This window comes from Quercus robur, chromosome 5 (genome assembly GCF_932294415.1).
Source record: "Quercus robur chromosome 5, dhQueRobu3.1, whole genome shotgun sequence".
Classification (NCBI taxonomy): Eukaryota; Viridiplantae; Streptophyta; class Magnoliopsida; order Fagales; family Fagaceae; genus Quercus; species Quercus robur.
Window position 1 is genome coordinate 85,456,115 of NC_065538.1, and position 120,010 is coordinate 85,576,124.

The 120,010-nt window shown below is 35.7% G+C and overlaps 7 protein-coding genes and 1 long non-coding RNA gene across 13 annotated transcripts; 3 read left to right on the forward strand and 5 right to left on the reverse strand.

The window, feature by feature from the left end:
- Positions 1-9,628: 9,628 nt before the first annotated feature.
- Positions 9,629-12,160, forward strand: LOC126728881 (uncharacterized). Its single transcript, XM_050434635.1, has 11 exons — positions 9,629-9,697; positions 10,011-10,077; positions 10,152-10,248; positions 10,517-10,597; positions 10,737-10,869; positions 10,969-11,024; positions 11,088-11,123; positions 11,234-11,354; positions 11,435-11,614; positions 11,693-11,758; positions 11,933-12,160. The coding sequence occupies exons 1-11, from the start codon at positions 9,629-9,631 to the stop codon at positions 12,158-12,160; spliced, it is 1,134 nt and encodes a 377-aa protein (XP_050290592.1).
- Positions 12,161-35,274: 23,114 nt separating this feature from the next.
- On the reverse strand, positions 35,275-65,182 carry LOC126727513 (uncharacterized). 5 transcript variants are annotated; one of them, XR_007656261.1, is made up of 16 exons: positions 64,277-65,182; positions 59,704-60,817; positions 59,307-59,591; positions 58,253-59,194; positions 57,634-58,185; positions 56,929-57,516; positions 56,232-56,821; positions 55,957-56,125; positions 54,399-55,100; positions 49,799-50,404; positions 49,131-49,715; positions 48,411-49,025; positions 37,135-37,835; positions 35,955-35,977; positions 35,811-35,879; positions 35,275-35,675 (listed from the first exon to the last, which is right to left on the reverse strand). XR_007656261.1 is itself a non-coding variant. In XM_050433191.1 (14 exons), exons 1-13 carry the CDS (start codon positions 64,789-64,791, stop codon positions 37,170-37,172), a joined length of 7,929 nt encoding a protein of 2,642 aa, XP_050289148.1. In that variant the 5' UTR covers positions 64,792-65,182; the 3' UTR covers positions 36,051-36,515; positions 37,135-37,169. The 5 variants fall into 5 exon arrangements, 1 of the variants encoding a protein (XP_050289148.1); XR_007656260.1 differs by having other exon boundaries at positions 35,765-35,879; XR_007656258.1 differs by having other exon boundaries at positions 35,955-36,034.
- LOC126727517 (uncharacterized) lies at positions 38,861-40,673 on the forward strand. The gene is made up of 3 exons (XM_050433194.1): positions 38,861-39,702; positions 39,783-39,962; positions 40,037-40,673. The coding sequence occupies exons 1-3, from the start codon at positions 38,910-38,912 to the stop codon at positions 40,528-40,530; spliced, it is 1,467 nt and encodes a 488-aa protein (XP_050289151.1). The 5' UTR covers positions 38,861-38,909; the 3' UTR covers positions 40,531-40,673.
- LOC126727514 (uncharacterized) lies at positions 41,662-48,315 on the reverse strand. 2 transcript variants are annotated; one of them, XM_050433192.1, is made up of 2 exons: positions 42,036-48,315; positions 41,662-41,755 (listed from the first exon to the last, which is right to left on the reverse strand). In XM_050433192.1, the coding sequence occupies exon 1, from the start codon at positions 47,830-47,832 to the stop codon at positions 43,693-43,695; it is 4,140 nt and encodes a 1,379-aa protein (XP_050289149.1). In that variant the 5' UTR covers positions 47,833-48,315; the 3' UTR covers positions 41,662-41,755; positions 42,036-43,692. The 2 variants fall into 2 exon arrangements, with proteins under 2 accessions (XP_050289149.1, XP_050289150.1); XM_050433193.1 differs by lacking the exon at positions 41,662-41,755 and adding an exon at positions 41,921-41,995.
- Positions 65,183-83,059: 17,877 nt separating the features above from the next.
- LOC126728882 (serine acetyltransferase 3, mitochondrial-like) lies at positions 83,060-86,026 on the reverse strand. Its single transcript, XM_050434637.1, has 5 exons — positions 85,998-86,026; positions 84,347-84,867; positions 83,750-83,858; positions 83,356-83,422; positions 83,060-83,119 (listed from the first exon to the last, which is right to left on the reverse strand). Exons 1-5 carry the CDS (start codon positions 86,024-86,026, stop codon positions 83,060-83,062), a joined length of 786 nt encoding a protein of 261 aa, XP_050290594.1.
- Positions 86,027-86,948: 922 nt separating this feature from the next.
- On the forward strand, positions 86,949-88,190 carry LOC126728883 (uncharacterized). The gene is made up of 2 exons (XM_050434638.1): positions 86,949-87,472; positions 87,686-88,190. Exons 1-2 carry the CDS (start codon positions 86,949-86,951, stop codon positions 88,188-88,190), a joined length of 1,029 nt encoding a protein of 342 aa, XP_050290595.1.
- A 13,390-nt stretch (positions 88,191-101,580) lies between these two features.
- On the reverse strand, positions 101,581-104,308 carry LOC126728884 (uncharacterized). Its single transcript, XM_050434639.1, has 6 exons — positions 102,883-104,308; positions 102,491-102,624; positions 102,289-102,398; positions 101,926-102,205; positions 101,773-101,837; positions 101,581-101,656 (listed from the first exon to the last, which is right to left on the reverse strand). The coding sequence occupies exons 1-6, from the start codon at positions 104,306-104,308 to the stop codon at positions 101,581-101,583; spliced, it is 2,091 nt and encodes a 696-aa protein (XP_050290596.1).
- Positions 104,309-110,943: 6,635 nt separating this feature from the next.
- On the reverse strand, positions 110,944-112,385 carry LOC126727518 (uncharacterized). The gene is made up of 2 exons (XR_007656262.1): positions 112,254-112,385; positions 110,944-111,131 (listed from the first exon to the last, which is right to left on the reverse strand). It is a non-coding gene; the product is annotated as an uncharacterized LOC126727518 (long non-coding RNA).
- Between the last annotated feature and the right edge of the window lie 7,625 nt (positions 112,386-120,010).

Below are 120,010 nucleotides of genomic sequence, written 5' to 3' on the forward strand. Positions count from 1 at the left end.
TCACAAGCATGTCGTCGACATAGACCTCTACATTCCACCCTATCTGTGGACGGAACATGTGATTAACCAACCTTTGATAAGTTACCCCTACGTTGTTTAGACCAAAGGGCATCCCCTTATAGCAAAACAAACCTTGACTGGTAATGAAAAAGGTCTTTTCCTGATCAACTTCGTCCATCTTTATATGATTATATCCTGAGAAGGCGTCCATGAAGCTCAACAACTGATGGCCAGCTGTAGAGTCCACCAATTGATCAATGCGTGGTAAAGGATAACTATCCTTCGGGCACGCCTTGTTCAAATCAGTGAAATCTACGCACATTCTCCACTTGCCATTTGCTTTCTTCACCATCACCACATTGGCTAACCAATCCGGGTAATAGACTTCCTTAATAAAATGTGCTGTGGTCAGTTTTTGAACCTCTTCCTTGATTGCCTTATCCCGCTCAGGAGCGAACACTCTCTTCTTCTAACGAACAGGCTTAGAAAAGGGGTACACATTCAATCGATGAGTGATTACACTTGGATCGATTCCCGGCAAGTCGTCATGACTCCATGCAAAAACATCGATACTCTTTCTCAGGAACTGGATCAGGTCTTTTCTTGCCTTCTCCTTCATACATGTTCCAATTCTGGTGAATTTCTCGGGATCATCTTCTTGCAAAAGAACATTTTCCAGCACTTCCGTGGGCTCTGCAACAACCCTTCTTTCCTCAATACTCATTGTCTGCACCTGCTCGTCTAAAGCCATCATGGCTAAATAGCATTCTCTAGCTGCCAACTGATTTCCTTGTGCTTGTCCTATCCCGTACTCCGTAGGGAATTTGACTGATAGATGGTAGGTAGATGTTATCACCTTCCAACTGTTCAGGGTTGGTCTTCCAATAATGGCATTGTATGAGGATGAACAATCCACCATGAGGAAATTGACTTCCCTAGTTATCTGTTACGGGTATGACCCCACCACTACTGGTAATGTAATGGTGTCTACAAGTTGCACCTTCATTCCTCCGAACCCTATCAATGGTGAGCATACTGGATGAAGTTGATCCCGCCTAAGCCTCATCTGTTGGAAGGCAGGGTAGTACAATATATCTGTTGAGCTTCCATTGTCAACTAACACTCTCTTGGTTGTATAATCTGCAATAAGCAGAGTAATGACAATTACATCATCATGCGGGTGATGGATCCTCTCAGCATCTTCATCGATGAATGAAATGGTCGGCTCGTCCATTGATCTCGTCCTTGGTGATCATCCAGAAAGTTGGACGTTTTGCACCACTTTGAGATACGTCTTCTTCGATTTGGAAGATTGCCCCGTCGAGTTTCCTCCTATGATAATCCTTATCTCTCCTAGTAGGGGCCGGGACAATTCCTCCATTTTTCCCTTCAACTTCTCATCTTTATAATCCCTTCCAACGAAGTTCCTCGGCTTTCATTGTCTAATAAGATTCTCAATTTGCTGCTTCAGGTCATAACATTCATTCGTGTTATGCCCATAGTCCCTATGGAAGCGACAATATTTACTCTTATTGCGCTTATTGGGATCTCCTTTCATCTTCTTTGGCCATTTTAGAGAAGGGTCATCTTTGATTTGCATGAGCACCTGATCAAGTGGAGCGTTTAGGGGCGTGTAGTTCTGATTTCTTCCCAAGAGACCCGTCTTCCTATTATCTCGTTCCTTCTTATCTTCCGTCCGTCCCTTCTTTGGACGAGGGCCTTGTTCTGAGTGGCGTGCTGGGTGCGCTTCCATCCTTTCAGCTCTTTTACTCTTCTTGGCTATGATCGCATCTTCTGCATTCATAAAGTTCTGAGCCGAATGGACGAGCTTAGCCATGGTTTGAGGCTCCTTCTCATATAGCTTGTGGATAAATAGATCAGAATTAATCCCATTATGGAAGGCCGCCAATAGAAGCTTGTCGTCTATCTCGTCCACACTCAGGGCTTCTCTGTTGAAGCAAGTGATGAATGACCACAGACTCTTATTCTCCCCTTGCTCTATGGCCAACAAGCTGGACGAGGAACGCTTGTGTCTCTGTCTCCTAATGAAATTGTTAACAAACAACTTGCTCAACTCTTCAAAAGAACTTACAGAACTTGGGGGTATTTTGTTGAACCAGACTCGTGCCAGACCTTTAAAGGTGGTAGGGAAGGCTCTACACATGATTTCATTAGGGACCCCTTGAAGGTGCATCATTGTCTTGAAAGTAGCAATGTGATCAAATGGGTCACGCGTTCCATCATACGAATCCAGAAAAGGCAACTTGAACTTTGATGGTAAAGGATGACCGTTGATGGCAGCCGTAAAGGGAGAATCTGTTTTGTGGACCAAATCTTCTATAGGATTTGTCCTCCTCATGTTCTCTTTCATTTCCTCCATGACTTTCTTCATTTGGTCCATCTCTTCTTTCAAGTGTGGTACCGTCCGTGAGGTGGTGCCTCTTAACTAACTTCCAATTTCAGTATTTTCTCTATCACCATGACCCTGTGTTTGTCCTCCTCCTTCACGTACCTCACGTGTTTGTCTTCTTTGATTAATCTCCATTCTTAACTCTTGGTTTTGGCTAGTCAACTCTGCCATTGCAGCCGCCATAGATTGCACATGTTGGACAGACGATATCTGCATGACTGGTGCGGATTGGCGATCGCATTGGGGATCGCTTAAAGTGCCTCTGCTTCCTTGACGGCCTGGGCTAGTAGCCCTCGATCTGGTCTTGACCATCCAACCTTTTGTCACGGAAAAGAAAACTGCAAAACAATCACTGTTCCCACAGACAGCGCCAACTGATATCGCTTAGAATCAGTAGGTTGAACGCTCTAGCTTTGATGGGTTACTGAGCGGTGGAAGGCCTACAAAAGCAAACACGCTGTCAAAAAGGGGACTAGAGAAGACCGGCCAAACCCCCTCCGATTGAAAAGTTAGTCTCTCACAGGAATGGAATTCTAACTTTTTGGGAGTCAAGTCTCAGAATGTACCTTCATTTGGTTCAGACCGGTCCTTTATATAGAGACCCTGGGGATGGTTATTTGTCCAATAACCTCCCCAAGATTTGTGGAAGCCAATGAGTCCGGAGATAACTTCCTTAATGGCTACTAAAGTTGTAACCGCTAACGGAAGTTAACTCATTCGAGGGATTCATGGTGATAGCTACGGGTTTAGTAACCACTACAAAGAGTCGAAAGTTTCCTAAGTGTTGCGCATTCGTCTGTCCATTGTATGACGATTTGGTCGTCCCTGGACATTTGATAATTGTCCATGGACGACCTTTATGGACGAGTTTATCGTCCATGGGAGACTTCATTGTTCAAGAGCGATATTATCGTCCATGAACATCTTTTCTTCTTCTGGGGTGATTCATGATCTTGCTTGCTCTATTGGCTCTGGACGATCCCTTTGGATGAACTGGAGTTGGACTAATTTTTCACTTCCCCATCAAACTTGTTTGAAAATTGAATCATAAAGAAATATACTTTCAAATTAGTGAATCTAATATTTGCAATGATAGAGACTGAGTAGGCCTACATCTTTGTTATTTCCTTCAACTTGCTAACAACTACCTAAACAATTTGAATCTGAGTCAGTCAGTGCTTTAATTTTCTGACTTGAGGTGATTGTTGAAGTACACTGATCCATGCACATTCATATTTTGATTAGACCTTTATTTATTTATTTATTTTTTGCAATAGATGCTGAAACATTAATTCTATGAAGTAAAGATAATTGCATACTAGAGAATGAATGCGCGTGAAAGACTTAAAAGGAAAACGCAAGACTAGACTTAGCATTCCACGCATGAGTTTTATGTTAGGACCCTATTGCCTCATTGACATGATATGGATTGATTAGAGCTATATCGTTTGCATTGCCTTGCTGAAAGCAACCAATGCATTATTGAAGGTATCTACTAAAATATCTAGATTTCCACATTCACATGAATTGGTGTACTTTTTTAAACTTTGATGGAGACATGCCATTTAGCATACTCAAATTGCATTTTCAAGTCTTAAGTAATAATTCATGAACAAGGATGATTGAATCTCAACAAAAATGTTTTAAAATTAGAAAACCCCTCTAAAAAGTTTGTTTCAACCATTGATTTCGGTGTTAAAATTGAACTAACCCAATCTAGCAAGTGTATCAAAAAATAAATAAATTTTAACTTGTAACTTTAAGCGAGATTAAAATGTGGGTAGAGGTATAGGTGTAAGCAATTTTTTTTTTTAAAGGAAATACTGGCAATTGTGTTTGTGAACAGTAAAAAATCTTAAATTTTAAAATTTTAGATAAGTTAAAACTTAAGACTTTAAAATTTTAGTTAAGGAGTAACTGAGTAAGAGAGATTTCTGAACAATTTTAAAATTTTTCTTTTTTCAAAAAATAAAAGAAAAGATAAGGATTAGAACGTGTATGTGGTGGTGGACGTTTGTACTTTGTATTTGTGTAGAAGTTGAGTATTTTAAATTTTAAATACTACCTCCGTCCCAGCTTGTTTGTCCTCTATTCCATTTTGGGATGTCCAAAAATATTGTCTTGTTTCTAAAAATAAAAATTATTAGTTTACTAATGTTCCTATTATACCCCTACTTTATTTTCAAAACTATTTGAAAAGAAAACTAACTAATATTTAAAAAAAATCAATTTAATTGGGGCACTTTTTTAGTTGCCTCATTAAGAATAACTTTTTTAAAAAAAAAACTGATAAATTTATTTAAGTGTAATTTTGTAAACTTATACATTTTTATAAGGCAGACAAGACAATAAATGATGTTCCCTTAAAAAGTTTGACTTTTCAAACAGGACAAACAAATTGGGACGGAGGGAGTAGGTATACTAAATTTTAGGAAAATGAGGTGAATTTTGTATTTTAATTTTTCAAAGAATTTTTTAAATGACTTTTATACCCTTATTTATTTATTAGTTTAAAATAATGTAAGGTAAAGATTAAGTGTGATTTTGAGAATGAAGAAAATAGGTAACTAACTTTGTGATAGGCAATTTTGAAGTGATTGACAATTTTGTCTTAACGAAAGGACTTTCTTCAATAGATGACGCGTGAAAGTGACCTTGTTTGCAAATTGAAACTTGGAGAAATATACTTCCAAACGACGAAGGCCGAGTAGGCTTACATCTTCTTCTTTTTTTTTTTTTTTCCTTTCTCAACTTGCAAAAAACGTCCTAAATAATATGGGTCAATCAATGCATGCCTTAAATTTCCACATTGAGGTGATTGTTGAAGAACACTGATCCACATTCATATTTTGATTAGATCCTTTATCTTTTGCAATACGATGCTAAAAACAATAATCCTATGCAGTAAAGAGAGTGTGTTTAGTACCCAAACATAGTTTTCACATTACAATAGAATACTTGCAGACTGGAGAAAGAATGAGCGTGAAAGACTTGAAGGAAAATGCAAAATTTGACTTAGCATATAGTGCATGAATTTAAAGTTTGGTCTCTATTTCCACAATGACATGATATGGATTTAGTAGGCCTTTATTTATTGTATGCATTTCTTGTTGAAAGCAACCAATGCATTATTAGAGGTAACTAAGAAAATTTCTAAATTTCCAGAGTCTCATGAATTGATGTAATTTTAAACTTTGATGGAGACACCATGGAAGCATGAATGCAGCAAATCTTCACGTTGCGCTGCTCAGACCTGTACGTGAATGTTGCGTGGAAGCAAAAGTTTTGTCCAGAAAACAACCTGCATTCAAAATATTTTCATTGTTGTTTTGTTTTGTTTTGTTTTTTTTTTTTTTTTTGTTTTTGATCATGGAAAGTAATGAATTGCTCATTTCAAATATGGTTTATTATATATTAAGAAAACATTTTCTGAACCATTCTTTTAGGCCTCTGTTTATTACCTTCCTTTGCTATTGAAAAAGAAAGAAAATTGATTTTCCCATTAGTCCGTCCTTCAATGAATAGTTGCTACAGATATTACCAGAGATTCTCTCACTGCAGTTTTAGTTGGGCCTTTGGAGAAGAGTATGACGCAGCCCATTTATGCGGCAAGTGGGCCTTGAATAGGGTGTGTTTAGTGTTGTTTTAACTGGTCATGTCCTCTAGGTTCTAGCCCCCCTTCTTTTTTTTTTTCTTTTAATAATTGTTACAATAATTTGGACAAAGAAATTCTAGATCAGAAAATGTCATTGAATTAAAAGATTTTTGGTCTGTCATTCTAGTCCTAACTTGTGTAATATAATATTCAATTCATGTGGTTGGTTTAAATAAATTAGAAACTTTTAGATTTTAAATTTAGATTAAATAATTGGAATAGAGAATGAAATGTCAATTATTTTAATTGATAAAATTTGTGGAAAGATTTGAGCTTTATTAATTTAGCTTTGAATTAACTAATATCATGTGTTTTTATTTGAGTAAATCTCCAAAATTCACTTCATCGTATTGATATGTTGGTTTTTATTTTGGATAAAATGTGTTGCTAAATTTATATAAAGTAATTTATACTAACAGTAACAGTCATTCTTGAAAATCCCTTAATTTTTTAAATCATCTAATCCAAACAAAGCATTTTTGATTAACAAAATTTTGTTTCCCTGGAAAAAGAGAAAATAATAAATAAATAAAACTATACTAGGAGACATCAATACTTCTAGTAAGCTTACCTTCACTTCTCTACCAAATTTACTCTTAACAAAAAAAGACATCTAAATTTATAAATCTCATTAAAAATAAAAAAATTTACACAATTTTACATCAACAACTGAAAAGCACAAATCTACTACCAATTTTACACATCTACTGACATACACAAATTTACACAAATCTCATTGCCTTATCTGCTCAATGTCATCCTTGCTGAGGTCGTTTGAAAACCAAGATGAGACATCATCATATTATCGATGAATTGGGAGGTCAATCTTGTCATTGTTGCCTACAAGCGCTAGAAGAAAGCTCCATCTTGTTCTCCATGAGTCGACTTCATTGTTGAGGTCCTCCAAGATAATGGCATCCCTATCCTCAGCCACACAAAGCTACTAAGTGAGAGAAGGGGAGAAATAATGAATAAAGATGAGAGATGAGGTGCTACAAGAATACAAAGATAATAATAGGTATCTTACACATTCAGCCAAAAATAAAATTTAAAAACAAAAACTGGAAAATATATGCCACTTTTGAAAATTTGGCCTATTGTAAAATTCAAAGGAGAAAAATCCTATATGATATGAGGTAATGCCGTATTGCCGTTGATAGAAAACGGCACCAATTTGCTGAACTACAAATTTAAAACGACGTCAATTTTGTCAACGATGTTAGGAAAATTAATGAAAGGTTTTACTCAAAACCTTTTGAAAAAAATATAGGATTTAAATTGATAATTTTAAAATGAGTATGATTAGTTTAAAACTACTACTATTCCATACGGTTTAAAACACGATTTATTGTTATTATCAGTATATTACTAAAAGCTGAAGCGTAGCGTTTAATTCTGCTGCTTTCACGTTGCGCCACATCAGCTATCACGTCATTTTCTTTAAAAAAAAATTATTTTCCCTTCAATTTTTAAATGGTTTTTACAATTTATAGCCCTATAAATCCCAGTCCTATAAATGCAGCTCACTACTTATTTATTTACTCCCACTATCACCCTATAATAAATTTGTATAATTAATCCAGCCCACCTTTTATTTATTTAGTTCCACTATCAAGCCCAACCCAAAGCCAAGAAATTAAAAATATCAAACATTCAAGCCGGTTTGAAAAAAAAAAGAAAAAAGAAAAAAAGGGAAGCTTAAAGGGAGGATAATATTGTGTTCAGGGTTTTGAAATATGTAACGTAGAGGGAAGCTTAAAGGAAAAAAAAAAAAAAAAAAAGTATGTTGAAGTCGGTTTGGAAGAAAAAAAAAATGAAATAAAAGAAAAGGGAAGCGTTTAGGGTTTTGAAATATGTAACGTAGAGGGAAGCTTAAAGGGAGGAAAAAAAAAAAAAAAAAAAAAGACGTTGAAGCCTTCAGGTATTGCTTGAGAAAACAGAGAGTTTGAAAGCTACCCACCTTCCTGCTCTACCGTTTCTCAGTAACGGCTACCTATCTGATTTCCTTCCTCCCTTTATTCCTTTCCATACAGTTTATAAATACTGACAGAACCTCCTTGCTTTGGTTGAGGTATCTCTACATCTCAATTCTTTTTTTGGGGTGCAAAACTTTTATTCTCTGTTTCAATTCTTTTTTTTGGGTGCAAAACTTTTATGCTCTATTTATATAAATATGAGACGCTTTTTTTTTTTTTTTTTATTCTTCTTTTTTTTATGCTCCATTAAACCGTTGTTTTAAAATTGACAAAATATCTATTTATCGCTTTCACAATTTTTCTGATTTATATTGAATATTTGTTTTCCTGTTCCTATGACGACACTTTATTATTAGACAAAACATTAGGCACTTATATTAAAAAATAATATTGCTAGGGTCTCAAAAAAAAAATGATAAGGAGAAGGGAGAATCTCTTATGCCACATACCAAGACCATCAGTCATGTAGTAAACTAATGACTGAAACGGCACCTTCTTTGGTTGTAAGAATAACGTGTGAGATGATTTTAAATATTCATGTATTTCATTTTTATATTTAAAAAGTTCATCTACTTAATTTATACATTAATAACTAGACAATTAAACAATAATTCATACAAAATTAAAAACTTCAAAAATTGTCTATACATATTCATCATGGATGGTTTTAAATTTACATTTAACTTTGGATTTATGTATTCTTATGCTTTAATTTACATATTTCTAACTAAACAATAAAATTATGAAGAAATAATTACAGCAATTCTTTTTTCTACTCTTTAAAAAGTCACAAATTTTTGGTTAAAAATTTGTTTATATGTCCTCATGTTGATTGGAAGATCCGTAACACTAACCTTCAGTAGCAGAATAAAATTACAAAAGAAAAACCCACCTAATTAACCAATGACTCAAAAAACATATTCAAAAAGGCAAGAGCACCATATACATAATATATATTTTAAATTATATCTTCTTTTTGCGCAGATCAACTTTAGATTTCATCCCGGTATCAATTAATTGACCTAACCACTAAATACATTATATTTAAAAAAGTAAGGCCATTATTACTTCCGTTACAATTAAATAATTAATTAATTGAGACTAAAATAAATCAATGCCTTCGTATTCGATTGAAACATTAGAGGGGAGGGCGAGAACCTTTCACATACCACCAATGTAACCACATCTATAACTATTTAAGACACCCATGATATCTATTTCTATTTCATAACCATACCATACAAATTACAACTACCAACACAACGTACTTTGCAACAATAGAGACAGAATTTCCAGCTACAAGATATTGGAAAGATAATAAATTTTCCTTATGTACAAGGTATGTATACTACATCTCAAAACTATTTATTTCTATTTCATAAGATGAATAAAGATCATTAGAAATTTTAGATATGCTTAGTTATATAAAGCGTTCAATTTCATTACTCTATTTCCATTCTAACAATAGTTCAACTCAATTGGGTCCAACTAATGACTATATTATCAGTTCCAAAAATGAGTTACAATCTCATCAAGCAACTTTAAGATAAAAAGGAGAATTGGAAGGTAAGAGTCAGACTTTCAAGAATGTGGGAAGCTGTCAACCGAAAAAATCTAGAACTAATCAGTTTGGACATGGTTCTTATAGATGAACAGGTTAGATTTGAATTGAGATTCTATTTTGTCATATTTTCTTTACTCGACTCACACCTTAAAACTAAAATTGCCACTAACAAATTACTTATTTAAGTACCAGGATGACACAATACACGCGACAATTCAAAAAAACAATGTTAAGAAGTTTCAGGAACAACTATGAGAAGGACAATTATATTCACTGTCCAATTTTCGAGTAGATACTTACAAGGAAAAAGATAGCTATCGGCCTATAAGTAAAGACAAGAAAATAAACTTTCTACGTACAACAGTTATTGAGGAGCTAAAAGAGGCTGAAATTACTATCTCTCAGCATAAATTTGAATTTGTTGATTACAGAACAATTGTGGATCGCTTTGACAATTACAAACAATTGACAGGTAGCCTAAAAAGTCTCAAATTTATTTTCAAATAATTACGTTTCAAATTACTTAATCAACTTTATTTGTTGCAGACATCATTGGAAAAATAGTTGGTGTTGGACCACTAGAAAATGTTCATGTTCAAGGATCTACTGTCCCAATGAGAAATATAGATATCATGAATCCAGAGTAAGCTTTACATGTACATATGGATTCATTGCATAATACTACTTTAAACTCTTTATCACTTACATATTTGTTTGCCACAGAGAAATCAAAATAAGAATTACTCTCTGGGGACCAACATTGAATGAAATTGAGGACAATTTTTACACCAACAATCCAGGACCCTTTGTCATAATAGTGACATCTACTATTGTGAAAACTTTTAGAGGTAATAACTTCTTTTAAACATATCTTTTCTTTTACATAATTAACATATTTTTATTAAATACAGGGGAACACTATTTGTCATCTACAAGTGCAACAAAGTGTACATCAATTTAGAAATACCTGAAACTGCAACATTGATTGATAGGTATTTAGATTTTCCATACCATGCTTTTATTCTAATTTATTATTTTAAAAATAATCTTGATACTTTTATTTAGTACAATACAATCTTCATATCAAATAATTATTCGCTATGTTTTGATTTAAATCTTCTACCATCAAAGAAATGTGGAAAAGACTGAAATTGAAGGCATTCCTCTACAATTCAAGCAAGAAATATCAGTTGAAAAAAGAATCACACAAAATAGAAGAACAATCAAGGAAATAACATCCTTGGAATGGACGTCAGATGATCAGGTAATCAACATTTTTTCCCAATAACGTTAGACCAATAATATATTTAGTTCTCAATAAGCTTAACACTAAATACATTTCTTTTTTTCTTTTATATTGTAGGAAAATGTCTTCACATGCCTTGCAACAATTGAAAATATTGAAAAAAACTTTGGATGGTACTATATCGGATGCGCAAAGTGAAACAAAAAAGTTAAATCTGAAAATGATTTTTGGTGCAGCCATTGCAAAAGTAACTCTAATTTTCCAATTCCAAGGTAAATATAAATTACCAATTTTAGAATCATTCAATATATGTAAACATAAAACAAAAAAAATATATATTTATCAAACAAAAATGATACAAATTATATATTTATACATGCAGGTATAGAATTCAACTCAACGTTGATGATGGAACAGAGCGTGCCATATTTATTTTGTTTGACAAGGAAGTTGAAAAATTACTTCACACAACAACAAGAGAACTATCAAACAAATATGCAACTGTAAGATCATACAATTAGCATATATAATCTTTCGTTTAATTTGAAAAGAATATACAAAATTACATTTAATATTTTATCAGATGAATGCAAATTCGACCCTACCAAATGAAATAGAGAAGCTCATTGGAAAAACATTTGTGTTCCAACTAAAGCTTAACGACTATAATTGGAAGGAAGGATGGGAATTATATACAATTGAAAAGGTGTTTGACAACATTTCAAATGACGAAACGGCAATGAAACTTGATCATATTGCAACAGTAAGCTGTCAACTATTAAAAACTTAAGCCTATTTGCAAATCCAAATATTATGTTTTAAACCACATATTGTGTTTTAGGAACCACTGCAAAATGATGAAATCAAGGAAACTCCAGATCAAAATTCTGACAAAAACACATTTGAAGTATTTGATACAAAACCATCCACAGGCGCAAATAATGATCCAGCTGACCCACCCAAAAAAAAAAAAACCAAATGGTGATATCACAATAGTAAGCTTTCTACTTCTACATTTATTTGCAAATTCATTCAAAAAAAAATATCTACTATGTACTTCAATAAACATTCTTTGGTGTAGGAAGCATTGGAGAATTATGAAGTCAAGAAAAACTCAGTCCAAACTTCTGAGAAAAACAAATTTGAAGTTCTGGATACAAAACCATTAACAAGCACAAATAATGATGAAAAAAGATCAAAACAAGAACACAATAATGGTGCCATCCCATCAATGAGTTCTGCCTCTAATGTTGAAGATGCGGAACCAAGTGACGATAACATGTTCCTTCGAGATCTAATCAATCGTTGAAGAGCTACAAAACACAAGTCGTCAAAAAAGAAGAAGCTTCAAAGACACAAATGATATTGGACTTTTATATTTTCTTCCTTTTATGAACTTATTTCAAGGTTCTATTATATCTTCATATTGTCCCAAAAAAATCAAATAAAATACTTTGCTTCATTAATAATAAAAGTTGTTTGGAAAATCAAATCGGTGTCCAATTAAGCACAACCACTAATAAAATCAATACCAGCCACCACCTATAGCTACTCTTATTACATGAAATTCACTCATTTAAGTTTAATTACAAAGTGACTTTATGTTTCCAAAAAGCATAATACAATAAAATTTCCTCATCCTATTTATAATACTAATCTCTATCTTTAAAGGAATAGATCTTTTTTTACAAGTTCACACAAGCTGGAATATTTCTTCAGGTCTCTCTAAAATGAAATTCTTAGCTAAAATCGTCCTCATATTATTGGTAGGGTGTTCATGTTATCCACCAGTTATTTCAAATGATCTTTTACTATAATGATGGTTAGTAAATGGAGGTTGGTAGGTACTATGGAGTCATGTCAGCAGCTATGGTGTCTATCTTTCAATATGAAATTTTACTGAATTACATTCCCACGATACAAAAGAATATAAAACCCAGACAAGTTGGGAAAATGGGGAAATTTTATAAATAAAATAGGTTCCAAATACTCTAGAACCACATAATATTCAAATTTTGAGATAACTGTTGTTGACTACACATATTTTTTACATAGGCTGCCAGTGGACTCTAATTATCACAATTGGGTATTATCTTAAAAACACCCTCTTTCTTTTTGTATCATTGTGTGCAAGTTTGTAATTTTTTTTTTTGGAATAATTTCGGTTTGCTTTGCTATTGCATCGACCCATAACAAATATGACTTTAATTTTGTTTAATCACCCCCAAATGATGAATTCATGAATTAAATAGAAATAAATAATAGGGAATTAAGTATCAAGTTTGTTGTTTTCGTTTGATCAATAATTAGTAATAATTGAAAGCATGAATAGTTTTAAATTTTCATAGAACCTACAAAAAATTCTACATCTAAATAACTAGCATAACAACTGGTCCATTCCCACAAATATTTAATTTCCATTCAACCGTTGTTTTAAAATTGACAAAATATCTCTTTATTGCTTTCACAGTTTTTCTTATTTATATTGAATATTTTTTCTGTTCCTATGACGACACTTTATTAATAGACAAAACATTAGGCACTTATATCAAGGCGGTGATCCAATCTATTCCCACATACTCAATGAGTGTGTTTCGACTACCCTTGGGTTTAATTAAAGATATAGAGGCGATGATCCGTAAGTTTTGGTGGGGCAACCAAGATAATAAAAGGAGAATGCAGTGGGTGAAGTGGGGTACTCTTTGTTCTCCAAAGTCTTTGGGAGGAATGGGGTTTCGGGATCTCAGACAGTTTAATGATGCACTCCTCGGTAAACAAGTGTGGAGACTCTTTCATGAGAAAGGTACGCTGCTGTACAAGGTGTTTAAACCAAAATACTTCCCATCAAGTAGCATTTTGGAAGCAGACTTCAATCAACGAAGTTCTTTTGCATGGAAAAGTATTTTACTAGCAGAGAGGTTATTTGCAAGGGTGCACGGTGGAGAGTCGGAGACGGGTCATCCATAAACATTTGGAATCATAGGTGGCTGAATTGTCCAGGGAGTGGCAAGATTGTATCTCCCAATATTAATCCATCTCTGTCCTCAGTGAAGAATCTATTCATCCCTGGCACTAAAGTTTGGAACAAGGAGCTTATTGAGCAGACTTTCTTACCTTGGGAAGCTGAGAGGATTCAAAGCATTCCGGTCAGTCATTTTCCAATGGAGGATTTGCTTATTTGGCCACTCACCAATGATGGGAACTACACAGTTAAGAGCACTTACCAGCTGTTATCCTCAGAAATCAGAGCTACTCTGCCTAGCTCATCTGAAACAGAGAATTGCAAGCATTTTTGGAAAGGAATATGGAAGTTACAAGTACCTAACAAAGTGAAGCATTTTGTGTGGAGAGCTTCAAGGGACTCTTTGCCTACCAAGCTGAATTTTTTCTCTCGGCATGTCTTACCTGATCAATTCTGCAACCTCTGTAAAGATCATCCCGAAGATTCCATTCACTGCTTATGGCTGTGTGATGGAGCCAAAAGTATTTGGCTATCGGACCCAACATTTAGTTTCCTACGATCAAAATTTTTCAGAGGTTTTGGTGATCTTGTCGCTGCTGTGTTGGAAGATACAAGCCCAAATTTTGCTGCTCTGTTTTCAATGGTTGCATGGTGCATTTGGGTTAGACGGAATAAATTGAGAGAGAAGCTGCCGGTGTGGGCTGTAGGGGAAACGGCGCGACGAGCTCGGGAGTTGCTGCAGGAGTATTGGGACGTTCAGGGCAGGCCATCTCGGACCTCTGTTCAGCGCCCAAGGCAGAAATGGTCGCCGCCGGAGTTAGGAGTTTATAAACTTAATTTCGACGGCGCCATCTTTGAAGGTTCAACGAGAGCGGGGTTGGGGGTGGTAGTGAGGGATGCTGAAGGTATGATCATAGCTCCACTAAGCCAGAACATCCAACTTCCTAGCTCAGTAGACTTGGTCGAAGCCTTAGCCGCCCGGAGAGCTATCTTATTTGCTCAGGAGCTCTGTCTTGCTCACGTGATGGTGGAGGGTGATTCACTGAGGGTCATTACAGCTATTAATAACCCATAAAAGAATAGGACACAGTGGGGTCATGTTGTTGAAGATATTAAAAAAGCCAGGTCTTGGTTCCAAACTTGTAGTTTCGGTCATATCTACAGGGAGGGTAATAGTTTAGCCCATTCTCTAGCTTAATGAGCAGTTTTATCTGCTGATTTAGATGTGTGGTTAGAAGAACTACCACAGGATTTAATTGATGTATTTCAGTCTTATTTATCTTAATAAAATTGACTTACCTATTTCTCAAAAAAAAAAAAATATTAAACAATATATATATATATATATATATATATATATATATATATATATATATTGCTACGGTCTCAAAACAAATTATAAACTGAAGGAAGAATCTCTTATGCCACATACCAAGACCATCAGTCATGTAGTAAGCCAATAAGTGAAATGGCACCTTCTATGGTTGTAAGAATAACGTGTGAGAGGATTTTACATATTCATGTATTTCATTTTTATATTTAACAAGTTCATCTACTCAATTTAGACATTAATAATTAGACAATTAAATAATAATTCGTACAAAATTAAAAACTACAAAAATTGTCTATACATATTCATCATGGATGGTTTTAAATTTACATTTAACTTTGCATTTATGTATTCTTATGCTTTAATTTACATATTTATAACTAAACAATGAAAATTATGAAGAAAATAATTACAGCAGTTCTTTTTTCTACTCTTTAAAAAGTCACAAATTTTCTGTTTTTTTTTTTTTTTTTTTTTTTTAATGATTTTGTTTTGCTTTGCTATTGCATCGACCCATAACAAATATGACTTTTTTTTTTGCTTAATGACTCCCAAATGATGAATTCATGAATTAAATAGAAATAAATAATAGGGAATTAAGTATCAAGTTTGTGGTTTAAGGAGGTTGGACGTAATACCTTATAACATGTGATATAGCCATGGTACACAAAAATTGTAAACAGGTTGCCCATTGCTCTTCATAATTACAAAATATCCAAGTGTGTCCAAGTTCCGACTAACCTTCATTTCACTATCAGACAAAGTTAACATCCTACACAACTTGATTTAACATTATGTTATTAGATACATCCACTAGATTATATACTAAAAGTTGATGGCCGGCAGGGCAAAAGCCACTTGATCATATGAAAAGCCCCAAAGAAAATGGAAAATGGAAAAAATAAAATATGCCCAAAAAAAAAAAAAACGTATGAAAATTGAATAGTCAAACATAATTTACAGGATTTAAGACTTATAGAGGAGGGTATATGAAAGGCTTCTATTCAAAAATAAAACCCAAAAAATTAATTAAAAATAATTGCAAATAAATTCAACAATCACTCATTTATACAAAAATCAAAACACTATAAATTACAAAACAAAACAACCAAAAAATACACACCAAAAATAGCATAAAAATACACTTACCACAATCACAAAAATGAGCATGCAACATGAATTACCGACAGATTTATTGCTCGAAATATTTTCCAATGTTGGAAGACAATCACCAAAATTTTTAGGCAACATCAAAATCAGGTACACAACTTTAAATTCAAATCTCATGTTTGTTACTTTCACATGAACTCACCACTTTTTCCCTACTAATCACAATCAATCACATCCATAATTGTGCCACAAAATATTGAAATCTTATATTTCCTCTTTTTATTAACTTTTTACTATGACGTAGTGCGCAATTCTATAGTCATCGTTATATTTCTAAAACAAAAAATATTTATAGCTTCATCAATCAAATATTGCAATTAAAAAAAAAAAAAATTACACTCCCTAGGGGTTGAACAGATGCAGAGTTCTTCTTTATGGCTATAGCCCTTCACATTAAAGTTCCCTGCATTACATAGATGGTGTATTCCAAACTCATGACATGAATGATGTTACATATATATATATATATATATATATTTTCTTCCTCATTACAATGTATATATCTATATATATATATATATATATATATACATATATTTTCTTTCTCATAACAATGTTGGTCCGTATATCACAACTTCCAATTTCCTCTTTTTATTAACTTTTTACTGTTAAGTACTGCGCAATTCTATAGACATTGTTCTATTTCTGAAAGAAAAAATATTTATAACTTCAATCAAATATTGCAATTGTGATAATAATAATGTTCAAGTATAATTCTTAGTATATGATTATTGTCATGTTTTGTCACCAGTTCATTTTTTCTAACGCATTAGTTTCTTAATATGTCTTTTCATTTTTTAAAAACAACTGCAAGCGATTCAATCGGCTAACCAAAAGGAAAAAAGTTCTTCACCACATCAATCTAACTGGACTACTCCAAAATCCATTATTCCTTCGAAACGATAAAGAAAAACTCATTCATCAATGCTTTAGGGCTGGAAACAAACAAGCACTATTTTAGGTCGGAGCTCACAAATATTTTGTACAAGATCAAACTAAAGTGGGAAAACAAATCCTTCTTCAAGCAAACATAGAAGGAGACAAAAATGCAAAGTATGGACTCGCAATTGCGTTGTTATGCGAATCAAATGATGAAGGAATACAATTACTATTATCAATTCTAAACCAACCAAATGGAAAACAATTGCTGCAAAACTATCGACAAATCCTTCGACATACAGTTTTTGGAACAAACTCATTTCGCATCCCAAAAAACCAAGCATGCAAGAAAAATGGAGTGGGTCATTGGGATCGTGAATGCCCTTACCCATATGGAAATGAAGAATTACATGTAACATGCAAAATGTGCTCAATTGACTTGGAAATGTACAAATTAGCCAACTGAGTTTGGTAGAAATTATGTTTCCAAAAAGCATAATACAATAAAATTTCCTCATCCTATTTATAATACTAATCTCTATCTTTAAAGGAATAGATCTTTTTTTATTATTAAAATTTAATTAAAAACGCTTGAAACAACTTAATTACAGTCCTCTAAAGTTTTCACCTAGCATGACGCTAACTTCGAATTTATAAAATTCTTTCTATCTAATTTTAAGTTAATTAAATTTTGCTAACTTGGGAAGATGGATGATCAACTCTTGACTGACTACAATGCCAACTATAGTTCTATCATTTCCACATCTAATTCCAAGACAATACCTTCTATCATCATGAATCCTACAATATATTGTTTATACATATATAATGCAACTTAAGTACTAATACATTCAAAAATATTTCAAATAATAACACGATCATAAAAAAAATAACCACGCGCAACGCGCGGGTCCGCGACTAGTTATTCTTAAAGGTTGAGGTATGTCCAAGTTAAGCTATTATAATCACATAAACAATAATAAATAAATAAATTACGCTATAATTGGCAGTCCAAGGAACTCATAGTTTCATCACCCAATTGAAGTCTTATATCATGTCCAATAAAAATTAAGAAGTCCTATATCATGAGATTCATGACAAAGAATTTTTTCCATTATCAGTTTTTGTGATTTTCTTTAGTCAGGTGATAGCCATCGAGAGGGGTTGCAGTAGCAACATTGGTTTCCAATCGATAAGCAAGGTGATAAGAATATTCCAAATACAGAATGTCAAGGTGAGCAATCAGATTCACGTCGACAGCAAAAGAAGCACTTAGAAACAGTCCCATCCAAGCACTGTCAATGTACAAACATTTTATGAACCATTTTTTATGCCTCTTTTTACTAAAGTCTTTGCTATTGAAAAAAAAGAAAATTGATTTTCCCATTAGTCCTTACTTCTATGAAGCTATGCTCGGAGACCAGTTGTTTATAGTTGCTACAGATCATATTACCAGAGATTCTCTCACTGCCGTTTTAGTTGGGCCTCTAGAGAAGCGTATGATGCAGCCATTCCTGCACAAGTGGGCCTTGAATAGGGTGTGTTTAGTGTTGTTTTAACTGGTCATGTCTTCTAGCCCCTCTATCCTGTTTTTCTTTTTTAATTTTTTTAATAATTTGTTTACAATAATTTGGACAAAGAAATTTGATCCTTGATTTTCTTAAAGGAGATCAAATAATGTAATTGAATTAAAAGATTTTTGGTCTATCATTCTAGTACTAACTTGTGTAATGTAATATTCAACTCCTGTGGTTAATTTAACTTCATCATATACAGATGTTGGTTTTTTATTTTGTATAAAACATGATGTTAAATTTTTATAAAGTAATTTATACTAATAGTCATTCTTCAAAATCCCTAGATTTTTTTAAAATCATCTAATCCAAAGTCCAAATGAACATTTTTGATATAGCAAAATATCTTTTTCCCTAAAAAAAAAAAAAGAAAAAAAAGAAAAACCTATACTATGAGACATTTTTCCTGTCCTTCTTGGCATTTTCCTTTGTTTACATTTTTTTAGAATATTTATTTTTTGAAATAGAAGATAGAAAACTTTATTGAGGATAAACCAAAGAAAGAAAAGAAAAGAGCTAAAGGCCAGAACCGAAGTTCCACCCAGAAAATGAACTAAAAGCCGAACAGAGCTACACCCGAAAAAAGACAAAAAAACAAAAAAAAATGTAAGATAAGGCCAGCAAGGCACACATGCTTGCCCAGCCTAAGACCGATTCTGAGATCGCATGAGCCTCTGGTACTCCTCCAACAAACAAACAGCACTCTCCATAATCTGTCGAGGATGAGGTTGGGTTTTCTCAAAATAGAATTTGTTCCTAGCATTCCATATTGCCCTACTCATAACAGCCCACTTCTCAAGTTCCTGAGTTTCCAACTTAGCTACCAGCTGCCGAAATAATAAGAAGAAATTTTGTTGATCATTGGAACATTTCTGTAGTCTACCACGAGATAAAGCCCATACATTACGTGCAAGCGGGCAACTCCACAGAATGTGGTCCGTAGATTCTGACTCTCGGCAACAAACTTCGCATCTTGGCTCAGTCATCACTTTCCGTCGACACAAGTTATCCCCAGTAGGCAAGATATTAGAACACGCACGCCAGAGAAAGGTTCGAACCTTTGGGGGTACGTTAAGGGACCAAATCCTTCTCCATATTGGCCCATCTGATCGGGCTGTGGACTGTGGAGTGTTCCACTTCACCTTGTTGGTTCATGCGAAGAGCTTCCTGATATGCAGATCTAACAGAAAATTGATGATTTCTAGTCCGCATCCATACCAGCTGATCCTGATTTCTAGAGTTGAGAGGAAGAGCAAAAATTTCTTGGCAGGTACGAGGAGCAAAAATGGCAGTGATGATTGTTCTATCCCACTGTCTAGTAACCCCATCAATAAGTTCACTCACACGCATCTCAGATGGTGGGATGTCAGCAAGAAATCTAGGTGGGTTAGGAAGCCAACTCATGTTAGTGATTCGAACCTTATGACCATCTCCAATTCGCCATCTAGTACTCTTTCGAATGAAGGGAAATATCTAGCTTTATAAACTCTATAAAACAATGAGTAGGTGTGATGAAGAAGTCTCCATACCTGATTAGCAAGCATAGCTAAGTTAAAAGCCTGGATATTCCGAAATTCCATACCCCCTTTGGCTTTTGAAGTGCAAAGTTTTCTCCAGTTAATCCAATGGATTTTTTTCTCATCCTTTGATTGCCCCCACCAATATTTAGCCAATGTAGAGTTGATGGTATTGCAAAGGGTCATCAGAAGATTTAGGGTTATAAACGAGTCAAACTTTGTCGAGTAGTGCATGTTTGAGTATGGCTTGTCAATAAAAATCAAATGCTCAAGCTTGGCTCGAGCTTGAGACAAGCCTAAAAACAATGTTTGAACTTGAGCTTAAGTCAAGCTTTTAAGCTTGGGATCCAAAAAAATTGCATCATCAAATACTTATATCACTAAAAGTCAAGTAAACAAAAATAATAATAACAATATACTCATTTTTCATACTTCTAATCAAGTAAACAAAAAATAATAATAATAATGTACCTAATTAAATCCATCCATTAACATCCACATTTGTTCAAAATACAATTTTCACATCTACATTTGTCATTTGTGCAACTATAATCTTCACAAATCTAAATAAATTAAAATTTCAAAACATGTATGAATAAACAAGCTATAAATTAACATTCCAAAACATATGTGCAATGTCATAATAATGAGTTTATTTAGTAAACATATATCAAGCTATAAACGAGCCTAAACTCAGCATGTTTTGTATTGAGCCCTATTATTCACGAGCTTGTTTACAAATATATATATATATATATATATTTTTTTTTTTTTTTTCTGCTTGAGCTCAGCTTGTTTATCAAACAAGCCTAAAACTAAGGCTCAAGATTGGCTTATTTATAAATAAACGAACATGAATGAGCTTTTTATTGAGTCGAGCCCGAGTTGTTCATGAGCAGCTTGGTTCGTTTATGTAACGCCCCAAAATCATAGGCAATAAAAGTCTATTTAATATGAATAATCCATAAAAATATTAAATAAAAGAAACTAGAAACCTTGAATCTGATTACAAAAGTCAGAGCTCTAATTCACCAAATACAAAACATCCTCAAAAATTATTCTCCAATACAAAGTTTAATGTCATAAAATAATAATAAAATCCTCAGTTCCACAAAAATAATTTGTAACTTCTATCTCCCAAGAATCTCTACTCCAGTAATCCACCTAATGTATCTGTAATGGGAAATAAAGGGGGGTGAGATAACTCAATAAGTGGAATTCACTAACATTGGGTGTGGGAACAAACCTTTCAAATAAATAATTCTTTCAACAGATTCACAATTTAGAACTCACCAATATTTTGTCATCAACTATTTCATGTAAAAGAAAATAATATCTTTATATTGTGAGCCATCATAATATATATATTGATACCATCACATAAACAATTCCCTAGGCTTTTCTCGTGGTCAACGTTTACGCCCCGTTGACAGGGTTGTGCTGTCCCCTTTTTGGGACTGGAACCTCCTTTCATCCCATTTCTCAAGGATGGCTCCTTTGGAACCTAAAGGTACACTCCCTTGCTAAGGAGCTTCCTTTTGGATCCTCAATAGTATGCTCCCTTGCTAAGGAGCTATCAAATGTGCACTGTCCCCTTTTGGGACCGTCCCTTGCTAAGGACTAGCTGCAGCATGATTGTCCCTTGCTAAGGACTAAATATCATACTGAGCTTCTAATCACGACTTGCCATAGGTTTTCAAAACATGTTCAATATGCTCACAAAATAATCCATTCATACTTCTCAAAATATAAAGACATATTCACACATACAAGTTTAAATAAAATTAGGTTGTCCCACAAGTTTTTCATAAAATGAATAGCCAATGTGCACATCAAACATTTGTAAAATATTCATTTATATATAGAATATCAACATATTCTTTCATATAAAATAGTTTAATAATTAACACTGTTCTGGGAAAACCCCCAAAATTAGTAAACACCACTTACCTCTTAGCTGCAAAAATAAAGGAAATCAACCTCCCTTGAATCACAACAATTCAGTAGAATTAGAACCTAGCAATACCAAAAATAGGTTCATCAATACACAATTTCCCACTTCAAAATTTATTTTCACACTTAAACGGTTTTATCCTAAACAATATTAATATATCCCAAATTCACCATTTAATCACTTAACTATCCAATTCACTTCCAGCTTTGATCAGATTTTTGGACCTACAATTACCGCTGCATAATCATATCTTTAGGCTCTACACAATCGGATTTTTGGGCTTAAAAAGTTGCTACATACTCAGTGGCTTAGAGATGATAATTTAGTATCACTAGATGCAGAGATAGGTATCAAATAACATAATGCAGCCGGCCCTTTTCCATTAATATAATCTATGCATGAAACTTTAGTGCAACAGAAAGATGGACATGTGATCAACCTAATATATACCTTAATCTATTCATCCAATTGCCTAGTATTCCCTTGATGCCACCAAAACACAAGGAAGTTGCTGGACACGTAATGAACAAGGACAACGTGAAGACACATGGCGGATGGGTGGTGACAATTAGTGAGGCCATAAGCGGTCATATAATGTTCACAGAAACCCTTTTCTTATCAACATAATCGTATCCTTAGATCCATAACAGCAGCCCCTATTTTTATTATTATTATTATATTATTCTATTTTTTTTTTTTTCTATTAGGTACGCCACTAACAGATTTTCCTATAAGATTGGAAAGAAAAGCTAGCCATTGAGTATCACAATTTTCCCAAGTTTAGAGTAGAAGAGAGTCATACCTTTAGTCTCCACTCACAGCCACAGTGAAGCAAAGCAAGGTTCAGAAGTGTGAAGCGGCTGAAGCAAAAGAGGCACCATCAGTAAATACATGTGTATCTTATGAGGAAAAAGGCTAGGGTTTTCAAGGCCCATGTATTTACTTATGCCACTTTACTTGGGCTTCCTATTCCATAGTATTTATCTTCTTTTTAATACCTTGGGCCCAATATTAATTATTCCATTTAATTATAGGCCTCCTTTAAAATTTACTTATAATAATTTAATCGGTAACAAAATTTATGGGGTGTTACATCCTTCCCCCCTTAAAAAAATTTCGTCCTCGAAATCTTACATACCTTCGTTAACGAACAACTCTGGATACTTTGATTTCATCTCATCTTCTCGCTCCCAAGATGCCTCCTCCACTGTGTGGTTCTTCCAAAGAACCTTAACCAATGTTATGGTCTTGGTGCGTAGCACATGGTCCTTACGGTCAAGAATTTGGATTGGAACTTCCTCATAAGTCAAGTTGTCTTTGATCTTGAGTGGCTCATAGTTCAAGACATGTGAAGGATCCGGGATGTACTTTCTCAGCATGGAAACATGAAACACATTATGCACTCCTGCAAGTGTAGGCGGTAAAGCCAACTCATAGGCAACTTTACCAATACGTTTCAGGATCTCAAATGGACCAACAAATCTGGGACTCAACTTCCCCTTCTTCCCAAACCTCATCACACCCTTCATTGGGGAGACTTTCAAAAATACCATATCTCCAACTTCAAATTCTACTTTCTTCCTTGAGTGGTCATAATAACTCTTCTGTCGACTTTGTGCTGTTTGCAATCTTTTATGAATCAAATCAATCTTCTCAGATGTCATCTGAATGATTTCTGGTCCCAACAATTTCCTCTCACCAACCTCTTCCCAACACAATGGGGACCTGCATTTTCTACCATACAAAGCCTCATAGGGAGCCATCTCAATACTAGAGTGGTAGCTATTATTATAGGCAAATTCCACTAAAGACAAGTATTTTTCCCAATTCCCTTTGAAATCCAATACACAAGCCCTTAACATATCCTCCAGAGTACGAATAGTCCTTTCTGATAATCCATCAGTTTGTGGGTGGAAGGCAGTACTAAAGCTAAGATTAGTACCCAAAGCTTTATGTAGGCTTTCCCAAAACCTTGAGGTGAATCTTGGGTCTCGATCGGACACAATTGATGCTGGAACTCCGTGAAGTCTCACAATCTCATCAATATATATCTGTGCTAGCTGATCAAGTGAGTAAGTCATCTTAACAGGAATAAAATGTGCTGTCTTTGTCATTCTATCCACAATTACCCAAATGGCCTCATGTCCCTTAGGAGATCTTGGCAAACCAGTCACAAAATCCATACATATACACTCCCACTTCCACTCAGGAATGGGAAGTGGTTGTAGCAATCCTGAAGGTTTCTGGTGTATTGCCTTAATTTGCTGACAAGTCAAGCATTGTTCCACAAACTGAGCTATCTCCCTCTTCATGTTATTCCACCAATAAGTTTCTCGAATGTCACGATACATTTTAGTGCTACCAGGATGCACAGAGTATGGGGTACGATGAGCTTCTTCCATAATCTCCTTCTTTATTGCAAAATCATTTGGCACACAAAGTCTTTTTCCAAACCTCAAGACACCCTCATTAGACACATTGAATTCTGGTCTCTTCCCTTCTTGTACCTCTTCTATGATCTTTATAACTTGTGCATCATCAACCTGTGAACTCTTAATCTTCTCAATCAAAGTGGGTTGTATTGTCAAACTAGCCATAAAGACTTGGGAATCACCCATGACAATTTCAATTCCCAACCTCTCCAAGTCCTTAATAATCACCTTTTGAGTAGTTAACAAGGCAGCTGAGAAACCAGAAGACTTCCGACTAAGCGCATCAGCTACCACATTAGCCTTGCCTGGATGGTAATTGATTGAGCAATCATAATCTTTAATCAACTCAAGCCACCTTCGTTGCCTCATATTCAATTCTTTCTGAGTAAAGAAGTACTTCAAGCTCTTATGATCTGTATAAATCTCACACCTTTCACCAAACAAATAATGTCTCCAAATCTTCAATGCAAACACCACTGCAGCCAACTCCAAATCATGAGTGGGATAATTTTGTTCATAACTTTTTAATTGGCGGGATGCATAAGCTATGACTTTACCATGCTGCATCAACACACAACCAAGCCCTTTTCTTGAGGCATCACTATAAATAACAAAGCCTCCCATGATGCTAGGTATGGTTAGTACTGGTGCGGTGACCAACCTTTGCTTAAGTTCTTGAAAACTCTTCTCACATTCTTCTGTCCACTCAAACTTGGCATTCTTACGAGTTAGGTGAGTCAAAGGGGCTGCAATACGGGAAAATCCCTCTACAAACCTTCTATAATAGCCAGCAAGGCCCAAAAAGCTTCTAATCTCACTCACATTCATCGGTCTTGCCCAATCAACCACAGCTTCAACCTTACTAGGGTCTACAGAAATCCCTGCCTTAGATATCACATGCCCTAGGAACACCACTTGGTCAAGCCAAAATTCACACTTCTTAAACTTGGCATATAGCTTCTTCTCCCTCAAAATTTGAAAAACAATTCTCAAGTGCTCTTCATGTTCTTCCATGCTTTTGGAGAAGATTAGGATGTCATCAATAAAGACAATAACAAAGCGGTCTAAGTACTCATGAAACACCCTATTCATCAAGTCCATAAACGCAGCAGGAGCATTGGTCAATCCAAAAGGCATTACCAAGAATTCATAGTGCCCATACCTAGTCCTGAAAGCTGTCTTGGGTATGTCTTCACCCTTGATCTTCAACTGGTGATACCCAGAACGAAGGTCAATCTTAGAGAAGACTTGTGCCCCTTGCAATTGATCAAACAGGTCATCAATACGAGGGAGAGGGTATTTGTTTCTCACAGTAACCCGGTTCAACTCACGGTAGTCAATACACAACCTCATAGTCCCATCCTTCTTCTTCACAAATAAAACTGGTGCACCCCAAGGAGATGCACTTGGTCTGATGAACCCCTTATCAAGAAGTTCTTGTAACTGTTCCTTGAGCTCCTTAAGTTCAGTTGGTGCCATCCGATATGGTGCTTTCGAAATAGGAGAAGTTCCAGGGAGCAAATCAATAGAGAATTCAATCTCCCTATCTATAGGTATCCCTGGTAGGTCTTCAGGAAAGACATCAGGGAACTCCCTTACAACAGGGATATCATCCAACTGCAATACATCTTTCCTAGTGTCCGCCACATGAGCTAGGTACCCTTGGCATCCTTTCCGTAAAAGATGCTTAGCTCGAAGGGCTGATATCACCCTAGGTAAAGCATGCATCCTAGAGCCCTTAAACCGAAATTCATGTTCTCCTAGAGGCCGAAACACCACTTCTTTTCTAAAACAATCTACACTAGCATGATAAGCTGCCAGCCAGTCCATGCCCAAAATTACATCATAGTCATACATGTCCATCACAATCAAATCTGCTAACATTTCGCTATCCTCAATTTGGATGACACAAGACTTAAGCATAAAATTACACACCAAAGAATCACCCATAGGTGTGGCCACAGACAAGTCATAATCCATAAGTCCAGGTTTCTTATCACATAACTTAGCATATCGAGAGGAGATGAAAGAGTGTGTAGATCCAGAATCAAATAGAGTTTTAGCAAAGTTTGAGAATAAAGGGAGGATACCTGTAACCACAGTATCCGAAGCTTGGACATCTTGTGGTGTGAGTGCAAACACTCTCCCTTGTGCTTTCCTCCTCTGATCATTCTTTCCAGGTTGTGCCATTGAGTTTTGTTGAGGAGAAGTACAGCTTCTAGCTAAGTGTCCTGTCTTTCCACAGTTATAACAAGCCTTTCCTTCAAAGAAACACGGCTTATCTCCATGAAACCTTCCACATGTAGGGCAAGCATTCAAACTTCTACCTTGAGCATTCTGGGGTGGATTCTTATTTTCTGGCTTATTTGATGATGAATTACTCCCAGACCTCCCAAAAGATCCTTTCTTGTTCCAATGACCTTGAGCATTGCCTTGACGAAAGCCTGTCTGTCCAGTGTTTCTAGGTGGGTTCTCCTTCCTAACATTGTTCTTGAAATCTTCCTCCAGTCTCATAGCTCTCTTAACTGACTCTGCATAGTTATCAACCCCTGCTGCAATCAAATGGTGTCGAAGTCTCTCATTCAACCCCTTTTGAAATCTGCTTGCTTTCTTCGCCTCAGTAAGGATTAAGTGGGGTCCAAAGCGAGATAACTCGATGAATTTAGCAGCATACTGCTCAACAGTCATACTTCCTTGCACCAAATCAGCAAATTCCCTCTCTTTTCGTTCTCGAACCACCTCAGGGAAGTAGTTATCATAGAAAACCCCTTTAAATTTCTCCCAAGTGATGGGATTTCTCTCAGTGTCCATTCCCTCCAAAATGGCTTTAGTAGATCTCCACCAACGCTCAGCTTCTCCTATCAACTTGAAAGTTGCAAACCGCACCTTCTGAGAGTCAGTGCAATCTAAAGCTTCTAACAATTTCTCCATTTGCAAGAACCAATTCTCAGCTTCTGTAGGATCTGGCTTCCCATCAAAGGAAGGAGGATTCTGCTTCATAAAAGTCTCAAAAGAGCAACCAACCCTTGCCTCTACTCTACCTACGCCTCTACTAGCAACATGGGCCAACCTGTCTAACAGTCGGGCAGCAGCTTCATCCAAAGGATCAGTGCGTGTCACCCTAGGACGTTCATTATTTCTCATGTCTTGAGTGACTTCAGCCTCAGTATCAACCCTTGCTTTGGTTGGCCTTCGCAAATTAACAATAGGTTCCTCGCTATTGGAATTAGCTACTCTTTTCTTTTTGGGTGGCATGATACCTAGTTAACAAGGAAATCAAGAAATATAGACGGTGCAACAATTATTATTACTACACATAAGAAGTAACATTGCCAAAATTATTTAAAATATCTCATCAAACATAACCTAAATTCCAAATGCTCTGACAAAAATCAAGATCATAACCTAGTTTCAAGTGTCTATAAAATCATAACCTAGTTTTCAAGTGTCTACAGAATCATAACCTGGCTCTGATACCACAAATGTAACGCCCCAAAATCATAGGCAATAAAAGTCTATTTAATATGAATAATCCATAAAAATATTAAATAAAAGAAACTAGAAACCTTGAATCTGATTACAAAAGTCAGAGCTCTAATTCACCAAATACAAAACATCCTCAAAAATTATTCTCCAATACAAAGTTTAATGTCATAAAATAATAATAAAATCCTCAGTTCCACAAAAATAATTTGTAACTTCTATCTCCCAAGAATCTCTACTCCAGTAATCCACCTAATGTATCTGTAATGGGAAATAAAGGGGGGTGAGATAACTCAATAAGTGGAATTCACTAACATTGGGTGTGGGAACAAACCTTTCAAATAAATAATTCTTTCAACAGATTCACAATTTAGAACTCACCAATATTTTGTCATCAACTATTTCATGTAAAAGAAAATAATATCTTTATATTGTGAGCCATCATAATATATATATTGATACCATCACATAAACAATTCCCTAGGCTTTTCTCGTGGTCAACGTTTACGCCCCGTTGACAGGGTTGTGCTGTCCCCTTTTTGGGACTGGAACCTCCTTTCATCCCATTTCTCAAGGATGGCTCCTTTGGAACCTAAAGGTACACTCCCTTGCTAAGGAGCTTCCTTTTGGATCCTCAATAGTATGCTCCCTTGCTAAGGAGCTATCAAATGTGCACTGTCCCCTTTTGGGACCGTCCCTTGCTAAGGACTAGCTGCAGCATGATTGTCCCTTGCTAAGGACTAAATATCATACTGAGCTTCTAATCACGACTTGCCATAGGTTTTCAAAACATGTTCAATATGCTCACAAAATAATCCATTCATACTTCTCAAAATATAAAGACATATTCACACATACAAGTTTAAATAAAATTAGGTTGTCCCACAAGTTTTTCATAAAATGAATAGCCAATGTGCACATCAAACATTTGTAAAATATTCATTTATATATAGAATATCAACATATTCTTTCATATAAAATAGTTTAATAATTAACACTGTTCTGGGAAAACCCCCAAAATTAGTAAACACCACTTACCTCTTAGCTGCAAAAATAAAGGAAATCAACCTCCCTTGAATCACAACAATTCAGTAGAATTAGAACCTAGCAATACCAAAAATAGGTTCATCAATACACAATTTCCCACTTCAAAATTTATTTTCACACTTAAACGGTTTTATCCTAAACAATATTAATATATCCCAAATTCACCATTTAATCACTTAACTATCCAATTCACTTCCAGCTTTGATCAGATTTTTGGACCTACAATTACCGCTGCATAATCATATCTTTAGGCTCTACACAATCGGATTTTTGGGCTTAAAAAGTTGCTACATACTCAGTGGCTTAGAGATGATAATTTAGTATCACTAGATGCAGAGATAGGTATCAAATAACATAATGCAGCCGGCCCTTTTCCATTAATATAATCTATGCATGAAACTTTAGTGCAACAGAAAGATGGACATGTGATCAACCTAATATATACCTTAATCTATTCATCCAATTGCCTAGTATTCCCTTGATGCCACCAAAACACAAGGAAGTTGCTGGACACGTAATGAACAAGGACAACGTGAAGACACATGGCGGATGGGTGGTGACAATTAGTGAGGCCATAAGCGGTCATATAATGTTCACAGAAACCCTTTTCTTATCAACATAATCGTATCCTTAGATCCATAACAGCAGCCCCTATTTTTATTATTATTATTATATTATTCTATTTTTTTTTTTTTCTATTAGGTACGCCACTAACAGATTTTCCTATAAGATTGGAAAGAAAAGCTAGCCATTGAGTATCACAATTTTCCCAAGTTTAGAGTAGAAGAGAGTCATACCTTTAGTCTCCACTCACAGCCACAGTGAAGCAAAGCAAGGTTCAGAAGTGTGAAGCGGCTGAAGCAAAAGAGGCACCATCAGTAAATACATGTGTATCTTATGAGGAAAAAGGCTAGGGTTTTCAAGGCCCATGTATTTACTTATGCCACTTTACTTGGGCTTCCTATTCCATAGTATTTATCTTCTTTTTAATACCTTGGGCCCAATATTAATTATTCCATTTAATTATAGGCCTCCTTTAAAATTTACTTATAATAATTTAATCGGTAACAAAATTTATGGGGTGTTACAGTTTACAACCCTAGGAAGGTTAAAGAGGCTCATAGAATAGGTGGGAATAGGTTGTGCCACTGTTTTGATTAAGACCTCTCTACCTACCTTGGAGATATACTTTTCCTTCCATCCCATTACACGCTTTGTGATCCTTTCTTGTACATCCCTGAAGGTATTTGTCTTTGATTTACCCCCCACCATTGGTAGACCAAGATACTTCTCTCAATCAGTCATGATACGAGCTCCCAACATACTCTGGATATCTGTCTTTACCTGTGGGTGTGTATTTTTACTAAAGAACAAAGAGGTCTTTTGTTTATTTATTGCTTGGCCTGATGCTTCTTCATATTGCCGCAACAAGTTCATTAAATTTACGCATTCCAGAACATATGCTTGACAAAAAAGGAGACTATCATCAACAAAAAGTAAATGAGAAATCCTTACACCTCCCGAGCTAGACAAGATACCATGTAGAGCCTTGTTTTCCTCCGCCTTACGAAGCAAAGCTGATAGACCTTCTGCACATAACAAGAATAAGTATGGCGACAATGGGTCCCCTTGTTTAGTCCCCCTGGACGAAGAGACAAAACCCCTAGGTTCCCCATTAACAAGCATCAAGTAAGATGCCATGCAGACGGTTTCCATAGCCAGTTGTATCCAGTTCTGATCAAAACCAAGCTTAAGCATAATACCTCTCAGAAAACCACATTCCACTCTATTATATGCCTTGCTAATATCAAGCTACACTACCATTTTGCCCAACTTTGCCCTTATGTTGTTACGCATCCTGTGTAAAATCTCAAAAGCTATAGTAGTATTATCAGTGATTAAACGATCAGGAACAAAAGCACTTTGGGCATCAGAAATATCCCTAGGCAAAATAAGTTTAAGCCTATTTTCAATAACCTTGGAGAAAATCCGAGATACGACATTGCCCAAACTTATAGGTCGAAAATCAGAAACATGCTTTGGTTCATTCACCTTGGGCACTAAAACAATATGTGTAAAGTTCATTTTGCGTAGCAAGTGGCCATGGCGTAAAATAGATAGAACAACATTAGTGACATTCAGCCCTACTATATGCCAATACTTTTGAAAGAAAAAATGGGACATACCATCAGGCCCAGGAGATTTGGATGGATGCATTTGGAAAAGAGCACGCTTTTCCTCATCTACTGTGTACTCCTGAGTAAAGGTGTGGTTCATGTCTGGGGTCACCAATCTATCTACCTTGTCAAGCACTGTGTCCATATTAATACCATTAGTAGCTGAGAACAACTTTTGGAAATATCTCTCCATCACATTTGATATTTCGTCTTCTTAGTTTTGCCATACTTCATGCTCATCAAAGATCCCAGCTATATGGTTCTTATGGCGTCTCTGACTTGCTCTTTGGTGAAAAAAACCTTGTATTCTTGTCTCCTACTTGTAACCATATAGATCTAGACCGTTGCCTCCAAAAAATCTCATCTTGGAAGAGTAAGTTGTTGATCTCATATTTCAACTTCTGAATATCCTCAAGATTGGTAGGGTCATTATGGCTAACTAGATTCTCCAAAGTTTTATGCTTCTCCTCCAACCTAGTCTTTGTATTCCCAAAAGTGGCTCAACCCCATCCCATAAAGCCATCCTACACGTCTTAATTTTTTCAAAGAGGCAGAACATTGGATTGCCCATCACTAAGCAATTAACCCATGAATTCGGTATAATGTTCTCACATTCAGGGTGGGATGCCCACTTTTCTTCAAATCTTCTTGGTATTTTCTTCCTTTTGCTGGGTTGGTTTGGGTCTTGAGTGGTAATCACCAAGTGTATATGATCAAAGTATGAAGATTGGACATGTGTGACCTACTATGTGGAAACATATCCCTTCATCTAAAATTTGCACAGGCATGGTCCAGTCTAGCTTGGACAAAAGCATCTCCCCCTTTACCATTATTCCAAGTGAACATGTTCCTATGGAAGCCAAGGTCAATTAACCCACAGTGCAAAAGGACTTCACAAAACTCCTGCATCAGTGCTAATCATTTCGAAATGCGGCCTTACTTCTTTTTAGAGACTAGAACTTCATTATAGTCACCCACACAAATCTATGGTAAATCTAGTCGAGAGTGGAGATTTTTCAAGAGATTCCATGATTTCCTCCGTCTTTGTTCCTTAGGTCGCCCATAGAAACCTATTAGTCTCCACGGTGAATTAGGATCGGTGAGAATGATAGCATCAATGTGGTTTTGATCATACGTCTGAATATGTAAATTTACCTCCTCCTTCCATAACATTGCCAAACCCCCACTTCTTCGAATGCTAAGGACAGCTAGCATGGAATGGTACCTAAGATCAGCTTGTAATTTTTTCTTCTCATCTATAGATTGCTTCATTTCCATGAGAAACAAAACATTGGGATCTTTTTCCCTCACAAGGTGAGAGACAGCCTTATAGCAATCATTGTGATTGGCGGGGCTGGTCCACAACCTCCACCATTGAGAGAGATGACTTTGTTTGAGCGGCCAAAGTCTTAGTCCGTTTACACTTCTTATCTTCTACCCCATCCACCATTCTATATTCAGAACTTGTCCTTTTCTGTCCAATCCGAATCTGTTCAGTGAGTAAATCCCCATGCTCTTCCATTGTCACACTCTATTCTATCCTTTTCCAACTCACAGGTTTATCAACTCCCCTATTTTGTTCACTCTGAAACAGAGGTTTCTCTTGGCTATGTAATATACCCAAGTCTAATGGTGAGTTTGTTGGTTCCACCTCAAAGCCAAGTGAATTGGTTAGGGCATAAGTTATGGGCACAGGGACCAATTGGTTTTCAATCTCAGGTTCACGGGTATGTAAGGCTGGCTTAATGACATCCACCACAACTTCCGAAGGATATTGGTCGACCACTAACACAGCAGAACTAGTATTGTTGTCTTTTTCGTTACTGCCAAACCCAGATGGATTAACAGGTATTTGGCGCGGGTTCGTACCATCCCCACCTTCCACCTTCTCTTGTAGCGGTCGTATAGTAGCTTGGGTCTTCTTCCTCACAGACTCACTCTTTCATCTGGCATTTGCTCTCATCCATTCGCCGTAAGGGGTTTCACCACTCACATCGTTCCTCGGGAGCATACAGTCCCATGCCTCGTGACCAAAGTGTCCACAATTAAAGCACAAACCATCCAATTGTTCATATTAAAGGCCACAAAGGTTTTCTCGCCTTCCGGGTTCACAATCGGGCCACCTCTACGAAGAGGTTTATCCAACGGTAAGTCAATGCAAATACTAAGGAAGCGAGCTTGATAATGGGTGAGTGCTTTACAATCAACCTCCACAACTCTCCCCAACCCTCTACCTATATCCATACTAGCATCTTCATTGATGAGATCAAAGGGCAAGCCCCAAACTTGAACCCACATAAGCGGATGAGTAAACACAACCAATTGGGCAGTCATGCCTTTTTCCTATCTCCGAAGTACTAGAATTTGGTTCTTAAAACTCCATGGACCGTTACTCAGGACCCATTGCAGTTGGCACTCCAAGGCAAATTGAAAATGAAATAAGCCATCCCCTACATCCAAGATTTTTACGTCGTTGCCCAATTTCCATACTGACCGAAGCAGGTTTTTTGTGGCCCTAAGGTTCAGGGTTTTTGTTGTGAGAAACTTCCCAAGTAGACGAAGGGAGCACGCCTCAAGAGTTCTCTCTTGGTGTGTTGGAAGAATCGATATATCAACATCCTCATCTCTAGTAAGTGTAATCCTACCAAGGCGTTCAATGAAATCTGGATCCATGACTAAGCAACGAAGTAGTAACAGGGGAGGAAAAAATCAGTGACGGCTAGGGCTGTTCACGGGTCGGGCCGGGTCGGTTTTGGACCCAACCCGGACTCGACCCGCCGACGTCAGGTGAAGGGCGGAGGAACCCGGACTCGACCTGCCAAAAAATCGGTTGAGTCAGTTTCGGGTGAGGGAGAAGGTCGGTCGAGCCGGGTCGGTTGCTGGAATAAAGAAAGCATTGAAATCTAAAAAAAAAAAAAGTGTCGCCAAAATCTGGAAAATTCGCCGGATTCTGGAAAAACTCACCGGATTTTGGAATATTCCTCGGATTCTACATTATTTTAGCTAAAAATTTCTGGGATTTGGCCGGATCTCCTTGAATCTAAGCTTGATTTGGCTGGATCTCCTCGAATCTAAGCTTGATTTGGCCGGATCTCCTCGAATCTAAGCTTGATTTGGCCGAATCTCCTCGAATCTAAGCTCGATCTTACCGAATACGGTCAAGATCTGGCCAGATCTCCTCGAATCTAAAGCTTGATCTTGCCGGAGTTGGCCGGATTTGTATATAACATCGATCGGGTCAGGTGGATCGGGCTTTGGAGAAGAAAACCGCCACTCGACCTACCGACGTCGGGTCTTGGGCGCAAAAACCCGTAACCAACTGACAAGAGCGTCAGTTCGGGCTAAAATCGGGTGGAGATCGGGCGGTTTGGTCGGTTTGGCGGGTGTGAATTAGGTCTGGACACCCCTAGTGATAGCCGCCATAGTTTAGAAACCCTAAAACAGTGGTGGAAAGCAGCTCACCCTAGGTGAGAAGAAAGACTCCTAGCGAGGGGAGCAAAAAAAAGTGTGATAACAAAAAGTTGGTTTGTAGACTTTCCCTATAATATTTATTAAACATATACATAGTTGAAAACCTAACACCTCCTAAAGTGAGGTCTTAATTTGAACTAGCGAGATCTAAAGGTTAATCGAGGATGGATTGAGAGTTGGAGGAAACCTAAATTATTAGTAGCAAAGCTATTTACAAACAATTCTTTTAACTGGGAGGCATTCAAGATTGCCATGATAAATAGATGGAAGCCTACTATGTCTCTATACAGGACAGAGATATGGGAGAGAATGTGTTCATATTCTATTTCTAGGACCCCTTGATAAAAAGATTGTAAATAAATAGCCCTTAGGCTTTTGATAAAAGCCTTTTACTGTTGCATGAGTTTTTGAATCAATGGCATTAGAATTTAGAAATAACCTAGATTAAAAAATTTATTTCTGGTTTGCAATACGGAAGTATAACAGAAAACTCTACAAAAATGGGATAGAAATAGTAATCCCTGTGTTCTTTTACACGAGCCAAGCATACATATTTATGCTTGTTGAAAATTGTCTCTGCTGTCTATTGTCCAACCCATAAATAATTTTCATTTCCTCTTCCTTCTTTTGCCCATAAATCTAATCTACTTGGGGCCCAAAGAATTTGTTAATAAAACATATGGTTTAAAGTCTTCTTGCCATATTTAAACTTGAATTCTCAGCACCAAATGAAGATGATACTTGAGCCAAAATAAAATCCAATGGTCGGTTCAATTATTTGTAGCCATCTCTCCCTCTAGGATTCTATGCAGGGTAGATGAAAAAAGTCTGCAAAAGAAAATCAAACATAGGAGTGACAGTGTTAGTTATCAAACTGACAATGCACTCGTTTTGTGCTAAGGGAGAATTTTCCTTACATGAGGAACTCCATTTCATTAGAAAGTTGAATGTAAAGGAAACTACCTAAGCACTAAACCAGTTCACCAGCACCATCAAGCTACTAGCAGCCCCCTTCACATGAATTGGGAAAATCTGCAAAAGAACATGCTCAATGAACATGGAAGAAGCCATTTTCAATATTCATGACATGGAGGATTGATCACTAACCAAGACAGGGTGGACAAGTACTCCTGATTGCAGTGGGAAATGCTCAATATCAGCTTATAGAAAATTTCCTCTCTAGCATTCTTAAATCACAATTTGAAATTGATTGAACAAAAATAAAACACAAATGTTATATAATAGAAATTCAAATTGAATAGAAGGATTAAAAAAAAATTAGCATTGATGCTTTTTATGATACTAATTAACAGGTCTATTTAATATCAATGCTTCTGGAATGCTCACCTTCACTTTTCTGCAAATTTTCTCTTAACAAATAAATAAATAAATTTATAAATCTAATCAAAAAGCCAAAAAATTACACAAATTTACATCAACAACTGAAAATGTAAATACACTACCAATGTTACACATCTACTGGCAAATTTACATAATCAAGAACCTAAAAGCTCTATTAAACTCACCACCTGCCCAACCACCCAGATATTATTTTTGAACCTTCATACCCCGATACTAACCCATTCATTCAAAACAGTCCTCCATGCTTCGGGTTAGATGGATCGTTTAGATTAGCCTTAGGACAGTCCCTTCCACACCAAGCTCAACCTTGTACAAGTAGACAAAATTAAACACTATCATTTTTAAAAGGTTTCAAATAAGCCCATCCTTTATTTTCCTACTAATGCTGCTGATAGGAAACAACACCATTTCATTGACTTACATATCAAAACGTCCTTTTCATCGATGATGTTACGAAAATAATGGAAGGGTTATTTGAAACCTTTTGAACAAGCATAGTTTAAATTGAATTTTTAGAAAAAGTGTAGGATTAGTTTAAAATTACTCCTAAACAATAGGGTTTGAAATATAAATTAAATTAAAAAAAAAAAAAAAAAAGAAGGTTTCAAAAGGAAATAAGATAAGGGAGATAAGTCCAACTTAAAACATGGTAAAATTATATCTTCACACAATTACATAATCAAAAGGAAATAAGTAAAAAAAAAACATAGTTGTTGCACAGTCCAAGCAATTCATGGGTTGAGAATGAGTTAGTAAGCTTTTAAGGTTTTTTTGTTTTTTTTTTTTTTTTTTCCACGGACTCTGTTTAGAGAAACAACCACCCATTGTCTCAAAGAATGTTTTCCATCTTATCTTTTTGCGTAGAAAAGATGATCAGTTCTTTGGTATAAGGTTAAAATTGAAAATTAGAGGGAGGATGACTTACCAATAAGTTCAGAAGGAAGAGCCCCATGAGAGAGATTATTCTTCCAGAACTCGCTTGCCCTTGTCTTTTGGATCAATGGGTCTCCTCAGGCTTCCAAAATTAGACTCCTTCCTAGAGCTGGAGGTTCCTTCACCATAATCATGCTTTTGCGTATCCCTATTTCCATCTTCAGTGGGCAATTGATGGATGAGATCCCAATCATCAGACGAGCTGGAGTTCATGCTATGGCTTAATATTGTCTGCTCAAACTCTTCCAACTCATAATGGTTCAAGAGACGAAGGCCACATATCTCCACCTTCAAACCTGGGCAGTCAGTTGTAAATGAAGCCTTAACGCAGTTGGCTTGATTCAAACAATTTCGCCCTCTATAGGATAGCAAAATGCATCCACCTTGCTGTAGCATCACGAGATTTTCTTCAGTCAGGCTATAACCATGAGGAGATCTCACATGACCAACATTGGTTTCCAAATGACAAATAAGGGTAGGACTAGTATCTGAATCCAGAATGTCAAAGTGGACAATTGAATTCACATCTATAGCAAAATAAGCGCATAGAACCAAACCCATCCAAGAACTATCACTGTACAAATTTGGAGGTAGATCGATTGTCACCCAGGGCTCATCGCTCAGTCTACTGAACCAGTCCAAAATTTCACTTGGAGGCAAACGGGGATTACATAAAATGCATCGATCAAAGCCCTGTGAAACAGAAATATTGTATTTTGTGGGTGAGAGTGAGAAGTTAATGATGACGTCGATTACCGTCACCAATGGGTCACACCGTACTCGCGACTCGAATTGAACCTGCACGACGAAACAAACTAAAGAATCCTTCAGAGAGCACCGGTGTGGTGCCGGCCAAAGACTCTCCGACGGTCAAGTTAGACTTCCTCTGTTTTACTTAGTGCGTTAGAGAGGGTTCATAAAAGCATCCCTCGATTTCTGTGGGTATTACGCCTTTTATAGTGATAAGGGGTTGACTTTCCCTTTTTGGTTCTCACATCTTTTCAATGTGGGACTCTATTCCCAATTCTTCCAAACGTGGTGAGCAAGGATTCTCATTACCGGATCATGGGCCCTTGCTGCGTCAGTAGTGATGGGCCTCCTAAGCTGGGACCATACCTACGCAGGCCCAAGAGACCCAATCCGTCAGGCCCATTAAGGTAAGCCCACCATACCCAATATTTTATCATCTTCAGTTGCCCCCTTCACCCCGATGATCCGTCACCTTTAAGGTCAAAGGATCAGTGGGGTGACGGTCCTTACATATGGATATGACGGATTCATGCAAAGTAGAACGACGGTCCTAGCTGGATCATCCCGTCAAAGGAAGAATCATCCAGTTGACGGATACATGGCAGGTACAAATCTGTTGGTACGTACTGACAGGTTGTCAGCATTTATTAAGCATGCCACGTGTCACTCTCTGAATGGTCGTTGTATAGGATCGAAGCGTCGCTTCGTCTTCCGTGCACTTCCTATATATATAAGGCGCCTCACTCTTTCATTTTTCAATTTTCACTCAGAAAACACTTGTCAGAGCGAAGCCGTCAACCCTGTCAGAGCAAAGCCGTCAACCTTATCTGTGCAATCCGTCGAGGACGAATACTCGCTGATTACACCAACCGTCACCTGTCCTCTGCTAAGTTTGGTAAGTGCTTCTAATTTACTATAGTCAGGTTACATTCTCTTCCATGCATTGTTGTTAGGCTTTCCATACCCGTCAACACTTTCAAACCCGTCGGTCTTAGGTTTTATTGTCAATTGTAGGAAATGTCTAGTGCGTCAAGTAACCAGTCGGTGGTTCGTGATGGGACGGAATACGAGGATGTATACCCGTCCGGTCATAAAGACCAAGAGAGCCCCGGCGAAAGTAGGAGTCCGTCTGCCTCCTCTTCATCCTCAACAAATGAGGATGTGGAGATAGTCGAAGTAGAGGGTTCCGATGATGACGGGGATCAACAACTGGAGTCCGTTGTAGGCGCTGATGGACTAAGGCAGTTCATCATGTTGCCAGAGTGGACTGTTCATAGGTTTACATCCGTCATCAGGGAGAGACATTTCAGCACCTTCAGGACCAACTTCCAAATCCCAGACTATGTCTCCATCCGTCTACCGTATGTGTCGGAGAAGTGTTATTACGAAGGGGTAGACGGTGTAGGAGTGTACGAACAGGCATTGAAGGCTGGACTTCGATTCCCGCTTTCTACCCTTCATAGGGAACTCTTGCAGTATCTGGGGTTGTCCGTCACCCAGATATCCCCTAACGCCTGGAGGGTCTTCATAGCCATGGAGATTCTCTACGGTGCAATGTCAAACGGGGAAAGGAAATTGACGGTCCGTGAATTTCTTCACTGTTACCGTCCAGACGAGATTTCTGGATCGAGGGGGATGTACAGTTTTGCCAGTCGGAGCCCCTTGTTGAAGGTGATCTTTGAGACCCCAGACTCAAATAGAGACTGGAAGAGTCGGTACTTCTTCCTGGAGGGTGATAGATGGATGAACCATCCAGGGGAGACGGAGTTCATGCCCGTCGACACAACTTGGGCAGTTATAAATCAGACACGTATGCATCCGTCTAAATTTTGTGTTGCTTTTCATATCCGTCCAGTTATATGTGTATATCTTGATCATCTTTCTTTGCAGGTAGACGGCGCCCACAAGTCAGCCTCGAGGAGTTTAGCTTCCTTGAAAAGGTTTGCAAGAAGACTACGCCGGAGGAAAGGACTTGGGCGAAGTTGGTGAACCCGAGGACCATACATTGGTACTGCGACGGTCCTGAGCCCACCCAAGAAGCGATAAGATACGACGAGCGAGTTCACAAACGTAAGCCCGTCAACTTTACTTTGTCATTTACTTTGCTTTATTTTTTTTTTAATTTCATCCGTCATTATTTGCAGAGATGGATGACGCAAAGAGGAGGGCTTTGATCAAGTCCCAAGCCGTCAAGAAGAGGGAATCCGGCGAGGAGGTTCCTAAGGCATCAGCTTCAATCCCTAAAAGGAAACTGACGACAAAATCCGACCGTCCCTTTAAGCAACCAAAGGTCTCTCTTGAACCTGTGGTTGGCTTAATGGCTGAGGGTAACAAGGCCGTCACCCCAGCGAAGCAGGGGAAGGGCAAAGGATTGATGGCGGTCCCAGACGGTAAGCAAGAGAGACCCCCTTCCCTTCTTCGTGATGACTCCAAGTATGCATTGGAGAAACTGTCGTCCATCATCACGGCAGAAGACTATGAAGACCTGGGAAACCATTCGACGGAGGCCATGGGGGAGACGGGCCTCTTCGCCGTCGCTCAGGTTGGTTATGTTTGTCAAATAAGTTTTTGTTTTTCATTCTTCCTGTTACTTACATTATGTGACGGTCTCTTTTCTACTTGCAGTCCTTGGTCATGATGAAGGGACTACTTGACCGGTGTCTCAACCGTGAGAGTAGCTTGGACCGGGTGCGCGCGAAGGCGCAGCAGACGGAGGAAGAGCTCGGACAACTTCAGAGATGGAGGTCTAAGATGGTGAAGAAGCTGGAGCTTTCTGAGCAGGCGAGGAAGGAGCTTGAGGAGAAGACGGCCACTTCGCTGACGGTCATAGAGAACAAAGAAGCTGAGATAAAACAACTCAAAGAAGAGATCCGTCAGGCTAAAGTGGCAGCCGTCGAGGAGTACCGATGCTCGGAGTCCTGTTTGGGCGAGCTATCGGACTCCTTCCTCCAAGGATTCGATGATTCCCTCCGTCAAGTCAAGAAGGCTTATCCAGAGCTGGACTTGACAATGGTCAAACTTGAGGACCAAGCCCAGACTTCTGCCCTCCCCGTCGCCTCCGAAAATACGGAGGACCTTTTTGGAGACGGTGCTGCTCAGGGAGACGGAGAGTCCGCCCCGTCGAAGGATGTCCCAGATGCTGAAGAAAAGAAAGATTGATGCATATGTACTTTATTTTGTGAACAATCCGTCTTTCTTTTTTATTCATTTTTTAAGACAAACCGTCCCCTTTTTTTTTGTATTGAACATTTGCCTTTGGGGCTTTTGGCTTAAAAGTTCACATGCTTTTTATAATTGTTTGGTGCTCTGTTTAAAACTCCGTCTACCTTCTTGAGGGATTATTTTTGTGAGAATATTTGTTAATCTGTGATTATCCGTCCACATTGCAGACTTGTTATCTTGTGTTGATTGAGCTTTTACATCGGTGAGGATTTTCCTTCTCCGTCTGTTTTGAGGGGTTTATTATGCGGACCGTCCACTTTGTGGCGTTGTTCATCACTTTTAAATATATCGCGTATTTAACGGACTTGTAGATAATTTTAACGTAGCCAGTATACGTCCACTTTGCGAAAACGTCCATCTATTGTATCCGTCCACCTTGGGACTTTATTTCATGTAGGACGGTCCGTCAATCTCAAGGACTTTATTTCATGTATTTCAACATCTTATTGATCTGTCCACTTTGTGGACTAATTGCATCACCTTTGTGATCCGTCCACTTTGTGGACCTATGTCACATCACCTAAGTAGTCCGTCCACCTTGGTGGACTTTTGTTTTATCACCTTAGTGATCCGTCCACTTTGTGGACTTTTGTTTCATCACCTTAGTGATCCGTCCACTTTGTGGACTTTTGTTTCATCACCTTAGTGATCCGTCCACTTTGTGGACTCATATTTCATCACCTTAGTGATCCGTCCACTTTGTGGACTCATATTTCATCACCTTTGTGATCCGTCCACTTTGTGGACTTTTGTTTCATCACCTTAGTGATCCGTCCACTTTGTGGACTCATATTTCATCATCTTAGTGATCCGTCCACTTTGTGGACTTTTGTTTCATCACCTTAGTGATCCGTCCACTTTGTGGACTTTTGTTTCATCACCTTAGTGATCCGTCCACTTTGTGGACTTTTGCTTCATCACCTTAGTGATCCGTCCACTTTGTGGACTTTTGTTTCATCACCTTAGTGATCCGTCCACTTTGTGGACTTTTGTTTCATCACCTTAGTGATCCGTCCACTTTGTGGACTTTTGTTTCATCACCTTAGTGATCCGTCCACTTTGTGGACTTTTGTTTCATCACCTTAGTGATCCGTCCACTTTGTGGACTCAGGGTGATCGTCCCTGTAGGACGATCCGTCCATCTTGTGGACTTCATATTGTATCCGTCCATCTTGTGGACTTATGGTTATCATCCATGTAGGATGATCCGTCCACCTTGTGGACGTAGTGGGATCGTCCCTGTAGGATAATCCGTCCATCTTGCGGACTTCTATCGTTTCCGTTAACTTTTGTGGGCAATTGCAATGACATACATTCAAGTAGAAGATCAAAAATTGCATCTGATTGTAGAATGCGTAAAGGAAAAGTGCCTGCCCCCTTGGGCTTAAAAAAGGCACGACAATATTGTAGCAAAAATAGTTAAACAGTGCCAATAAAAGTTAATAATTCCCAAAAAGTCTTAAAAGAGAAACTGGTTGTCGTGTCGCTATCACTGGTAGTATTTCCTCAAGTGCTCGGCATTCCACGGATGTGGTAGCTTTTCTCCGTCTATTGTCTCCAGGTGGTATGTCCCTTTCCTTTTCCACGACGTAACTCTGTAGGGTCCTTCCCAGTTGGGGCCGAGTTTTCCTTGTGTAGGGTCTCTAGTTGTACCCATGACCCTCCTGAGTACGAGGTCTCCAACTTGGAAGCTTCTTTGTCGGACCCGGGAGTTGAAATGTTTGGACATGCGATCCTGGTATCTAGCGATCCTCTGTTCTGCTTCCGACCTGACCTCGTCTATAAGGTCCAGCTGTAGCCTCATGGATTCGTCATTCCTTCCCTCGTCGTGGTTGTGAACCCTGTAGCTCGTGAGCCCAACTTCCGCTGGGATGACTGCCTCGCTCCCGTAGGTCAGTCGAAACGGTGTCTCTCCTGTCGGAGTCCTCGCCGTTGTCCTATATGCCCACAGTATGCTTGGCAGTTCTTCTGGCCATATGCCCTTTGCCCCCTCGAGCCGAGTTTTGATAATCTTTAGCAAGGATCGGTTTGTGACCTCAACCTGACCGTTAGCCTGAGGATGGGCGGGGGATGAGTAGTGGTTTTTTATTCCTAGTTGTGAGCAGAAATCACGGAAGGGGCCGTTATCGAACTGCCTCCCGTTATCTGAGACAAGGACTCTAGGAATACCAAACCTACATACTATGTTCCGCCAGACAAAACTTCTAATGTTCTTTTCTGTAATGGTGGCCAAGGCTTCCGCTTCTACCCATTTCGTGAAGTAGTCAATGCCCACTACCAAGAACTTTAGCTGCCTTATCGCCGTTGGGAAAGGTCCCATGATGTCCAGTCCCCACTGAGCGAACGGCCATGGAGCCGTTATGGGGGTCAGCTCTTCAGCTGGCTGTCCGATAAAATTGCTGAACCTCTGGCATTTGTCGCATCTTTTAACATAGGACTCAGCATCCTTTTGCATGGTCGGCCAGTAATAACCAGCTCGTAACAGCTTGTGCACCAACGACCGCGATCCAGAATGGTTCCCGCATATTCCTTCGTGTACTTCCCTCATCACGTAGTCTGCCTCTTCAACCCCGAGACATCATAGGTAAGGACGGGAGAAACCTCTCTTGTAAAGAATATCTTTTATCAAGACGAACCTTGCCGCTCGGACTTTTAGCTTTCTCGCTGCCTCCTTCTCCTCAGGCAATATCCCGTCCTTTAAGTATGAAGCTATCGGCGTAGTCCAGTTTCTTTCGGAGCGTATCTCCTGCATGTTGTCGGGGTCTATTAGCGGAAAGATTTGAACAAAGGGAAGTACATTACCCAGTGTTATCATGTGTTCTGCTGAAGCGGCTTTGGCTAGCCGATCAGCGAGCTCGTTGTCTCCCCTGGGGATCTGGACGAACGTTGCTTTTAGCCCGTCGACTCTAGCCCTCACTTGATCGAGATATCTCTTCAACCTTTCCCCTTTGCATTCATAATCTCCGTTTACTTGATTGGTCACGACTTGAGAGTCGCAATGCACGACCACACTTTCAGCTCCGGCGGCTTTGGCTAGGTCGAGTCCTGCTGCTACTGCTTCGTATTCTGCTTCATTGTTGGTAATGGGGAAGTCGAGACGGACCATACATTCAATCTTGTCTCCTTCAGGTGACAGCAATACTATGCCGGCTCCTCCAACTCGCTTATTGGATGATCCGTCGGTGTAGATGTTCCACTGAGGGGGTTCTTCTGCCCCCTTGTCCGCGTCATGCGTAAACTCAGCTATGAAGTCGGCTACAGCTTGTCCTTTGATGGCCACACGTGGACGATACTTGATGTCAAACTCACTCAATTCTATTGCCCACAGCGTCAGTCGACCTGCGGCCTCAGGATTACTTAGTGCCCTTCGCAAGGGCTTGTCGGTCACTACGTTCACGGTATGGGCTTGAAAGTAGGGCTTGAGCTTGCGAGCCGCCGTGACCAACGCAAAAGCGAGTTTCTCCATAGGTTGGTATCTTTCCTCGGCACCGCGGAGCGCCCGGCTGGCGTAGTACACGGGCTTCTGTGCCCTGTCCTCCTCTCTTATTAAGGCCGCGCTGACGGCCACAGTGGAGACGGCCAAATAGAGGAAGAGCTCTTCACCTGGTTGCGAGGGGCTCAGTAGAGGTGGTGAAGATAGATAGGTTTTTAACTCCTCGAATGCTCGTTGACACTCGTCCGTCCACTCGAATGACTTTTTCAATGTTCGGAAGAAAGGTAAACATTTGTCCGTCGCTCTCGACACGAATCTATTTAATGCCGCTACCTTGCCGTTAAGGCTCTGTACTTCCTTCACGTTTCTCGGGGGGGCCATCTCCATTATGGCTCGGATTTTGTCCGGGTTAGCTTCAATCCCCCTTTGAGATACCATGAATCCTAGGAATTTTCCTGCCGTTACACCAAACGCGCACTTTCCTGGATTGAGCTTCATGTTGTAGGATCGGAGTGTGCCGAATGTTTCCTTGAGATCTTCCAAATGGTCTTCCTCCTTCCGGCTCTTCACCAGCATGTCGTCGACATAAACTTGGACGTTCCTCCCGATTTGCTGTGCGAACATCTTGTTCATTAGTCTCTGGTATGTTGCCCCTGCATTCTTCAGACCAAATGGCATTACTTTGTAACAGAAGAGACCTTGACTGGTTACAAACGAAGTCTTCTCCTGGTCGTCCTCGTGCATGCGGATCTGGTTATAACCCGAGAAAGCATCCATGAAGCTTAGCAATTGGTGTTGAGCCGTCGAGTCCACTAGTATGTCGACCCTTGGGAGGGGATAGCTATCTTTGGGGCATGCTTTGTTAAGATCGGTGAAGTCCACGCACATCCGCCATTTGCCACTCGTTTTCTTCACCATTACCACATTCGCCAGCCAATCGGGGTAGTAGACTTCCCTGATAAAGCTTGCATCTTGGAGTTTGCGGACCTCTTCCGCTATTGCTTGGTCTCGCTCCGGGGCGAATACTCTCTTCTTTTGTCGGACGGGTGGGAACGAGGGCAACACATTCAACTTATGTACCATGACCGAGGGATCGATTCCTGGCATATCGTCATGGCTCCAAGCGAACACATCCTTATTGCTCCTCAAGAAAGCTACGAGCTCTTGACGGATTGCGGGTTTGACAAGCGTTCCGATCCTGGTAGTTCGATCTGAATTGGAACTGTCGAGAACTATCTCCTCTAGCTTCTCAGTAGGTTCTGCCGTCGTTCGGTGTTCTTCTATGTTCAAGGCCTGGATCTGGTCTTCCACCTCCATCATAGCTACGTAGCATTCTCGTGCGGCAATTTGGCTTCCGCGTAGCTCTCCTACCCCATACTCCGTTGGGAACTTGATCATCAGGTGGTATGTTGATGTTGCCGCCTTCCACGAGTTGAGAGTGGGCCGTCCAATAATAGCATTGTAGGCTGACGAGCAATCGACCACCAGGAATGTTACGTCCTTAGTGATTTGTTGGGGGTAGTCTCCTACCGTCACCGGTAACGTGACGGCGCCCAAAGGGAATATCCTACTCCCCCCGAAGCCAACGAGCGGGGCGTTTGTCGGTATTAGCAGTTCTCTATCAATCCTCATTTGTTGGAATGCCGGATAATACATGATGTCGGCCGAACTACCGTTGTCGACCAACACCCGGTGGATGTTGTAGTCGCCTGCCCGCAAGGTGACGACGAGTGCATCGTCGTGTGGATGGTGTAGGCGTCTTGCATCCTCCTCCGAGAACCCGATAATGGGGCCTTCCCTTCTAGCCATCTTTGGTACCGTGCCCGCCAGCTGGACATTCTGTACCATCCGAAGGTACGTTTTGCGAGCCTTTTTGGACGATCCGGCCGCAGTTGTTCCTCCAATTATCATCCTTATGTCCCCTATTGGGGGCCTTGGCCGCTCGTTTTCTCGACGGGGGTGTTGTTCTTGTTGGGGTTGATCCATTCTTTCCTTGCTGACGAACTTCTTCAGCTTTCCTTGTCGGATAAGGTTTTCGATTTGTTGCTTCAAGTCGTAACAATCGGCAGTGTCGTGACCATGGTCACGGTGGAAGCGGCAATATTTGTCTCTTGACCTTTTGTTGGGATCACTCTTCAGCTTTCCCGGAAACGTCAGGGATCCTTCGTCCTTAATCTGCATTAGGACTTGGTCTATCGGAGCGGTCAACGGGGTGAAACTTGTGAACCTTCCACCCATGGGTTTTGGACGTCTCTCGTCCCTTCGATCTCCCATCCGTCCTTTTTTTCGCCCCTGGTCCTGTCGGGGATCCTCTTGTCTGTCTCTTTTCTTCGGTCTGTCTTCTCTTGCTAGTAGAGCGTCTTCAGCGTTCATATACTTGGTGGCCCTGTAAAGCACCTCCGACATTGTCTTTGGGTCGTTTTTGTATAGGGAGAACAAAAACTTACCCCCCTTCAGCCCGTTTGTGAACGCGGCCACCAATATTTTGTCGTCGGCTTCGTCGATCGTGAGCGCTTCTTTATTGAAGCGTGATATGTAGGCCCGTAACGTCTCCTCCTCTCTCTGCTTGATGTTCATCAGACAAGCCGTGGATTTCTTGTACCGATGTCCTCCAATGAAGTGTGTAGTGAACTGAGCGCTCAGCTCTCTGAAGGTGCCGATGGAGTTTGGTGTCAGGCGGCTGAACCAAATCCTTGCCGCGCCCTTCAGGGTTGTAGGGAATGCCCTACACATAATTGCGTCCGCCACTCCCTGGAGGTGCATCAGGGTCTTGAAGGTCTCTAGGTGATCGAGGGGGTCCTTGACTCCGTCATAACTGTCCATGCTCGGCATGCGGAACTTACTCGGCAGGGGGAAGGAGTTGACGGACGCCGTAAATGGCGAGTCAGTCCGGTTGACAAGGTCGTCAAGATCGCTGGACACTCGCCCCTTGAGAGCGTTCATCAGGACTTCCATCTGTTCCTTCATCGCCTGCATCTCTGCGATGATGGGTTGTGGAGCTGTGTCCGTCACTGAGGGGATGCTAGCGTCCCGTCGCACTTGTTTGCTCGGTGCGTTGCTCTCCTGCGGTCCGTCATTATTTCTCCTCTCCGCACTGTTCCCTTCTTGATCTCCCTGGCTATTTACGGCTGCACTCTTTTGATTCAGCTGTTCCGTCAGGTCGTGGTTTTGTTTGGTGAGGCGCTCCACAGCTGCGGCGAGCGTCTTGACCTGTCTCTCAAGGGCAGTCGTAGGAGCTTCTTCTTGGACGTCATTTGTGGTTGCCATCGAGCGCGTGAGTACCATGTAACTCCTTTATCTAGGAAATGTTACCGTACCCGGTCGTCGATTTCCCACAGACGGCGCCAACTGATGACGTCGATTACCGTCACCAATGGGTCACACCGTACTCGCGACTCGAATTGAACCTGCACGACGAAACAAACTAAAGAATCCTTCAGAGAGCACCGGTGTGGTGCCGGCCAAAGACTCTCCGACGGTCAAGTTAGACTTCCTCTGTTTTACTTAGTGCGTTAGAGAGGGTTCATAAAAGCATCCCTCGATTTCTGTGGGTATTACGCCTTTTATAGTGATAAGGGGTTGACTTTCCCTTTTTGGTTCTCACATCTTTTCAATGTGGGACTCTATTCCCAATTCTTCCAAACGTGGTGAGCAAGGATTCTCATTACCGGATCATGGGCCCTTGCTGCGTCAGTAGTGATGGGCCTCCTAAGCTGGGACCATACCTACGCAGGCCCAAGAGACCCAATCCGTCAGGCCCATTAAGGTAAGCCCACCATACCCAATATTTTATCATCTTCAGTTAAAGAGAGGGAGATGGAATATCTTGTTTGAGACAGAAAAACAACAAAGCTATTACTTACCAATGGGTCATTTTTGTAGAGTTCATTCTGAATCCAAGACCACATTTTTTTATTTATATTCTCAGTCTTCTTTTGATCATGGATGCCCAAAAAATCAGACTCGGACTCCATGCAGTTCTTCTTCACGCAGTTCTTGAACTCTTCCACCGAATCCTGGTACAACAGACGAAGGCCACAATTCAGCACCTTCAAGTAAGAGCAATTTGTCTCAAATGAAACCTCAATGTAGTCACAATCATATAGCCAATCAGGAAACGACCCACGTGGTATATAGGTCAGCCAAGTGAATCCACCCAATAGTGACATCATGAAATCTTCTTTAGTTGGCCAATAGATATGGCGAGGTTTCACACTCAGATCATTAGGCCCATTACTTGCTTCCAAGTGACAAATAAGTTTGTAAGAAGATATTGAATCCATTATGTCATTGAGACTAGCCACATCCTCTGTAACTAAAAAAACTGCACATAGAGCAACTCCCAGCCAAGTACTTCTATTATGTAATACTCGAGTTAGTCTGAATGTCACGTGGGACTCGTCACTTTGAATGAGGAACCAATGCGGAATTTCAATTGGAGGGCAACAAGAATTATAGTCACAGGATCCATCAAAGCCCTGTAAAACAGAAATATTGTGTTTAATAAGTGAGAGTGAGAAGTTAAAGAAGGGGAGAGGAAATATTATGTTTGAGGTAAAGCAAAGTCAAAATTTATTAATTACCGGCAAGTGGCTTTGGGAGAGTTGATTCTTAGCTCTACTAATTTTCACTTTATGACGAGCTGTTAATTGATCGTTCAAACCTTGATGCCAATGTTGCTTTTCTCCAAAGCAATGATCTACTATTTTCTCAAACCAATTATCACCCATATGGTAGAAACTAAGCCCACATTTTTGCACAATGATACCTGGCCAGTCACTTATAATTGAAGCCTTGATACAACTGAACTCATCTAGAAGTGGACAACATGGAATATAGCACAGCCAAAGAAATCCACCCTCAATATCTAGCCACGTAAATTCTGTTTTAAAGGTGCGATGGACATGGATTTCTGGCTCTGGATCAGCTAGGTCCGTTTCCAAAACACAAATAAGGTGGTGAGAAATCGATGAATTGGGATTTTCAATAATTGCAGCTTGATGCCTATCGCTTGAAAAATAAGCACATAAAATAAGTCCGATCCACTTGTTGTCATTGAAAAAATAATTGGATATATCAATTTTCACTGAGGGCCCATTACTCTGGTAGTAGAAATAATGTAAAATTTCCACTGGGGGGAAACAAAATGAATATTCAGAGTGCCCACCCTGCAAAATAAATAAAATTATAGAACATAGAGGGGGAAGTTAATGGTGTATTTGAAACAAAGAAAGTACTCATAATTTCTTACCTGCTGGTCATATTTATTGAGCGGAGATACAACTTCGTTAGGAATATGCCGACGTATTTTCATTTGTCTCCCGCCAGCACGGCTAAGTTCACATTTGGCATCCCGATGTGCAGAAATGTAAGCATTGCAATGTTTTAGTTGTTGCTCAAACTGTGACAGATCATGCTGGTACAAGAGACGAAGCCCACATTTTTGCACCATCACGCTTGGCCGATCACTAACAAACGAAGCCTTAATGTGGCCACATTGATACAGCATATCGTTCAAGGCATCACCAGGTATGTAGGATATCCAAATGAGTCCAAATAATTGATGTAACCAGTTGTCCTCTTCATCAGTGGTGCGGCAAACAAGGATTTGATTGTCTAGACTAGCTTTACTCGTTTGGAATTGACAATATAGAAAGTGGGATGAATTTGCTGAAACTTGACCCCTGGGGATTAAAATAGAAGCATATAGGGCAAGCCCCAACCAATTGTTGTCTTCGTACAAATTTGAGGGTATCTCAATTGTCACCGAGTGCCCAAAACGACAATGATGATCAAACCACCTTGGAGTTCTTCTTGTTGGGAAACAAGAATTATATAAAGTGGATGGATGAAAGTACTACAAAATAGATGCAAAACAGAAATACAATGTCCAATTAGAGGGAGAGAGAGAAGACTGTTAGAAGTTAAAATTGTTTAATTAAGCTTGTTAATATTGGACAATATTATAGTGAATTCATGTGAGAAGTTTGTTGCTGTTACGTGGAAAGAGTTTATAAATGGGAACAACGAGTTGATTGTCAAGTTAAAATTTTATTTCTTGAATACAATACAATAGCATACAAAATGTTATGTCATGTAAAATCCTAAATGTAGTATTGGATATACCTTTATATTTGTAATATTTAATTAAAACAAGAAATTGATTATAAAATGAAGAGGATCCTAATACTTATCAATGTGGGGAGTTTATATAATAAATGTAATTGAGACAAAGGTTGCACGGGGTAATGTTTATATATATATATATATATATATATATATATATATATATATATCCCATGCATTATTTCATTCCAAACCAAGAGTGAAATAGGAGAAAAAAAGTAGTTAAAGGTTTTCTAACTCTTCGAGTGAATGTGAGTTTCTTCCATTTAGTGTTATGTGAATCAAGGGTGAAACCGAGATTTTATATGTGTGGGCAAAATATGGATAATTTTTTTCACCATTTGGGAATAAAACATACACTAAAATTCCAAGCTAAATTAATAAAAGAAAAATAAAACTATCATTTATTAAGCATTAACAAAATAAAAGATTCAAACTAAGTGGAAAAAAAAAAAACTAAGGTTATTGTGGGGGTTATAAAACCAGGAAGCCCATGTCAATGTCTGCGTTGGGCCTAGGGCCCGATCCAAGGAAGGCCCACCCCTTGGCCATGATAGGGATCCTCCTCGGCCACGAGAAAGACCCTCCTCGACCATAAATGTAGCCGAGGGCAAAATGAAGCAAATTGGTCCTGGTGACGACATCCCAGGTCATATCGCCGAATAGGAAAAGTACTAAAACGACAAAGAATAAGGGAAAGGCTGCCATTGCTGCAATTAAGTACTCTGCACCTGACAGAACCATGCTTTTCAGCTTTTACAACCACCCCTAACCACTTTGGGTATGGGTTGATGGGACAAGTATCAGTCCTACAGAACTGAACCTACACGTGGACGTTCGTGAGAGGGAAAAAAGTTAGTATAAAAGGAGGAAGAAGCAGTCCAGAAAGAAGAGGGGGGGACCATGTCCAAGAACCGGAGCCATCCAGGCCGTGCCGAGGAGAAAGTCTTCTTGGATAAGCTCAGTTTACCTCTTTGCGATCATCTTGAACACCATGACTAACGACTGTCCGTTCACCAAGGCCTAGCCTTTTAGCCCACTCTCTACAAATTCATTGTATTGAGCCCGTAGGTCCAAGATCCCACCCATCGTGTGGTATTAGGCTGAAAAACGAGACCCTACAGTTATGTTTAATAACAACTTTTGTTTTCTATTTTCAAAAACTTGTTTTTGGGAATATACAGAAAAAAAAATTTTCTTATATTTTTTAAATCAAAAACATGTTTTGTTAATTGAAATTAAAAAGATAGTTTTTTAAAGAAAAAAATAGAAAATACTAAAATATGTTGTTATTAGAATTTGAATTCTAATGATAACTCATTAAATGAAATAAATTCATTAAATTAAATACATGTTTTCATTGACTTTTGAAAATTAAAAACTAAAAATAGTCATTTACATGTTTTCAATTTCCTTCACAAATTGAGTTTTGAGAATAGTTTTTGTGTTCTGTCCATTTTAGTTTGCCAAACAAGTTTTTTATTCTTAAAAATAAAAAATTGTTTTTGGAAACAGAAAATAAGGAAAAAAAAAAAAAAAAAGCAGTTACCAAACATACAAACATACCCTAAGTGTTTTTTAATATTTCAACTCAATCATATATGATCCATTAAAATGGAACTCTATGCTTTTTATATCCCAAAAAGCATTTACGATATTAGTTTTTACTAAATTTTGTATCAATTTCCCTTTTAATAGACAAACTCAAAGAAATTATTAAAAAATTATATTTCATTTATCTGCAAAAGGCATTATTCATTATTGAAATGTACATGCTCTTATAGGGGTCTACAACTCCAAAATTGCAATAGAAACTAAAAGAGATAGTGAAAGTATACCCACTTTATAAGCAAATTATTAGGTTATTGATTTTATAGTCCATATTAGTTATTGACATGATTTAAAAATAATAATAATTTTTTGAAATTTAAATGTCAAACTACATTATACTCATAATGGTGAATTTTCATTTTTAAGAGTATTTTTTCATGATTTGTAAAGTCTTACTAATAATCTAAAAAATATCTATATGCCTCTTGAGGATCCAAAATGAGATAACAATGACTACATGCTCACTAAATTCATGATTTAGTTATTGTAATTGAGAATTTTCTGCATTAATATAGGAAATATTTAGTTAATAATGATACTCAAATTGTAAGGTCATCCTACTAATGGTGAAAGAAGAGACCCCTATAACAATTTACTTTTGGATCCTAAAAAAAAACAATCAAAGTGTTATAAGAAACATATAGCCAAAATAGGATTTTTTTTTTTTTTTTTCTCTCTTTCAAAAACATCATCAGAAACATATATGAAACAAATGCTCTGAATCAATCATTGATATTAACTTTTCAAAAACATCATCAGAAGGAAAAGAAACATGATTTTTTTCAAAAATAAAAAGTTGATTATATACATCCCATATAGGCAATTCAAAAAGTTCACATCACAATCAATACAAAACAAAAATGTAAAAATTCATATGAGTAGTTAGTCTTAAGTAATATTGATATGTACCAAATCACTTCCATATACACATTGTCAATGTGGGACTATACAGTTTCATGCAAAATCAACAACTATAAGTCTTTGACCAAACCTTGAATCTGCAAATAACCATACCCAAAACCTCACCACTGTGATTAAAGAGAGAGCGAAATAGAGAGGGGGGTTAAGGGCCAAGAGAGGGAAAACAAGAGAGAATCACCACTTGAAGAGAGATCGAGAGATAATGTGAGATAGAGAGAGAAGGAAGAGAGCTTAGGTTCGGCCATGGTGACAGAGCTTAGAGCTCTCAACCATGGAGGCCACTGCAATTTGGGATTAAAGTTTTTGATTGGAAAAAAAAGAGAACAAAAATGTGAAAGATGCAGAGGTGGATTGAGATAGTACCTTGACTATGGAGCAGCAGAACCTAGTTTTAACCCTCAAAATCCAATCCACCATTAGAAACCCATAGTGTGCGAACTCAAATTTTGAATCTTTTAATTTTGTGAGATAGAAGGAAAAGGGGAATGTAATAGTGGGTAATTGAAAATTTGGGGAAAATAAAACACGGGAGAGAATTATTCTAATGCAACAAATAAAAATTTGTTGCAATTTATTAGTATTTTTAAATCTCTATTGCAATAAAAAGTAATATAACCACATATGTTTTGTCCATTGCCACTATAATGTTTCTTTGTTACAATAGCTTTGTTGCAAAATAGCTTCTTCTTTTTTCTTTTTTCTTTTTTCTTGTAGTGAAGTTATTTACTTTTTTCTTAGTGGATATATATATATATATATATGAGATTTTTATTTTTATTTCTTTTTGGGTTAGTAAAAATGGATTTTGTTGTTGTTTTGTCTTAGGATGTTAGGTGATCACTTTAATTTTTGAGTTTTTTGGTTTACGAGTTCATTTCCAATTTTGAAGGGAGGCCATGCAGGATTTTTTTTTTTTTTTTTTAAATAAAAAGCTTCAAATTTGATAAATTAATATATGGTTATATACTGCTTAATAGAAATTTAAGATCCAAGATCCTTGACTTTAGTGTTTGGAAGTGCAAGTCTTTTAAGGTCCACCAACTTCCAACAAAGACTTATATATATATATATATATATATATATATATCATAGAATTAATTAAATTTGCACTAAAAGGTAAGACTATATATATATATATATATATATATATCATAGAATTAATTAAATTTGCACTACTAGGTAAGACTTCTTACCCGGAAACGATTGTGAGGGTATGAGTCCTCCTCGTAAGAATATTGAGCAGTTACATTAGTCTCCTCCTGAGAAATGAATAACCTTTGGGGGTGCAGGTACTCATAACAGTTCTTTCTTCCAAAGAAGAGCTCAGGATTATTATCCCATACACGGCAGAACCTCTGGGGACTGAAGGAGTCAAGGAAGCTATCAAATGGGGCAGAGCATTGCACCAGTATTTGTGTTAACTTTTCCATGTTATGCCTATATACAACTTTCATCCCAAAACTCTGTGCGTACAAATCTGGCGTTTTGGTTTTAAGCTGGAATTCAGCCCAAGCGTTTTGACTCCATAAATGTCCATGCGTTGTACGTGGGATGAACATTACCCAAATGAATGCACGTTGATTTAACGTAACTAATTCGTTGTCTGTAGTCAATAATCCATCGCATACTAAACCCCAATAACAAGAGCTGGTCTGCAAAACACAACAGAATGGGAGCATTTCATTTTCATTTGAATTCAGACTCTGACGAACAGCAGTTGGATGCATTCTAAATAAGAAAAGACCACATAGTGCAAATCCCATCCAATCAGGATCATTAACAAATTCTGGAGATAGCGGGAATTCCATTGACTTCTTATATTCGTAACAAAACCACAGTGGGATTTCACGCTCAGCAAAACAGCAATTGAAGATTTCACCCTCATCAAAGTTTTTCTGAAAAACATGGCGGAAATGTATATCAGGCGCAATTAAAATTTTGTTTTCTTTAAATACAATAGTATTTGAATTCTGTGAATAGTTATTATTCTTTGACCATACATCAATGAGTTACCTTTTGGTGTAGGCTAAATTTGAACTCACTTCCCTTATTTAACAATAAGAAATATTACTAGCTAGTGGAGAAGTATGAACTAACTAAAATCTGCTAATATATTGGTAATTTTTAACAAAAAGTCTAAAAACACAAAAATTCTTAAAATCATTTTCACAACTAATGAGATGGTATGTTATGATTAGTGATGTTATACATATATGAAAGGGATGTTATTTCAATCACAACTTAGCCCATCAATAATTGTGGAAAATATTGAAAAGAATATTTGTGACCAATTTGATTTAATGAGTGAACAAGTTGTAAAGTCTTTATTATTTATAATAACACTTAATTGAATGTGAAGGTGAAGACACTTACAAAGTTCATTATACGTAAACTTTTCTTTTTAGCTAAGTGAATGAAGCTTATAAAGTAGGTCTCAAGCACGTTTTAAAAAGGGTCCTAATACTATGGTAATTCTACTCTTATGAACTATTCAATTATGATGATAACTTCAAAATGATGGCATCTGCATATATAGTATTTTCACTAAAAACTTAATTTGAAGGAGGCAATGTAAAAAATGACAAATTAACCATAACTAGCTTATCCATATCGATGTTTTAAATGTATCTATGAATTCTAAGCTTATTATGTATTTTACTATTAGCTACTATAATAATTGTGTCTTGTTTATCCTCTGTACGTATGCTATGATACTAAGGTTAACTTTCTTGAGAGAGAGAGAGAGAGAACCTCTAAACGTGCTTTGATCAAAGATTCACTTGACATAATACTTGCATATTGCTCTTTCCTAGCTATTGTGAGAAAACCAGTAAAACAGCTCAGAATTGTTTCCGAAGAGGTACAACCCTCTGCTATATTTTCAATACTTCGTTGAAGGATGGGCATGGGTTGAGGCATCCTGCAGGTATCAAAGAACATATCATAGAAACTCAACATACTGACATAAAAATTTGATAAATGTCCCATTCAGGTTAATAAAAAAACTGTTTTCAGTTAAAAAAAACCTTTGCAGTGAGGAAGAGAAACCAAAATCTTTGCTTGCTTCCCTTTCCTCAACTTGATGTAACAAATTTTGATAAAAACACTCATGATAGGCATCTGGACTTTCTAACATGCACTGGGCTAATGTTTGCACAAACTTTTCAACATCTTGCTCGTATACAAAGCGGAGTCCACACCCTTTAACCCACACATCTGCTTTATTGTGTTCAAATGAAGCACCGATATGTCGACACTCTTCCAGCCGAAGAAACACGTGTGGGATATAAAATACCAAAAGTCGATGGGGTGACTCGACATAAATGTCTTTAGATTCCTGAAAGACCCTGTGATAAGTGAGGCAAACTCGATGACTAACTAAAGGATTATAAAAGTTGAGAAAACTTGCTAAATCCTTATTGTCACCAGATATTGCTGATTGCTTGTGGACAGTATAATAAGCACACACAGCGATTCCCATCCATCCCCCTTCATGATGCAAATTGTTGGGCAATTTAACTCTTATGTCCGAACAAAAACTTCGATGACTGAACCAGTCTGGAACTTTCGTATGAGGAAAGACATAATCATATTTATGGTTTCGAGCCAAGTCACCCTGTAAAATAAAATGAATTAAAAAATAGTTCAAATGAGTGAGACAAAAAATATATATATATATATATATAAATAGAAATATAGTGTTCAGTGAAGAATAGGGGAGACCTGATACACTCTTAAAAGCAATGACATTAGCTTTGCTTTAAGCCGGTCATTGGACTGATTAGATTCCACCTTATCCATCTGGCATTTGGATCTTCGCTTGATCTTGTCTTTAGCTTGTACAAACTTTTCCAGATCTTGCATGTAAACTAGACGGGCACCACACATCTTGATCTGGACATAAGGGCTCTCACTCATAATCAAAGTTCTAATCCAACTGCGTTCCTTTAGATAGTCTCTAAGTTGCCCAGCATGAATAAGTAATTTAATACTACATGAAACATTGAGGCGATAGCGTTCATGTTCGAATCCAACTATGTCAACGACGCTCAAGAGATGTCTATCTACAAGACCTTTAACCATGTCTGATATACAAGTAAATTTGACAAAAAATTTATAATCTTTTCTGTTCAATTTTTTATGGACTATAAAAACAATAAACAGAGCAATCCCTATCCAACTATTATTATCATGCAGATCCAGAGGTAGTGGCAATGTTATAGATGACCCAAGGTTCTGATGGCTGAACCACTCTGGAATTTCAGTTGAACTTGAAAACTCTATATAGTTTTCATTTTGATGAATTAGGTCCTGTAAAATATTAAAATACATAATTACAATATGTTCAGCGCACGAGTCTGTGTTGTGTGTGAGCGAGATAAACAGAGATATAGAAATATGAAGTTAAGTGAAGGAATAGGGGGAGACCTGACACAGTCTAGAAGATTCCACCTTATCAAGGTCGCATTTGGATCCTTGCTTCATCTCGCCACTAGCTTCTAGAAACTTTCCCAAATCTTGCTTGTATAGTACACGCGCACCACACTTTTCGATCTTGATATAAGCGCACTCGCTCCTAATAAAAGCCCTAATGCAATTGCAATCCTCTAAATGGTCTCTAAGTTTCCAGGCTGGAATAAGTACCTTCACCCCATATGAACTCGTATGTTGTACGGGTATAGGTAGGTATTTGGAGATGTTAAAGACTACGGGAAAATTTGTACATGGACATTCAATTATGTCTGATCTACAAATAAAGTCAACAGAAACTTCATCATCCTGACCAGAAGAAACAATGTTCAAATTTTCATGGATTACAACACTAGTAAACAAAGCGATCCCTATCCAATTTCTATCACCACACAGATTAGAAGGTAGCGGAATTGCTAAAGATGACCCAGGGCTCTGATGGATGAACCACTCTGGAGTTTCAGTTGAACATAACAACACCCAGAAGATACTATTTCGAAGAATTGCATCCTGTAAAAGATTAAAATGCATAAGCATAAAAAAGATATTCAACGAGTTGTGTGTGAGAGAGAGATACCTCCACAACTCTTTCATAGGATGGTAAGCTCGGCATGCGGTGTTCACTGTGGTCATCATAAACAACCATAGTGCACCCTGTCTCACCCGAAGTCCATGTGACATACTGATTTGAATACTTTTCCAACAAAGGACATCTTCGTGCATCTACAATTTCTATACTTAATGGAAGGTCTGGTAATGATTGAAGCCTGCTACAATCATTCAATTTAAGAGATTTAAGCTTAGAAAGCTGAGAAATACTATCAGGCAGGCGTGTAAAGTTGTTTTTGCTCAAATCTAATGTCTGCAACGAGGATAAGCAACTAAGATCATCGGGGAGTCCACCGTCCCATAAATTGCGGTCAGATAGATTGAGAGAGACATTAAATCTTAACCAAGGCAACAACAGGTTGCTGACCTCTCGGATAGGGAAGCAACCTTTGAAAAAATCATTTACAGTATGGGCGAGGGAGTATCCGTGCAAAAGCCCGGATTTAGGGACAATCCGGTCAGATAGATTGAGAGTTTTCAGAGACGGCAAATTGACAATTGGGAAACTTGAAATGTTTTTGCAACCTTGAAGACTCAAGACCGTCAAGCCAGTCAAACGATTGAGTGATGATGGCAATTCTTCCACAGCAGTCCCATCTAAATACAGCTCTGACAAGCTTGTCATATTTGTTCCAATCTCTGAAAACTTCTTGAGACTTGAACAGCCAGATAGAATAAAAATTTCAAGAGATTTGAAGTTTATTTCACAAGGGAGGCTAGTAAGACTTCTGCAATCTTTCAGATTCAACAAAGTAAGCTTATTGAGAGCTCCGATAGATGGGTGAAGCTCATACAAACTTGTACATCCCTGAAAAATCAGCCTCTCCAGATTTGGGCATCCGATGAAGTTAGGAGTCTTGACTAAGACTTTAGAGTCGCTAAGATCCAGGAGTCTTAACTTGGCCAAGTTCTACAACAATAAATAGATATGGGAAATTAAGTAGTCAAGAACCTAATCTGCATTTTAAAAATAAATAAAAAAATAAAAAAGCAACACTAGCATACATTAATGGAAAACTTACGGTAAGTCCCTCTGGTAATTGCTCAATGTGGCTGCGTGGCATGATGAGTTCAACAAGATTGTCTGGTTGAAAATCGACTGGCATTGATTTCAAAGGATAATCATGCCATTCCATCATTCTTAACTCATTAGAAAGAAAATCAAGCCCTTTTGGAAGGTGCACATTAGAAATTTTAAGCAACCTTAGACTTTCCATATTTGAGAAGGCTTTGTCATTCAAGTTTTCTTTACGTCGAACTTCTTTTCCCCGGAAATCAAGAACTATGCCTTTAACAAATTCTGTTCCCTGGCAATCAGCAACAATGAAATTAGCGTTGGCAAAGATATAGAAAAAAATTTGCTAGAATTACACAAATATACACTTCTCTAAGTTTATGCCTATATACAGAGCCACTTACAGTATTTTTCTTTAGCACATGAAACACATTCTTACAAAGCCACAACCTACTGCGTCTTCCACACTCTTGAGGTGATTCACGACTAACAATTCTCCAACCCATCTGTTGTATTAAATCATGCATATGTAATTTTCCCCCTAAAATGGCAATGAGAGATTTGTCCTTGAGAGTTTCTACATTCTTCTTGCAACCAGAACCTTCTATATGCGCTACTCGATTTTTATCCTCCCCTTTGAAGAAACACGCTATATCCAAAAATAGATCTTTCTCTGCTTTAGTCAATCCCCTATAACTTATTTCAAGTTTATCAAGAATTTTTTCTTCAGGAATTTCCCCTTCAAGAGTTTCTCCTTCAAGGATTTCTTCTAATTGATGCAGGTGATCTTCCCATACCTCTCTTGGTCTATCAATCAAGGAGGAACCCAAAACTTTAAGAGCTATAGGAAGCCCTTTAGCGTACTTCACAAAACCATTGGACAAATCCTCAAAATCTTTTTTAGGATAGGTTTGTTTAAACACATACCAACTGAAGAGCTCCAAAGCTTCATCATTATCTAATCCACGTACCTTATGTATAGTAGTACCCAGGTGATGCCTCTTTAGCAAGTGCTTATCTTTACTTGTGATAATGATCATACTCCCTCGACCAAACCAGTTAGGCTCCCCTGCTAATGCCTCTAGCTGTTCATCTTTGTCAACATCGTCAAGAACAATAAGAACCTTCTTATTTAGTAGTCTCTTCTTTATGACATTGATCCCTATACGAGGGTCCCAAATGTCTTCCTTTACCCTCAGTGCCTCATAAAGAAGCTGTTTTTGTAAATGTTCTCGACCCATTTTTTCATCTTTTTCTCTAATGTCATAAATAAAGCTGCTAGCTTCAAATTGATGACGAATTCTGTTGTAAATGGCAAGTGCTAGAGTGGTTTTACCAATCCCAGGCATCCCCCAAATCCCTATGAAGTACACATCATCTGACATTGTACTAAATAAGTTCATCATTTCCTTCACATGTGAGTCTATTCCAACAAGGTGCTCAGAATCATCTGATAATTCACAATTCAATTCATCAAATATGCTTTTTGTGATTTCCTCAATATCTTCTGATTCCGGACTGTAATAAAAAAAATAATAAATAAAAAAATACAAACAATAATTTTAATAAGACAAGTGTGCTAGCCACAAAGAGATAATACATCATTATAGAAGTTTTTAAAAATCTTATATTACAAAAGTCAGGAAAAAAACCTTATGTTAGGGGTGTCAAATGGGCAAGTTTGGGTGGGTTTGGGATGAGCATAATTGGATTTTTAAGAAGAAAAACATAAAAATGAAGCAAAATCACATATCTAGCCTTGTTTTTAACTTAGGGGTGGCAAATGAGTGGGTTTGGGGTGGGTATAATTAGGTTGGGTATATAAAACTCATTTACCCATTAAAACCCATTTAGCTAATTACTTCTAACCCAAATCCAACCCAACCCAATTATTATAGGTAAACCCCAACCCACCCAATTACCCAATTATCAAAATTACCAAAATGCCACTAAAGTGAAAATGACCTAAGCACTCTAAAATCTTCAAAAATGAACAAAATACACCCAAAACCCTAAAAATTACCAAAATACCCTTGAAACCCAAAAAATTACCAAAATACCCTAGAAACCTTAAAATTACCAAAATATCCCCAAAACCTAAAAAATGACCAAAATACTCCCGAAACCTAAAAATGATGAAAATACCTCCGAAACCCAAAAGAAGACTAAAATACCCTCAAAATCCAAAAAATTTCCAAAATACCTCCGAAACCCAAAAAATGACTAACATACCCTCAAAACCTAAAAATTACCAAAATACCCCCGAAACCTATAAAATGACCAAAATACACCCGAAACCCAAAAAATGACCAAAATACCCTTGAAACCCAATAAAAAGACTGAAATACCCCCTGAAATCCAAAAAATGACCAAAATACCCCCAAAATCCAAAAATGACCAAAATACCCCCAAAATCTAAAAAATGACCAAAATACCCCTAAAATTTAAAAAATGACCAAAATACCCCCAAAACCTAAAAATTACCAAAATAATCACGAAACCTACAAAATGAACAAAATACCCTAAGAATCCAAAAAAATGACCAAAATACCTCTAAAACCTAAAAATTACCAAAATAATCACAAAACCTACAAAATGACCAAATACCCTCAGGAATCCAAGAAAATGACCAAAATACCCCCTGAAACCTAAAAATTACCAAAATACCCCCCAAAACCCATAAAATGACTAAAATACCCCCGAAACATAAAAAAATGACTAAAATACCTCCGAAACCTAAAAATGAACAAAATACCCCCAAAACCCAAAAAATGTCAAAAATACCCCCAAAACCTAAAAAATTACCAAAATAATCTCGAAGCCTAAAAATTAACCAAAATAACACAAAAACCTAAAAATGACCAAAATACCCCCAAAACCTTAAAAATGGCCAAAATAACCACGAAGCCTAAAAATTGACCAAAATAACCTAGAAACCAAAAAATGATCAAAATACCCTCGAAACCTAAAAAATGATCAAAATACCCTCGGAATCTAAAAATTAATTGAAAAACCCTCTGAAACCTAAAAATGACCAAAGTACCCCTGAAACCTAAATATGACTAAAATAACTTCTAAACCTTAAAATGACCAAAATATCATCGAAACCTAAAAAATGACCAAAATACCCTGAAACCTATAAAATGAAAAAAATGCCCCTTAAACCTATAAGTCGATAAAAATACACCCTAAACCTAAAAAATTACCCAAATCCCCCCTAAAACTAAAAAATGACCAAAATACTCCCTAAACATAAAAAATTACCAAAATACCCCCTAAACCTAAAAATGACTAAGATACCTCGGAAACCTAATGAATGATTGAAATAATCCCAAAACCTAAAAAGTTATTAAACAACCTCCAAAACCTAGAAAATTACAAAAAAATGGCCCCAAAATCTAAAAGTTAACGAAAGAACCCTAAAACCTAAAAAATTAGTGACATTCCCTCAAAACCTACAAAATGACTGAAATACTCTTAGAACCTTTAATTTAACGAAAATACCCTCGAAACATCCAAAATACCCCAAACCCCTATTTTGGTAATTTTAGAGGCTTCGGGTGTATTTTGTTCATCTTATAGGATTAGTGGTATGTTGGTCATTTTAGATATTTTGAGGGGTATTTTGGTCGTTTTATAGGTTTTGAGGTATTTTAGTCGTTTTAGGGGTTTCAGGGTATTTTTGGTAATTTTAGAGGTTTTAGGTTCTTTGTGGCCATTTTAGAGGTTTTGGGTTTATTTGGGTCATTTCAAAAGTTTAGGGGTATTTTCTTCACTTTATAGGTTTGAGGGTATTTTGGTCATCTTTTGGTTTTAGGGGGGTATTTTGGTCATTTTTAGGTTTCTAGATTATTTTGATCAATTTTTAGGTTTCAGGATTTTTTTTGGCTATCTTTTAGGTTTCGATAGTATTTTTGTCATTTTTTAGGTTTCGGAGGTATTTTGGTCATTTTTTAGGTTTTGAGGTTATTTTGGTCATTTTTTAGGTTTCAGAGGGGTTTTGGTAATTTTTAGATTACAAGGGTATTTTGGTCATTTTCTGGGTTTTGGAGATATTTTTGGTAATTTTTAGGTTTTGGGGGGTATTTTGGTAATTTTAAGGTTTTTGGGGGTATTTTGGTCATTTTTTGGGTTTCGGGGGGTATTTTAGTCATTTTGTAGGTTTCAGGGGTATTTTGGTCATTTTTTGGGTTGGGGGTATTTTGGTCATTTTTAGGTTTCGAGGGTATTTTGGTTATTTTCTTATTTTGGAGGTATTTTGGTAATTTTTAGGTTTTGGGGAGTATTTTTGGTCATTTTTTGAGTTTCGAGGGTATTTTGGTCATTTTCTAATTTTTGAGGTATTTTAATAATTTTTAGGTTTTGGGGTATTTTGATCATTTTTTAGGTTTAAGGGGGTATTTTGGTGTTTTAGGGGTATTTTGGTCTTTCTCAGGTTGAGGGGGTATTTTGATAATTTTAGTAGTTTTGGGGCATTTTAGAGTGGGATAATTCGTAAAAATGATAGTTGGATCATAATTGGGTCTAATTGGATACCCAATTAAAACCCAATAAACATTAATGTTAATTGAGTTAATACCAATTTAACCCAATTAATAATTGGATGGATTTGGATGGACAAATAGGTTTGGGTTGATTTTACCACCCCTATAATTTTAACAGAGATGAGTTAAGAAAATTTAATTGAACTAACCCCATAAAGGTAAAATGTTAATTTTCATACTACAAGTATGCAACTTAAATCTCAATCAAATCACACGTTGGTAAATAACAATTCGCCCTTGTTAATTAAAGCAACTTAAAGTTAAAAGTTAGCTATGGAAACATCTCAACTCTCAGCCACAGAGCACAGAGTTCTATCAAATAAAACAAACAAACAAATTATACCAGTACATACACTGGAGAGCAAGAGAGATACCAATTCAAAAGTTATCCGAATCATTGATGATATGACTAGAAGAAAAGGTAGAATCTTACCTATCCACTAAATGCCTCCCGCGGATCTTGCTCACTTCTTTCAGTGCAGATCTCCACTCTTTTATCTGTTCTTTGCCAACCTTGCGATCTTCTTCATGCTTGAGAAATGCTTTCTCAAAACTCTCCCTCTGATTCCCAACATCAGAGGGATTTACATGGTAGAAAATAGGTCGAACTTTCAGACCCTTCTCTTTCATGCATTCAAGAATTTTGACAAGTTCATTCAAACACCACTTTGATAAAGCATAGTTTTTTGAGAGAATAATAATTGCATATTGAGATTCTTCTATCGCTTTCATGAGGCCTGAAGCAATAGGTTTTCCTTGCTTGAGATTTTCATTATCTCTATAAACATTAATGCCTTTCCGTATCAAAGTAGCATATAGATGATCTGTAAAATTCTTCCGGGTGTCCTCACCATAAAAACTGAGAAAAACTTCGTATTTCCATTGAGACATAGAAGAAGATGATGAGGACAAGGATGTACAAGCCTTTTGAGCGCCGAAGGAAGCCATTAGAAACTCACAACCTATAGCTTGTTTATGGAAAACGGAGTACTAAAAGAGAATGGAATTTTTTTTTTTTTTTTTTTTTTTTCTGTTTTTAGGAAAAAAAAGAGAACGGTTTTTTTTTTTTTTTTTTTTTTTTTTCCGAGATTGAAGAGAATGGAACTTGAGCAAAGCTTTATGAGAACTTCAACTTTCTGTAGAGGTTTCAGCTATCATTCGCGGTATTAAATTCCTGGCGACGTGGGAGAAGCATTTATAAGTGCTTAAGTGGGAACACATTGCAATTAGATTAAAAGTTCATTTTAGACGACAGTTTTTATTTTGATACCTAGACTCTCAATTTTTATCAATTTCGTCTTCTAAGTTTGTAGTAATTGCTAAGTGATCCTCCGTCTCTCTCTCTCTCTCTCTCTCTCTCTACCTCCCTTCCTTTTTTTCCTTATTCTAGAGTCTAGAGTCTTTCTACGAAACTCCAAGCCAAGCTTTTGATGTCCGCATTTCACGCTTCAATTCCCGCTCGACACGAAATGCTCAAAAAGTCTTTCTGCGAAAGCAGCGAAACTCCATGTGCAAAATGACACAGAGTTGAAAGAATCTGGAACTTTCTTTTAACTGAACTGATCTTATAAAACTGAATAACTGAATGAATGAAACTGTACGAGGCCCAAAATATCCCATACTACAGGGGATTAGTTACAGTACATATGCCAGCCAATTAACTTGAACAGGGGCGGAACTACAGTGGGGCAGGGGGGGGCAATATATATATATATGTATATATATGTTGAAATTTTAAATTTTGGTCCTAATAGGCCCCCCAGTTAAAAAAAAAAAAAAAAAAAAACTGGTATACATATGTAATTTGAAAAATTAAGATTTGCCCTTAAATATATATATTTTTGGATCTCCTCTGAAATAGTGCCGAGTTCCATTTTGATAAATGTGTTGAAATGTTTAAGAAATACTTATTTTATATGTAGTATTTTGTTAAATATGAAATAGATGTTAGTTTTTATTTTCATAAAAAAAAAAAATTTGTTTTAAGCTTTTGCCCCCCTCAAGTTCGAATCCTGGTTCCGTCCCTGAACTTGAACGCATTCTAGTGTGAACACATTCTACTTAACAATCAGGTTGTAGTATGTTAATAGACGCGTGCCCCAATAATATGGTTCACTATATACTTAAATAAAAACTAAAAGTGAAATTACATTTTAAATCCTAGTCCTTCACTCCTTCTAGCTTCATTTTTTACAATAAATAAATAGGAAAAGGATTTATGCCAAGATTGACACTAAAATTCAGTTCCACCATAGTCCTTCTAGCTTCATCAATGTACTTGTTTTCGTTTCTTTTTCTTTCTTTCCTTTTATTTTATTATTTTTTTTTGGATAGAAAAAATAATAAATTCAACACTTAAATTAAGATATGTTACAGTTCTTAAAAAAGAAAAGAAAAAAGAAAGTAAAGATCAGTAGAGGATAATAAATATATACTATAAAAATTCAATGGTACTGGTCCCCGGCCCCTATGAACTGGGTTAAATTGAACATTGATTGTTCCTCTCTTGGCAACCTCAGTCTGGCAAGAGGTGGAGGGTTAATCCTCAGTACAAATGGCAAATGAGTGAAAGGCTTTGCAAGAGCTATTTGAGTGCTGAAGGAAGCCATTAGAAACTCACAACCAATAGCTTGTTTATGGAAAATGGAGTACTAAAAGAGAATGGAATTTTTTTTTTTTTTTTTGATAGAAGAGAATGGAACTTGAGCAAAGCTTGATGAGAACTTCAGGGGCTATTTGGATTGGTAAATTCCGTAACTCAATTCTCAGTTTCCATAACTCATAACTCAAAAATAGTGGGACCCATAATAAAAAGGTTGTTTGGCAAACGATAACTCTGTTTCCATCACTCAATTATCTGATTTTTGAGTTATGAGTTATGGAAACTGAAAACACATTTTAGCTGTTTTCAGTTTCCATAACTCATAACTCAATGGCAATATTGTAATTAAACACACATAGAAGACCCATAAAACAGTACCAGCCGCTCCTTTTGACCACTTTTGACTTTTTCTTCTTTCTTCTTCTGAGTTGGCTGTTTTTTTTTTTTTTTTTTTTAGCTTCGGTGAGTTTGGGTACTGAAAAAAAAATAAAGGCGAAAAACACATTTTGGTCCCTACATTTTCAGCCGATTCCCGTTTTAGTCCCTAAGTTTTTTTTTTACCGCTTTTAGTCCCTCTCCTGAAAAACCGTTCCATTTTGGTCCCTACCGTTACATCATAAACGGATATTGCTGATGTGGCAAACGGCATGCACTGTTGGCCTGACGTGACCATTAAAATAATTTAAAAAAATGCCACGTCAGCATTTAAATTAAAAAAATTAATTTATTAATTTTAACTAAATAAAAAAAATTAAAAACAGAATTAAAAACTAAAAATCATATGAATTGAGATCTAAGTGTATCTTGAACAAGAACACCAAGAACACAAACTCAAATCCAAGAACACAAACCCAGAAATTTAAAATTAAAAAAAATTAAATAAAAAAAAAACATCAAAGCATTAGTTCAAACCCAGATCTTGGATTGCTTCTTCTCTCTCTCTCTCACTCGTTACAGTCTCACTCAACACAACCAATCAAAATGGACGTCCCTAAAGAGCAAATCACTACTCTCCTCGAACACGGCCTCTACACCTCAGCTCAGACCCTCGTATTTTTCATTTCTCACTTCCCCTATAAAATCAATTTTCACTTCTTTACTCTTAGATTTCAATTTGGCTTTACTTTAATCCGATTGATTTGTTTGAATCAGGGTTCTTATCAGGTGGAGAGTTTGAGACTAATATTACTAGATTCACATTGCCAATACGTGCCCTTGCATTTAATAGATCAGGAAGACTAATATCTCCATCCACGACCCTCTTCTTCCTTTAAGCGCTCCCAGGATCCTCTGCCACCACCGCGATGGCGTCACCGCCGTTGCCATTAGCCCCAACTCCACTTGCCTCGCTTCCGGATCCATCGATCACTCCGTCAAGCTCTACAAATTTCCCGGTATTCTAATCTCTGTTTCTCCGTTTCTTTTGTTGAGTATGAAGTTTGTGGAATTTTGATGATGGGATTTAAAAAAAAGAAAAGAAAAATTGGGTTTGATTTGTGTTTTTAGCTTGATGGGTTTTCTTTCTGTGTGTCATTTATCGATTCAGTTGTTAGATTCGCATGGTAATCATTTTGTGCTCTATTGGGATTCTCTAAAGAATCAAGCTTGACGTGTGAAATGTTTTAATTTTTGTTGGAATGTTGGTCTGCTCGTATAGATCTGTGTGAAATGTTGAGATATTTAGGATTTTTTTAAAAAAAATTTAAGTGTATGGTACTCTTGATGGAATGTGTGAAATGATTTTGTGTGTTTTGAGATCTAAATTTCTGGGTTTGTGTTCTTGGATTTTAGTTTGTGTTCTTGGTGTTCTTGTTCAAGACACATTTAGATCTCAATTCATATGATTTTTAGTTTTTAATTCTATTTTTAATTTTTTTTATTTAGTTAAAATTAATAAATTAATTTTTATAATTTAAATGCTGACGTGGCATTTTTTATTATTATTTTAATAGTCACGTCAGGCCAACAGTGCATGCCGTTTGCCACATCAGCAATATCCGTTTATGATGTAACGGTAGGGACCAAAATGGAACGGTTTTTCAGGAGAGGGACTAAAAGCGGTAAAAAAAAAACTTAGGGACTAAAATGGGAATCGGCTGAAAATGTAAGGACCAAAATGTGTTTTTCGCCAAAAATAAAAAAATAAAAAAGCTGCACCGGCTAACAGGTATGAGCCCACAAATAATGTGAAAAATATTGAATGATGGAAATTGGATGATGATGCCAAACGGGTGTGAAAAATTAAGTGATGTGTAATGAGTTACGGGTGATGAGTGATGAGTGACGGAAATTGAGTAATGAAACTTTCTTATCCAAACAGCCCCTCAACTTTCTGTAGAGGTTTCAGTTATCATTCGCGGTATTAAACTCCTAGTGACGTGGGAGAAGCACTTATGGGTGCCTAAGTGGGAATACATTGAAAATAGATTAAAAGTTCATTTTAGACAGTTTTTATTATTTTGATACCTATACTCTCAATTATTATCAATTTCGTCTTTTAAGTTTGTAGTAACTGCTAATGTGATCCTTCCATCTATTTTCATTAATGAATTAGCCCTTAACGCCACCAAAACAGCCTACGTTATACTTTTTTTTTTTTTTTTTCACATTCTATTCAATTAAGAGAGGGGCAGAGCAAAGATTAAATAGAACCTATGATTTTCTAACTTTCACATCTCCATCCACCTCTCCCAGAATGGACCACATGGATTAAAATTTTACATCAGTTTTGTCAGTACATAAACTCAAGTTTGTAAGACTCAAGTTGCTACAGTAAACTTGAGTCTAAGAGACTCGAGTTGCTAGTTCCATAAATAATTTCGAAAACTTGTTAACTAATGAAATTATTAGCAAAATGGTGTTAAATTGCAAAAAAATCCGATTTGTGACCCTTCTCAGAAGTTTCAAATGTCAAATCATAATTGTGATGGAACAATTCTGTTACTAGTCTAAGTTACTGCTTTTAATTTTTTTTTAAAAAAATCTTTAAGACCTTTCTCACAAAAGTTTCAAATGTAAAATCATAATTGTGATGTAACAATTCTGTTACTAGTCTATGGATCCATTTGGATATAACTTATTTTTGTTGAAATAAAAAATTAAAAATTCAAAACTGAAAACACTGTAGCAAAATAATTTTTAAATGTGTGAATAGTATCGTAGGACCTATGAACAATGCACGAACAGTGTGTGAATAGTGCGTAAACAGTGCATTTTGTCTCCTGTACAGTGAATTCAGGTAATGTTACTGTCTATACACGCTGAAAAAAAAAAATCTATATATATGCAGTGAATCCAAACACCCACTAAGTTATTGCTTTTAATTTTTTTTTTTTTAATTTTTGGAGACAGCTTTAAAAAAAATTATGTTGGCTTTTGCAAATAAAAATATATCCAATCTCTTGGCACGAAGTCATAGATTCTAGAGAAAGCTGGGACTGCGCTAGGAATAGAACAAAGTTTAAATGGAACAACAAAAATATCAATCTCTTATGTGATCTCTGTTAAATTATGGCACAAAAGGTATCCATCATATTTTTTTTATTACACAAATTCTATTTCTGGTCATAATTAATAGTTTCGAGGATTCTGTATCTCACTGGATGATAATTTTTTTTTTTTTTTTTATAAATTTCCAAGAGGCATTTCCTTTTGAAACCAGTTTGCGTTTTTTATTCTTTCTTATATATTTCATTTGCAACTTAAGTTTCTTTTACCAGACTGTCAATAAAGCCGTCTTCCTCGTGAAAACTTAATAAAGCATTAAGAATGAAAAATTATGTGAACACTTTAAGGACTCACTTGGATAGAACTTATTTGTTGAAATTGAAAACTGAAAACCGAAAATACTATAATAAAATAATTTTTAAATATGTAAATAGTATTATAATATCTATTTTTAATGAAAAAATTGTTAAAAAGGTGAAATTTGTGAGTATGGTGAAAGAGCCGCAAACTGATGAAAAGCTGCTATAAAACCAGAAATATACTGTTACTGTTCATGTTGCTGAACGGTAATATAAACAGTAACTGTTTGTCCCCTGAAATGCGTGCTGAAAAAAAAAAAAAAAAGAGATGCATGAACCTCTTTTTCATGGCATCTTCAAAGAAAAAGGCCAGCTGGGAAAATATTAAAATAGAAAATAATGATCGGTGGTTTATTTTCTTTTTGTGCGCTTGGTATGGTTCACTTGGCACATACAAAGTCTTTTTCAATGTTGCGCAGCATAATGATTATTAATCCAAAAAAATATCTACAACAAAAGTATATATACACACACGCAAAAGTGTATATGAGATATAATTTAAGAAGATAAAATGTAATTTTCTTAAATTATTTCATTACAATATTTTTTATTCTCTTAATATAATTTTCATGTATTGTACCAAACATGCTATTAGAGACAAATAACCTAAGTGATGTGTTCTTTTTAGAAGATGCAAGTATGTGAATTTTTAAGACTTGAGTTTCATGTGAATTAAAATTTTACATTAGTGTTGTCAGTACATAAAACTTGAGTATGTGTGACTCAAGTTGATACAGTAAACTCGAGTCCAAAAAGTTCTAGATGGTAATTTTATAAATAATTTTGAAAACATGCTAATTAATGAAATTATTAACAAAATGGTGTTAAATTATATAAAAAAAAAAAATCCGATTTATGACCTTCTCAGAAGTTTTAAATGTCAAATCATAATTGTAATGGAACAATTTTGTTACTAGTCTAAGTTATTGCTTTGAAAAGAATTTTTTTTTTTTTTTTTTAATTTTTAGAAACAGCTTTAAAAAAAGTTGATGCAGGCTTTTGCAAACAAAAATATATCCAATCTTTCGGCATGAAATCATAGATTCTAGAGAAAGCTGGGACTGCCAGCGCTTATAGTGTTAAGATACTGAGGTACTGGCTTAGGTGTGTGGGCCTAGTAGTGTAGCTCATGTGCTAACAGCTGGCTCAGCAGTTATTGTATGCATGTGCCTAACAGCTGTGTGTGACGTGCCTACAGTGCGATGAGTTGTGCCTAGTGTGGTGATGAGGCGTGCGTGCAGAGGCATGTGCAGAGGCGTGTGCAATTAAGATGAGCTGCTAGTGACAGTTAGGAAAGTTTTAGAGATAGTTACAGATAGTTACAATGGGTAATTACTGAAATGTAATGGACTGTAATTGTATATAAGCCCAATTTTGGAATAAGAAAAGTAAGCTTGGAATTATTCATAACTCTCTTTTCCTGGTCTGACTCTTCTTGGAAGTGGTTCCCTCGTAGTGACCCATATTTGAGCTTTCCCATTTCTCTATTCCCTTCCTTACTTCCTTCCATATTTCAGTACATAACATATAGTTTGATTAGGAATAGAACAAAGATTAAATGTAACAACAAAAATATCAATCTCTTATATGATCTCTGCTAAATTATGGCACAAAAGGTATCCAACATAATTTATTTTTTTAATTGCACAAATTCTATTTCTGGTCATAATTAAATCTTTTTTAATTTCCAAAGAGGCATTTCCTTTTGAAACCAGATTGCTTTTTTTTTTTTCTTTCTTATATTTTATTTGCAACTTTAGTTTCTTTTACCGGCCAGTCAACAAAGCGGTCTTCCTCCTGAAAACTTATGTGAACACCCTAAGACTCTAGACTCAAAATTTCTACGAAACTCGATCAAAGCCAAGCTTTTGCCACAACGTACGGCCCACAATAAGCACAAAACAATGTCCGCAATTCACGCTTCAATTCCCGCTCGACACGAAATGCTCAAAAAGATAGAGATGCATGAAACTCGTTTTCATGGCATCTTCAAAGCAAAAGGCCAGGGAATATATTAAAATAGAAAATAATGATCGGTGGTTTATTTTATTATTGTGCGGTTGGTATGGTTCACTTATTGGCACATACAAAGTCTTTTTTAATGTTGCACAGCATGATGATTATTAATCCAAAATAACAACAAAAAAGAAAGTATATATATATACGCAAAAGATAAATCAGTATTACAAGCCCTTTTTTTTTTGAATTTAGTATTATAATTTTTTATTCATCCATCTCTTCTAATGTCATAAATTTTAGAGGCTTGCCAATCAAAGAATATCCAATAATGAATAACTAGCAATTTAATTAGGATGGACATCTGAGGTCAAAAAAATTTGTAAGTAAATAAAAATTGAAGCAAATATTAATCATAGAGATTCAAACAATAAAAACTTACTAATGACATTGTTTTTCATGAGAATCCCCCCCGCCCCCCACTTGACCCTCTTATTTCCATGTCTTTCATGGACAAACCAATTTGTATAAAATAAAGTAAATAATTACACTATTTTTAGTTGAAATTCTATACGTCACAGTTAAAAAATTACAAAAAGAATGCCAAAGAAAATGGGAAAAAAAAAAAACACGATTCGACATATGTGCCTTAATTTGCTCATAAAATGGATAAATACAACAAATAATAACTTTTAATGGCAATTAAAAGGATAAAAAAAAAAAAAAAAAAAAGATAAGAAAATTGTGTCATCCATTGATCATTTTATTCCAAGTTTTTTTCCCTACAATTTTCTTAACAAATAAATCAAAATCTCGCACAAAAATCAAAATCAAAATCAAATGAGCAATAAATGAGAAAAAAAGGAGATAGAGAATTAAGAGAATTATCTTGAAAGGAAGGACAACTCTTTCTTAGGGTCTGTTTGGATAGAATTTATTTTGCTGAAACTAAAAACTGAAAATACTGTAACAAAATAATTTTTAAATATGTAAATAGTGCCGTGTGACCCTTTTTAATGAAAAAATTGATAAAAAATGAAATTTATGGGTCTGTAAACAGTGCACGGATGCACTGCTCACGGAAGACTGGTCAAAGGTTGTGGCTACTGTTTATGTACAGTACATGAACAGTAGCCGCTTGTTGGGGGAAAAGGCGTGAAAAAAAAAAAAAAAAGGAAAACATAGGAAACTTAAACGCAGCAAAATGCAACGTGGATCCAAATTGAGCCTTAGAGAGAAAAAGAGATTTTTTTTTTTTTTTTTTTGAAGTTTAAACAGTAGGATGAGAGGTATTTATTTATGTTTAAAATTTTGCCAACTATACAAAAGGATGAAGGAAATGTGAAAGTGCCTAAATTTTAATGGATATAGATAAGGGGTTATAGTTTCAAATTGTAAATATTCTTTTTTTCAAAAAAAATAATATAAATATTCCACTAAAGAAAAATTGCAACTACTCGATCTTTCAAAAAAATTTCAAAAAATAGTACCTATTATTTATTTTTAGAGATAATAATTTTATTTTGATAGGAGTTTTTCTTCGTTATATGTAATTATTTAGAAACTTTTTTTCCCTGTATTGAAAATGATAATTTTTAATTTTTATATATATATTGTTAAACCAATCTAATGTGATACTTGTATGGTACGTTATAAGAATAAGGGTACGTTTGGTACACTAAATGTAGATTACATTAGGAATAGTAATCTTTATTATTGGGAATAGAAGATATTATAATGGAATAACTATTATTATTCATAAGTTTGGTTGTTACATATGGAAAGCTTGTAAAAGATGGTGTATAAGGAAACTTTATATTTTTTGAAATATATTAATTTTAAAACCTATTATATATACTAAGGAATAGTTATTACATCCATTTTAAAGAGGAATAGCTATTCTTCAATTTAAAGAATAGTCATTCCAATGTAATAACTAATCCATGTAATAAAGATGCAACCAAATAACCGAATTGCTATTACACATGAATAACTATTCCATTATAGGAACTATTACAGCATACCAAACATACCCTAAGTATTTAAATTCAAATAGATAACAAATAAAAATAGGAATCAAACATTTAAATACAATAATGGGTGGTGAGAATAGTTTTTTTTTTTTGGTACGTGAGATGGTGGGTCAATATTTAGTTATTTATAATTATTTACATGAGTAGTGGGTTTTTAGTGGAATGTTTTTTTATTGTTTGCAAAATTTTCAGTAAGTTTAAAAATGCTAAATTACTCTTTACTCTTTAAACTTTTTTTGCTCTTTTGTAAGTAAATTAAACTAAAGGGCATGTTACTTTAGAATTTATGTACGGATATTTTAATACGTAAAATGATGAAACTCAAATAGAAAATCCTTTTATAATAGTATACATTACAAAGTCGTTTGGCTAATAAAATGAATTTTAGTTTTAATCTTTTGGTGTTTATACATACACACACTAGTCTCACTACACGTGCTGTGCGTGGAAGATGAGGCACTCTTTTTTTTTTTCTTTTTCTTTTTTGGTATAGTGTACATCAGATTAAGAATTAAGGAAACTAGAAATTTTAAAATAAATAAATAAAAGAAACTGGTAAGTCTTGATAATTTTTTTTTTTTTTTTAAAAGTTGGAAAGTGGTCTTAAGGGAAATATCACAATGGATTAAGAAGTTTTTTTTTTTTTTTTGGGGAGGGGGGGGATAAGTTTGCTTTGAAGACATATATTAGTCAAAGATTGTCTTATTTTGTAAGCATTTTACATGAAGTTAAAGATTTAATTTTACTAGGTTATTCTCAAGTTTTCTCCCAATTAAACCTAGGGTCTAGGGGTATTTCTGAAATGTATAAAAGTTCAAAAAAATTATTTTCTGAATAAAATTATTTTCTATTCAGCTATTCTGCATAAAATTATTTTCTATTCAACATTATTTGAAAAACTGATCACTTTTTTTTTTGCGTAAATTATTTTCTGTTCACTATTTAAAAAATTGTTCCCTGTTTTCTCATAAAACACCTAATGAAATCATGTTTTCTAAATTTAAAAGCCAAATCTGAATGCTTTTTCATGTTTAAATTTCACAATGAACGAATTTGTTCTTCTGCATTGATAAAATCTATTTCTACATTAATAAAATTTGCTCCCTGCACATCATGTTTACTGTATATTCGAATCTCCTTACTGCATTCATAAAATCTGTTTTTTGCATTAAGTAAAATTGTTCACTGTTTTCTACATAAACTATTTCTAGCATTCTGCATAAAATTATTTTCTGTTTAGCATTATTTAAAAAATTGTTCACTCTCTTTTCTACGTAAATTATTTTTTAGTTCACTATTTAAAAAATTGTTCACTATTTTCTCATAAAATACATAGTGAAATCGTGTTTCCTAAATCTAAACGCCAAATTTGAATGCTTTTGAATTTCACAATAATCGAATCTATTTTTCTGCATTGATAAAATCTGTTTCTACATTAATAAAATTTGCCCTCTGTATATCATGTTTATTGTATATTCGAATCTGCTTACTGCATTCATAAAATCTGGGTGCTTCTCCTTAGTCCCTACTCTTCAAGACTCAAAGATTGTTGCATCCACACAAATGAATGGCATTGACTTTTTTTTTTTTTGATAAGTCAGATATTTTTAATGATATGAAACAAACCAAAATACAAACAGAAAAACTTGGAAGCCCCAAAACTTTTGCTAGCCTAACACAGTAAGGGCAACTGCCCTGACATAAACTCCCTAATAAAAACAAGAATAATGTTAGAAGTACAAACTATTTTATAAAATATTTTACAAACTGTTGATGTGATAAATAATTATTGGTAAATGAAAAAGTAATATTAATAGTGGGTTAAGATGAAAGTAATAAGATGTTGGTCACATCAACATCTTGTAAAAATGTTGTAAAATAGTTTATAACGTAGCATTACTCTAAAAACAATGTGACATTATCCCAACCCGGTTCTGAACAGATTGCTGAAACTTACAAAAAAACCAAGTACAAACTTAGCTACTAGCAAACTATTGAGCAGAATTCATGAGCAATGGAATGAAGTATACCCCTGTTAGAACTGAGAACTGTGTTTAGGCATTGCTGAAATTACCAGCAGTATTAGCAGTACAACATTTAATCACATCTCACGATAACATCTACTGACACACCTTCTGCCCAAGTATCCATTGTACTTTTTAAGAGGCGTACTACACTGTAATTTCATCATCAATTGTCACAAAATTGTAGCCCTTTGACACGTTTTTCTTTCATCAGCAAGCAGAGTGTATCAAAAATTTTTTTTTTTTTTAATGAATAAAAAATAGGTAGAGGGGGCGACCTAAGTTGGAGTCTTCCTAAGAACACATTATGTAACATTTTATTTGAATTTTCTTTCCATTTTCAATGTTATATATCTGTAAAGTACCAATTAAACTCAAAATGATGTAATTGTAACATAGTTTTGAACACATGAAAAGATTATATTTTTTAATCTACATTAGTATTATTATTGGGGAATTTTCAAGACGAGTATATGAATATTGAGTTTGAGCAAATGATCTTTCTTTATTCATTGGAGGGACTCAAGATGCAACATTAAACTCACCCGCACATGCACAACAGGCTCAGGTATAATTAATCTTTGTCGTATAGGATGCGACGTTCTTTAAAATTTAAGAAAATTCCTTGAAAACCTTAATTCCCATATATGGCTCTCATAATAATTGCCTAGCACTGATTGCCTCGTTTTACTAGTGACTTTCATGTGAATAAGGTTTGATGATGAGATTGCAGTGCTGGAAAGAGAAGGAAAAGGCAAACAAATAAAGGAAATTGTCGGAGTAGGTGCGTTTATTTATTTATTTTAATATATATATATATATATATATTTTAAGTCACTACTACGAAATTTCTAAAAAGGTATGTTAATGAATGTCATTACTTCGAAATTTCTAAAAAGTATCCTAATGCTAATACGTTTTTATTACAAGTTTCCTTTTCTTTTTGAAGTCAAGTCAACAAAAAAGTTGTATAAAAAAAAAAAAAAAAAATCAGCAAACCAGTGCTCCATTCCATTAAATTACCATTTACATGATTCTCAAATAAATAAATAATACCATTTCCATTTTTAAATTTTTACTAAAATCATTTACATACATAAAGTTTAGTCACTTACCATATATCCCTTAATCTTTAAATACTTAATTTGGACTAATAACATTATGTACATAGTATTTTATTTGAACTTTCTTCCCATGCTCAACGTTGATAAATAAGTAAAGTACCAATTAAACTCAAAATGATGTGATTGTAAGTTGTAACATGCTAACACTAGTCATTTTGAACACATGGAAAAAAAAAAAAAAAATTCAAGATTAGTATTCTTATTGAGGATTTTGCAAGATGAGTATGTGAATATTGAGACAAATGATCTTTCTTTATTCGTTGGAGAGACTCAAGGTGCAATATCAATCCGCACTCACATGCTCAATAGGCTTGTGTAGTTAATCTTTCTCATATAGGATGTGACTACATATGTTTTTTAAAGGTAATAATTAAAAAAAAAAAAAAATTCCTTGAAAACTTTAACTCATATGTGGCTCTTATAATAATTGCCTAGCACTCATGGCCTCGTTTTGCTAGTGTCTTTCATGTGAACAAGGTTTGATGTGGCAATGTGGCATGTCAAAAGCTATTTTCATAGCCTAATTGAGCAATTGCTTGAAAGATAATGGTTGATGGTATTCATTTTTGTTTTAACGGTGACTCTTGAGAACAAGGTTTGATGTGGCACGTTAAAAACTATATTTCTATTCTAATATAGTAATTTCCTAGAAGATAATGGTTTATGATATTTGTTTATAGAAAATAATATATTAAATCTTTCTAATGGCTGGATAAAGCTTTCTTATTTTCGTCATTCTTTACTCACTTTATAGTTCTTTTAGAAGTCAAGTCAAAAAAGACATGCCTTTATTTGCTGTCCACCACCAACCCTTCCACCCTCCCTAGTCCGTACCTCAAAAGAAAAGAAAAAATGGAAACTCGGTTATCAAGGTGCTAAAGTGGAAAACAAATTACAATAACAAATGCAACGATCAAGTGAGGAAGTATTGTATGAGATGGTATAATGAGCCTGATGTTTCAATAACATGCAAGTCTCATGTATATAGAACCTACATGTCATCGAGATATAGGTTTTATAAGATTGTTTCATACAAGAATTTTTCCTAATGTATTAAGAAATTATATAGTGTCAAGTGACAAATACAACCATCAACCATCAAAGTCTGGGTGCTTCTACTAATAAGATTGTTCCATCCACACACACAAAGAAGAAGGCATCAACGGTTCTTTTTGGATAATTCAGAATCTATTAATATGAAACAAGCCAATAGAAACAGAAACATTTGAAACACTAGTAAACTACAACAAGGGCATCTACCCTGACATAAACTCCCTACTCAACATGAAAATAGTGTTGCAAGTAACATCAGCTCTAATAAGATCCTTGTTTGTATTTTCTATTCAACTTCTACCAGTTTTTACTTGTTGCCTTCAATCTATTTGCAGGGCTTCCTTGTCTATTCCTACTTCATTGCTACGATATTTCCTCGGTGACTCATCAAAGGCGTGGACACCCACTTCATCTTTATTGACACATACGGAGCTTGACTATAGGAATTACCTTTCTTTCTCTTTTGATGGATAAGAAGAGAATTACTTGGAAGTTAACTAGAAAATTAAATAAAAACCCATATATTTCTATAATCCTAAGTCTTATTTTATCAGGAAGATACCTGGAGGATGGGAGGCCACTTGCAAACTGAATGATAGATGTTGAAAAAAAATGAATACTTGACACATGAATGTTGTACCCTCTGTCTCACTTTTTTATTTTGGTTAGTCAAGGCCGAAATCACCTAGCAATTATGACTATTCGGTACAACTTTTGAAAAAAAATTTAACATTAACATGTTACCTTTTGAATTTGAGCTAAGAGCATTAGCATTGGGGAATGCTAATGTAAAATTTAAAGGAAATTTAGCATTTTTAACTTCAAAACTATCTGGATCAGTGAATTGCAATAGTGCTACAGTGCAATTCTAAACATAGAATTGCACTGTAGCAAGTATCGTATGAAAAATAATATATTTTATGATGATTTCCCCCTAAAACTTCTCTCTCATCAATTCATTCTGCGCGGGCTCTTCTCTCTCTATTCCCTCTCTATTTCTCATATGCTCTCTCCTCATCTTTGAAGCTTCATCTCCGAAATTTCTATGTGACCATCTCCGAAATTTCTGAACCTTCTCCATCTCCATCTCCGAAATTTCTCACCCGATTCACCCTCACCCATCTCCATCGCTGAAGATTCACCCTCACCTCACCCATTCACCGATTCACCCTCACCCATTCACCCTCACCGATTCACCCTCACCCTCACCCATCTTAACCGATTCACCCTCACCCATTTTCAAGGGTTTTTGGGTTTGTGTTCAGATTTTGCAAAAACGAAGCTCCGTCGGTGTTGGTGCTGACTGTAAGGTGGGTTTTGATCAATGTATTAGAGTTTTTGTGTTTGTGTTTCTTTTCTCTATCTACAAGAAAAAGAGGGATCCAGCTTGTGTTTGTATTTAGGTTTTGATAAAAGAATTGTTGTTGATGTTTGCAGAGTTTTTGTTGACCGTAAGCTCGAGTTTATCTTCAGAAAGTTTGTCCAGTTCATCTTCAATTACTAGTACGTATCTCTCTCTCTTTCTATTTCTCTCCCTCCTCTATTTTCTCTTTGTTTCTGTACCCCTCTGTAAAACTGTTCTTTGATAAGCTTTTTTTTCCTCACAAATCATTCAACAACTCCTCCTTTCTACCAAAATCCCAATTTTATTAGATAATCCGTGTTCTTGTATTCTATTAATATTTGGCTGTGTACAGGGCTAGTATTTCTGTAACAAAAAATTACTATAGTATAGTTGAAATATGTTGATTAGGAGCTGTCAATATATATTGTTTTGATTAGGAGTTGTCAACATTTATTGTTTTGATTAGGAGTTGTCAACATATATTGTAGGATGTTGCTATATGTGAGAAGTTGTCACCAAAATATTATGATTAGCTTATACTGATTGTAAAGATACAAATAAAAATTGACTTCATACACTAACTGTTTTAAGTTCCCTATTTAAAAGGGATGGATAGGCAAGAAGACTATGACCAATATGGTAATTTCTTACAAGCTGATTCTGATTTTGTGGAACCATTTTTAAGTGGGTCTCAAAATCCTTCAATGCCCATCCAGTCTTTACCAGAAGTTGAAATTGTCACCTCTAAACGTGGTGGCAACTTTAGTGTAGATGAGGACATCCTCCTCATCGCTGCATGGCTTAACATTGGCACGGATGCTGTGCATGGTACTGAACAAAAGGGTGACAAATTTTGGACGAAAATTTGGGAATTTTTTTATGCGAACAATACTTAAGGAACCACACATTCTAGTACCTCCCTATCAAGTCGATGGGGAAATATTAATAGGGAGACAAGTAGGTTTTCTGGGTTCATGGCTAAAGTTGAAGCTCGAAATAAAAGCGGTACAACTGACGAGGACAAGGTATAAATTTTATTGCAATGGTGTCACAATATTAATTTCCTTTATAGTTTGAAGACTCTAATTATTTTATTTTTTTTAAAAAAAAACTTTAGTTGAAAGAGGCAAAGGAACTATATAAAGCTACACCAAATCCAACATCCGGCAAATACCTAGCTTTTGCTTATGAACATTGTTGGGTTGTGTTGAAGAACCAACCAAAGTGGAGTATGCCTAAGGAAAGATCAAAAAAGCTCCCTCAAACTCCAAGTTCAATTGATCAAGTTGATAGTAATGATGATGACACAGTGGTATTAGTGAGACCAATTGGTAGAAAAGCCGAAAAGGCTAAGCAAAAGAGGACAGATGGTGATAAGGGTTTCGATGATTATTTGGCGAAAAAATTGTAGTATATTCAGGTATCACATGAACAAGACCAAGAGGCTCTTCGCATCAAAGCGGCAAAAGCTTCGTCTTAACACTATTAGGGAGGAGGGAAGAATAATAACCATGGATACAAGTGGCATGAATGACAAAGAAAGACTTTATTTTGAAAATCTCAAGGATCAAATCCTTGCAAGACAAGTTGGAGTTGATGGTAGTAACTTATCTTAGGGTTGGGTTTGGCATATGTAGATGTCTTGTTGTAACTTTATTTTGGTAGTAACTTATCTTAGGGTTGGGTTTGGCATATGTAGATGCCATTTTGTAAGTAACCTTATTTTGGTAGTGGCTTATTTTAAGCGTAAGTTTGGAATATGTAGGTGATGTATTGTTCTAACTTGATCAATTGGCAGCATATTGTGCCACTTATGTAATCACATCATTTTTGTTTATATGAAAAACTTATGTATTTTCTATGTTTGATATCATATCTTCTACCAATTGGTTGTTCCAACTTTAAGTTCATTTTCAGTTTTATACTTCAGTTTAATTTTTTCTAATAGTTATTTGCCTGCTGGTATTTGTTTTAAGTCTGTTTAATTCTGTTTTAAGGGTGTTTCTTTGGCTGTTTATGATAGTTAAGTTTGCTAGCTGTTTATGTGGCTGTTTTACTACTGTTTGTGTGGCTGTTTGGTGAGATTAGAAGCACTATGTCATGTACCACTTAATTATGTTTTTGGTGTGGCTATTTGAAAGGGAAGGGGAATTTGTCATGGTTTTTGGCTTTCACACTTTCACACCAGCTGACACAGAAGGTAAATAATGTTGGATGTGCTAGCTATATGGTGTGGGTTAAGTTAACTTTGACCATTAATAAATGGTCCTTTTGGTAAATGAGTAAGGACTAGTAGAGAACATAAACTCATGGGTGTGCTAACAAATGTCTTTCTAACACTTTCTAATTTCTACTTGAGTTATAAATTAAGAAGTCCACTTATTTGTTTAGGAATAATTTCTACCTATTCAAATGGTCCCCTGAATCCAATTTTTGTTAGAGAAGCCTTCGATGTTAATGTTGAGAAAGTCTCACAGCGATTCAATTTGTGCTTGATTGTTGGTATATGTACTTACTAGCTTAAGTTTTAGGGCCCAGTTTTTTTTTTTCCTTGGACTCCACATGCCATGCTTGTGTGCCTTTTTTTTAGTGTCTATTGGTTCATCAGGCCTGTTTGTCTTGATTCTGAAATATATTGACCCTAGATATGAGAGAGGGTGTCAAATAAATCTCATATTGCTTGTGTAAGTGCTTGACTATGGATATATGTTCTTGTTAGGCCTCCCTACATATTATTATAGATTTATTTCTGCACAAATAGGCTACACACTATGCTAAAAGTAGATTAGTAAACCCTTGATATATTGGACTCTCAAGTGCAACTCATAACTTAGAGCCACCCTCAAGAAACAAGTTAAAGACTGGCATAAACTTAATGATTCTCAAGCCAGCTTAATTTTCAAATCCTGTCATACATTTCCACATAATTTTCTTCCAATTCCTCCTTATAACCTTGACAATCAACTCAGGTAGCCCTATAACAAACATAGCAGAACTTTTCATTTTCTGCAACGTCTGTCACACTCTTCTTTTGTTTCTTGGTAATTGCATGTTATTCTTCCCCTTTTGGGAAAAAAAAAAAAAAAAAAAAAACACATAATGTAAGTATAATCCCATCATATCTTCTCTGTTTCAAGTACCTCTGTTCCACATTCTCTCAACCATATTAACTATAGTAATTGCATTCCCCTGCAGCTTATAGTTACATATTTTTTACTTTAATTTTGACAGGTGGTAAGACAACCATATCCTCTCATACAAGGATTGTCAAATCTAAACAATTACAGCACTCCCTTTTGGTGCATCAATGTAGTAATCATCTTCAGTTATATCCTAATCAAAATCGTATCCAAATACCTAGTACATAGCCCAAACCTTTCTCCAAAATTTTCAATCCTGAAGGTGAAGAGTGAAAACTTGGACTTGGCAAAAGTAAAGCAGGACTACTTCCCCTACAAATACAAAGTGGAACTTCCTTTATTTCTTCCCATTTTTTTGCCAATCTACTTTCTGTTTTCTCAATTATAGGGTAATCTTCCTTTAGAGACAGTGATCTACTACTTACAAACAGTAATAAAATGACTGCCACAAGCATAGAAATAGAGATCAGCAACATACAAAACAGAGATTAAATGCCTGCTAAAAGCATATCTCAGTAACAGAACAACTTAATCACTCAATGTCTACTATAAATACAATGACCTAGTGGCCTAATTCAAATTATTGACCTCATCTTCATGAGGCATGATCCCTAGCCAATTATGCTACCCATTGGGGTTAACTTAGTGGCCTAACTTTTGAATTCACAAAAACACATCCTGATCATAAAACAAATAAATAAATAAAAAGCATAAATTTAGCAAGAAAATCATCCCATAATAAGCATAAAATTCTTTTTGTATTGTAGCACAACAGTCATGGCAATTTGCAATATTACCAATACAAGACAGCTTCTTAACATACAAATATGTAATCCTAGCCCCATCCCCAAATATGTAATCCTTTAGCACAACAGACCCAGCTCCAATCTTAGCCCCATCCCCAATCCCAATATTCCCCAAAATACAAGTCCCTGCTGTTGAAGTGGGCCATGTGTGGCTTGAATTGCCACAAGCCCACGTCCACTTTAAGTCGGTCCCTTAATTTTGACCGAATTTCACAAGGAATAGCAATTCCAAAAGTAGCCGACTTTGACATATATATATATATATATTATATTTGTAGTGTAGCCGTGAGAGATTCAAGAAAAATTCCAATTAACCTAGTGAGCAAGCCGCATGAGAGAAAATAGAGAAAAGAGAGGGAGTCAGCTTCTATTCTTATTTTTTCTGTGAGAGAGTGCTAGGGTGTAATTGGGAATTGGGTTTCTTGAGAGTGTTCTTGTGCACTATTGTATTTTTTCCCTGATAATAGTGAAATCCCTGCAACTCCGTGGACGTAGGCAAATTGCCGAACCACGTAAATATTGTCTTGTGCGTGTGATTATTTTTTCTTTGGCGTGTGTTTTCTCTATTTATTTTGTTTCTCACAGGTTGGGAATTTTGGTTAAATTCCCTACACCTGCACCTATCAACACTCCATCTCCAATCTTTGGGTGCCTATCCCCACACGCCTTCCCAGTCCCTCCTAATGTCACATTATGCAAGATTGACACATCGTTCCCTATCACAGCAGTCTCACCAATCACAACACCAGTTGCATGATCAAACAATATCCCGCGTCCAATCTTTGCACCTGGCTGAATATCCACCTCAAAAACCTCAGACACCCTATTCTGAATCAACAAAGCCAACGCCTTTCTACCTTGTGACCACAACTTATGTGCCACCCTATGCACCTGACAAGCGAGAAACCCCTTAAAGTTCAAGAAACAATGCACATAGCTCACACAAGCTGGGTCTCTCTCTTTCACAGCTCTAAGGTCATCCATCACAGCAATCATAATTTCATCCTCTACAACAACACCTTGGAAAACATCAAATAAAGTACCACTAGGAAGACTAGAATTGCTTAATTTCATTGAAAGATGATTGGCCAACGCCCTTTCCAATGAACCCTGTGACAAAATGGAATTGTAAAGGCTTTTAGTTTAGTTGCTTTAACAATTAAGACTAGTGGTAGAGGATGCTCTTAGGCAGCAAGTGGTAGAGGTGAAATATGGATGTGTATGGGGTGGCTGGTGTACAGGCATGCACAGGTGGTAAAGCTTGAAAAAACCAGAAGTGGCCCCTCTGTCCAGTCCACGGTCCACGAAACATATTTTGTTTTTTCACGAAACTTATGGTCCTCTCCAAGACTCCAAATGATAGTTTAATATATATCTGTACATATAATACAACAGTTAGCTAGATATGTGAAAGGTGTGTTTCTCACGAGTTCCTGTGCCAGTTATAGGGTTCCTTTGCATTGTAGTAGAAGCAAAACCTTAGCTGTAATGGGGTTTGATTAAAAGGATTTTTAACGTTTGGAACTATTTGCAAAATTACAATATTAAAATGTTTTTGAAGTTGATACACATGTTTGGTAGCCTAATTGATAAAGACCTATTAGATATGAGAAAGAATAAAGAGGGCATAACAAAAGTGATTTGTATATTCATAAACTAGTTATATTTCGATTAGTGTCAAATGTTCATCATTATTATTATTATTATTTTCTCTCTCAAAATGAGTGCTCATTGGGTATCATTTTGAAAAATCAGAATGGACTTTAATTTGAATTTACTATTTATCTATGTTAAAAATTAAAACAGTGCACTAATATGCCTTTGAGGCTAAAACTCGGAATTTCAGTTTTTACTTGAATATGGAATTACCCAATGGGTGAAATATTGTTAAAAATTTTTAAAGCAACCCAAGCTCTTCTGATACAATGATATCTTCTTTTTTGAAGGGAGCTACATATATAGACGCTTAAACTTTCGAAGAATTGAATTTTTAACATTATATTTTAGCTTAATCTTGCAACAAATATATGCATATGACTCCAAACTTTTTATATTTCCTATATGACCTTAAATTTGTTAACATTTTTTCTTGTTATTATAATTTGGCCCCTCAACCTTAAAATTCTAGCTCTGCCCTGCTCTTGCATGAGGTATTTTGCTCTGCCATTCTGACTTCTTTTCTTGCCATGGTTTTATTGGTATTAGTGGAGCAATAGTGATCCAAGTGTATGCCACATTAGTGGAGCACTGCCATTAGACAGGTACCAGACTCCTACCCCTAATAAAAAATCCATTTTGCATTTCTATTTCTCTTTCCCAATTTTTATTAAAGGTTACAGTTTCTCCTTTATAAATGGATGTCCCACTATATAGTGGGACATCCATTTAATTAAAAATAAATAAATTAAGTGGTACATGACATAGGTGAATTGTTAATTTTCAAAATTGGTTTTTTTTTTTTGGCACGCATGAACTAAGCAATGTGATGCAAATTCTAGAATTATAGAATTGAAAATGATTTTTTTCACACACATGAAAACATGAGTAAGTAACTTAGCTAGCTTTGCCAATTGCCACATCAATATGTCCTACAGCCGGGTGCTTAAATTGATAAGACACCCAAAGCATATGTATGTACTTTGAGTTCATCTGCACAAATTAAGTGATGAGTGGGCATTAAGTGATTCACATATGTGTCCCTTCCTTCATCCAAAATAAGTGATTATGCTGATTTTCTAATATAACTGTTGTAGCTTTTATGGTTAAGTATAATGACCCATTTGCTTGTTAATTTTAAACAAAGGTTAATAAGAAATAGATAGATAGAAAATTTATTCTGCTTGAGTAAATTCAAGCATATGGAACACTAAGATTGTCCACAAAAAGGTGAACAAGAAGTTACTTGTGGCTGTTTAGGTGGCTGTCCACAAAAAGGTAAATTCAAGTGTTTAATGTGGCTGTTTTATGTCTGTTTCAGTGGCAGAATTTGTCAAAATCTGTTATGGGGCTGTTTTAAGTATGTTTTAAGCTATTTAAGTGTGTGTAATTTTTCTTGAAGTTTGTCTATGTGGCTGTTTTATGTCTGTTTCAGTGGCAGAATTAGTCAAAATCTGTTATGGGGTTGTTTTAAGTATGTTTTAAGCTATTTAGGTGAGATAATTTCCTGTTTAATAATGGTGATAAATTCCTAACATTGTTATCTTGAAGGTTGTCTCTATGGGTCGCTCTCTTTTCAAAAAGTTGCTTTTTGACGACTTAGATGAGGATGAGATAATGACGCGAATTTTTAAGGGTTCAACTAAACAAAAACGTCGTCGGTATATCGAACGTGATCGTTTGGCACGCCATAAAAGACTTTATCTCGACTACTTTTCTGACACACTAGTGTATCCTCCTAATTTATTTCGGAGGAGATTTCCGATGAGTCGGAATCTTTTTCTTCGTATTCAGCATGAGGTAGAGGCATATGAATCTTACTTTATCCAAAAAAGAGATAATGCCCAAAAATGGGGTTTATCTTCTCTTCAAAAGATAACAGCTGCACTTAGGATGCTTGCGTATGGAGTTACAGCTGATTTTATGGATGAGTATGTGCGAATTGGAGAATCCACTGCAATGAAAAGTCTAAAAAAATTTGTTAAAGCGGTGGTTGATATTTTCTCCAAGGAATACTTGAGGTCTCCAAACAACGAAGACATTGCTAGACTTTTAGCCAATAGGGAAAGACGTGGATTTCCAGGGATGCTAGGGAGCATTGATTGCATGCATTGAAAATCGAAAAATTGTCCGGTTGCATGGAAAGGTCAATACTCTGGTCACATTCATGAGCCAACCATTGTTTTGGAAGCAGTAGCATCATTTGATCTTTGGATATGGCATGCATTTTTTGGTTTACCTAGCTCAAATAATGACATTAATGTATTAAAACGGTCTCCTATATTTTCTGAGCTCGAACAAGGACGTGCTCCTGCAGTTAATTACTCAATCAATGGTCATGAGTATACAATAGGATACTACCTTGCCGATGGCATATATCCAAAGTGGTCAACATTCGTTAAAACAATTCCATCTCCACAAGGACACAAAAGCAAATTATTTGCAAAAGCCCAAGAGGTGAATAGGAAGGATGTAGAGCGTGCATTTGGAGTGCTTCAAGCAAGATTTGCAATTATGTGTGGACCTACAAGATTTTTCCATAGTGAAACGCTTCAAGACATCATGAAAGCGTGTGTAATTCTTCATAACATGATCATTGAGGATGAACGAGATGTAAATGAAGCAGTGGAATTAGATTATGAGCAAATTAATGACAATCCTACTATACAACTGTCACGAGAGAACACAAATACATTTACGGAGTTCATTGAAACCCATCAATGTATTCAAGACCATAAAAATCATTTTCAACTCCAATCAGACCTCATTGAGCATTTATGGCAATTACAAGGGGAGTTGTAGGAATTTAGTAAGTGTGTAAGTTATGCATGTGATGTTTTATTGTAATTTGATATATGTACAAATCTTCTAAAGACAACATTGATAGTTATGTATGTGGATTGCATCTATATATATGTATGTGGATTTAGGTTGAGTATATTGATATTAGGTAGGTTGCATATGTATATATATATATATATATATATATATATATGTATGTGGATTTCTTAAGTTGGCAGGTTGAAGACATTGATATTTAGGAGGTTGCATATATATATATATATATATATATATATGTATGTATGTATGTATATATGTATGTGGATTTTTAAAATTAGCAAGTTTGAGTAAATTGATATTTGGCAAGTTCTTTCTATGAAGAAAAATTGGCAGGTTCTATATGTGTGTATGTATTTGGCAAGTTGTTTGGAATGGTTGTTGAATTTGACCAAAAAAAAAAAAAAAGTTTGCTGGAAAGAAATGATAAAGGCCAGGGAAAGATATTTGACAGGTTCTTTTTAAAAAAAAAAAAAAATTTTGGTAGGTTGTTTGGAATAGATGTTGAATTTGACAAAAAAAAAAAAAAGTAAAAAAGGTTTGCTAGAAAGAAATTATATAAAGGCCAAGAAAGAAATGTGACCGCTAATATCAAAATCTAGAATTACACTGTTGAAAAAAATTAGCTGTTGGAACTTGGAAAGCCCAGGAAAGAAATTGACAATTGGAAAGTGTGACCGTTGGAAACTTGGAATCACACCAAAATCTGAAAAAAAAAAAAAAAAAATTGACAGTTGAAAGAAATAATAAAGAAAGTTAAAAAAAAATAATATTTTAATACAAATAGAAGTTTGGGATGTGGGAGTATTGTAAAATAGAATGGTATAAATGATAAAGTGGTTTTTAGAATTGTAAAATAGAATAGCATTGCAATTTTCCAATGCTAATGCTCTAAAGGTGATCAAGTGCACATTATTTAGAACAGTTGTCTCTGAGGCTCTGCCAAATACTTTCCTACAAACTGGCTTCGGATTCACATTTTGTCATCTCTGTAAGGTTGAATTTAATCAACCATTTTATTGGTTTTATTCCGTGTCAAATTTGCTTGTATTTCAGCATTTAGTAACCCTGTATTTAGGTGGGTTTGTTGTAAGAGTAGTGAGTGAGATAGAGTATTGATTGCTTAAGAGTGTGCAAGAAAACAGAGACTTGCGGCTTGTTCTCGCGGGTGGCTCGCGGCTTCAAGCTGCCAGACGCAGCACACGTGCCAAGCGTGCCAGAAGGTGAACAGCCATGCTAGCTGGAGCACTACAGGACAGAACAGGACAACTGGCCATATGGTTATCTCGCGACTAGATCTCGCGACTCAATCAAGTCGCGAGGTCAAGCCGCGAGCCACCCCTTTTTTGTGAATCCTGATGTTTCACATTCCTCTCTCACTCCAATATAAATACCCCTTATACCCACAAATGAAAGAGAACTTCCAGAGAGAATTTTGAGAGAGAAACCCTAAAGAAAAACAAGAATGATTCACCTACAATCTATACATTAGAGTCTCTTCAAATTTCTCAACTTTCTTCCTCTCTATTGTCAAATCCTTGAGAGGCATTTTACCAAAACCTTGTTCTCATCATATTCATCACTGTAAGAGGGCTGTTTGGTTTTCTGGGAAGCAGTTTGGAAGGAACCAATCTACATTGGTTGATGCTATGGTCTAGTAGCGGAATCCGGGAAGCTAGAAAAGAAAAAGGTTCGGCGCAATCTCGTTGGAGCAAGAAGCTTGGAGGGCTTAGGTGCACTAGGTAGATTAGGCTTGGAGGGTCTATTACTGTCCATGTATCCCAACTACATTTTCTAGTGGATTGTTTACCACTTGGAGGGCGGCGGAGAGGTTTTACGCCGAGGGCTTCGGTTTCCTCTTCAATAACACATCGCGTGTTGTCTTTGTGTTTGTATCTTCTTTCCCTTTTATCTTTGCCTTTTATTATCTGCTGTGGGTTGTGATTTTAATTTGACTTAGATATTTTATCTAATTCTATATTATAGCTTATGTTCATTTTTCCGTACACTAGTTGTTTGACATAAAGCTTGAATTAGTTAATTTGTAAATTGGGGGTCTAAATGTTCAAGGGTGTTTATACACTTAATTGAACTTTCAATTGGTATCAGAGCGGGTACACCTCTAGTGGTTTCATTACCATTGTGTGATCCTTGACTCCTTTTTGAGATGGATCGATCTCAATCTCTAAATGCACCTCCATATTTTGATGGTAGTAATTATGCTTTTTGGAAGGTTCGCATGAGAGCTTTTCTGTGTTCTATTGATGAATCTGTTTGGGATGCTGTTGAGATAGGTTGGACCAGGCCTGAGGAAGCCAAATCCACATGGGATAAGGCAGCACTTGCTGCATCTAATGCTAACAACAAAGCACTCAATGTTATTTTCTGTGGTGTGTCTCCAGATGAATTTCACAGGATCTCTCACATTACTGTTGCTAAAGAAGCATGGGAGATATTGGAGACCATTTACGAAGGCATGAAAAAGGTAAAAGACACCAAGATGCAGATGCTAACCACTCGGTTTGAGGAGTTAAAAATGAGTGAGGATGAGTCCTTTGATTCTTTCTATAGCAAGCTGAATGAGGTGATTGTAAGCAAGTTCAATTTGGGAGAGAAAACGGAGGACTCTAAAATTGTAAGGAAGATCCTTCGATCATTGCCGGAAAGTTTTCGTGCTAAAGTGGTAGCGATTGAAGAGAGCAAGGACCTTGATGACATCAAAGTCCAGGAGCTGGTTGGTTCTCTTCAGACCTATGAGATGTCGCTGCCCAATCAACGAAAGAGTAAATCTCTTGCTCTTAAGACCATTAATGAAAAGGTGGAAGATCATGACTCATCGGGAGAAGATGTGGTTGACAAAGATGTTACTTACCTTGTAAAAAATTTCAGAAAATTCTTGAAATTCAAAAATAATGGCAAATTTGGTGATAAAGGAAAATTCCAAAGTTCAGAAAGGGAGAAAAGAGAATTCAAAAAGAAAGATGGAAAAGAATCCCAATCCACACAAGGTGTCACTTGTTTCGAATGTAACGGGCATGGACACTTTAAGAAAGAATGTCCGAATTATTTGAAATCGAAAGGTAAAGTGTATGCTATGACATTGAGTGACTCAGATTCTTCCGACTCATATTATGAAGAAAGCTGTGATGGAGAAGGAAACTATTCAGCTTTTATGACTATTGCTCATGTTGAGTCTTCAGACGAGTTGAATATGCTTGTACGAGACCTTGGAAAACATAGTGATGAAGAATCAATGGGAATTGTTGAAGAATCAGATGCTGAAGAAGATGAAAGCACAGCCAACCTTCAAGAGAATTATAACTCACTACTAGAGAAGTCGAGTGAGTACACAAGGGTGGCCAAGGCTGCTGTGAGAAAAATGAAGAAGGCAGAGGAGGACTATAAAAGTCTCCTAATCTGATATAGGGAGGCCAAATGTGAGATAGAGACACTAAATGGTGATCTGTCAGAAGCTTACACAAAAGTGAGATTTCTTGAGCAAGAGGTTGTGTAAGCAAATGCTAAAATAGAGAAAGTCACCACCAAGAAGCTAGATGATATTATTTCATCTCAAAAGAGCTTTTCAGACAAATCCGGGTTGGGATATACTAGAGGAAGCAGCTCATCTGGAAATGTCACTAAAGAAGTGAAGTTTATAAAGGCCAAAGAATCAGCTGATGTTGGTCCTATTGTTAAGAAGCCCAAGATTGAGGAGAAGAGAAATGTGGGGAACGAACGACTGTTGAATTCCTGTAATCAATCTGTAGGCAAGTCTGAATCTCGAGCCAAGTCTCGTCCACGACCACAAAGAGGTCCTAGATCAACTTATGTGTGTCATCATTGCGGACTTCAAGGGCATACTCGACCAAATTGTTAAAAGCTGAGAGCAAAGAATAGTGCAACTCCTCAAAGGTCACGAGGACCTAGAAATGATAGAAGAAATTAGGCAGGAGAACCATCGAGAGATCAAAATGGTGATCTTGGAATGATGAACGTGATAAAGATGATTGATGCATTCATCAACTGCTTGGAAAGCTTCTCACGAAGGTTTGAAAGCCCTAACTCCTGTACCCAATCCTACAAGGAAATCACCCCAAACGCAAGTGACGTGTGGGTGAAAAAGGGTATTCATGCATAAGCATTACAACATGTCTATGCATTAATACTTCCTATGCTTTGTGACAATGTTTGATTGATTGCTTGTTGTTTATGTTGATGGTTGTATGTTTGTCTATTTGTGCATATTTTTAGTTTTTGTTTTTTTTTTTTATCAATCCTTTTCTTCGTGTGTCAAAAATCCAAAAAATTACATAAAAATCAGAAAATCAAAAAGTTTGATTGAAATTATTGAGTTTTTGTCTCAAAACTTATTTTGCCTTGTACCTTTGTGCTAACGGCTTTGTACATTTTCGAGCATAGCTTGTTCCTTTGCACTCATATCACTGTGGGAGAAATCTTGAAATCTATGTGGTTGTTGTAAATAGATCTTCAAACTTGTCATGAATGATTAGTGAATAGTTATGATGATCTTGAGACATGCATAGACTTGTGTCTATATATCTTCTCACTCTTTATTTTTGTTTTTACTAAAAAGAGCTCACCAAATGTAAATCTCCAAATGAAAAGAGATATTGAGTTGCAAAAGCCTGTCGCATATTCTAGTATTCGACTAGGAAAAAGGGTAAGCGACCTAAAATTAAAGTGACTGTTTATTCAAAAAGCCAAAGGCTAGTTCATTAAAGTGAAATATCAAATATCACTCTCACAATGAGAGGTGATTGTATCAAAAAGGATCTAAAAGATCAAATGTTATGATTGAAAGTGGAGTCAAATGTAAAGCTCCAAGATATGTTATCAAGTTTTGTGGGAGGTCATATATTCATATTTCTATAATTGAGATAGATCACATGATCTAGTGCTAATTGTGTATGCCTTGGTTGAATTGATTATTGAAACTTCACATTAGACTAAGGACTATCTCATTGTTGATATCCACACACAACACACAAGTTTATGTTCAATAAATGCCATATTCATTTGTGTGATTGTACTTGATGAAATGTGTTTTCACATGCTTAATCTTTGCCAATTCAAACACAAAAAGATTTTTGAGTGTTTTAGGTATTTTTGGAAAGTATTTTGTTCTCAAAATTTAAAAATTTCAAAAATTCAATTTTGCCCTGTTTTGACGACTCAGTCGCGGGTAAGTCAAGTCGTGAGCCTCAGTCTCATGTTCGCAGGTCATTTTTGGCGACTTGTTTGCAAGTGGAAGGTCCAGTCGCAAGGGTTACTCAGAGATTTTCGCTGCTCAGCTAGCGACTCTATCGCGGGTAGACCTTCCAGTCGCAAAAAACACTTAGAAAATTTTTTCAAATTTTTTTCTTTGAGTGTTTTGGCGGCTTGAACTGGCGACTCACTTCAGTCGTGAAAAACGCGTGTTTGGCAAAAATAGGGGGCAGTTTTTAAATCTTTTTCAGTTTTCCCTCGAACTTTTGTGACTATTCATCTTCTTCGTCAACTGTCTCCTTCCCAAACACTCCATGCACCCATTTTCAAACTCCATTGTTGCTTAATTTCTGCTCAAAATCTTCAGGTAACAGGTATGGGTTTTCATTCTTGAACTCCTTTTTACTTGATTTTGTGTTTTTCCCTTTTGATTATGCGCATTTGTTTGTGTTTTTGAGATGGGTTTATGTTTCGGCTGTTGCTCTATGTTCATGCTTAGCTCGTGGATGCTATTTGTTACTCATTTTATCTGATCTTATGCTGATGAGTTGATTCAAAATGTTCCTTTTATGGATGTGGGTTTACTGTGCTGAATGTGCCAGTTCTATTGTGTGCATCTATTGGGAGCATCTGTGAGTTTTACTATGCTGATTATGAGTCATGTCATTTTCATCACATTTTATGTCTCATTGACATATATCTGTCTTTAGGATATTTTCTATCTCTTCTGCTTTAATACTCCCCTGCACTCTCCCTGTTGTTCTTGTGTTTCCTCTTTTAGGCTTGTTCATCCATGTGGTTGATCTAAGTAGCATAAGGTTTAAGTGTTTAAGTTCATCTGTGTGGTTGCATTTTTTTTTGTTAATTACATAGTACTAATTAGTTCTGCACATGTATTGCTTTACGTTGTTGTGGCCTCTTCTGATTGTTCACAGATGGCACCTTCATCCCCAAAGAAGAAAACACCTACAAAGAAGGTAGATAAGAGAATGAAAATGGACCTTAACTTGTTCAGGTCTGTTTCCCACTTTGAGAGATACAAGGACTTCTTCTTAAAAGCATGAATTATTCAAGAAAGGTTTGTGGATTTGGAGGATTTAAGGAACACTTTTATTCCCAGCTGTTTTGAAGTGAGAGGATGGGGAAAACTTCTGAGTGATCTTCCTGTTGTGTGTGAACCCCTGATTAGGGAGTTTTATTCAAATGCTGTGATAAGGGAGGATGATTTAAGCTGCTGGGTTAAAGGTAAAGAGTTCACTTTGGATGCATATGACATTGATGATGTGCTAGGTCTTGAAGGATTAGAAGATCAGGAGTTTTTCAATTACAAAGATAGGATTGTGTCTATTGAAACTGTTCAACAAAGGATAGGTGGACAGAGAGAAGGGATGAATACCACAGCTTTTCCAGTGGACATGAGGTGTCTAATTATAATCATGATGTTTAACCTATATCCCATAAAGAAGTTGACTAAAATCAACTGTGCAAGAGCAATTTTTCTGATGGATCTCAAAGAAAAGACATTCATTGACATCAGTTCCCATATATATGACACTATTGTGGATGAGACTAGAACCACTTCTAGGCCAAAACTGATCTTCCCTAGTTTGCTGATGAGGATCTTTAGAAAGAAGGGTGTTCCAATCCCTCGAGACATCAGTTCCATGTCCACACCCTCTGCAATTAACAAGCTTACCTTCAAAAGGATAAGTGTTCGGCTTCCAGGTGAAGAAGATGAAGGTGATGAAGGAGAGGGTGTCCCAATGGAGACTGAGGCAAAGGCAGCAGAGCATGCATCAACCTCAAAACCCAAGAGGAGTGGCAAAAGGACTAGAGCATCAGTTTCTTCAGATACACCTCCAGATGCTTTTCAAGTCATTCTGGAACAACTTGATGGAATCAGAGGGGTCCAAACCGAGCACTCTGAGAGGATGAGAGCCATGCAGGACCAGATTGATATTTTGTCTGCAAAACTTGACAGCTTCACCACCCAGCATGGACAGTGACCCTTTGGCCATTTCAGTCAAAAAGGGGGAGATACTATTTCTGTTGTTGATGAGATTGTTGATGAGAAGCAGAAAAGCAACTCGTAAGGGGGAGTAATGTGTTGAGGGAGAGTTGTCAAAATCAAACTTTGTTTATATGTGTTTATGTTTTGGGTATTTAGTATTTTCATGGGTTTGATACACTGTGGTTTTTGGTGTTTTTTGTTTCTAACTCTTATCTCATATACTTGGTTTACTCTTTATATATATTGTTGTTGTTATTCAGTTTATGTTGATATATTATGGTTTGTACACATGTGCTTATGTAAGCTTTTAGGGTTAATGTTTTTATGCATATTCTGTAGGCTTTATGGTTTGTACCTTACTTAATGCAGCTTTTTATGCTTTGTTGAAATCAGTACTTCTATCTAAATGTCTTGCATTTTGTTTTAAGTACTGTCACTCTTGTGCCCTTGTAAGATTGTTCCTAGATACATATACTTAGTGTATTATGCATTGGTTGAGTGTTGAGCATACAAGTATCTTGTTTTGTTCTTGTTAACTTGTATGTTCAAGTGTTCATTCCAAGTGTGAATGAGCACTGTGAGCACTACCTTGTGGTGATTACTTGGCTGATCAAGCCATGATTTGAATCTTCACTTCATCTTTGCTTGATCACCTTAAGCTTGTTTCATATGCATTTCATGCTTTTCTACATACAATGATCATGGTGTATTATTGTGTTTCAGGAGTTTCATGATCTTATGATTCAAGTGCTTCACAACTTCTAGAGTTAGGTGTGAGTGAGTTTTGTTCAACTGTTCCCAACTCACATGTTAAGTCTAGAGTCTGTTTTAGGGTTTTGTCACGGAATAACCAAAGGGGGAGATTGTAAGGTTGAATTTAATCAACCATTTTATTGGCTTTATTCCGTGCCAAATTTGCTTGTATTTCAGCATTTAGTAACCCTGTATTTAGGTGGGTTTGTTGTAAGGGTAGTGAGTGAGATAGAGTGTTGATTGCTCAAGAGTGTGTAAGAAAATAGAGACTCGTGGCTTATTCTCGCGGGTGGCTCGCGGCTTCAAGCCGCCAGGCGCAGCACACGTGCCAAGCGTGCCAGAAGGTGAACAGTCATGCTAGCTGGAGCACTATAAGACAAAATAGGACAACTGGCCATATGGTTATCTCGCGACTTAGTCAAGTCGCGAGGTCAAGCCGCGAGCCACCCATGTTTTGTGAATCCTGACGTTTCACACTCCTCTCTCACTCCAGTATAAATACCCCTTATACCCACAAATGAAAGAGAGCTTCCAGAGAGAATTTTGAGAGAGAAACCCTAAAGAAAAACAAGATTGATTCACCTACAATCTATATATTAGAGTCTCTTCAAATTCCTCAACTCTCTTCCTCTCCATTGTCAAATCCTTGAGAGGCATTTTACCAAAATCTTGTTCTCACCATATTCATCACTGTGAGAGAGCTGTTTGGTTTTCTGGGAAGCAGTTAGGAAGGAACCAATCTACATTGGTTGATGCTATGGTCTAGTAGCGGAATCCGGGAAGCTAGAAAAGAAAAAGGTTCGTCGCAACCTTGTTGGAGCAAGAAGCTTGGAGGGCTTAGGTGCACTTGGTAGATTAGGCTTGGAGGGTCTATTACTGTCCATGTATCCCAACTACATTTTCTAGTGGATTGTTTACCGCTTGGAGGGCGGCGGAGAGGTTTTACGCTGAGGGCTTCGGTTTCCTCTTCGATTACACATCGCGTGTTGTCTTTGTGTTTGCATCTTCCTTCCCTTTTATCTTTGCCTTTTATTATTTGCTGTGGGTTGTGATTTTAATTTGGCTTAGATAGTTTATTCAATTCTATATTATAGCTTATGTTCATTTTTCCGCACACTAGTTGTTTGACATAGAGCTTGAATTAGTTAATTTGTAAATTGGGGGTCCAAACGTTCAAGGGTGTTTATACACTTAATTGAACTTTCAATCTCTTTCTTAAAAAATAAAATAAAATAAAATAAAATTATGCCTCTAAATAGTTTCATGTTTGGATTTTAGAATAGTTTGTTTGATTTGATTCAATCTTTACAAAATATTTCTCAATGAGATGGCAGTTGTGAATGGTAGTTGATATGTTAATAATTAGTTCACAACCAAGAGTGTTGACACCTCCTAATGTTTCTAATGGTGTGTGAGCGTATTCCCTTATCTCATCCCCCTTCCCCTATATATCTGTGAGTGTGTGTGTGTGTGTTTTCTCAAAAAAAAAAAAAAAAAACTATTTAATTATATATTAAAAAAAGCGAGTTCATATAAAAATCAATAAAACCTATTAATTCGATTGTATGTTCTTACTATTGATTGATTTTTCGTGTATTTTGTACTTCTGTCAGTTAATTTGTATTTAATTGAGAGGTCAGAGTGTTGGAGTTGAAGTTGCTGCATTGAGCATCTTGGATGAGTGAATTTGGTGTGTCATGAGAAATGTCAAGCAAAGTGCAAGTTTTGAAAATCTGTTACTTGCAATCTTGCTTGACACTCATATTGAAGTGTGAGAGAGTTACCCTTTACCCTACAGCAAAAATCTATATTGTCTCTCTACCTTTAACCTTTTCAATTTTATCAACAAAAATAAAAACTCTCTAATTACCAATTCCATAGTGAGGAGATTCAAAACCTTATACACATAGAATGAAAACATTGATCGAATTTAGAATCTTTTATTTTGTTACTGTAAAGACAAGAAAAATTGGCGGTCCAAGCCCATTTAGAATAGTGGCTATGATCCATCCAACCGTGGCACAAAACAATGAATTTGTAAGAGAGGGAAACAAACAACAAAAGAGGGGCTCCACTCGAGGAGAAAAAATAAGGAAGAAAAGACTAATTTGATTAAATGGATGAATTACTTTTTCAATACCAGTTGGCCCGAGAAGGCCACATTTACATATGAAATGTTACTGTTCACTCTCATTTCTCTCAGTCTTTTTCTCGTTTCTTCTCTCTATCTTGGCACTTGTGTCTAGATCCTTTTCTCTGTAAACCCCATCTTTCCTATATCTCAACCATCCATCCTTACCTAACATACCTCCTATCATGACACTTGTCTCTACCAGTATCTGAAGAAGGTGGCGGAAGAAATCTGCTTAGCCATGACTTGCATTGTTCAGGTCACTTCCTCATCAATGCAACTGATAAAGTTGTTGCCCACCATTAAATGCAGAGGCAACAGGCTACTCCGAACTAGAAACTTCCCTTATGATCACAGACTCTCTCTCTCTCTCTTCATATCTTTCTCTCCACCTAGAACATCTCAAAGTCCTATGACTGGTCCCTTTCTATCCTCGGGTGTCTTTCCTCCTTGGGCCCGTGGCCTGTGGCATCCCTACACCAATACTACAACTCTTCAACTTCATCCTCGGTCCTCGAGCACCCACAATAGCCCCTTAAAACTTTTGCTATTAACCCTGAGGTAAAAGCGAAGTTTTAGTTATACAAGTAGATTACATACGTGCCAAGTGCATTCCCACATGGTAACGTCCTTTCACCTTTCTCCAGCACGCTTCTGACACTTTGGAATTCATGATCTCACATTTATGGTGTCAAACTCACCAAATACATCATCATCAAAGTCTTCTCCTTCTAAACCTTCATTTAACCAATCAAACTCCTCTTCTACCACCATATCATCACCCCCTCCACCAACCCTCCCACCAACCCCTCTAGGAACTTTAACTGGAAGGGGAGCATGACCACTTTCCACATACAGTATGATGGTGTCTCTAGGCCCTCCTGCATGACGCTTACACATAGACACCACATCTGCATCATCATGTATGAGCCTCAAGTCTTGCTCCAAGTTGCCCCCAAGAGCTAGAAAATGAAACCTATACGGTTCAACAATTCCCAAATCCTCACATATGCCTTCTATTTCAAAATAATTAAGCCTATCAGGATTCTTATACATTATTTCAACTTTCCCACCAAAATATTCTAAACTTGGGTTCCACAAAAAGTACCCCCATAATGAACCTCGAATTTCACTTCCTCATCATCCATCTACAATAACAAATTACCATTTTACATATATAAAATTAAAGAATTGTAAAGAATAAACACTTGTATGTTTCTGTTTTGCTATTGGGAGGCAACACACATATCAAAGGGACCACATGTTTCTGTTTTGCCTTTGTTTTTGTTTTACTAATAAGCACATGCAAGCACTAAAATTAAAACCCAACAGATTCATAGGGTCCACAGTGAGATACAATGACCATGACAGAAAAAATGCCCATAAACAACAACAAATCCAAACCACAGGTGGTCACATTTTTCATAAACATCAACAAATTCAACCAATATTCTCAATAATGATGAGCTTGGATAGAAAACTACATGTAACATTGACCACTTACACAAAAAATTATAAAACCCAAACAAACCCAAATAAAAATAGTTTGAAAACCCAAACAATGACTAATTTCTTACTGGTTTTAGGTCCCTTGAACAACTCGTTGCTCGTCTTGGTTTATTCTTGCAGCACATTTTCTATATCAGATGTAGATAAGGATTTTCATGATTCTAGGGCTTGTGAGGAAAGAGTTTAAGGGTTCATGGTTTTGATCCTTCTTATGTTGTGATTTCTATTAAAAAGGTGTTTTTCTAACGTCCATGGGTGAGGTGGGTAGCAGAGAGCAAACGAATTGAAGCTCAGTGGACAAGGTGTTAAGTTTAAACCACATGTACGCAAAGTAAAAACGAGCCAAACCACATGTGAGTTTACTGTAATTTCCCTATTATAAAAATTGCAAAGTACGAAATACCAAGCTCATTGAATCTATAACATAATGTTAAAACAATTTTTAGAAGAATAATTATTGATGCAAACATTTACAATTTTAATGCGCATGGAATTAACTGGTGGAGCCAGGAATTTTTCTTTGGGGGGGCCAAGTTGCAGTACTAATATATTTATCAAGACAACCCCCAATACACATATACACATGTTTTTATTTATTTATTATATACACTTTTTTATTTGATAAGTTATATATATGTACACACCCAACAAAAAATAAGAATTTAGTATTTTCAATCAAAATTATGTTTGATAACGATCTTTTATAAAATAAAATTCATTTTTACCATTTTTATAGTGAAATTCTTAAAAAATTTCATTTTCGATACAAATTATCTAATTTTATACTAAAGTAGGTAAAAAATCTTTCAATTGAACTAATGAAATTTTCAAAAATATAAATGATCCAAACTTAGAGGAATGAGCTAGGCTCCAAACATATTTGAAGCTATCTTACTCTAACCCATTATGTGACAACTAAAAAGACATATCATGTATAGTTTTAGTGACATTATTTTTTTAATGAGTCAATGACTTGTTAATTACCACATAACTGGTTGAAAAAAATATAGATTCAAACAAGTTTGGTGCCAAATTTTATCAAATATTTAATAGATACTAGCCTCTGAGCACGCGCTCACGCGCGTGCTCAGAGGCTCTTCTATTTTTTGGGTAAGGATTAAATTAGAGCATTTATTATAATTTGGAATTATTATATTTTTCAATCACAAAAAAAAAACCTAGGGGTGTGATGAGTGTCATGTGTGGAGAAATAATTTTTCAATCACACCCCTAGATTTTTTTGTGATGAAAAATTATTGTGATTGAAAAATTATTTCTCCACACATGACACTCATCACACCCCTAGGTTTTTTTTTGTGATTGAAAAATATAATAATTCCAAATTATAATAAATGCTCTAATTTAATCCTTACCCAAAAAATAGAAGAGCCTCTGAGCACGCGCGTGAGCGCGTGCTCAGAGGCTAGTATTCCGTAATTATTATCCATTTTTGCCCAAAAAAAAAAATTATGCAGTAATCAACGTATTATTGATTGGGAGATAATGCAATAATTTAGTATTAACCTTTAGGGGGAGGAAAAAAAAGATCCTCTAAATAAATCTTATAAATAGTGCATATATTGAAAATGCATAATAAAACTGTAACAATAAGACTACTTACAAAATACATGTGATGACCTTGCCAAAAGCAATTATGATAAAACTGTAAAATAATGCACTACATCTGAAACATGGAATATGTGAACTTATTAATATTATGACGACTATGGTGGAGAAGTTGGTGGAGCAATGCTATTTGTGTCACATTCTAATTGCTTTCCAGCAGCATTTGCCATGAACCTATGATAAAAAATGTGTTAGTTTGTGTTATTAATAGTGACTTTAAAACGTACATAATAATGATAAGCACTATAAATATCATGCATAAACTTGTAAAATGAAATATTTGAACTGACCTTGTGATGATATTGCATAGCTCCATGTATGTGAAATGGTCTACTTCAGCTTGGGACTTGAAGAACTATCATTTAATTACCAAAATTTAAAAAAAAATTAATTTAAAAACTATATAATTTTTTTTTTTAAGTAGACGTGGTAATGTTTTGTACCTGCTTTATTATCGCATTGTCCTTGACTCTCATTTTCTGTTTGTCTTTACTGTTTTTGGTGTTGAAGATTGCATCGTCCTTGATTTTTTTTGTTCGTATCTTTTTTTGCTCTTTGATGTTGGAAACCACATTGTCCTTGATTTTCATTCTCCGTTTGTCTCTGTTGGCATGAGTGTTAGAGATCACATCGTCCTTCATTTTTCCTTTGTCTTTATTCTTATGGATGTTGGAAACTTCATTGCTCTTGACAGCAATTTGTTGTCTGTCTTTGTTCTTGGTCCTTCAAAATGAAGGAAAAAAAATGTTTGTATATTAAAATTATCAATTAGTTATTTTCCTATTTTTAAAAATAGCATAACAAACCTTTCCAATTCTTGTGACTCTAAAACTCGTTTCACTTCTCTCCAAAGCTCTTTCTTGTCAGCTCGAACAGTGAATCCCCAACCAGGTGAATAAATTTGCAATTTTCGAACCTAACCCATTCGCAACATGAGTTTTTTAATATTATTTTTGATAAAACAATAGAAAGGATGCTGATTAAAGATATCATTAGAAAGAAATATACCTTGTTATCAATGGGCTCCATGTTCGATATTGACTGATCATCCTTCCACTTCTCCCAATGAGCAGTAGGAACAGCATGCACTCCATTATTTAGCATAGTGGACTCAATCCTCATATTTGAGTTAGGCATTCTTCCTGTTACCAATTAATTGTATACACAAAAAACTTCAAAGAGTGAAATATTAAAATGAAGATAGCATAACCATTAAAATATGTAAATTATTAAAATAAATCTATATGTAAGACAGTTCTTTTCAATTGTTAATTAATACCTATGATGAAGGGAACAAAACATCTTTATACACAATATTTCTTGTGTGAACACCTTCCTCCTCAGGTATTCTGCCTTTTTGCACCAATAGTTTTGTGGTGGATTGGGAGACTCCCCTTGACCTTGCGCTTTGTTTATTGTAAGTGCAAAGCTTAAACGTACAGGAAATTGTCGTCTGATCATTACAAATGGCAAGTGTACATTTTCTGTTGTCTTCAAAGGGATTCTTGGCAAAAAAATGCGTGTACCCACATATTGTCCAGTCAAAATTTCAGCATCAATTACGTTGTTAAAACATCCACGGCATATCAATCTTGTACCATTACATAATCCGGCTTTTGGATCTATATTGCGCAACAACATAATTGGAGCACCCTTTTTTAGCCTTAATATATGTGGTGGTAAACCCCCTGGAGATATAGAATTTAGGAATTCTTGTTGATATAGATGTTGTGTATCTCCTTCAACCTCATCAAAAGAATGTAATGTAAACTCATCTCCTGGAAACTGAGAAATTATCTTTGCATTAAGTTGTTCAACATCATCATTTATAGGTGTTAGCAAAGCCCTATCAACCATATACCTTGCATCATTGACATGGTCTTGTAAATTTGGAAAAACTTGATCAATCAAGTTGTATATAGAATGTTGACCCTCCCATTCCATTGCCATTGAAGGGGGTAGTTTAATCAAATCATCAATTATATATGGTTCATTCCCATCACCAATGTGTTGTATGTACTCAGCAAACTCTTCATCATTGCTAGACCTCATATTCTGCTTCAAATGTAACACTTTGACATCTTTCCATAATGGGGACTTGACTATGCATGCATCAATCATTTCTGCCTTTGTACCCTTTGGAACAACCGGAAGTACTTGACGAAAATCTCCACCCAAAATTAGCACCTTCCCACCAAAAGGTAAATTTACTTCCATAATATCTCTAAATGTTCTATCTAAAGATTCGAGTGCACGTCGATTTACCATTGGGGCTTCATCCCAAATTATTACGGTGGCACGTCTAATAAGCTCAGCTAAGTCTGATTGTTTACTTATTGAGCAAGTAGATGAAGCATCTAGAGTTAAAGGAATCTTAAACCTGGAATGCGCTGTTCTTCCACCAGGGAGTAATGTTGCTGCTATGCCAGATGTAGCTGTGGCAATTGCAATGTGACCAGCTTTTCTCAAGGCTGCCAATATTGTGCGATACAAAAATGTTTTTCCAGTTCCCCCTGGCCCATCGACGAAGAATATCATGCTTTCGTTACGATCAATAACTGTCATGATTGTCTCATATGCAAGTCTCTGGTCGTTATTCAACTTCTCAATTAAAGTGAATTCTTCATCTATATTAGGAATAGTTAGCTCATCTTGTATGAGTCTTGGTATAGTTGAATCATTGTCACATTCTCCAGTTAAAATCGGCAAATCATACTCTGTAATATGCTTTCCATGTTGCAAGAGTAATGCCTCTAAATCATTGAGAAGTTTATTTGTACGATGTGTCTCTGTTGTAACAGATGTTGATGGGTAATCTTCTATCATATATGGATAGAACTCATTCCACAATTCTCTTACTCCAATTGGTAAACAAAATACCAATATTGTTGCGAACAATCTTCTTAAAGCTTACGGCATTCGAATGTCTCTTGCCTCAAGTAGACATTGTCGTATGCTGTTATCATTCTCTAGTAAACCCCTATGTTCAGCTGCTTGTTTAAAAGTTGGATAGGTTATCCCATTCACAGTCAATAAATCGTCAAATCCTGTTGGCCCCTTGACATGATTAAGAAGAACACGCAAATTGAACTTCTCTCCATCAAATGGTGAAACAGTATATACCCTGCCCACTACTTTTTTATGAGATCTTCTTTGTGTCCATGTTTTGTTTTTATAATCCCAACAATAATGCTCAGGGAACTCTCTATATAGATAATTTCGTGCATCATGATCAATCGTATTCATATAAAAAAATTCAGTGAGCATTGTCTTTTTACTTCGCTCCAAAACATTAGCAATTGGTTCATGTGGTCTAAAATGTACCTGTTGTCTATCTGGAAGATGAATTTGCAAACGAAAAACGGCAGGGTACATTCGATACATAGGGAAAGAAAATATCTTCCAACATGCCTCTGGAGCACATACCCATCTTGCATCAACGTACTGTTGGACCTCATCATAATTTGGGCCTGGTCTAACTTCCATAGAGACACGATCTGGGCCTTTATACACATATTTGTATAAGTACTTTACACTCTTGATACTGCAACATATTTCAACATTAATATGACAATTATATTTTAGCAATAACCAAGGATTATATGGAACAACCCAAGTATTGTCTACCATAATCCTGCAATGATCATTCAATGGTACGGGATTATTAGTATCATATCGTTTGTAAACAGGATATGAGTCATTGCCTTGGTAGGTTTCTGGCGAGAAAGGCTTTGGGTATCCTTTTTTACATCGCCCATTTTTCATACATGGTGATCTTGGATTTTGTACTCCGCAAGGACCATGTATCATATGTTTTAGTACAGCTTTATGTAACTGAGGTTGTTCCTCCTTACACGGTATTTCTGCTTTAACAACTCGATCGTAATCCTCTGGATTATGCAATTTATCATCTTCATCGAGAATTATAAGCATGTGTGCATGTGGTAAACCCCTTTTTTGGAACTCAAAGACTTGCACATATACAATAACTCTTCCGAGAACCCCTTTAACCACAATATCATCTTTCAATTCTTCAAATTTTGATTTGAAAACTCTTGCAAGCAAGTCTGGACGATCTTGTGCGGTTTGTGCGGGTAAAAGCTCATTTTGGATTTCTTCCCATCCTGGATTACACGTCATTGTGATGAATAAATCTGGTTTCCCAAACTTTTGAACCAATGACATTGGATCTTGAAATCGTTGGATCATATCGCGTGGGCTTCCCACAAATGATGAAGGTAGAATGGTTCTATGTCCAACATTTCCTAAATATAAGGTGAAAAAGTTGGGTCATTAATAAATATTCCTACCAATTTGCCATTAATAAGATAATGTAAATTTCAAGTGTAAAATTTACATTACCAGTATCACTCTCTCCTTCATGGAAAGCATCTTGTAGGCCTTGGTACAGATCTGCCCTAATAGAATCTTGATTGTGCTCAAACCACCTAAGCTTGTGTGTTTCAATTTTTACATAATTATCAACAACATACTGTTGTGAAAGGCGTCCTCCATACCAAATCATTGATAGAGCATCGTCGCGAATCTTGGACATTAGTAAAAATAAATGTAGGTTCAGTTATTTTATAGTGTAAGCGGCATTTTGAAGTAAAAAAAATTGAAAATAATAAAACTGTTACCTGAAAGATGAATGCATAATACTCACGACATGACACTTTATTTCTATTAGTGTTGCGTGTATTGATATCCCATCCATATGTTCCAAATGGGAAAAGTATTGGGTACTGCAATGGATCATAATATCCTGCTGTATCTTGAACATTGATCAAATTACCACCAAATGTTTGAACCAAAATTTCTCTACCACTTAAATGACCAGCTTCTTCTCCTCCTACAATAATAGCTGCCACTTGGGAAGCACTGGGAAGGCAATATTGAGGTTGGTTTAAAGGTTGTTCTTTAATCAGAAGTTTACATTGATGTAAATTTGGACTTCGAGATAGTTGACGAAATTTCTCCACAAATGGGTTATGCATGTCTAAGATCCTTTGAATAAGTTGCACAATATCTTCATGAGCTTCTACAGATTGAGACATTCTGCGTTGTATATCAAGACCAGTGTCGTAGATATATAATTGTAGATGCCGTACACTTTGAGGTGTATGTGGCAAAAGACTACCAATTCTATGATAGATGGCACCTTGGGCCCGAAATGTATATATTCCTCGACTATTCAAGGCCATGGTTTCATCTACGTGTACTCCCATTGAGGTAAATGCAAACATGTTGTTGTAAAACCGTATATATTGCCTGAAATGTCTGCCTCGTGGTGTTTGCTCACAAATGAGCTCCCTAAATTCAGGACAAATTGGTATGTTGGGTAAGGATATTTTTCCATCCTTACAACACATCGAGGATGTCTCTCGATGGAACAAACGGGCATTACAAAAGTAACATGTCTTTGGTTGTGGTAGTTGGTACCTAATGGTCTGTATACCTTCTTTATAATCTTTTGCACAATTGTATCTGCCTCGCATACAATTTATTACATGTGCAGTACCATCAAACGTGTTGTCAACACCTAATTTTTATTTTGAGGAAAAAATTAGTGATAAAGAGTGTTATGATAGTTGTGAAAGAAAATATTAAAATATTAAAATATTAATAATGTTTCAAATATGCAGCTTATTAACAAATAATGAAATTGATAATGATAAACATGTAAATTGAAATTAAAATGGTGAGATTGAGTAACAAACCTTGTTCTCTGTAGCCATCCCCGTGATTTTGACAATTTATATTTTCAACTGCTTCTGTTCTTTCTACACCTGCAATGTAATTATAGAAAATGCTCAATTGGTGTTATTATATATAAAAAATAATGATGAAATGTTTATAGAAGGATATAAACATGAAATTGAGGATAAAAATGGTGACATTGAGTAACGAACCTTGTTCTCTATAGGCATCCCCTTGGTTTTGCTCAACTATATTTTCAACTCCTTCAATTCTTTCTGTAACTGCAATGTATTTATATAAAATGCTCAATTGGTGTAATTATATATAAAAAAATATGGTTAAAGCTTTATCAATATATTATATAAGACTTACCAGTAGTAACATTAGAATTTATATGACTTGATCCAGCCTCAAAGTCATTCGCCATTATAGTTGGATAGGTTGGAGGGAGACCTAAATTTAATATTATAAACATTGACTTAGTATCTTTGTATACATTGACATACAATTAACATGCCAAAGATTACGGATTTTATCAAAATAATAAGATTCCAATCAATGAAGAATGTTTAAACAGCTTAAACTATAATCTCACCACTGACTTCTTGCATAGCCCTATGCTCAACTGGCATATTGCGTGCCAAGTTACGGACATGGGTAAGCCGACGACTTCGTCCATCCTCGTGATTAGGTGGCATTAGTGATGGGTTTGTTGATGTTGAATTTGAATGTACAACATCTTCTTCATTTAAATTTGTTGGGCCTCCCACTAAAATGTGATCACCACCTAAAGTTTGTTGCCTTTGTCTTGAGTAATTAGCACGACGTCTTGCCAATCGAATATTTCTGCTTTCATTGTCTTCTCGTTGTCTTCTCAAGCGAGCATAATATCTCCATTGTTCTCGACGACGTTCTATGTCATCGGTATTCACCGCCGATGTATTTTGCGAACTCATTTCTACATAAAATTAAATTAAATTTATGGTGGTCGTTGCGCATACATACACAATAATCAATAGATTTTTCCTTGTCACAAACTGGGTGTTTTAAAACCTCATTAAAGTGAACTAATTTTGAACAAATTAATCACATGTAAAAATTATAATAATATGTGTGATTGTAATAAATTTTTAGTAAAATAGGAGAAATAAGTTACACTTCTTAAAATTATTAAATTATTATTTTAGGTTATGATTTGTTAGATCAATATGATGAAAATATAATTCAGAAAATGTTTAATTTATTCCAAAAAATCATTTATTTATAGTTAAAATTAGATTAAATTTTTCGTACTCATTTCACACACTTTAAAAAAAAAATCATGCCATTTTGGTTAATTTGGATGAGAAAATAATGTGTTTGTTTGTAACTTTATGTGTCTGTGTGTAAGTGTAAGGGAGAGAAGAAGTGGCTTAGTGAGTTTAGAAGTTGAGAGTTGTGGAGGTGATGATTTAAAGGATTTGAATGTACATTTAATTTCTTACTTTACCGGATATAAATATAATATCAAACAAATATACAAAGAGGCGTTGAAGTCTGAAAAGAAAAATATTGTTGTTTTACGTTAAAACTTTTTTAATCTCTTCTTTACTAAAGTTCCCTTAATTATTCGTAAAAAAAATACCCTTAATTACGTGGGACATACTGATAGATGGCTAACGTGTAAGAGTTAATTTAGAATATTTATTATAATTTTGGATTATTACATTTTCCAATCACAAAAAAAAAAAAAAAAAAAGTCTAGGGGTGTGATGAAAAATTATTTCACTACACATAATACTCATCAATGGCCTACATGTTCAATATTGCTTGATCATGCACTCCATTATTTAAATAGTACCTTTTCCATGTACTATTTAAAAAAATCGCACTTTAAATTTAGACCAAAGCATTAAACTAAGTATATTCTCCTCTCTTAACTTAATCTTTAATTTACTTTTTGAAGTAAATAATACGTTATTTGGTAATGAAAAATATAATCATTTTTACTGTTTTATCTTTTTCGAAAATTCAAAGTATTTACATCTTGTACTTTGTTTTTTTTTTTTTAAAAATAAATATATATATATATATATATATATATATACATCTATCCATGAACTATTTTAAAAATCCTTTTTTTTTTTTTTTTTAATCTCTTCCATATTTTGGAAAAAAAAGACTCCTACAATAAAACTACTACTATAATTTCGCCTTCCATATCCTTATATTTAGGCACTAACATAATTGATTTTGAAAGAAAATAAAATGCTAAATTTTAGGTAAAAAAATTTTAAATCTAATATTCCATTCTTGTAAAGTCTCTCACGTTCTCTCTCTCTATCTATGTACTACTTTATGCCATAATATAATTTTTGTAACAATATGAAGTTCCATACATATATTTATACCATTCATAAATGTATATCATTCTATTTTATTGATTTATTGAAGACTATATTTTATTTCGTTTGAATTTTTGGCAAGATTTGTAATCACTAATTTTAAAATTTTTTAACTTTATTTTTTCACGTAAAATGTTTTTAATAATTTTCAATGATATTTGTTTAGTCCATCTTATAAATATGGGATGTAGACATGTGGTATTCTTAACGTTCATTTATGATTAAAAATAATAAAAAACCTGATCTTCTATTATAACCGTTTGTATCCATCACCACATTATGAAAAAAAAATAGAATCAAAAAATTATTCTTGGTTTATTTTGGATATGAATATGTTTCTATTATTATTATTATGAAAATGCGCAAGTTTAATTAAAGCATAAGTTTAACTGATAGGTTCGAGTAGAGAGTATTGTCAGATATTTACAGACTACTTATTAATTGCATAAGTTAAATAGTTTTTCTTTTTCTTCACGTATGATAGCATTCTCCATTCATTGGATGCCTCCCTTGATCAAGTTAATTGCAATTTTTGAGCTGAAGTGAAAGAGAAGAAGCAAACTTGTCTTATTTATTTATTTTTCCATATTCTCTGTGTTGGCTTTATTCTCTGTGTTCTCTTTCTTCAGTTTCTCTGTTTCCGTTCTTATTAGTCTTTGTACTTTGTGTCCTTTTACTTCGATTTTTCTGTTCTCTTCTTCTATAGTTTTCTTTCTACTTTTAAACCCACACTTACAATGTCTCTCTTCTTCTCTCACGTTCTCTCTCTCTATCTATGTTGTTGTTGTTGTTTTTTTTTTTTTTTTTTTCAAATTTTATGTATGACAGTTATCATTTTTTGTCTTTTCCTAAAATGTAGTTTTTTTAATCCTAAAATTTAGTCATTTACTACACATCCATAACATAAGTAAATAAAACTTAAATTGGAAATTTTATGTGAAGAGATACATGTTAATTGTATACAAAATAAATCTCACGTTTTCCTCTTTTTTTTTTCTTTTTTTTTTTAATGTCGTCCATATTTTGGAAAAGAAAGACTCGTACAATAAAACTACTACTATAATTTCTCCATCCATATCCTTATATTTAGGCACTAACATATCTGATTTTGAAAAAAAATAAAATGCTAAATTTTAGGGAAAAAAAATTAAAAGTCTAATATTTCATTCTTGTAAAGTCTCTCATGTTCTTGGTGTTGTTGATGTGGGTTTTTTTTTTTTTTTTTTTTTTCAAATTTTATGTATGACAGTTATCATTTTTTGTCTACTCGTAAAATGTAGTATTTTTAATCCTAAAATTTAGTCATTTACTACACATCCATAACATAAGTAAATAAAAGCTTAATTTGAAAATTTTATGGCAAAAGATACACGTTAATTGTATACAAAAGAAATATAGTTTCTATTACAAAAGAAATTTTTTTACAACAGTTTCTTAGATAACAACCACTTTATGTGAGGTTTAATACATATAATAATTCTTGTAAAGTCTCTCACCCGAACTTATCTAATATTCCATTCCAATGACTCCTCAATGCAATCCAAAAAGTTTGTGCGTACGTGAACCTGAGAGAGATAAAAGAATTAGGGTTAAACCAAGTAAATTTTTTTTTTAAAAACTTTAATTAACCAACCAATGCACGCTAATAATCAAATAGAAACAACCCAATTTTGAAATTTTTTCACATCAAGATTTTTTATAGAGAAGCAATTCAACTACACAGTTTGTCACAAAGAAAGAGAGGAAGTGCAAATATTTATAAAAACCGGCTAAGAAACACATCAAAATCATAAAGTAAATACCTAAAATCAATAATTTAATTTTCTCACCTCTATTACTTAGATTTTGTAACAAATTAGCACTGGGGCAATTCACCGAAAACTTACCTCTTTTTCTGTCTTCAAATAAGCAAAGAATTTTAGTTTTGAATTTTGATTGATATACTGCAATCGTCTTTTATAGTAGAAAATGGAAGCTTGGTTGGATAATGTTTTGGGAGTTAATTTTTGAAAAGGAAGATAAAAAGGAAGGAGGATATAACATGAAACTTAAATAAAATAAAATAAAAACTGGATAAGCAAAAGAAGTTAAAGAGAAGTTAAAATTTTTAAATTTGATAGTAAAGCAGTTTCTTAGGAGTAAAACATGGGAGAGTGGAATTCAAACAATTTGTTAGGAGTAAAATGTGGGAGTGGAATTCAAACGTGTTAAGGTTTTTTTTTTTTTTTTTTTTTTTTTTTTTTGAATTTGAAAAGAAAAAGGGTCGGCCATAGTTTTTTTTTTTTTACAAAACGTAGGATTTTTTTTTTTTTTTTTATACAACGTGGTTTTTTTTTGTTTTTAGTCACCACCAACATTTCAAAATTAAATTTAAAAAAAAAAAGAAAAAAAAAAAAAAGAAAGAGTTAACGTGATACATATATATATATATATATAAAAAAGTAGAACTCAAATTTAGTGCAAATGCAGTTAGAAATAGATAATTGTGGTTAACCTTTTGATAAAATGAAAAACCTTTTTTTTTTTTTTAAAAGAAATAATAAAATTAAAAACCTAATAAGAGAGTGATGGACATTGGTGACCTTATTTTTTTTTTAAAAAACTCACTATCTATTCATGAGGTGATCATGGTTATAATTTCTTAAAATGTAAACAAAGGCTATTAAAAGAGGTAAGGGAAGTCATACTGTTTAACTGTTGGAGAATGATTTTGAATACTTCTTTTGTAGCATAAGACAACCCTGTCTTTGGATCACAATACCTACAACATGAAATGACAATTCATTAAGAAGTACAATGGTGGAGTATATGAAGGAACCATTTATTTCAAAATTACATTTTAAAATAAAGAAGAAGGGGGAAAAAAAAAAAAGAGTTAACGTGATACATATAAGAAAAAAAAAAAAAGTAGAACTTAAAGAAAGTGAATCATAAACAAAAGAAAACAAAACAAAGAGGAACTTGCAAAAGATAGAACCTGAAAATTTGTTGAAGCCTCTGACAGTAAATATCTTTAATATGAAGAAAAAGAGAAGATGATGTAGAGCTAAACTAAATGTCTTTAATTTGAAGAAGAATGAGAGAGAGAAAGTGAGATAGAAACTGTAAAGCGTACGTGAGTTTGTGGTTTTAAAGTGTAGGAGATTTAATTTACATATCTATCCTCGGTGGTTGAAAACTTGTAAGTGGGTATGATGAGGGTATCTTAGGCATGAAAAATGTGGAATCCAAACAGGGGAAGCCCCTTAAATAGTAGTATAGATAAATAGTAGTATAGATAAGAGCACACTTTATAATAAAAAATAAAATTACGCAAAATAATGTTATGTTTCTATAATTATTAGACCAATTAGTTATTTTAAGAGTATCATTGGACTAAATCAAATATTTGTGGAGGGGGGAACTCTTATTTTTGTAGACTAAATTTTGAAAACTTTAAAATAATTATATATATATATATATATATATTTCAAAATTTTGGGGGGCCACCCTTACACATAGCTACGCCCTCTAGCCAAGACAAGGACAAGTTGTCATGGAAAATTTTTAAGAAACACAAATGAAAATTAACTCATTCACCTAAGGAATTCATTTTCAATTGTTAAGAGGAAAGCTCAAGATGAGCTTGCCTCAATCCCTGCATAAACTACAGGTCGTGCAAGCTACTAAACGACAACGTTATAAGAGAGTTTATTAACGGAGCACGAGACATGCACGTGTTTTCTAGGGGTGATCCACGCGTCATTAGATTAAAGTGTAAATCAGTTAGTTATTTCTGTTTTCATTTTCTAACGGCTAGTCTAAAAGTTTTATAGATTAGTTTCAGTCCTTAATATAATCCCTCTGTTCTCTCATCAGTATACAGAGATTAAACTCTCTCTCAATTTTCTGTTTGAGTAAGCTTTTAACATCATATATTTCAGCTAAAATCTTTATCGAAAAAAAAACACTCGTAAAGACAGTAAAGCTTTTAACGTCATAGATTTAGAGCGCGTTTGGATTCGGCTGAAAAAAACTGCGTTTGCGTTTTGTTTGTTTTTTTTTTTTTTTTTTTTTTAACGCGTTTTGGAGCGTTTTGGGTGTTGCGGCTACTGTTCATGCACTGTTCAATGAACAGTAGCCGCAAACTTTGACTTTTCAAATTTTTTTGGACCAATCACAGCACATCGTGTACTGTTCATGGACCCACAAATTTCACTTTTCAGCAATTTTTTCATTAAAAATGGGTCCAACGATACTATTCACACATTTAAAAATTATTTCGCTACAGTGTTTTTCAGTTTTCAGTTTCAGTTTTCAGTTTTCAGCTGTATCCAAACGGACCCTTAATCTAACTTCATTGTATCTCTCATTACGAGAGTAACGAGACCACCAATGTACTGAACAAGAAATGATAGAAAACACTCTTCTGAGGATCAAGTTCAAGGTATTACATCTCAAGCACAAGCAGAGAATCAACCATCTGTACATGAATGTTGCGTGGAAGCAAAAGTCTTGTGCACAAAACAACCTGCATTCAAAATATTTTCATTATTGTTTTGTTTTATGTTTCAGATCATAGAAAGTACTGAATTGCACATTTCTATTATGGTTTATTATATAGCAGATATATATTAAGAAAACATTTTCTGAATCATTCTTTTATGCCTCTGTTTATTACCTTCCTTTGCTATTGAAAAAGAAAGAAAAGAATAGAAAATTAATTTTCCCATTAGTCCTCCCTTCGATGAATAGTTGCTACAGATATTACCAGAGATTCTCTCACTGCAGTTTTAGTTGGGCCTCTACAGAAGCGTATGATGCAGCCCATTCCTGCAGGAAGTGGGCCAGGTGTGTTTAGTGTTGTTTTAACCGGTCATGTCCTCTAGGATCTAGCCCCTCTTTCCTTTTTAATTTTTAATTTTTAATAATTGTTACAATAATTTGGACAAAGAAATTCGAGCCTTGGTTTTCTTAAAGAGATCAGACAATGTTGTTGAATTAAAAGATTTTTGGTCTGTCATTCTAGACCAAACTTGTGTAATATAATATTCAATTCATGTGGTTGGATTAAATATATTAGAAAATTTTAGATTTTAAATTTAGATTAAATAATTTGAATAGAGAATGAAATGTCAATTATTTTAATTGATAAAAATTTATGGAAATATTTGAGCTTTATTAAAACGTAGCAATGAATTAGCTAATTATAATTTTTTTTAATAAGCAAACTGAAATATTATTAAAACAAAATCAAGATCTAAATACATCTTGGATAAGAGCTTGCTAAATACAGCAAGGAGTCTCTTCAATCCAAATTACATCGTTGACAATGCTTTGAGTTTGTCTAGTTAGAATATGGGCTAGCTAATTGCTAGACCTTTGCACATGAGTGTAATGTTTTTTTTATTTGAGTAAATCTCCAAAATTCACTTCATCATATACATGTATTGTTTTTTTTTTTTTGATAAAATGTGTTGTTAAATTTATATAAAGTGATTTATACTAATAGTCATTCTTCAAAATCCCTTGATTTTTTTTTTTTTTATTAAAAAAAAAAGGCTAAAATGCAAAACTAACCCTCTAATTTTCTTCAGATTTCATTTCAGTCCTCTAATTTTGCTTTCATTCATTTCAGTCCTTTAAATTTTAGATTTATTCAATTAAGGTCTTTTCGATAACTTTTGTTAAAATTTTTTGAAAGAACAGTGTGGAAAATATTTTTCAATCATTAATTGAATTTTTTTAATTTAAAAATTTTGAAAAATTAACCACAACATATAACAAAATTGATGGAAAAGCCTTAATTGAATAAACTTGAAAATTAGAGGATTGAAATGAACAAAAGCAAAGTTATAGGATTGAAATAAAATCTAAAGAAACTTAGAGGGTCAGTTTTGCCTTTTTTTTTGTTTTAAAAATTATCTAATCCAAAGTCCAAACAATACATTTTTGATATAGCAAAAAAAAAATTTCCTAAAAAAAAAAAAAAAAAAAAAAACTATACTGTGAGACATTTTTCACGTCCTTTTTGGCATTTTTCTTTGTTTACATTTTTCTAGAATATTTAGTAATCATATACTCAGTTGAAAACCTAACATCTCCTCAGGTGAGGTCTAACAGACCCACTCTCTTTTGAGGATTTGAAATAGCTATCTAAAGGTTAATCGAGAATGAGTTGAGAGTTGGAGGAAACTTAAATTATTAGTAGCAAAGCTATTCACAAACAAATCTTTTAACTGGGGGGCATTCAAGATTTGCATGATAAATAGATGGAAGCCTACTGTGTCTTTGTACAGGCCTGAGATTTGGGAGAGAATGTGTTCATATTCTATTTTTAGGACCCCCCTTGATAAAAAGATTGTACAAATGAATAGCCCTTAGGCTTTTGATAAAAGCCTTTTACTGTTGCATGAGTTTTTGAATCAATGGTATTAGAATTTAGAAATAACTTAGATTAAAAAATTTATTTCTGGTTTGCAATGCGGAAGTATAACAGAAAACTCTGCAAAAATGGGATATAAATAGTAATCCTTGTGTTCTTTTACACGAGCACAAGCATATACATATTTATGCCTGTTAAAAATTGTCTCTGCTGTCTATTGTCCAACCCATAAATAATTTTCATTTCCTCTTCCTTCTTTTGCCCATAAATCTAATCTACTTGGGGCCCAAAGAATTTGTTAATAAAACAGATGGTTTAAACTCTTCTTGCCGTGCTTAAACTTGAATTCTCAGCACCAAATGAAGATGATACTTTAGCCAAAATAAAATCCAAAATGGTCGGTTCAATTATTTGTAGCCATCTCTCCCTCTAGGATTCTATGCAGGGTAGATGAAAAAAGTCTGGAAAAGAAAATCAAACATAGGAGTGACAGTGTCAGCTGTTAAAAAGTGCAAACTGACAATGCACTCGTTTTGTGCTAAGGGAAAATTTTCCTTACATGAGGAACTCCATTTCGTATGAAAGTTGAATGTAAAGGAAATTGCCCAAGCACTAGACCAGATTGATCACTAACCAAGACAGAGTGGACAAGTACTCCTGATTGCAATGGGAAACGCTCAATATCAACTTATATAAAATTTCCTCTTTGCCATTCTTAAATCACAATTTGAAATTGATTGAACAAAAATAAAACCCAAATGTTATATAATAGAAATTCAAATTGAACAGAAGGATTATAAAAATAAATAAATAATTGGCATAACAACATAAAGATTGATGCTTTTTATGATATTAACAGGTCTATTTAATATCAATGCTTCTAGAAAGTACACCTTCACTTCTCAGCAAATTTACTCTTAACAAAAAAAAAAAAAATAATAAATAAATAAATTTATAAATCTAATCAAAAGGCCAAAAACTTACACAAATTTTCATCAACAACTGAAAACATAAATACACTACCAATATTACACATCTATTGACAAATTTACATAATCATGAACCTAGAAACTCTATTAAACTTGCCACCTGCCCAACCATCTAGATATTGTTTTTGAACCTTCATACCCAATTTCAACTGACTCATTCATTCAAAACAATCCTCCATGCTTCGGGTTAGATGGATCATTTAGATTAGCCTTAGGACAGTCCCTTCCACACTAATTAGCTCAACCCTGTACAAGTAGACAAAATTAAAAATCATTTTTAAAAGGTTTTAAATAAGCTCATCCATTATTTTCCTACTAACCCTGCTGATAGGAAATGACACCATTTCACTGACTTATATATCAAAACGTCCTTTTCATCGATGATGTTACGAAATAATGGAAGGGTTATTTATCCCTTTTGAACAAGCATAGTTTAAATTGAAATTTTTGAAAATGTGTAGGATTAGTTTAATTAATCCTAAACAATAGGGTTTGAAATATAAATTATAAAAAATAAAAAAATAAAAAAAAAAAAGGAAAAAAAGAAGAAGAAGAAGATAAGGTTGAGGTAAGTCCAACTTAAAACATGGTAACATTATATCTTCACATAATTACATAATCAAACGGAAATAAGTAGAAAAAACAACCACCCATTGTCTCAAAGAATGTTTTGAGTTAGTAAGCTTTTACGGTTTTTATTTTTTATTTTTTTTATTTTGGTCCATGGACTTTCTCTTTAGAGAAACAACCACCCATTGTCTCAAAGAATGTTTTCCATCTTATCTTTCTGCGTGGTCAAGATGATCAGTTCTTTGGTATAAGCTTAAAATTGAAAATTAGAGGGAGAATGACTTTAACTTACCAATACGTTCAGAAGGAAGAAAGAGCCCCATAAGAGAGATTATTCTTCCAGAACTCGCTTGCCCTTGTCTTTTGGATCAATGGGTCTCCTCGGACTTCCAAAATTAGACTCCTTCCTAGAGCTGGAGGTTCTACCAGATGTTCCTTCACCATCATGCTTTTGCTTATCCCTGTGACTTATTGTTTGCTCAAACTCTTCCAACTCATAATGGTACAAGAGACGAAAGCCACATTTCTTCACCTTCAAACCAGGGCAGTCAGTTGTAAATGAAGCCTTAATGCAGTTGACTTGATTCAGACAATATCGCCCTCTATAGGATAGCAAAATGCATCCACCTTGCGGTAGCATCACGAGATTTTCTCTAGTCAGGCGATAAGCATGAAGAGGTCTCACACCAACATTGGTTTCCAAATGACAAAAAAGGCTAGTATCTGGATTAAAAATGTCAAAGTGGGCAGTTGGATTCACATCTATATCAAAATAAGCACATAGAAGCAAACCCATCCAAGTACTATCATTGTACAAATTTGGAGGTAGATCGATTGTCACCCAGAACTCATCGCTCAGTTTACGGAACCACTCCACAATTTCACATGGAGGCAAACGGGGATTATATAAAATGCATCGATCAAAGCCCTGTGAAACAGAAATATTGTGTTTTATGGGTGAGAGTGAGAAAAATTAAATAGCGGTAGGTGGAATATCATGTTAATTTGAGACAGAAAAGCAACATAGTTATTAATTACCAGTGCGTCAGTTTTGCGGATTTCATTCTGAATCCAAGACCTCATTTTTTTATTTATACTCTCAGGCTCGTACTTCATGCAGTTCTTCACGCAGTTCTTGAACTCTTCCACCAAATCCTGGTACAATAGACGAACGCCACAATTCTGCACCTTCAAGTAAGAGCAATTTGTCTCAAATGAAACCTTAATGAAGTCACAATCATATAGCCAATCAGGAAACGACCCACGTGGTATATAGGTCAGCCAAGTGAGTCCACCTAGCAGTGAAATCATGAGATCTTCTTTAGTTGGCCAATAGATATGAAGAGGTTTCACACTCAGATCATTAGGCCCATTACTTGCTTCCAAGTGACAAATAAGTTTGTAAGAAGATATTGAATCCATAATGTCAATGAGAATAGCCACATCCTTTGTAACTAAAAAAACTGCACATAGAGCAAATCCCAGCCAAGCACTTCTATTAAGAAATTTTCGAGTTAGTCTGAATGTCACGTGGGACTCATCACTTTGAATGAGGAACCAATGCGGAATTTCAATTGGAGGGCAACAAGAATTATAGTCACAGGATCCATCAAAGCCCTGTAAAACAGAAATATTGTGTTTAATAAGTGAGAGTGAGAAGTTAAAGAGAGGTAATCTGAGGAAATATTATGTTTGAGCTAGGTAAAGCAAAGTCATAATTTATTAATTACCGGCAAGTGGCTTTGGGAGAGCTGATTCTTGGCTCTACTAATTTTCACTTTATAATGAGCTGTTAATTGATCGTTCAAATCTTGAACTCTATGTTGCTTTTCCGTATTCCATCGAACTATTATTTTCTCAAACCAAATGTCACCCATATGATAGAAACTAAGCCCACATTTTTGCACAATTATACCTGGCCAATCGCTCATAATTGAAGCCTTGATGCAACTGCATTGATTGAACCTATCTAGAAACATCCAACACGGAATATAGCACAGCCAGAGAAATCCACCCTCAATATCTAGCCACGTAAAATCTTTTTTACTGGTGCGGTGGACATGGATTCCTAGCTCTGCATCGGCTAGGTCCGTTCCCAAAATACAAATAAGGTGGTGAGAGATCGATGAAGGATTTTCAATAATTGCAGTTTGATGCTTATCGCTTGAAAAATAAGCACATAAAACAAGTCCCATCCATTTGTTGTCATTGAAAAAAACATTGGATATATCAATTTTCACTGATGGCTCATTACTATGATAGTTGAAAAGATGTAAAATTTCCACTGGGGGGAAACAAAATGAATATTCAGAGCGCCCACCCTGCAAAATAAATAAAATTATAGGACGTAGAGGGGGAAGTTAATGGTGTATTTGAAACAAAGAAACTACTCATAATTTCTTACCAGCTGGTCATATTTATTGAGTGGAGATACAACTTCGTTAGGAATATGCGTACGTAATCTCATTTCTATCTCGCCACTACGGCTAAGTTCACATTTGAAATCCCGATGTGCAGAAAT

What these genes read in the sequence shown, in the direction of transcription:
- LOC126728881 (XM_050434635.1), top strand. Translation starts at nt 9,629, where the DNA reads ATGTGGGAAGCTGTCAACCGAAAAAATCTAGAACTAATCAGTTTGGAC. An exon ending in ATTGAAAAAAACTTTGGATG is followed by an intron (nt 11,025 to 11,087) that starts GTACTATATCGG and finishes TTTTTGGTGCAG; the next exon opens with CCATTGCAAAAGTAACTCTA. An exon ending in TCTAATTTTCCAATTCCAAG is followed by an intron (nt 11,124 to 11,233) that starts GTAAATATAAAT and finishes TTATACATGCAG; the next exon opens with GTATAGAATTCAACTCAACG.
- LOC126727517 (XM_050433194.1), top strand. Translation starts at nt 38,910, where the DNA reads ATGTCTAGTGCGTCAAGTAACCAGTCGGTGGTTCGTGATGGGACGGAA. An exon ending in GGCAGTTATAAATCAGACAC is followed by an intron (nt 39,703 to 39,782) that starts GTATGCATCCGT and finishes CTTTCTTTGCAG; the next exon opens with GTAGACGGCGCCCACAAGTC. An exon ending in CGACGAGCGAGTTCACAAAC is followed by an intron (nt 39,963 to 40,036) that starts GTAAGCCCGTCA and finishes CATTATTTGCAG; the next exon opens with AGATGGATGACGCAAAGAGG.
- LOC126727514 (XM_050433192.1), bottom strand. Translation starts at nt 47,832, where the DNA reads ATGGTACTCACGCGCTCGATGGCAACCACAAATGACGTCCAAGAAGAA.
- LOC126727513 (XM_050433191.1), bottom strand. Translation starts at nt 64,791, where the DNA reads ATGGCTTCCTTCGGCGCTCAAAAGGCTTGTACATCCTTGTCCTCATCA. An exon ending in TCTCCCAAAGCCACTTGCCG is followed by an intron (nt 49,026 to 49,130) that starts GTAATTAATAAA and finishes TCTGTTTTACAG; the next exon opens with GGCTTTGATGGATCCTGTGA. An exon ending in TCTACAAAAATGACCCATTG is followed by an intron (nt 37,836 to 48,410) that starts GTAAGTAATAGC and finishes TCTGTTTCACAG; the next exon opens with GGCTTTGATCGATGCATTTT.
- LOC126728882 (XM_050434637.1), bottom strand. Translation starts at nt 86,026, where the DNA reads ATGGATTTTTTATTAGGGGTAGGAGTCTG. An exon ending in TTATTAGGGGTAGGAGTCTG is followed by an intron (nt 84,868 to 85,997) that starts GTACCTGTCTAA and finishes CTAAACTAAAAG; the next exon opens with CCTTTACAATTCCATTTTGT. An exon ending in GGGGCTAGGATTACATATTT is followed by an intron (nt 83,423 to 83,749) that starts GTATGTTAAGAA and finishes TGCTTTTAGCAG; the next exon opens with GCATTTAATCTCTGTTTTGT.
- LOC126728883 (XM_050434638.1), top strand. Translation starts at nt 86,949, where the DNA reads ATGGGTCGCTCTCTTTTCAAAAAGTTGCTTTTTGACGACTTAGATGAG. An exon ending in GAAAGACGTGGATTTCCAGG is followed by an intron (nt 87,473 to 87,685) that starts GATGCTAGGGAG and finishes TTCTGAGCTCGA; the next exon opens with ACAAGGACGTGCTCCTGCAG.
- LOC126728884 (XM_050434639.1), bottom strand. Translation starts at nt 104,308, where the DNA reads ATGATAGAAGATTACCCATCAACATCTGTTACAACAGAGACACATCGT. An exon ending in TACAATAAACAAAGCGCAAG is followed by an intron (nt 102,625 to 102,882) that starts GTCAAGGGGAGT and finishes AATTGGTAACAG; the next exon opens with GAAGAATGCCTAACTCAAAT. An exon ending in TGGAGCCCATTGATAACAAG is followed by an intron (nt 102,399 to 102,490) that starts GTATATTTCTTT and finishes CGAATGGGTTAG; the next exon opens with GTTCGAAAATTGCAAATTTA.